The sequence below is a fragment of the Melanostigma gelatinosum genome, assembly GCF_949748355.1.
Source record: "Melanostigma gelatinosum genome assembly, chromosome: 8".
NCBI lineage: Eukaryota > Metazoa > Chordata > Actinopteri > Perciformes > Zoarcidae > Melanostigma > Melanostigma gelatinosum.
This window is the reverse complement of record NC_136641.1, coordinates 4,152,058-4,273,953: the sequence shown is the minus strand read 5'-3', so window position 1 is coordinate 4,273,953 and position 121,896 is coordinate 4,152,058. Positions and strand designations below refer to the sequence as shown.

At 43.1% G+C, this 121,896-nt stretch overlaps 6 protein-coding genes across 9 annotated transcripts in view; 3 read left to right on the top strand and 3 right to left on the bottom strand.

Moving 5' to 3' along the window:
• The first annotated feature begins 14,918 nt into the window (after positions 1–14,918).
• On the top strand, positions 14,919–37,528 carry LOC306780952 (solute carrier family 41 member 1). 2 transcript variants are annotated; one of them, XM_079273508.1, is made up of 11 exons: positions 14,919–15,093; positions 17,335–17,687; positions 26,033–26,140; positions 26,709–26,780; positions 27,004–27,148; positions 28,357–28,503; positions 28,850–28,994; positions 29,319–29,398; positions 31,423–31,557; positions 32,692–32,840; positions 33,772–37,528. In XM_079273508.1, exons 2-11 carry the CDS (start codon positions 17,379–17,381, stop codon positions 33,943–33,945), a joined length of 1,464 nt encoding a protein of 487 aa, XP_079129634.1. In that variant the 5' UTR covers positions 14,919–15,093; positions 17,335–17,378; the 3' UTR covers positions 33,946–37,528. The 2 variants fall into 2 exon arrangements, with proteins under 2 accessions (XP_079129634.1, XP_079129635.1); XM_079273509.1 differs by lacking the exon at positions 14,919–15,093 and adding an exon at positions 15,723–15,923.
• A 1,663-nt stretch (positions 37,529–39,191) lies between these two features.
• LOC306781413 (zinc-binding protein A33-like) lies at positions 39,192–45,430 on the top strand. Its single transcript, XM_079274263.1, has 2 exons — positions 39,192–39,967; positions 43,771–45,430. The coding sequence occupies exons 1-2, from the start codon at positions 39,665–39,667 to the stop codon at positions 44,944–44,946; spliced, it is 1,479 nt and encodes a 492-aa protein (XP_079130389.1). The 5' UTR covers positions 39,192–39,664; the 3' UTR covers positions 44,947–45,430.
• Positions 45,431–49,298: 3,868 nt separating this feature from the next.
• On the bottom strand, positions 49,299–62,012 carry kif3b (kinesin family member 3B). 3 transcript variants are annotated; one of them, XM_079273241.1, is made up of 9 exons: positions 61,946–62,012; positions 59,094–60,599; positions 58,782–58,883; positions 57,682–57,804; positions 57,232–57,350; positions 55,749–55,865; positions 53,680–53,785; positions 52,652–52,857; positions 49,299–52,228 (listed from the first exon to the last, which is right to left on the bottom strand). In XM_079273241.1, the coding sequence occupies exons 2-9, from the start codon at positions 60,492–60,494 to the stop codon at positions 52,123–52,125; spliced, it is 2,280 nt and encodes a 759-aa protein (XP_079129367.1). In that variant the 5' UTR covers positions 60,495–60,599; positions 61,946–62,012; the 3' UTR covers positions 49,299–52,122. The 3 variants fall into 3 exon arrangements, with proteins under 3 accessions (XP_079129367.1, XP_079129369.1, XP_079129368.1); XM_079273243.1 differs by having other exon boundaries at positions 49,299–51,045; XM_079273242.1 differs by lacking the exon at positions 61,946–62,012 and adding an exon at positions 60,945–61,005.
• A 361-nt stretch (positions 62,013–62,373) lies between these two features.
• On the bottom strand, positions 62,374–67,599 carry pofut1 (protein O-fucosyltransferase 1). The gene is made up of 7 exons (XM_079273283.1): positions 67,457–67,599; positions 66,876–66,997; positions 65,975–66,157; positions 65,567–65,679; positions 65,182–65,374; positions 63,812–64,054; positions 62,374–63,411 (listed from the first exon to the last, which is right to left on the bottom strand). The coding sequence occupies exons 1-7, from the start codon at positions 67,593–67,595 to the stop codon at positions 63,217–63,219; spliced, it is 1,188 nt and encodes a 395-aa protein (XP_079129409.1). The 5' UTR covers positions 67,596–67,599; the 3' UTR covers positions 62,374–63,216.
• A 33,720-nt stretch (positions 67,600–101,319) lies between these two features.
• plagl2 (pleiomorphic adenoma gene-like 2) lies at positions 101,320–104,330 on the top strand (the record flags this gene model as incomplete). The annotated part of the gene is made up of 2 exons (XM_079273281.1): positions 101,320–101,466; positions 102,878–104,330. Exon 2 carries the CDS (start codon positions 102,882–102,884, stop codon positions 104,328–104,330), a length of 1,449 nt encoding a protein of 482 aa, XP_079129407.1. The 5' UTR covers positions 101,320–101,466; positions 102,878–102,881.
• Positions 104,331–119,644: 15,314 nt separating this feature from the next.
• tm9sf4 (transmembrane 9 superfamily protein member 4) overlaps positions 119,645–121,896 on the bottom strand; it is an 11,883-nt gene continuing 9,631 nt past the window's right edge. The window contains exon 18 of the mRNA XM_079274414.1: positions 119,645–121,266. Within this exon, the coding sequence (XP_079130540.1) occupies positions 121,117–121,266 (150 nt within the window). The 3' untranslated portion in view covers positions 119,645–121,116. The remainder of the gene's footprint in view (positions 121,267–121,896) is intronic.

Sequence of the window (121,896 nt, the reverse complement as noted above, 5' to 3'; positions counted from 1 at the left end):
GTTGGTTGTAGTTTGTTGTTTGTTGTTGCAAGGAAATTATGAGCGAGCATGCGCAAGACGAGTTCTGTTTAATTTTATGTGAACTAATGAACAATAATTTTATGGGAGGTCAAATGCATCTTCCTCCACCCAAACCTCTTCTCCCAAAGTTGATTTAGCTGCTTGACCTGTTGCACTTGTTTTTCATGTTAGCTATGCATTACAGCGTATACTGTCCTACTGAAGATTAAGCAAGAAACAGCGACAAAACAGTCGGCACAAACCATCAGGCGGCAACCTCCGGTTCTGCCAAGTGAAGCCGATGCCAAAAAACTTGCATTCTCTCTACTGACCAGCAGACTCCTCTGGTTGTATAGAAGTCTATGAGAAAATGACTCTACTTCTCTCTTGATTTATTCCCTCAGTAAACATTGTAAACATGAGTTTATGGTCTCAATCTCTAGTTTCAAGTCTTCTTCAATACAGCATGATGTTCATTTTGTAAAGTATGATCCATTTAGAGTCAAACAGACCATAAAGCAGGGTATGCTTTAGGGGGGGGGGACTTACTGTGATTGACAGGTCGTTGATGCTACCAGAGATGTATACGAAGTCTCTACGTCACTCTTCCACATTCGAAATATGGTAAATTCTGTTTGGTTGCAAAAAAAACAAAATGGCGACGGCTGTAATCAACACGTCAGTCCATAAACACAATGGGTAACGTCACGATGACTACGTCCACTTCTTATATACAGTCTGTCACTAGCACACTGTTCCCCATGGTTTACAACACCTTGCCAACAGCCCAGCCTTCATCTCACTGCGTGGGAGCCATTGATGGATGCCACATCCGCATCGAGGCCCATTGTTCTGATAATCTATTATTCTGAAACCCCAATAATCAGAAAAATGTCCCATTGGACCCAAAACCCATTTGACAGCCCGTTATCCCGGGATAAGTGAGGTGGGCATAATGCCGACGACATAGTACGGAAAAAAATAGCATCCAGGAAGGTCCGACGATTTCCTCATAAAAAGTGTTTGTTTTCATGAACAGCGAATGATAAAGGAGATTAGAAGGGAAACATTTAGACGATTTGACCATCTCTTATCATGACTGCCACTTAGATACTTTTGGTTCAAAAGACTTGACCACATATTGAAGATGGAGTCAAGGCACTAGTGTTTAAAAGTAGCCCCGGTTTTATACACGTACAGTAGATCGTACATTGCTTCTGCAACTGTCAATGTGTCTCTGTACTTTCACTGACTAGAACTAGATTAAAATGTCTTACTTTTTTTTTTTTTACTAAAAGTAACAATGGCTAAAAATGTGAGAAATGAATATACATGTGAAGGATGTGTTGATTCTGATTAAATTAATGAATCAAAATGAGCGCTATCACAAATAGTAAAAGTCACAATAACTGCAAGCTGCTGATGGTAATACTAAATATAAGAGTAGCAGTGCTAAAAGCTGCGGTGGTAGCATTGGTAATAATGTCACGACAGAGTGAAATGACACTCAGGGTGACATGTGAGCAATATGAGCTGGTGTCCCCCCCTCCCCCCCACACACACCTGCTCATAGCAGAGTTAGCAACTGCTTGAGCCGCTGAGATTTACAGTGACAGTGTGTAGAAATAAACCACGCACACTTATGTCTGCACAACACCAACTCACTGTGATATAATGTTGTTTCAGAGAAAATGCTCTTTATTTAAGAAAAAAAGAAAAAGCTAGCAGATTGCAATGCTGTAATCATAAATGTTGTTTTTCTTGTTGAAACATATTCATCTTACATAAGTATGTATAATCTATCATGCACTATATTTCCAATCTGTGATCATTCAAATGGGAGCTTTTTATTGATTCCCTCTTGACACACAGGACAACTTAGTACAGAGCAGCAGGCATCAATCACACTGTAAACTTCAGCAGGATTATGCAACTTGCCCCTTTAACAGCATAGACAGTTGACAGCAGCGGATCAACAGATGTCTCATCTGGACTTGTTCAGTGAAAGCTGACACGTGCTGCAGTACACATGCACATAAAGGCCGACTTCACTCACAGCCACGCACCAGATATGTCTGCTACATCGTGCCAATGATAGCCATGTGACAGCTGTTTCTAGAGAGAGTTGGACGATGTATAAACTGTACCTACACTCAGAATGGTATAACCTCTTTTAAAATGACGAATGTTTTGAGGAACGAAATGAACAAAGCTCTGTAAAAACAATATGCCCTTTCTTATCAATTGGCTTAAAGGAACAGTGTGTAGAATTTAGTGGCATCTAATGGTGAGGTCGTAGATTGCATGCAACTTTATACCCCTCCACTCACCAAGTGTCCTTTCCAAGTGTGTCTGAGAACTAGGGTTTCCTTCATGTAACGAAAGAGCAGGTAAAGTTCTCTCAAGATCCAGTGTTTTGTTTTGACCGTTCTGGGCCACTCTTCAGACCAGACGTCAACCTCTGGTTTTGCCGAGTGAATCCGATGTGGAAGTGTCTTAAACTTGTATTATCTCTACTGACCAGCAGGGGGCGACTCTCTGGTTGCAAAAATAACTCTATTTGTATAGAAGTCTATGAGAAAATGACTCTACTTCTCTCTTGATTTATTCCCTCAGTAAACATTGTAAACATGAGTTTATGGTCTCAATCTCTAGTTTCAAGTATTCTTGAAACTAGAAGGTCCATTTAGAGTCAAATAGACGATAAAGCAGGAGATGATTTAGGGCGGGCTTACTGAGATTGACAGGTCGCTGCAGCTACCACAGCCGTAAATTGAGTCTCTATGTCATTCCTCCGTAATCCAAATATGGTAACTTCTGTTCATTGGTTGCAAAAAGCCAAGATGGCGGCTCCAGTAATCCAAGATGGCGACGCCGAACATCGAGGCTTCATAATGGCAGTCCACAAACCAATGAGTGACGTCACGATGACTACGTCAACTTCTTATATACAGTCTATGGTAAAGACATGTCAGTCCAATATGTTAGCTCTGTCAGCACTGTTCACACTGTAAGCACTGTTGGCTTCTAGCCACCGGCTCAGCAATCCTAGGTATGCTCTGAATCTAGCCCCTTTAATACACTTCATCTGGTTCATCCAGATGTTTCCTCCTTCCTGTTGCCAAAAAAACTAAACAAACGGATGAAGAGAGGCAGTCAGCTCTATTGTTAACACAATTCACAACACGTGAATCAACACCAAAGATGATAATTGTCCTTACACATACTGCATTGTGTACTGTACATAACCTCACCTACAAGCTCCCATAAGGTAACAGAACATACAGAAGATTATACGTGCAGATCGTGATGGGCCAGACACCAACCAGTACTCCTCAGCTGAAACAACCTGCCGATACTTGACCCCAGATTTTTCTGTGTAAAATACGTCCTATAGAACTCAATGCAGCCCATTTGTTTACCATCAATGTTGAACCTCCAAGTCGACTCTAAAGACCCACTTGGGCGTGGGCCAGAAACAATAGCATTCTACATCATTAGAGTGCGCTGAGTTTGTATGGTGTGATTATATTGCTGTGGTGATGTAGATCAGGGCAGAAGTTACACAGCTAGAATTACTCTCTCTCTGCTTCTTTTCCGTTCAGCGACTGTTTCTTTTTGGGGTTCCTGCACACAGACAATAACTTCAGTGTTAAAAGGTGTGCTGTTATATATTAAACATGTCATTAATATTTTCATAATATGTTAGACTGAACTGAAATTTAGTTGGAATTGATTTTGATCCCACGCACGGCGGTTGCTGGGGGGGGGGGGGGCCAGGGGATCACGGGCTCGGGGGTGGGTTGCGGGGGGGGCCCAGCCGGGCCAATTCAGCCAAACCAAGTTTCAACCATCAGGTACCTAAACAATGCATACTGTCAGGGGCGGCCCACATCCATCATCAACCGGCCCGCACTCTGAGATCGTCGAACCCGACTGCATTCTATGCATCACAGAACACGTTCAATTTACTCGAATACTTAAAGTAAATGATCACTGACTCCTGAATGATACCACTCCTCGCGATCTGTATTCACACTCATGGTTTCCATCTGCGAGCCGGCAGCACCCCTACACACACACACACACACACACACACGATCACACACAATCACACACACAATCACACACCCAGCATGCAATCTGCCCCAAAGAGGCGGGTCTATGAAGCAGTTTAGCCAATGATGCTTTAAAGATATAAATGAGTGACATACAATTTAGCCAATCAGCGTCCTCAAATAGATTCAGCTTGGGGGGATTCTGCCCCAAGCTGCGCGTTTCCGTCCGGACTAGTCTCTACAGGTGAGCACGAGCGCCAGCGAGCACTGCTCCTCCAAGAGCCGTTTGAGAGGAGAACTTTGGCGGAGAAACTGCACAATCAGACAGCAGACTAGCAGGAAAGGGAAGCAGGCCATGCAAAGCTTCTCCAGTAGCTGAACACCAGACAGGTTTGGCTGGCTGGATGACGTCATGCTAATAACTTATTTACCTTTTTAAAACAACGGGGACGGATCCAGTTCGGGAGTGAGAGACATGATGCACCTGCTGAGAAATGATATCTAGTTATAAATACATCATTATACATATATGTGTGTGTTTTATATTATAGTGAATATTATTACATGATATATATATATTATTTTATTGTTATATGATATATATATATATATTATTATATTATACAGCATATTATATGATTTATATATTATTATATAATACTGAATTCTCTGTGAGGGTGACACAAATAAGATGCCCTGACTCCTGTGTTATTTTCTGCTTTTTTTCACGTTGGAATAAAAGTTAAATATTTAACTGTAAAGTAGTAATACGTGTTTGATACCTTAATTGTTTTGCATTCAATCATTCTGGGATGTTTGCTGAAATTGATATGGGGTATGGGGGATTGAGATGGGGGCGTGGCTTAATTGTGTGATATGGCCGTGGTTTAATGGTGTTATGGGCGTGGTTTAAGTGAGATGGGGCGTGGTTTAATTGTGTGATATGGGCGTGGTTTAATTGCGTGATGGGGCGTGGTTTAAGGGTGTGATGTGGGCGTAGACAAAAGAAACTATCCCCAAGCATGTACTTGAATGCTAGGCGGTGTTGGGAACGTAGAGGACCGTGTTTGGGTTATCAGCATTTAAGAAACTGAATTCTTGACATCAATAGAATTATTAATGTAAGTAACAATTATTAATGATTGTTAATAACAACGGGGCACCACCCTGCGAACAGGGACCAATAACCAAATGATAAAACTAAGTCTCATAATTAGTAGTCACTCATAATGTCAATAGTGGGAGTACGATTACACATTCAGTGACAGTGAAGGTTTAAGTTCGAGCAACATGCTACTACATCCAGTTTTCATTACACACATATGCACAAGTAATCACAGACGACTGCTCTTTAAAAAATAACAGAGTTTATTAAATCAAAATAATAAATGATCAAATCAAGTAATATTGCAACCAACAAACACCATCATACACATTTTGTAGCAGTGTGTTGTTTAAAAAGGCCGGTCAGTGAACTGTGTGCATTGTTGCAGTTTCTTCTTCGGGGCCCCATACCGCATGTTGCCCGTCCACCTTGGGTGTCTCAACTGGGCTCACAAACTGACAGGCTGATGAATTCAAAGAAAGAATACCCTGAGTACTCTACTGTCATGAAAAGGCATGTGAACAGGCTTTTCATTTCAACAAAACTTCTTAGAATCAAAACAAAGTTGTCGTACGGGCCGTTACGAATCCGTCCATTGGGACAGCCCACACCTCACAAATTCTAAAAATAACTGTTGGACATTTGTTAATGACTAGAAATGAACTGGTGGTGCTTCATGCTGTATGCCTTGTTTTATGAACAGTTTAACCGGACAGGCCGGGAACACCATAATAGGAAATAAGGAACAAACAGAGGGGGGTTGAATTGTAAGGTCATTACTGCTTCAATGTTGTTGTCGAAACGATGAGCTGACTAAATGCCTCGAAGATTGTTCGCTTAACTCATCAAATGAAGTCGGTAAAGAGTGAGACGATGATGAGAAACTGTAGTTCACAATGGATCGGACTTGACAAAATCTGGTGGATATGACAAATTTGAGTTTATGATGCACAACAATCTGCTCTGACGCCTTCACTTAGACTTTGTTTCAATTTTTGGAGCTTTAAGTGAAGACCCAGCGACCATTCATTCATATCATAACAATGATTTAAAAGATGAGGCGTTGAGGGCTATCTGTAATTTAAATGTTGCCTAAAAAGCGAGCTTTTCTTTGGCATTTCAAATGTGATCCCTGCAGCGCACCAAGGGAGCATCAATTGACGGGCATCCAATGAGGCGTCATTTATGGCTTTTCAGTGTTTTTAGCCCTTTAGAGTGAGTTTAGAGTGAGAACAAGTTCTAAGTTGGGACAACTCAACAAATAAATCTTAAGAAGTTCAAAGAAGTTCAAGAAGTTCAATCCTAAGAACTCTAAATAATATTGGTTTGTTGCCATGACATTTGTTTTCTCAACTTTTTCTTTTTCACAGTGCATGTACTTACATAAACACACACACACACACCACACACACACTGAAGGTAACCAAAGACGGTTCTCACTAGCTGTAATGACACAAGGAGGTGTTGCAAGAGTGGGTGAAATAGAGTTTTGTGTGTGTGTGTGTGTGTGTGTGTGTGTGTCTCTGTGTCTCTGTGTGTGTGTGTGAATGTAGACACCCTGAGCCAGGACGATAGAGTGGGTAAAGTGGGAGTATCACAAGGTCAACAGCTGCTGGTGTGACCAGCAACAGGTGCTCCAAGGTAAACCAGAGGTACACCAGTAAGACACACAGGCCATCAGAGAGTGACACATTTAGTCAGATATATCCTTGCTGATACGTCACCTAATGTAGGTCCCTACAAAACAACAGCGATAAAGTTCATTAAGTTCATTATAAATATTGAAACGAATGATCAGAAGGACGGGACAGATTATTTAAAAGTAGGCGGTCAAGGTGAAGATACAGAAACATAGAAAGACTGACTGACCAAAGGGCTACCATGATAGCGTGGCTGGCAACAGGGGACGGGGCCATTTATTTATAGCAACATTACAAGTTTCCACCACGCAGGCCAGAGACCCTGGAAACACATCTATCGCAGCTATCAACCGCTGCGCTTATCGTCACACAAGTGCCAAAGCTGATCTGGGGTATTCAAAAGAGTGCTAACCTTATGCTCCACTCTGAACACAAAAGCCAACAAACTTTAGGAGGATTATGCAATTTATATCGTGTACATTTAAATTACTGAGGATGAATACATCAACATCTTCCATATTCCTCAATAGCTGTATTAATTGCTTCTGTGTTCGTGATGTCACTGCCATACACCGCATTGACATTGGATCTATTATTGGTGTGGAGCACTGTGTATGATTTAATATTTCACGAGGTTAGAAAGGCGATACTTCTAACTCTACGCTGAGATACCCTGGTTTTGGTTTATCCATCCTTCAAACTTCACACTCGTTTGTGAGGCAGGCTTTCTGTAAAATAAAAAACTTAAATCTCTAAACGCAAGCGGAGAAAACCCTGGTGACATCATCAGTGTTATTTAATCAAACCTGACAGAGCTGCCTTCAGTGCCAGATAAGATATTAAATAACTGTTTCCAGAGTCTGAGCAGTTCTTCTGGTGAAGAGTAAACTGATCTATATGCGAGTGTCCTTTTAACATCCATTTTCCTTTCATTTCCTTTTAAAGTCAATTCATCTCATTATTTAACAGTATAACACTGTGTAAGACAAATATACACTCCTTATCAGCTTGTTCCAGCTCTTTAAAATAGAAAGATGTTTAAGCAGACGGAAATACTCGAACACAAGACGCCATATTTACGTCCACACAAAATGTCACCTGATTTAGAAACGTTGGGTCATCAATACAGTATTCTGTATAGTTTCGTTTTTAAAGTCAGTTTTTCGTTTCTGTATCAGTTTATCAAGCAAACATGTTTGTGGGGGAACTGTTCTCAGCTGTAGATAACATTTGGTGGTTTAAAGGTGCAACATTTTAAATTCCCAGCATTAATATAGCAGCAAACAACTATTTGCTATGTGACGATATAACAAGATATAATGGTGTCCTGAGCAGAGATATAAAATATATATATATATATATATATATATATATACATATATATATATATAGCTATGTAATTGTTGCATGTCTGCATAGAGGCAATAATGAGGTGCTAAAAATGCCAGGGCTCACTCAGCCATGGTGATATGGAGCAAAAATACATACTTATTAAAACAAACTAAAGACAGAAATGTCTCAGAAAAAAATAAGGAAAGACAATCTTCCTGCTTTCGATTAGAGTTAATACGAGTGGAAAATAAACAGCGCGGAGCTGTGAACCAGATTTCCATAACCTCTCGGGGCTCCCGACCTCCGACTAGAAGGATGAAGGAGTCCATAATTATGACACGGATCATGTTTCTATAAACTGAAATAAAGACCAGGACTTAAAGCCTGTTACAGACTGATCGTAGTAACAGACCACCATGCCCGTTGATAACCACCACGACTTGCTGCTGCTGCACTTTCCGAACTTTAAGATCTCGGAAAATTGCTCTTCATACTTGTCAACTCTAATATCTTGAACATTTTCACAAGCCTCTTTTGTTTTGATTGCTGCAGTCAGGAGCACATCTAAACTGTCAAGTGTACTTAAAAAAACACGTCTCTCCACCGGGGTCTGCTTTAAGCTTCAGTATCGTGTTGCAGAGTTGAGAATGTTGCCAGGCATTGCCTTTTTTTTGTTTTTTGTTTTTTTTAAAGCCCTAAGTGGTGTATAGTAACGAAGTATTTCTACTTCGTTACTGTACTTAAGTCGTTTTTTGGATATCTGTACTTTACTATTTATATTTCTGTTGACTTTTACTTTTACTTCACTACATTTTGCAAAGAAAACTGATACTTTGACTCCGATACATTTCCACTGAAACCTTCATTACTCGCTACAAAATCAAATCTATCTTCAGAAACAAAATGAATCACGAGAGCAGCGTCGGGGACTGTGGTGGAACACAGACTGCACGCAAGCAGGTTTGGTGAACCAGTGGTCCTAGCAGCAAGTTAAATCATTGGTTCATCACGTTAATGCACAATTGCAAACAAGTGCTCTCAAAGCCGCGGTGTTGTGATTCCCAGTGATGCCAGGATGCTACATGCTATAAGCTAGCGAGCGACTACATGAGTAGCATTCCACTCAGGATGGGTGGGATGAGGAGAGGTGGACGGTCAAACTAACACTGTGTTTCCTCCAGGAGGCCGCAGTTTGTGCCGCGTGTGAAACGAGAAGCCAATGTTGATTTATTTGTGACGTGACTTCCGTACTTAAGCAACGCCGCTTCCGTAGCTACTTTAACGCAAACTACGATCTTTTCCTAAACCGAACTAAGTAGTTTCATCGCCTAAACCTCAGTTGTTTCCTGTGAAGATGGAAGTTTATTTTGAAAAGACAGTATGCATGTAACAAGCCAAAACAGACTCATGTTGCTGGACTTTTGCACGAAAATAAGGAGTAACTTTTCGTAAGATATCAACAAAACGGTGATGAATTTATATCATTGTATAAAGAGAGTGACATGAGAAGATCAATCTCATGTCTGTAAGTTAAATCAGCTATAATCACTCTTTAAAAGTAATAGAATGTCAAGAAGTTACATTGTAATAGAATGTAACTTCTTTACATTCTAATAGAATTGTCTTTTGAAGATGAACAGGACATTTTTCAGGTTCAAGTAATGACTGGGTTGTACTTTATACACCACTGCCTAAAAGTAACAAAGACATGAACTTTTTGGTTCTGTCTCTTTAAGTTTAACCCATGCTTCCACCTGGTGGAGTGATTGTGAACTGCCACTGAGAGGCGAAGTCTCTTTTAGTACTGTCAAGTACTGTGAATCAGTGTTGGCGTCGCACCAGCCTTTCTGCTGGTTCGGCAGATCTTTAGTGTAAACGCCCGGAGTTCCTGCACCCTCAACAGAAAGGTTTCCCATCAAGCTATCTTCATGTGTATTCGTCAACAGCCAGTGCTGCATTATGTACAAAGTCAGTAAGATGTTTGCTTGTCCATTTACTGCATGTTATTCGGTTTCTATACTGCAAATGCGGTCACCCTACGGAGGTGACTTCCCTTTATCCTCGAGCATATTACATACTGACTTACACCGCTTTGTGTTGCACCCTATACAGCAAATGACCACATTAAGATACTCGTATGTGTACCGACTGTGTCGCTGGCTGCCGTGCTGCTGGATTTAGCTTTTCCATCCCATCACCACTAATGGGAAAACAGAGAGTGGCAATTTCACCCCTGTTCCAAATTGATGTCAGACTTTAGCATCATCATTGTTTTTGTTTTACATAAAGCTGCTGTTCTGATATTTTTTATTAACAATGTGTATTATGTAAAGCAATGTCATTGATACATCCTCGTCATGATTTGTTCTTTTTTATAAGAATAAATATATACTTTTTTAAAGTGCCTATGTAAACATGAATAAAATGTCTTTATTTAAAAATAAATAAACAAAGTACATATATATATATATCTATATATATATCTATATATAGATATATATATATGAGCATAACCAGGGTATTGTGCATTTAAGCACAGTCGATGATGAATGTATATATAATGTATAGTAAAGTCTACGTATTGTAAAGATTCATAGAAGTGCAGATGAATAAAAGATATGTGGAATGTTGGGCTTTTCCATCTTCCGTGTTAAACTGCATAGTTTTCCGATGAAAACGCTCATTCTTAGCTAACAGCAGTTGCATTGCTTGTTGCCACACCACCACCACCAGCTTTCTACAAGCTGTCATTCCCAACCCCAAGAGCATTAAAGTCAGGCTTTTAAAAGTATTGAAGATGTGTCGCATTTCATGTCACGTTTGGGGACCGCACAAAATATTTCTGTGGCTGCTTATTGGCCCGCGGACCGCACTTTGAGGAACTGCATCAGATTTATTGACTCAGAAAAGAAGTAAGACACTTAAAGGAGCTGTGTGTAGGATCTAGGTGAAGTTCCAGATTGCATCCAACTGAAAATACCCCTCACCCGCTCACTCTTTCCTGTCCAAGCGTGTCAGAGAGCTAAGATGTCCTTGAGGTGATGTGAAAACTCGACAGCCTCTCTAGAGCCAGTGTTTGGTTTGTCTGTCAAATACTATAGAAGTAGCTTGTAGTGCTAGTAGAACAACATGATCAGAATTTACCAACACGGAGGGCAAAAGCAAGGCCACAACCTCTTCTATACATCCATGATCTGTGGCCTATTTTGGAGGTCCTAGACTTGAAAGAAATTTGAGATTGTTCTTAAAATATTTTATTTAAATTGTTCTAGCTTTCTTTGTGTCCAGTGCTCACTTTATGTTCCTCTGGGGAAAAAAATAAGTAAATAGTTAAAGTATAGTTAAAGTATGCAGATTGATACTAATGTATTGTTCAACACAGGCCATTAGCGGAGATGAATAAAAGTTGTGATAATAGAGTAAAACAGAGTTTAGTTTTACTTTTGGACGACGTTTTAAAGACGGATGTTTTACTGTCGTCCTTTCATGACACTGCAGCCGCCTTCCGTCCAAAATGGCGGAGGCGCAGCTCTGCGGCTGCGCGCTGATGTTGCAACGGCACGACCAATTAGCTTTGACTTGTTAAGCTAAGCTAACGAAAACACAAAGATTCTTAGTTGCAGGTGATTATACCCAAATGAAAACACAGTTAGGAATATCATATTATTTTACCATGCATACGTCCCCCTAAATCCTACACACTGGTACTTTAAAAGCAGATAATGCACCCTCAATAATACACCAAGGTATAGAAAATGATATTTAAATGTCATTGTGCACTGATAGTGAGGCATATATCACTAAAGTGCAGTGGTGTACAGTAACGAAGTAGAAATACTTTGTCACTGTACTTAAGTCGTTTTTTGGATATCTGTACTTTACTTTACTATTTATAATTCTGTTGACTTTTACTTTTACTTCACTACATTTTGCAAAGAAAACTGATACTTTGACTCCGATACATTTCCCCTGAAACCTTCGTTACTCGCTACAAAATCAAATCTATCTTCAGAAACAAAATGAATCACGAGAGCAGCGTCGGGGACTGTGGTGGAACACAGACTGCAAGCAAGCAGGTTTGGTGAACCAGTGGTCCTAGCAGAAAGTTAAATCATTGGTTAATCACGTTAATGCACAATTGCAAACAAGTGCTCTCAAAGCCGCGGTGTTGTGATTCCCAGTGATGCCAGGATGCTACATGCTATAAGCTAGCGAGCGACTACATGAGTAGCATTCCACTCAGGACGGGTGGGATGAGGAGAGGTGGACGGTCAAACTAACACTGTGTTTCCTCCAGGAGGCCGCAGTTTGTGCCGTGTGTGAAACGAGAAGCCAATGTTGATTTATTTGTGACGTGACTTCCGTACTTAAGCAACGCCACTTCCGTAGCTACTTTAACGCAAACCACGATCTTTTCCTAAACCGAACTAAGTAGTTTCATCGCCTAAACCTCAGTTGTTTCCTGTGAAGATGGAAGTTTCTTTTGAAAAGACAGTATGCATGTAACAAGCCAAAACAGACTCATGTTGCTGTACTTTTGCAGGAAAAACGCACGAAAAATGAAGAGTAACTTTTCATAAGATATCAATAAAACGGGGATGAATTTATATCATTGTATAAAGAGAGTGACATGAGAAGATCAATCTCATGTCTGTAAGTTAAATCAACTATAATCACTCTTTAAAAGTGATTAGTGACTCGTCTAAAACATTTAAAAAAGGAATAACTTCAATAGAATCATTCTATACAATGTAGCTTACATTCTGTTAGAATGTAAAGAAGTTACATTCTAATACAATGTAACTTCTTTACATTCTATTGAATGTAAAGAAGTTACATTGTATTAGAATGTAACTTCTTCACATTCTAATACAATGTAACTTCTTTACATTCTGTAAAGAAGCTACATTGTATTAGAATGTAGCTTCTTTACATTCTAATAGAATGTAAAGAAGTTACATTGTATTAGAATGTAACTTCTTTACATTCTAATAGAATGTAAAGAAGTTACATTCTAATACAATGTAACTTCTTCACATTCTAATACAATGTAACTTCTTTACATTCTGTAAAGAAGCTACATTGTATTAGAATGTAGCTTCTTTACATTCTAATAGAATGTAAAGAAGTTACATTGTATTAGAATGTAACTTCTTTACATTCTAATAGAATGTAAAGAAGCTACATTCTAATACAATGTAACTTCTTTACATTCTAATACAATGTAACTTCTTTACATTCTAATAGAATGTTAAGAAGTTACATTCTAATACAATGTAACTTCTTTACATTCTATTAGAATTGTCTTCTGAAGATGAACAGGACATGTTTCAGTTTCAAGTAATGACTGTGTTGCTGCTTTAGTGTTGATCATGTTTTGATATTTGAGTCATGTTGTGGATGATCAGATGGAGTTATGATGGCAGCAGTCGCCCAATTGCAGATTCATCTTGAGCAAAACCTTTGTCTATTGTGTTCAAATCAGCCCACAGGAGTTTACAAGGCAGGCGTCCTTTCTCTAAACACTGACCTGATGCATCAAGTGGATATGTTTTGCTGAACATAATATTATGCATTGGTCCTCTACATCCTCTAGTCTAATGAGCAGACTTATAAACGCACTGTTACAACTCCTTCATAGTGTCATATTGCTTTTCGGAGGATTATGATGATAAGTTCATAGTAGATGCAAAAGTATACTTATGTACAATATATTATGTTGAACATTGTTGCTCCTGGATGGATCACAGCAACCCAATCATGTTCAACACAGCTCCATGTCATTGGTCATGGTGCCACAGCACTTAAAAGAATAAACTTCATCATTCTCAAAATTCTGACCCTTTGCTTTTTTATGAACAGCATTTACTTGTACTTTTACTTTCAATACTTAAGTACATTTAATATCAGAAAATTACTTTTGATACTTAAGTACAATAAATATCAGATACTTTAAGACTTTTACTCAAGTAGTATTCTAATCGGTGACTTTCTTTTACTGGAGTCATTTTCCAGTAAGGTATCTTTACTCAAGTATGGCTTTTGGGTACTTTATACACCACTGCCTGAAGTGCAACAGCTGATACAACACTACACATTACTGGTACAGTTCTGAGTTACAGCCAGCAGATGGCGCTGCTGCACGTGTGATGTGTTTTCAGTGTAGAAGCAAACGGAGACGTTCTCACTGTCACCCGCGTGAACAGCATAGTGAGGCCTGTATTTAGACACAGACCGCTGCAATATTCACATGTCTGCGACATAACTGTTAAATGTCACAGCGCGTGCACAGAGGGGCGTCGCCTTACAAGAAAATAGTGATCACGCTGCTTTATGTTGCACGTGCACGTTAGTGGATGACAGATAACAGAAAGTGTCCAAAGAAGTCATTTGGGGTGAAAATTGACTTTAACCATTAACTTTAGTTATCTCCTCCTTATAACGAGAGCATACTGAACATGAGACATGAGACGAGTGTAACTAGTTTTAAAGACCAATATGTGTTGATAATAAACATTGTATAGTGAAATATATTCTCTCCATGAATGAAAGAAGTGAAAGTGTTGTCTGTGCCTGCTGCTGTCACCGGTCACCAGAGATAGAAAGAGGATGGGGGGGGGGGGGGGGGGGGTATCACTTATCTGCTAATGCCATGAAATTCAAGAGGGTGCCCTAAAACGGGGCCCCATGTTGCATGCGCTCTAACAGTGCGCGCGCACACACACACACACACACACACACACACACACACACACACACACACACACACACACACACACACACACACACTGATCTTAACGCACAGACGTATGTTCAAAAATGCCAGAGCAAACGGAAACATGCACATAGCCTTAATATAGACATTACACAGCATATCGAGCATACGCGCAGTTATTCTTGGGAGCTCGCGGGTTCACCTCGGCCGCGTACACGCGCTCACCCTCACAAGGAGACAAAGGTAAGGACCATACAGACACGGGAATGTATATCCGCTGTGCGTGTTACAGGTTTTATTCTGCTGGAAGCCCAACAACCACGTTCTAACCCCGAAAGTGTTGACGGAGCATGTGTCGTCACCGTCGGCAATGCCTGCCACGGCTTTTCTTTTGAATGGCAGCCGCAGTGCGTGCGCAGGGAAGAGGATCTTCAGCCATACATGCCCTGGACTTTGGAGCGGGACAGCCATCGACCCGCAAGGGTTTCCCTGATGGGGTCTGAGGACTGTTATCATAACGATTGCTTTTCACATGTTCTGATTATGTTTCTTTCTTATTTTAAAATGTCACACAATCTAGAATGCAGCTATCCTGCCTTTATTCCTATGACCCTTGTCTCATTAATTATTAACTCCTGACATGGCAGATTAAATAAACTCCATCTATGTTTTACGAAGTAAAGACAAAAATAAAAATACTTAATGGATACATTTGAATAATAGCAATAATAACAATAACAATGATGATAAAAACAACACTTCATGTAACATTTGGGATTTATTTACAATATTTTCAAATGTCTGCAGCTGCTCACTTTCCCCGGGGGGGGGGGGGGGGGGAGGGGCTACACCTTGTGCTTATCCAATCGGAAAGCATCCAGCTGTATCACCTTGGTTACCGGGGCTGTGGCATTATGGTATGTCGACATGGCAGCATGCAGTGGAGGCGTGGGAGTCAACAGGAGAATGTTGATGGACATTTGAACCTTCTGACGCGGATCTAATGGACCTGCGGACACATTTGGACCTTTCACCGGATTTCCGGGAGTCTGTCGTCGACATTGTGTATCAACGTTTGTAGCCTATTTGTGTCGTTTTAAGCCGTTATTCCGGTCTCTGTGGTTTCAGACGGACTGAGTGATTCATCAACACACCCATCACGTAACGCCAGACAGATGCTTTCAGTCAACGTTGGCCGTTGGGTTTTCCTCGTCTTTAGCATGCGAAATGTCAAAGATATCAAATGAGCTCGTTCCATAGAACTGAAGCGGTCGTTTCGTCCTTGTTAGACTTCGCAGCTAAAAGTGCATTGAAGTATTTGAAATGGTGTGAATGAGCGCTTGGGATATTCATGTATCAACACTGTGTTATGTCCAGACTGTCAATAATACACATCCAGTGTATGCATATGTTCTGCCCTGAACCACAGAGCGTGTGTTTAGCCCACACACGAAAGTAGACATGAGATGTTGGAATTCAAACAGTCACATGAAAGGTTTCCCAATGTTCCTGATATATCCTGAACTATTGCGTGTTGATGGTTTAAGAGTGAGGCATTTGAACACGGTTTCTGAGAGCCGAGCATCTGTTTGTTTTGTATCTAAGGACATCTTTCTTGTCTTTATAGAACTCAGCGGGGCAGTGTGTATTAAGAGTCTAAGACATTTTTAAATGATGTAATTCAATGAAGCAGTAATGTAGACAAGGGGATGATGAGATCTACTGGGGAAACTGACGACGAATACTGAGAACCAGACACCCCTGGATATGTTGAATTGAAATATAGAAAAGGATACATAGATCTGCTGGACAGTCACCAGGCTAATACATGATTAATCAGGACGACAAATGGTCTTATTATTTGAAAAAATAAATACAGATTGATATGAACAAATACATTTGAGGCTGTATATCTGACCTCACATATGAAGCCCTGCAACCGACAACAGGCAGAAAAATCAGAGGAGTTGAAGATAAAACTGAATTGTCTAAAACATTAAATCATGCAGGTAAATAATTAACATGGAATCTAAATGGTAATAATACATATTGGTTTCACTCTTCCTTCAACCTCCAGTCAGTTGATAAAATACATTGAAAGAAAGGAGAGCCAGCTGAGCACCAACCCTTTTAGCTACTGAGCTGAAGCTAACGTTCATCATAAAACAACAGCGCAGTGGACTGCTGGAGCTCACTGTATCAACAGCTGAAGGGTTTCAATAGAATGAGAATGATAGCTTCCGAAACAGAGTAGCACAATTAGGTTTAAACTTATTTCAGGTAAAGGAAATAATCAAATTCTAGGTTATTCCAGCTCATTGGAGGTTAATTAAAGGAAAACTGTAAAACGTTGTGTTTCTTTCCACACACTATTCGAACAATTTAACTGACAATACTGTTTATGGATATAAATATAGCATTTTTGCTGTTTGTTGGTTTGCGGGCTCCCTACAACACCTGACCCATTTTATTCTGTATCCACAGATTAAGCCAACCCCACCCCACTCGTCACAACCACCACCGCCATCATGCCCGGTGAGGATAAACCATCACAACAACAGAGCCGCCAGAGGAAAAAGAACAAAAAGTCCCGCTCCAAGGGGAAGAGCCCGGGCGGGGGTCCGAATGCCCCCCTAGGAGGCGGCGTAGATGGCCAAGATGACCTCCTCGTACCCCCAGCACCCCCTCTTAAAAAGCCGGCAGAGGAGAAGCCGAAAGTGTCCGTCGCCAAAGTGGAGGAGGAGTCGTCCATTGCTATCTGTCTTCAGGTGGTGTTCCCCTACCTGCTGGCCGGGATGGGCATGGTGATGGCCGGCATGGTGCTGCACGACGTACAGGTGAGTGCACGGCCATGAGGCGGGTTTTGATTCGGTGAACTGGCAGCGTGCACATTAGTACCTAATGGTGACAGCTTGATGTGTGGATGTTTGGTACATTTTGTATATCTTATTGTAAAGTTGATGTTAGAATTCATTTCCAACCACCAGCAGTGAGGCTTCTAGTGTGTTGTATTTTACTGCCATTGATAAGTTGCTAGTTCATTGATATTATGTGCCCATTTTTTGGTAAATTTCTGCTGTTGTAATCTTTGCATCATCTGCAAAGAGCAGGCAACGTTTTTCCAATTGTCTATTGTCCAATTTTGAAAAACCTGTGCCGTTTGCAGCCTCAGTTTCCAGTTGTGTTGCACCCGTTGTGGTCTTCTGCTGCTGTAGCCCGTCTGCTTCAAGGCGCAACGCTTCCATTGATGCTCTTCTTCATGCCTCTGTTGTTACGAGTGGCTATTTGAGTTAATGTTGCCTTTCAGCTCAAAACCAGTGTGGCCATTCTCCACTCGTCGCTGCTATCAAGAAGAGAACTGCCACTCACTGGATATCTTCTTGTTTTCTCTGTACGGTTGTGCGGGAAAAATCCCAGTTGGTCAGCAGCACTTTCTGAAATACTCACACCAGCCCGTCTGGCACCCACAGCCATGTTGAAAGTCACCTTTCCTCCCCGTTGGGATGCTTGGATTGATCTTCAGCAGATCTCTCAAACATGTCTACACGCCTAAATGCATTCAGTTGTTGGCTTGTTATTGGCTGATGAGATATTTGTGTTAACGAGCAGTGGAGTGAGTTTCTGTGTGTGCATCTATTTATATGCAGTATCAAAAAAATTGAGAATTTCAAATGTGTTAATAACTGAGCTACGGTATTTATAAATGTCGACACATTATCCCAATGACAACATAAACCCACTTTTCCATGAAGAAAATATCATGACAGTTAGTTTGAAGAGGTTACGAATGCGGGATGAAACGGTTTACTGCTTTATTTGTTTGTTTGTAAAATCGGTCAAATATTAACTAAAATGCAGGCACAAGTTTGTCACAAGCAGCAAAGGTCGAGACACATTCCCACTTCAAGTAGATGGAGATGAAACGAAGCTCATCTGCTTCATGATGAGCTGCCACCACTTTCTCTTTCTCTCTCTCTCTCTGTCCTCCACTGATAGACGCACGTCTTATCCTCACACGGCTCATTCCCTTTGCGTCATTTGGTGGTTATCACTGTTTCCGCCCCGGTATCTGTTTCCCTCCCGCATACGACGGGAGGACAATTAGTCACGAGTTTTGGCTGCGTCCTGTGTCTCGAAGCGCAGGGGACATAGAAGGACAAAGAGAGACGCCTGTCTGAGTGGGAAAAGGAGATCAAGAATAGAGCGCTTCACTATCAGCGGTTAGGATTCTTAATGTGGCCTGTAATGGCTTTGGATCTTGTCTAAATAATCACTTCCTGTTGTCATAGCTTTAACTTACATCCCACAGAACATCCTATGTCTGCTACCGGGCTTTTTGTATTCTTACCCTCTGTATTTTGCCATTGCTTTCTGAGACATGGTTCACTCAGCTTTACCAAGCTTGGCTGCATTACACAATTATGCAACAACGCCTCCATAACATGACTTAGAATGGATGTTGGGGCTTTAAATCGCTCGTTCCTGAACGACTAAAATGTTGACCATTGCCGCTGTGAGTCTCAGACTTTGTGAAAGTGCAATGCCACATTGCAGGACGACCTTGGTCATTCTGAGAAGGAAAACATGTGAAGCATCCATAGTTGAAGCTAATGAGATACTCTGAGAGTTATATAAATTGACTGGGTTAAATAGTTTACCATAATCTTCTTCAGGTATTGATTTGATAAACACAAACATGATTTTTTTTTCGAATGGAAAATACACAATTATGATGGTTTACAGAAATGAATAAGTAAAATGTTTCACCCTTAACAGTCTACAGTGACAGCGTTTGAATCTTGATGTGTTTTTGAGTGAAGAGAGAAAGTTAAATCAATTTAAATGCAAATAAACGACTCGATAAGAAAGAGATATTATAGTCCAGGGGAGCAATGTTTTAGTCACACAGAGAAGTACGTATTTGTTTGGTCTAACATGTTGTTTGAAAGTAAAAGAAAGCTCCAGCACCAGGACCTTCATGTCAGAATCACAATGCAAATACACCGGGTGGAGAGGCGAGCTGGAGATGGATGGAGCGGATGGAGAGAAAGAATGAGTCACGATGTGGAGAGAGAGAGAGAGAGAGAGAGAGAGAGAGGGTGACACGCAGCGAGACCGGCCGACGTGGGGAGAGGGATGTCACATGGAGGGAGAGCGAGGTAGGGTGAGAGGCAGACACGCAGCAAGAAATAGAGGTGGGGGGGTGTAAGCCGGTTGTTTCCCCTCATGAGTTTGCATGTCGGGCAGCGCAGACAGCCCTGCATCAGCAGAGCATAGCGGAGGGAGCAGGACTGCCCTGACGCCGACCGGAGGAGAGCAGCACTCCAGTCAGAAGAAGAAGCCGGCTGCTGCATCTCTTCAGTGGACCTCCTGGAATCTCTCAGTGACATCACAGAGCTCTTTTCTTTCTTTTCCTCCTCACCCTCATTGTGAGCCCGCCACAACAGAGGAGCTGGATTGATAGAGACACAAAGGAATCCCGTTGCTTCCTACTCTCCGGACCTTTTGGACTGTTCTTCCTCGTCTTCTTGCCGCCGTCAATCATTCGGCTGTCACCGCGAGCATTGCTATCATTTTCAAGATACAGCATTCAAGCTGGAGGTCAAGCGGATTTCAGGCTGGATCAAACAGATTGAGGACTAGATCCAACAAACACTAAACTCCTAAAGGCTTTGAACTACATCACATGGATTCTGGAGTCGATCCGAGATCCTGGACCTTTTGAAAACTGAACTGTCCACTGTCGGGTTCATTCCTCTGCGTAAACCTGTGTGGATGTCGAAGCCATCTTTCTAACCTTTTACCTAAGAAGGCTGTTTGGTTAAAGACAGACTTTGACTACAGATGTGGATGGCTCTGCGCTTGTCGACCAACATCGGATGTCGATGAGTAGGAAATGGTGTTGATGACTGTGTTCCGCGGTGGTGCTGACAAATGGATACCTCATCACTGCTGACTCACCACTGGGCCAAAGATGTCACGCTCCATTGCCCCCACATTAGAATTAAAGCCTTTAACTTTGACTTTGTCTGGGGAAAAAGATAAGCAATCAAACAAATGGGGAATTAAGTGACAATCCTGTATTTGTTTTACTTCGGAACATCTGAGGACATGGCAGTAGCTGCTTACCTAGTATCCAATTGTCCTCAGAGGTAAAGAGGACTCGTATGTTCATGGTTTACTTCTTCATTGTCAAGGAAGATTGAAGAAAAGCTTGTCATTTATTTTTAATTCTTCAATAGTGGCTCAAACGTGCAGTCACAAATCATGTGTCTCAGTTTGTTTTATTTATTCTGTTTATAGCCCTTTATACCAAGGACGACCACATTGATTGGTTTCTTCTTCAATACTCGCCCTGCTCACTTTGTTTGGAAAGGTGAAACTCAAACCAAGTGTTTTCTTTGGACACATCAGAAGCAGTTTTTTCCCTTCCACTTGAACGGCATTTCGACACACCATGGGATAACTACACGTTGAACTAAGTGCTCAACTAACCCCAAGTTCAACATGGTGGTGACTCGTCTGGAGCTGGAGCTACGCTACCAGGGCAAGAAGCTCCGTGGCGTGACGTGGAAGTTGACTCGGTCAGAACATGGATTCATACCAGAGAGCTCCTGGCTGATTGCTGCCCAGGTTATAGTGCCGTACCTGGTGTCAGGGCTCGGACTGGTCTCCGCCGGTATTGTTATGGACCTTATACAAGTATGAAAATCTAAGAAAAAACATTTGTGGAATTGTTTTTGAGAGATTAATAGATGGATGAATAGGGATGGGCACCAGCTGAGATTTCTAGATAGTACTTTAACAAATACAAACACAAATACTTTTTTACAAAATCCTTTTTTTTAAACGAAACAAAAGTAGCCATAGTTGTTGAATCTTAAATTCAGTCAATCCCCTCAATTTGCCAGACAAAAACGTAGATCTTGGACTATTTTCCAAACCCATTTTACATCTAGTGACTTTCTTTTTTTCTTTAGGTCCAATGTGAACGTTTTGTACAATATACAACATGGAGAATACTGGCAAAATGATGTTAGGTCAGGGAAAGATCACGGTTATGCCAAATTAGCCATGGCTGAGGCATTGCGAGGCCTAAGACACCAACACGCTTGCTTAATGTTTGGGCGGGCTCGGTTGGTTAAAAAGTCAAACGTTACTTGCAGGCCTGTAACGAGCCCTGATTCCCATCTCCTGCGTGAAAGCCGAACTAGCTAGACGCCTACACAACCCTACTTTCTGCCTCGCTACATATTGCTAGCACTGCACTCGGCAATGGGTCTGAAAGTTGCATTGGAAGTAAATCGTCAGGCACTCAACATCCAATACGGACATAATTCCGAGGTCACTGAGCTGAAACACAAGTACAGTAGACCTACGAACCTGACGAGCCCTGTGGTTGGATGGGTGAATGGCTTGATGGGCTGACGAACAGTTTATCGTAGTGTTATGGATGAATGGATAATGTGGAGAGATGGGTGGCTGTGCACATACTGTATACGGACAGTTGTAGATAGTTGAATGATGTTGCAAGAATGGATCGACAGTAGAGTGGAAGGCGGAGATCGACTTTACCTGCTGCTTGGGTAAGAATGGTCTCGGCTGGCATCGTTTTTATATCCACGTGTATAAGTTAGGGGCAGACCAAAATATTTGACATTTGCCACGGCATCGTCGCAAAGGTAAGCGCTGCTAGTCTTGTTAGCACCGTTAGCTGCGAGCCGCCAGCTCAGCCGACTCCATATTGAGAGCCGTGTGGAGGCCATTCGTATTGAGCACCTTTTAACACCCTTTGTTTGTGGGGAGAGTTACAGAAAAACAAATGCTTAAATTGGTGGACAGACTCATTTTGGGAAAAATTGCAATTGAGACGGCTGGCAGTGTTTTCTTGCAAACAGACCGAAGCAGCTACTGCATCAACAGGATTTGTAACCGCCTGCTTCCCCGTCGACGGTGCAGCTTTCTGTTCAACTGATGGAGCCCTGTACTGTGTACCTCCACCTCGCTGAGCTCTCTGAATCAGGTTTAGAGGAGGAGTGGGGAGAGGAGAGCCTTGGGATGAAAGTGGACGGTTAATTTAATAAGTGGTTGGAGGATGAAAGAACTGAGGCCAGAGAGAGAAATAGACACTTTGATATCTTGGAATCACACAGAAGAATATAGAAGCATTTATCTGTGTCAAGGAAAGCTACACTGTTTACAACATTTCTTACATTTGTGTTGGCCTAAAATATAGCTTGTTTTTAACCGAACTAAGTGCACATGCATTTATGCACAATAATGTCTGAATAATACATAACTATATTAACAATAACGGCAACACGGTTTCCCCTGAGTAATCTAAAGTAGCGTGGTGTTAATAGTTCGCTTGGCTTTTTGCCCATCACACTCAAACAGCAGCAGCAGAAGTGGGCCATGTCCCAAGATAGCCACCCCACACGACAGCCGTCAGCTAGACCGATCGGTCCAGAACCTGAGAACAATGTGTATAAATAGACCCACCACACAAGAAAAGCAAACTTCGACGTTCACTGTGCTCTTTATCATCCCTCTGTTCTTTCTCATGGCCTTGTTTAACCCGCTTAACCCTCATCACGTCCTCCCCTCCCTAGTTGCTGCCATATTAACAATTCAGGAGACAGGATCTCATTGATCGTGTTAAACGTTGGTGGGTGGAGCTAAAGCACAAGGGCACAATAGAAACCCGGTTGAGGAGGAGCTTAACGTTCACTAAGTTCATATTTTTTCACTTATTTCTTGAACATGGCATCCGTGTCTTGGCTACCATATTGATGGCGCTGTACCCTCGGCCTTTATCATTGTGCTGCCCAACGCCACCCCCCCCCCCCCCGTGTTAACTGCAACAAAGCTAAAATAACGATACATTTGTCTGCACACAGAACACTACAGCTCCCTTTACAATGTATTCTCTCTGCACTGATGGTGACACATCCACATCCACCAGCACTCTCTTTTGAATCTGTGCCGTCTTAAAGCACTACGCTAACCGCAGCCACCAGACTTGAGCATGGAAAGCTGTAACGCTGGTGATCTTAAGCCCACGGTGATCTCAGGCTCTTGGGAAATATTATTAAAAATTCAGTTATCGGCTCATGGATGCATGCTTCTGCCAAACATATTTCCTATGAGACATCTGTGTAAAATTGTCATAATTAGCATATGAATTCCCTGTTTTCTGAGGTCACAGTGATGCTTGACGTCGAGTTTCGTTTCTCCAAAAATGTATTTGCTTTCAACTTTTCGCTGCAGGCGCTGTGTTTTCAGCAAAATAGTTCCTTACTTCATTACACCCATTTTTGATTCAGTTTAACTGAACCACTGATCATATTTGTGCTTCCAGGATGTTTCACCCTTCGAGAAATGCTTTATTTTTTAATAACAAAACTTCTTATCTGACAATCTTTCCTTCTCTTTCCCTCCTTTCTTCCTCTATTTCCGGCCTACTCTATCAGTTCCTCCTCCCATCTTTAATTCCCTAGCTCCCTTCCTCCCAGCCTCTGCTCCACATCACTCTGCTCTTGGCAGCTCTGCTGTTCTTTTAAATGTGCATCTATTTATGGATCTAAACCATCTTGGACCTGCCAACTGGAGTTGTTGTGAGAAAATAGGAGGCAGACTCTGTGAACTGTTCTTCTTCTAAACCCACTGAACCTCTGCAGTACAGCATCAGGCGATGCTCAGAGATGTGGAAACAGGAAGAGTAGCCGACTGGGTTAGTCTAGAATATGTGATGTGCCTATTTAACTGCATCAGTAAGGGACAAGGTTCAGAGGGTCCGTCTGTGGAGGTGGAGATGCTGTTTATGCCTCCATGTCGGAGATAGCGTGGCCGTCACCATGTTTTTTTTGCAAACAACGAACAGATGTTACCATATTTGGAATGCGGAGGAGTGACGTAGAGACACCGTATACGTTTCTGGCAGCAACCTGTCAATCACAGTTGCCCCGCCCTAAAGCATCCCCTGCTTTATGGTCTGTTTGACTCTAAATGGACCATCATGTATTAAATGAACATCATGCTGTATTGAAGAAGACTTGAAACTAGAGATTGAGACCATAAACTCATGTTTACAATGTTTACTGAGGGAATAAATCAAGAGAGAAGTAGAGTCATTTTCTCATAGACTTCTATACAGCCAGAGGAGTCGCCCCCTGGTGGACACTAGAGAGAATGCAGGTTTTAAGACACTTTCACATCAGCTTCACACGGCAGAACAGGAGGTTACCGCCTGGTCCGTACATACATTTCATCTGGAATTTCTTCAAATTTGCCACAAACGCCCACCTAATCTGTAATATAAACTGTAATCATTATAAACAGATTCTGCATTCATACACAACTGGACAATATTTTGCTATCAGAAGTATTCTGGTTTCCGTTTACAGTCCGAGTAGTATTGACCAATCGCGTTAGAGCAGGCTTTGGTTGAATGCAAGTAAACAGTTTGTGTTGAGAGCAAAAGAGGCTAAAACGCAATCGTGGATCCCACCGGCTATCGTCTGATGATGACTTCGCTTTTTATTCATTTAAAAAATCAATTGTAAACTGCCTGTGAAACAGTCTGGTCGTACATGTGGTCTCTCAACCACAACTCCACTCTGGCATCTCAAGTTGCTAATAGCCTGTAAATAACGAGCAACGCACTGAAAAGGAAGTCTTAGCCCAGATATCAGCTGGCTATACCCCAGAACTGCGACCCCTTGCCCCCAGAGGCTTATCGCTGTGAGACCGACAGCTGATGGGGATGAGATTGAGGTCACTGGGACCTCATATCCATCCCATCCTCGTGAACGCGATATCAAAAGAATGACTTGAGCGATTTACTTCAAATTTGGCACAAACATCCTCTTGAGCTCAGGGATGAACTGATTCGACACTGAGTTTGGTGGTCCGACGTCACTGTGACCTCACAAAACACAATTTTAGGCCATTGCTCAAGAATATGCTTATTATGACAAATGATTACTCAGATAACAGTGATAAAGTGATGACAGCTTGGACAGACGTGGATATAAACTGCAACGTGATGCAACCGTGAGGTGGTGATTCTAGTTTTCTGAAAGAGCTGAAAGAGTTGTAATTTAGTATGAATTTATATTTGTGTGCAATGCTAATTATGTGTGTGTGTGTGTGTGTGTGTGTGTATGTGTATGTGTTCCAGCACTGGAAGGTGTTTAAGGTGATAACAGAGGTGTTCATCCTGGTGCCTGCACTGGTTGGACTCAAAGGAAACCTGGAGATGACGCTGGCTGCTCGCCTCTCCACCGCGGTAAGACGGGCTGGGTGTTCAATACTTTTACGGTCCTCACGGTTACCGCTCCCTACGATTTAATGTTACCAGCCTACATACAATTAATCATGCACAACTGATTCAGGACCAAGTCATACTTGCAGAAATGTGTCTGTTCAACCTTTTGATATCACATGATGCTCGTGTGGTATGTTTGCTTCCCAGCTCTACCAGTTATTTCGCTTTGTGTTGGAGTAGCCTGCTTTAACTCACAATGCTTCCAATGCTCCTTACAAGTCGGCATGATAATGCAACGTATTGAATTATTCAGAATGATGTTGAGATCCTGCTTCAGTAGTTGGTCCGGCGCAAATGGCACTGTACATTTGCAGTTGTTTACAAATTCATTTTCACAGGTCCTTCCTATAAATTCTAACATTTTATGGACCAACTTATTGCATTGTCACCGGAACATGGTGCCATCGCTAGAAGTCAGTTCAGCGGGGCAGGAAACACAAGCGGTCAAACCATCAGAGAGCTTTCTACGATTTAAATGTCCTTTTCCTCACCTTCTCATTGAAGTGGTGCTATCTGTCTTTGTTTGTAGGCCAACACAGGACAAATGGACGACCCCGATAAACAATGGACCATGGTGTGCAGCAATCTGGCACTGATACAGGTAACACACTTCCCGGATGTTGACCAGTTTAGGCAAAGATGCTTTGTTCGTGGTCCGTGTGGTCCGTGTGGTTCCCTGTGGTCTAACCTCTGATGTTGTGCAGACCAAACGATGAACTGTTGAATCAAGGAGACAATCGGCAGATCAACCGGCGATGAAGATAACTGTTGGTTGTAAATGTCACTGCTTTGTATGTCACGTTTCTTGTCGTGGTTTTCTGCAGGTACAGGCGACTGTGGTGGGTTTCCTCGCGGCCGTGGCAGCCGTGTGTTTGGGCTCGTTTTCCAGAGGGGGGATAGAACTGGACCAGGCAGCTGTCCTCTGTGCCAGCAGCATCACCACGGCCTTCGTCGCTGCTCTTTCCTTAGGTAAGCCACAAGGAAGGCTTTTGCTGTTTTGCTACACAAATTCTATAAATCCATCACAGTATATTCCAATTGTTTTGGCTCAATTTCCACTTCTAAGTTTCAATTGGCAACACTTTTAACTCTCCTGAATTTGGTCTCAAAATTCTGCACGGCGCGTAATGAAAACATCACACAGAAGGTTTATTAGAACATCAAAACAAGTTTAGATGTTAGATCATCGTTGCGATTTGAAATAAAATGATTGTCATCAAATAATACTGTCAAACTGTTGCTAATAGTCATAAATGCAAAGAGAAGTCAAGTGAGTAAGAAATGTCACTTTGGACCTTTTCTGTTTAAAAGTCAGACTTTGGTCAGTTTGGCTCTTTGTGTTAAAAGTGTTGTTTTTTTCTCATTGAAACGCGGTTTAGAAAACTGAGCCAAAGCCATTGTAATGTGCTGTACTCGTCGCCCTCTTGTGAGTGTTCATTCAACTGGCATAAATGTTGTGGGTTCATCGGGAACTGCACAGAGAAAAATGTGTAAAATCAATATGCAGTGACGGGAGACGTTATTGCTCATGTCTTTACTTAACCGTGTGTCCTTTGAATGCCATGAACTTTAAAGGAATCATTTTTCATGGTGAAAATGCTCTGATAAGCTTTATTGCAGAGAGTTAGATGAGCACATTGATACCATGAAGCTAATCTTCTCATCTAACTCTCAACCACAGAGCGAATAAAAGTATTTTTCTAAAATGTGGAACCGTTCGTTCCATAGTAAGTAAAAGTAAGATGTAGCTTCTGTTTTTACTCCCAATGTTAAACACCATCAGTGAGTCCAGTTCAGCTGCTCTCAGTCACCTCTTTCCTGTGTTCCTCTCCTCACTCTGTCATTTTTAATATTTCTCTATGAACCAGTGCTTGTTCTTATTTTACAGCTGATCTAAAGGTTTCTCTTCTCCAGGAAGCAGTCATAGCGTGAGGCTGCTTGTTTCTCTGAAAGATGTCTGGATCAATGTTTAGGCCGAAAGCTTTTTCCTCGTCTTGTAACCCTGATAAAAAGCTCTCGCTCAGAACTCTCTGAGGTATTTAGTGCCGCCTCGGTTGAACGCGATGACAGCTTATTTTCTTCTTTTTTTAATCCATCATCTGGTTTTCTGTTTCTGTCCCTTCACCCCTCTCTCTCTCTCCTCTTTCTGTCTGTCGTCACTCCCCCCCCCCCCGTAGGCCTGGTGATGATCGGAGTGATCATCGGCTCCAGGAAGGTGGGCATCAACCCCGACAACGTGGCCACGCCCATCGCTGCCAGCCTGGGCGATTTGATCACCCTGTCCCTGCTGGCCGGGGTCAGCAGCACACTCTACGAATATAAGGGTGAGGAGACGCAGGGACACTGAGGCATGATGGGAGATCTGATGTGTGACTCGCTCCGGTGTGTTCACTCACATCGGAATTTTTACATTTTGTCCCGTTAAATGAATGGAAATTATTATCGATATTATGTCCAATGAGAAGCAACATTTTGACGATTACGGAGGCAGTAGCAATACTGTGCTGTCTTCTACTGTGTGTTAAGTGTCAACCATTGATGGTAGTGCTAATAATAATTCCATAATTCATGGCCTCTCTGAAAGTAAAAGCTGTTATTTTTTAATTATTATTCATTTTTTTCTGCCTGTCAATATAAGTAAGTAAGAGGGTGTCTGTCCCTGTCCCACAGATATTTGGTACCTGTCCCCCCTGGTGTGTCTGGTCTTCCTGGCTCTGATCCCGCTGTGGGTGCTGGTGGCCCGACGGAGCCCTCAGATCAGGGAGGTTCTCCACTCGGGGTGGCAGCCTGTTATAGTAGCCATGTCCATTAGCAGGTATTTACTTCAAGTTATTTTAGTTCACTAGTTATTCATACATCATCATGTTTATCAGAATTTGTAACTTGTGTGTACAGTGCACTTCACATTTGAACAGAGGAGTTAATAAATAACTAAGTGTGTAATTAGATACAGTCTAATTGAAGTGATGTATGCAGGTTGTAGTAGATGTTGAGTGAGAGAATATATCAGCTCTATGAACTGCTAACTAGACAGCTGAAAACAAGATCATCTTTCTTCCATTCTGACATCAGGCTGGAAACAACCCGCTGGCAGTGACTGCATGTGGGTCTGATTCCCCTCTGTGTTTGTGCTTCCCAGTTTCGGAGGCCTTATACTGGACAGGACGGTGAGCGATCCCAACTTTAAGGGCATGGCTGTCTTCACGCCCGTCATCAACGGTAAGCCCTTCAAAGCTAAATGACCCCACAGACATCATTTCAGCCATTTGATTGGTTGTTGTCCGCAGTGACAGTTTAGAAACCGCCATTGCACAGATGTTTAAACGGCAATGCATAGAAGGAGGAGAGAAACCATCGCAACTGCATTGATATTGGCATTATATTTAACTAAAAACATGAGTGAATGCGTTTTTCTTTGCTTTTTAATACACAAGAAAAATCTAAATACAACTCTTTTATCGCTATTTACAAAATATTTACACAAAGGAAAATAACAGAGGTGAAGCGAAGCAAGCACTTCACAGTTTCTCTGAATGGCTTTGGCTCGTTTTGATGAAACAGCCTTAACGTTCTCTAAACTGTAGTGCAACTGTCACAACTGTTTGATGGAACTTCCCAACTCTGCTGCACGTCTGCAGAAGGGAATAACACTCCCAACACATTCCAGTCGAGCTCAAACACCTTGAGTCAGTAAATTGTCCAACGGCACCAAAATGAAAACGTGTTAACCGTACTGGTTATACTATACCCTGGACATGTTCCTCTGTTCTCTTCTGCTTCCTGGATACAGTCTGAGTGCTGTTGTGTAAGGCACCGAGCTTTTTAGATTCCAATTTCAACAGTAGGTCAAAGGTTACTGGGAAAAGGCAATACTGCAGTACACAGAAAAAGGATCCGCACACATGTATGTACATATATATATGTAGTAAATCTATTTGTGTCGCCGTGTGTTACATGTGCTGTAAACGGAACAGTCACCCTTAACCTTTCATTCAAAGTACGATACAGTGAACAGAACATTTGACACAAAAGGACAAATTGCAGCAGTAGTTCAGCAAACAAACAAATTGTACCTCCTCACAGTATGGACCACCATGTTATGCCTGTACATGTATGTCTGACAGATGTTGATAACTGAATGGATCATTTTGCGTGTGATGTATGAAACCATGGAAGAACGTGAAGAAGTTGTGAAGCGCACGACGACTTCACTGAGAATCAACTCATCGGTGTTGGTCACCGGGCGATGTGAAAGGAGAAAGAGGAGAGAAAACTCAACTTGATTTTCACCCCTATAATGCTGTTTTAGAATGATGAAAAGGAGGAAGAAAGAAACTGCCTTGACAATAAGTGGTTTGGCTGTGAGGTGATGCATGCAGGGATCCGCTGAGTCGTCGATATGAACCACTAATGGTCCACCCCAAGTGTCCTGGCACAGCTGACGGGGCCTTCGATCAGCACTCAGATTTCTGCCTCATTTTGACTCTTCCCATCTCTCCACTGCTTCCTCAATCTTCCTCTCTTTCTCTCTCTTTGCGCCGCTAAATTCTAAATTTGACAATCTGGTTTGAATTTCCCATTTTCTCGCTCTTTTTTTTCTTTTACAAAAAGTTCCCCGAGCCCTTTGCAATCCATCAACAATCTGTGCTGTTTTTTTTGGGGGTAAATGTCTTTAGTGTAACAGTATGAGGCACAGACGCCCTGTCAACAGCAATAGTGAAATGGATTTTGAAATCCGTCATGTTGAACCCCGGGGAGCCTTTTCTTTGTTGTTGTTGCCTTAAAGAACGTCGCATTTAAAAATCTGCAAATGACTTGTCAACCGGATCAGACACCTTGACACAAACGAAGTCAGAAACAAGTCATTTATCAGAGTTTCAGAAAAATAATTCAGATTCACTGTTTCTGCACAACCGGGGTGACATTTCACTGGTGGATACATTCGGCTGCACACCGTTCATTTTCTTTTACGACTATAAGAAGATTCCGGGTCAAGCTTTACTTATTAAGATGGTCTCTTGTGTCATTACTTGGCTTAATTATGTGTGCAGGCTAGGATGAAAGAGAAAGTGTTTTTTTGCTGATTCTGAAGCTGTTTCACTTGTTTCCCTTCAGTTGATTTATGAGGATACAGAATCAATATCTGCAAGAGTCTTGGTCCGACATGAAATGAAAGTGGTTGCTCCTTAATTCATGTCTTGGCTCAGTCGCTCTGTCCTCTTGTCTCTCCGTCTCCTGTGTAGGAGTGGGCGGTAACTTGGTGGCCATCCAGGCCAGCAGGATCTCAACCTACCTGCACTCCTGGAGCATCCCAGGGGTGCTGCCCTACAAGATGAGGCAGCACTGGCCCAATCCCTGCATCACCTTCTTCTCCTCGGGTAACTCGGCCAGGCTGAATGCACACATTGGCTGCTGTGTACATAGCAGGGTTAGATGCTGACATTTGGAAGAAATGGCCCCGTGGGCCGCCAAGCTCATTACATTTGGTGGCCAAACTTTGGTGGCCCACATGTAAACTTATGTAGAAACAATTACAGAAAAGAAATGTTCTCCTCAACTGTGACACTTCAATAAATGACAAGATGTTAACAGAATGGACACGGGTGAAATGGATCAAAACGATTGCTTATTGTCGATGAGCCATATTGTTGTTTAGTTTTTTTATAGATGCTGGTTCATTATTTGCAAAACAATACACAAACAATGTGCATTAGTAGTTGTAATGATGTTGTAATGATGATCAGCTGTTTAGAGCTAGTGTTGGGAAGTTAAACAGCTGATAATTCATCTCTCATGTCTACTTTATGTGAAAGTATCACCTCTTTACTGAATGGAGCATGAATGCCTCAGAGTGGAACTCAATGGAACCTCCGTACGCTAGCTGTTAGCTGCAGTGCTGCCAACGTCAGCTCAGACTAGTTGTTCACTATGTAGCATTATCAGGGATGCTACATAGCATACAGACATTAATATCAGTCATTAATGCTGATCTCCCAATCGCATATTTTTACTGAATATTCGCCGATGAGTTTATTTCACACGATGATTGTTGAACTCTGTAATTAATCCGCAATTCACATGCGTGTCATTTAATTCGAAGAATTCAAACTCAAAAGAGACCAATAAATGCTCGTGTTGATCTGAGTCAGCTGGATGAGTAAATCGGTTTGTTGACACATTTGCAAAAACAACTTTACAAGTTGATGATATGACAGATGTTGTGATTTTAGCTTGTTCCGCTTCCCACAAGTCACCAAAAAGAATGCAGATTTACTGTTATTATCTCTGATTATATCATATTAGTTTGTCTGGAGAACACATATTCATATTCATTTTGGAGTCAGTCCTTTCTGAATGAACTTAACCCGCAGTAGAATATCCTGAGGAGCTCGTAAAATAGGTTATTTGAACGCCGGAACACTGCAGGACAGGATCGAGTACACGGCGAGGGATCATAGCATTAAACTAAAGTACCGCTGCCTGTGAAGTACTCACTCCTCTGTGTCCGCCAGGGGTGAACTCCAAGTCTGCGCGGGTGCTCCTGATGCTGGTTGTCCCCGGTCAGCTGGTCTTCCTCTACGCCATCTCTCTGCTGCAGGGAGATGAGGCGCCTATCTCTGTCGCCTTCACTGCCTGCTACCTGAGTGCTGCTCTGCTTCAGGTAAACCAGCGCAGGTTCACACTCACATTTTGTGAGACGCTGTCATGGCCCCCCCACAAGAAATAGAAGGAAATACATATTGTATTTTTATATCCCTGCCAATGGCACTGAAGTTTTACACGACTCTCATGTACCCGCAGTATTTGTCCGTGTTGTTCGTGTAATTGCTCAAAATGAAGACGTCGATTGTCTGGCAATCTCCATAGCCTCTCGCAGGTTCAAATAGATCTCACGTTTTATATCTGCCCGATTCCAGCCGACTGAGACCTCGAATGATGTCACTGCTTGGAGGATACGTCGGAAGCTCATATTGAGATAACTGGATTTTATTTAACACCATTGATTGTACAGAAGAGGTTAATTGTTACATCATTTCTTCGTGGAATACAATTGTTGACACTGTTTAGGGTCGGTTTGGTCAAGTGTGTGTTATTTAAAATGCTGGGGACTTTATCCGTAGACTGTAAAGTGGACACTGTCACCCTTGTGGACTACTGTTTTGCCATTTTGCAACCAGAACAGAAGTGAAAACACACCGTGAAAGGGTTAAAGTAAACACGGCCAAATCCCAAGTGCCGGTGTGCCAACCTGTCAATCACAAAGTAGCATCCCCTGCTTTATGGTCTGTTTGACTCTAAATGGACCATAATGTACCAAATGAACATCATGCTGCATTGAAGAAGACTTGAAACTAGAGATTGAGACCATAAACTCATGTTTACAATGTTTACTGAGAGAATAAATCTAGAGAGAAGAACAGACTTATCTTTGCAACCAAAGGAACCGCCCCCTGCTGGCCATTAGAAAGAATGCAAGTTTCAGCTCTTCTGCGGGGGCTTCACTCTTCAGCGGAGGTTGCCGTCTTTATATCCATTTCTTGTTGTTTTCCTCTAATCGCAGACTCCTCAGCTCAGTTTTCTTCTCCCAATAGGTGGCCATCCTCCTTTACTTTGCCGACCTCATCATCCGTATGATGTGGAGACGGAGTCTGGACCCTGACAACTTCTCCATCCCCTACCTGACCGCCCTGGGGGACCTGCTGGGCACGGGCTTTCTGGCCCTTTGCTTCCGCTCCGTCTCGCTGGTTCAGAGCCTGGGTCTCTGAATGTTCCCCCTTTACCTGAACTCTCAGCCAGCCACTTTTCTCGTTGCACCAATTTTGTTACGATCACACGGAGATGCTTTTGATTGGACAATAAAGCATTTTCTGATGGTTATCACTGGGCCAGTTCACACCGAGGAATCTGTTCATGGTCACAAAATCAAACCTTTACAATGACGGAGCGGCGGCAAAGGTGACACCCACTCATTTACACCCATCCATCTGGGCGAAGGAACACATGCCCAGCCAACCTTATTCTTTCATTTGAGGGCAAAAGACTCTGAAGTATGTAGAAGTTATAGTTCTCTGTCTGTCACTCAATTGAACATTTTTATTATTCAATCATTCCTCTTTATCTGTCTTTTAGTTTTCACTAAATATGAGTTTGGTGGCTCTGTGCTCACGCCATTATCTCTTCGGCTTCATCAGAGGAATCTTTAGCAGCTTCACGTCATAGCAGGAAGACTGAGTCACTGGTCCGTTAGCGACCATTTGTTTGAATGTGCATAGATTGGATCCACGTTTGGCTGGGCCTTAATGCTAGAGGTTGTGGAGGTTGACGAATGTAATACGCTTACTGGAGTTTTTATAGATGGACAGTTTGTCCAAATGGGACAGATTTAGTTCGTAAATAAACAAGATATAACGTGTCAATTAGAGAGCTTTAGAGACAGATTTTGGCCGGATTCACCCCCCGTTTCCACTCATAATGCTAAGCTAAGTTAGCCGGCTGCTGGCTGTAGGTTTTACATCATACTTTTAACACATGCATTGGTGTCAATCGTTTCATCCAACTCTCAACAAGAGGGTGAATAAGCACATTTCGCAAAATGTGGAACATTTTCTTGAAAGGTTTGGAGTTGGATCTGTTCATGTAAAAATCACTTTGCAGTTCTACAACCCGTAGCCCTGTAAGCATCGACAGCTGTTTCCTCCGCTGCACTTCTTCCAATTCAATTGCAATGCAAGTCACCAAAATGCAAAACAGATGAGAGGACATATTTGCCCTGATTAAAAAAAAACACAACTCTGACTAAAATCTCTACAATGCATCACAAAAACTGTCTCCAGAACGTCTAACATGTAATCAATATATTGCTTATCTTTGCACATACAGACATGGAATGTAATAAATGTGGCACTTGCAAACAGTACTGCAGTAAAGGTTCAAGGTTCTCAGGCTGGAAGGCAAACTGTTCTAACTCCTGAAATAGAGGTTGTGATAATGCTTTAATGTAAAGACTTTTCAGGCTGATTATTTATAACCCCAAAAGAGCATAAACCTGAAAAAGTGCAGATCCTGCACTCTGCCATTGGATTATCTTCAAGGAGCTGTTGTACAGCATCTACCAACAAAATGTTTTCTCTCAGCTTTTTTATCCATTTTAACGAGTTTGTTTAGGAAAAATAACTTTAACTTTGCTTATTTCTTACAGTTCAGAGTTTATAGAATATAGTGAGTGCGGTGACGAGTCCTACAGATTACAGATTACCAAACCCGATGCGGACTCAAAGCCACAATGGGATAACTACAGCTTTCTATTTAGGTCAGTTTTGTCGTTTCTCATTAAAAAGTTGTTTCCACCAAAATGACACATTTGTATGGCAAAACAATTTTTCATATAATTATACAAATTTACTGGAAGTCACAAACAGATTCTGACTAAATTTTTACCATATGTGTAGTCATTATGCACTAATAATTATAAGCGATGAGATTCTACATCATACCAGAAATTGTTAAAAGGCCCAAACTATCATGTTCCAAAGCACTGAAGCCCTGAACACGTGTCCACACCGCTCACTATGAGTGTAACAGTCTCAATAGTCCAGATCTTGAGCTGCCATTCAATGTATAAAACAAAAACAATGAATGCAGACGATTTCTACATTGATTTTACCCAACAGCCCGTGCAGCCGCAGGGAATCCCTCACTACTTGATACAATGTCCCTTTAATGGAAGGTCCACAACGTCTTACTGCTCATTATGAAATCATCAGAAACCATAAAACCTCATCATTAGAGCAGTGAATGCATACACATGAACACATTGGTCTCAAAGATGTGATCAGATAGATGGCAAAGCCAATATTCCCCTTGTGTCATTCACACAAATAAGACGGCTGGGTTGGGAATTCAGAATTCACCTTTGTTTTTCCCTCCAGTCTCTTACTTCTTCTTACTGTACGTTTATGAAGCCAATTCATAAAGCCCGGGGATGCGCTCAGATTTGTTGTTCAAATTGAGACCGATTTTCTGAACTGTCATTTAAAGTCATTTTTAAGTGTCTTGAGTTCCCAATTTTGCATTGTTTCATCGTACATGAACACAAAAGATTACAATAAGTATGAATAAGAAACTACCAGAGTATTAAGAGATCATAGTCTGATGTAGACTGGGCATCTCTCATTTCTTGATGTGTATACAAGTTAAATCTCAAAACACGATTTCTCAAAATGTAAATGCACTCGTTATGTCACATGAAACAATTCTGCTTTTAGCGTTCGCTAGTAAAACCTAATTCTAGAGACAAACCGCATTAACATTGATTTCTGAGGCATTTCTGTGTTGTCCAAAATGAATCTTTCATGTCAGGTATTTCAGTCTTAGTCGGGCTTTACACAGTTCTTTCTACACTAGGAAGTCATGAAATGAAGATCTGTACTATTTGAATCACAGTTAATATCACTCTGAATGTGTCACCTGTGATACTGTGAGACTTAGACCACAGCTAAGGTTGTGTTGTCACGAGTGTGTCTTAATCCGTGGGGCTGGATGATATATCTGTATCTGTGTTCACTTGACTCATTATTTATTGTGTTGTCTCACTTCTGATGTTTGTCCTAATTAGTTACAGTATGACCAGTGAAACATTCTAGACTTATTGGTTCATTTAATGTGTAGCTACATGTACATTGTTGATAATGACTTAATTTAGGTTGGTAATGAGAATGGTAATTTAATTTAAAGAAAAAGTTCAATATTTTGGAAAATATGTTTTTTTTCACTCATTGCCGAGACTTAAATGAGAATATTGATAGCAAGCCGAGGCGTTGGGTTGGTATCAATCTTCTCGTCTAACTCTTGGCGAAGCGGACGAAAAGCCTATTTCACAAAATGTCAAACTATTACCTTGGAAATTGTGGTTTATCATCTAGCCCTGTCAATAATTATGTGGCAGAATAACTGATTGTAAACGTGCACCTTTTCCTTTGATAGTAGTCTAAGGTTGCCTTAGAAAACAACAAAGTCAATGTCAACTCTGTCTAATCTCCTCATCTACAATAGTAGACGCGACGTAAAAGCTTAATTTAAATGTTGCAAGAGTATTTTCTCTTTTGCTGTCTGTTAGCAACAAATTGTACTGTACTTCAATGTTGACACTGCCACATGATGAGTTTATTTTGTAATCCTGCTGTGTTCACTGTCACCTGAGCTTCCACTGTTATGTCCAATGTGTGCACAAAGATGTGTGTGGAGTCAAATATGTGACAAATGTTTGGTGACTCTTTATGTGATTGTGTGGCTACGAACAGTTATATTTGAATAAAAACCAACATAGCTGTTACTTTGGCACCTTTATCAGCCAAGAATCAAATGACTTCTTACTTTGATGCCGTCAGGTGGAAGAATCAATAATGACACCAGCCAGGTTTCAATCCAAATTGAGCACAAATTTGATCCAATATTCTGAACAATGGACAAAGAAAATGTGAATGAAAGCAATGTTAGTGTTAGGCGTTGGCTCATCAAACAGCTGGTGGCGCTATTAACCACTGAGGTAGAAGTGAATGTAACAAGATGACGATATTAAAATGATCATGGCATGTTCACTTCACCCCCAACCTCGTTTGGAAGTGTCGTGAACATTGATTGCATGTAGGGAAGCAGTTTGGGTTGTATCTAATGTTCTTTTGCTAACATTAGATATTTACACAGCGAGCAGACATATTTAGCATTACGATAAATGTGTTTAATAATAGTTATAAAAAGTCACAGTATAGAATGGCAAAAAAGTTATAGTATGGTGTTAAAGAAATATATAAAAAGTCAGTAAAGTAGTAAAAGTTATTATAGTACTTCAATATCGGTCACAAAAAGTCATAATATAGTATGAAAAAGAACATACATCAAAAAGGTCACAGTATAGCATTTTGAAAAAGGTCATAATATATCTAAAAAATCATAAAGTCATAGTATTGTAAGTCGAAAAAGTCATAAATAAGTCATATAAGTCATACAAATATATCATAGTATAGGCACGTCAAAAGAAGTCATAGTATAGTACGTAGAAAAAAAGTCATTGTCGTAGGTCATAAAAAGTCATAGCATAGTCATTTGAAGTATTAAATCACATTTCATCATATATGTTGAAAAAAAGCATAAAAATACATACTATAGTATGTTAAAGACATTCAAAGAAGTATGTTGTAAAACGTTATAGCATATGTCGACCAGGGTACGCATAACGCTGGGAGAGCAGGTAAAGGTGGGAAGAATTTGGATTTTATTCACCCAAAGTATTTACAATAATTAAGAATGGGAACAAAATCAAGCCAAAGGGACAAATCACAATCAGTATATAAACGTAACATTCTTGCTCCAAAGTCTAAGTACAAATTCACTAAACTTAGTTTAAAACAACATGAGTGCTCTTCTGAACAAGAGACACTCCATCCTCCTCTTCTTCTTTCAGTTTATTGGCGGACAACACACCAACGTTTACCAGAGTGTGTAACAGCATGACAGTTATCATTTAAACACAATAATAATGTTATTTATTAATGAATTCATTTAAAAAAACTTCATATAGAAGTTATATTCTGGACATTAAACCCCACTCCTCCATCTCCTAACGGCATCATATGTACTCTGCTGGCCCGTCCATAGGTGATTGCAGGGGATAGAAGACATTCCTCCTCTGTGGTGCAGATGTCGTGGCTCCTGGGAACACCCCTCTGGCTGTAGTAGAATGGCACAGTCCAATTGTCCAGACTAATCTACTTCGGCAGGTGTGATGCAGCAGCTCAGTCTTTTACAGGACACTGGCAGGAAAGTCGTTCACTCTTTTATTAACCTTAACTCAATTTTCCTTCATTGTGTGCACTCAACCTAGAACATTAAAAATGTATTCTATACTATGTTGATATAGTATGTTGAAGAAATTCAGAAAGTCTTTATGTTAAATAAAAAGCAATTGTACAGAATGTAGACAAATGCTGGAGTATAGTATCTTGAAAGTCATGTCATGTTTTGTTGTGTCAAACGATTCACAGTATAGTATGTCAAAAACATTATTATATATTTTCTAATCTTAATTCCAATAAAGCACGAAACTGAAACTACAGCAACTTTGAAGACTAACTCAAGCAAACATTTTGAAAAACAATTGAAATGTTGCGGACAGGGTGAAGGACTGTTGTGAGCTCAGTGTAGAGACATGTCGCCCAGCAGCAGTTTCGACATCTGACCGCTAGAGCGCGATGTTCCACTCACACACGCCCCTCTAACAAAGTGTCGATGGTCCTCATGATGCAGGTGGAGTGTTTAATTAAACACACTAGTTTGTCCCTGTTTGTAGAAGTGAGCCGTGATTCTGAGCTCCAGCGTGTTGTTCTGCGCCATCACCTGGCCGTGGAAACCCGGAACCACTGAAAGTGATCCAAGGGGTGCGGCTTCCTTTTTCTTTTCTTTTTTTACAGGAGAGTGAAAGTGAAGGAAATGAAACTGACTGTTACAAAACAACTCTACTGCCCGCCAGCCTGGCAGAGCGAACGAAGAGCCATGGCGTCCGCTGCGTACTCCGAGGATTTGACCTGTCCCGTTTGTCGGACCGTCTTCGCGGATCCGGTGACTCTCCTCTGCGGACACTCCTTCTGCAGAGAGTGCATCGCAGGCGGTCCGAGTCCGCAGTGTCCACAGTGTAAGACAGCCGTTCCGACGTTGTGTGGTCTTCCAACCAGCGTCACACTGAAGAGGCTCGCTGAGAAGATGAAGGAAGAGAACGGGAGAGACAGAGCAGAGGTAAGTTCGTGATATTCATAACTGTTAATCAGTGGTGTACAGTAACGAAGTAAAAATACTTCGTTCCTGTACTTCAGTCGTTTTTTTGGATATATGTACTTTACTTTACTATTCATATTTCTGTTGACTTTTACTTTTACTTCACTACATTTTGCAAAGAAAACTGATACATTTCCCCTGAAACCTTCGTTACTCGCTACAAAATCAAATCTATCTTTAGAAACAAAATGAATCACGAGAGCAGCGTCGGGGACTGTGGTGGAACACAGACTGCAAGCCAGCAGGTTTGGTGAACCAGTGGTCCTAGCAGCAAGTTAAATCATTGGTTAATCACGTTAATGCACAATTGCAAACAAGTGCTCTCAAAGCCGCATTCTAATACAATGTAAAGAAGTTGCATTCTAATACAATGTAACTTCTTTACATTCTAATAGAATGTTAAGAAGTTGCATTCTAATACAATGTAACTTCTTTACATTCTAATAGAATTGTCTTCTGAAGATGAACAGGACATGTTTCAGTTTCAAGTAATGACTGGGTTGTTCCTTTCGGTGCTGCTTTAGTGTTGATCATGTTTTTATATTTGAGTCATGTTGTGGATGATCAGATGGAGTTATTATGATGGTAGCAGTCGCCCAATTGCAGATTCATCTTGAGCAAAACCTTTGCCTGTTGTGTTCAAATCAGGCCCACAGGAGTTTACAAGGCAGGTGTCCTTTCTCTAAACACTGACCTGATGCATCAAGTAGATATGTTTTGCTGAACATAATATTATGCATTTGCCCTCTACATCCTCTAGTCCAGGGATTCCCAAAGTGTGGTGCGCGCACCCCTGGGGGTGCGCGAGCTGCCTCTAGGGGGTGCGCGAGAGGAAAAATGTAATGGCGGTGCAGTCCTGTCTCCTAAAAATTACGTTCCCCCAAAACTAAAATGCATTCTCAATTACGTTTTACCACGAAAGTATTTTCTCCCTGATTACGTTTGTGTTTGACGTACAAATACGTTTCTTATCAACATATCTTTGCCATACTCTAGTCTTTATGATGTTTCTGTGATCTGCCTCGCCTCTACCCCGCCACCCACAAGTTATTGACCCGCGGCCTGTTCCGAGGGCTGACAGACCTGACGATCAGGTGCCTCGCGGCGGGGGCGGCTGGAGACCTCGCGTCCCGGCGCCAACGAGTGAGCGCCGCCACTCGGAACCATAAAACCAAGTCCCGGATTTCACCCGGGGGACATTCTGGAGGTATTGTGACCGGGTGATGTGCCTCGTTGCTGGGGAGGTATGAGCCGAGAGTGGCGGGGTGTTATGGAGGTATATATTACAACTCGGTGTTGTTCCCGTGCGTGGATGAGCGCATTTCTGCCGGAGACAGGCGGCGTGTTGTGGTCGTATTCTGACCGCGTAATAGGGAGAAGGACCTCTCCTTCTCCCTATTACGCGGTCAGAATACGTAATAGGGAGAAGGAGAGGCGGTGGTGGAGAGGGAAAAATGTTAAAGAGATGGTGGAATGTATGATTGGAGAGAGAGAAGCGAAAAAGTTGGACGTGATCCCGGTGTCCAACAACACTGTCGCGCGCATCGATGCTTTGTCCGAAGACATCCTGGCTACATTAGTCGGTCGCGTGAAGAAGAGTGAGTTTTACTCTCTGCAAGTAGACGAGCCTACAGATGTGGCCAATCTGGCCAATCGTCCGTTACCTTCGTAACGTTACGTCCGTTACCTTTTCGAAGGCACGGTGCAGGAAGAGTTTTTGTGTTTTTTATCTTGTAAACAAACGCCACGCGCGAGCAAACTGTTCTCTCATTCGTCCGATTTTTATGCGGCTCTGTTGCTTTTTTTTTTTTAAAGGTGCGTGTGTGTGGGCGGGGGGGGGGGATTGGGGGTGCGTGAACCCGGTCGGGATGTAGAAGGGGGTGCGCGGCCTAAAACGTTTGGGAACCGCTGCTCTAGTCTAATGACCAGACTTATAAACGCACTGTTACAACTCCTTCATCATATTGCTTTTTGGAGAATTATGATGATAAGTTCATAGTAGATGCAAAAGTATAGTTATGTACAATATATTATGTTGAACATTGTTGCTCCTGGATGGATCACAGCAACCCAATTATGTTCAACACAGCTCCATGTCCTTGGTCATGGTGCCACAGCACTTAAAAGAATAAACTTCATCATTCTCACAATTCTGACCCTTTGCTTTTTTATTAACAGCATTTACTTGTACTTTTACTTTCAATACTTAAGTACATTTAATATCAGAAAATTACTTTTGATACTTAAGTACAATACATATCAGATACTTTAAGACTTTTACTCAAGTAGTATTCTAATCGGTGACTTTTACTTTCACTGGAGTCATTTTCTAGTAAGGTATCTTTACTGTTACTCAAGTATGGCTTTTGGGTACTTTATACACCACTGCTGTTAACTTATCAGCCATGCACATGTTGATCATTGCGGGACTTTTCATGTAGGTTAATATCCTGAATATCTGTCGAACGTTTTTGATTCGGCCGAAGTAGACTATAGGCATTAAGTATTCATAAATAAGTGAATGCTCAAGGCCCCCCTTGAGCCACAGAAAATAATAATAAATTGTACAAATTGTCAAAATTTGCGTTTTTGAAATATGTAATGCACCCAATATGTGGATGTATGTGTGTATAATACAATATAGCTGCGAAAAATATATATGTTTTTCCTCCCCGCCTGTCTGCGTGACTCAGCAGCTCTGTGGCCTTGAGAAATGGCCCACAGGGGGCGGGTCTATGAAGCAGTTTAGACCAGAGGTCTTAAACAGGGGGTCCGCGGCCCCTAGGGGGTCCGCGGAGGTACTGCAGGGGGTCCGCGAAATGTTTGGTTGATTAGACAATCAAAAAAAAAAAAAATTCTTTTTTTTCCTCTAAACATGAATCTGTCCATTATTTTAATAGTTCAGTATTGTATGCAAGATAACAGGTATGTGTATGCATGGCAGTGGCACTAATAGTCCATCGCTCATTTTCTGTTTCCACATTTATGTTTAAAATGAAAACATCACTTTGAATAGCTTGTATGCATGATTATCATGCTATTGACAGATGATGTTGATATTGGCATTGGTATCAGCTGACAAGGTGTGTTTATAAATGTCAGTGGCACGGCCTCCCTACTCACTGTACCTTACACATGTTTAAAATAAAGACATGAAAATATGAACCTGTGTATTATTTGAATAGCTTAGTGTTGAATGCACAATAAAGAGGTATGTTTATACACGGTACTCGGCCCAGTTTAATATAAAACACAATTTTATATAGTCGGGGGTCCCTGCTCCATCTCTCTATCAGTTTGGGGGTCCTTGGCCTGAAAAACGGCCGAAAGACCCCTGATTTAGCCAATTGCTGATTAAAGATATAAATGTATAACATACAATTTAGCCAATCAGCGTCCTCAAACACATTTAGCATGGGGCAAAATTTGTATCACCCTAAACTGCGCGTCCTCGTCAAGACTCGTTTCTACAACTAGCTTTAGGGCGGGGCTTACTGTGATTGACAGGTCGCTGCAATTACCAGAGCCGTGTACGGCGTCTCTACGTCACTCCTACGCATTCCAAAAATAGTAACTTCCATTTATTGGATGCAAAAAAACAACAACATGGCGACAGCCATAATTCAAGAAGGATACGGCAAAATTGCCAAACTCAAGGCTTCAGAACAGCAGTCCACAAACCAATGGCTGACCTCACTGTGACTCTGTCCACTTCCTGTATAGTCTGTGGTTGTAATAGATTTATTTTATTTATTTTTTCACAGGCGGCTATGCTGTGCCCTGAGCATGAAGAAAAGCTCAAACTGTTCTGCGTCACAGATCAGCAGCTGGCTTGTATCATATGCCGAGACGCTGAGAGGCACGACGGGCATAAGTTCAAACCCATCAAGGAAGCAGCCGCGTCCCTGAGACGGGAGCTGGAGGGGGGCATGGAGGGCCTTCGCAGCGACATCGTCGCTACAGAGAGCCTCGCCCACACACAGAGGGCGGAAATGACGAAAACCACGGCGAAGTCTCAGCAGCTGGCGACACAAATCCACAGGCAGTTTGAGGAGATGCACCAGTTTCTGAGGAAGAGAGAAGATGAGGTGAAGAATGAGCTGCGATGCAAAGAGGAAGACGCTGTCGAGAGAATGAGGGAGAGCTTGGATGCTATGGAGACCGCTTTGTCCCAGAGCAGGGAGTTGGAGGGAGAGCTGACGTCGGTTCTGCAGATCGAAGACTCCGAGGGACTCTTGAGGAGCTGGACTGAGGGTAACAGCAGGGCGGCCCCGGAGCGCTTATTCAGGCCCAGGGCCAACGATCTCCAAGTGGTGAACACCTCGCTCTCTTTGGGGCCTTATGAAAGCCACCTGCAGTTCTTTGTGTGGAAGGAGATGCTGCAGGTGATCCAGCCCCGAGCAGAGCTGCTCTCACTCACGACCAACCGCGCAGATATAACCGTGTCTGATGATGGGCGGAGTTTGTTTTGCACTCCCAAGAGCGAACAAGCTCCATCAGGTCACTACTCCGCTTTTCACACCAACGTAAGACCAACCGCAGGATTTAGGTTTACCTTTGGCCAAACCGCAGCCTCCTCAATCATAAGCCATGCATTCAGTGTCAATGAGTTCACTTCAGGGCAACATTACTGGGAGACAGAGGTTGGACTCAGGGACTATTGGGCGCTTGGGATAAAAGATTATTTCCTGAGCTACGACGGCCAGATATATTCCACCTGTAGTCGCAAAGCAACCACAGAGCTAGCACTTGGAGCCAGACCTCGGAAGATTGGCATTTACCTGAACTGCTCCTCCAAGAAGCTCTCCTTCTACGATGCAGACAACATGACGCACATTCACACTCTGAGCGCTGGTCTCATGTCCACGCCACTGTCGGCACAGTTTAACATCAGAGTCGCAGCACCTGATCGCAGCCCTCTGACGGTGTGCTGGTACTGAGGTCCAGATCATTATCACAACAGGATTCAGCTTTGAGCAGAACTGATCCAAACATGAGACGGGTTCAAAGCTTCACACCAAAGGAGATGAATGTAAATGCATCACCAAATCTAAAACCGTGTAATACATATTTCTGTAGGTCAGTCTGGCTTTCTACCATTTTTACGGGGTTCATCATAGGGCTTGTGGTCTATTCTATTAGGACGTCGCCACAGGCTCAGTCGCTGTCGGAGCTCGAGCTGGAGCTGCTTTGTCTTATGGTATATGTAGCACCACGTAAACACATTTGAATGTTGTTCTGTTGTCCGTCAGATTGTGAATGTGTATTATTTGTGGTTCTCTGTAGTCTCTGTAGACATGTCATGCCTCTCTGTCAGCACTGGAGGGCGGTGTTGTCATGTGACCTGCTGTATGAGGCCGGTGAACAGCAGATTTCTTTGAATTAATACAAAAATAACATGAACAAATATGCTCAATAAAACTGTTTTGGCTCAAACCTTTGGTCAGTATTTTTTGAATAACAAAAGAGAAAACTTAATTTGTGTTGAAGGTTTCCTCCCACACTGAGAAACATGTCGTCCAGACAGAACTCTGTAGAATAGAGCCTCTACAAACTGCTTCATGGAGATTTAACAGGCTCCTAAACATCTCATGCTGTTATATAGCATATTCATCTCTGTCATAGAGCATATTCATCTCTGTCATAGAGCATATTCATCTCTGTCATAGAGCATAATCATCTCTGTCATAGAGCATAATCATCTCTGTCATAGAGCATAATCTCTCATAGAGCATAATCATCTCTGTCACAGAGCATAATCATCTGTCATAGAGCATAATCTCTCATAGAGCATAATCATCTCTGTCACAGAGCATAATCATCTCTGTCATAGAGCATAATCATCTCTGTCACAGAGCATAATCATCTCTGTCATAGAGCATAATCATCTCTATCATAGAGCATATTCATCTCTGTCATAGAGCATAATCATCTCTATCATAGAGCATAATCATCTCTGTCATAGAGCATAATCATCTCTATCATAGAGCATATTCATCTCTCAGAGCAGATTCATCTCTGTCATAGAGCATATTCATCTGCCATAGAGCATATACATCTCTGTCAGAGCATAATCATCTCTATCAGAGCATAATCATCTCTATCATAGAGCATATTCATCTCTGTCATAGAGCATATTTATCTCTGTCATAGAGCATAATCATCTCTATCATAGAGCATATTCATCTCTGTCAGAACATATTCATCTCTATCATAGAGCATAATCATCTCTATCATAGAGCATATTCATCTCTGTCAGAACATATTCATCTCTGTCATGGAGCATAATCATCTCTATCATAGAGCATAATCATCTCTATCACAGAGCATATTCATCTCTATCATAGAGCATAATCATCTCTATCATAGAGCATATTCATCTCTATCATAGAGCATAATCATCTCTATCATAGAGCATATTCATCTCTCATAGAGCATAATCATCTCTATCATAGAGCATATTCATCTGTCATAGAGCATATTCATCTCTGTCAGAGCATATTCATCTCTGTCATAGAGCATAATCATCTCTATCATAGAGCATATTCATCTCTGTCAGAGCATATTCATCTCTATCATAGAGCATAATCATCTCTATCATAGAGCATATTCATCTCTGTCATGGAGCATAATCATCTCTATCATAGAGCATAATCATCTCTATCATAGAGCATATTCATCTCTATCATAGAGCATATTCATCTCTATCATAGAGCATAATAATCTCTATCATAGAGCATATTCATCTCTGTCATAGAGCATATTCATCTCTATCATAGAGCATAATCATCTCTATCATAGAGCATATTCATCTCTATCATAGAGCATAATCATCTCTATCATAGAGCATATTCATCTCTCATAGAGCATAATCATCTCTATCAGAGCATATTCATCTCTCATGGAGCATAATCATCTCTATCATAGAGCATATTCATCTCTGTCATGGAGCATATTCATCTCTGTCATGGAGCATAATCATCTCTATCATAGAGCATAATCATCTCTATCATAGAGCATATTCATCTCTATCATAGAGCATATTCATCTCTATCATAGAGCATAATCATCTCTATCATAGAGCATAATCATCTCTATCATAGAGCATATTCATCTCTATCATAGAGCATATTCATCTCTGTCATAGAGCATATTCATCTCTGTCAGAGCATATTCATCTCTATCATAGACCATAATCATCTCTATCATCGAGCATAATCATCTATCATAGAGCATATTCATCTCTGTCAGAGCATATTCATCTCTGTCAGAGCATAATCATCTCTATCAGAGCATATTCATCTCTATCATAGAGCATACTCATCTCTATCAGAGAATATTCATCTCTGTCAGAGCATATTCATCTCTATCATAGAGCATAATCATCTCTATCAGAGCATATTCATCTCTATCAGAGCATATTCATCTCTCTCATAGAGCATAATCATCTCTGTCAGAGCATATTCATCTCTATCATAGAGCATAATCATCTCTATCATAGAGCATATTCATCTCTATCAGAGCATATTCATCTCTGTCAGAGCATATTCACCTCTATCATAGAGCATATTCATCTCTATCAGAGCATATTCATCTCTATCATAGAGCATAATCATCTCTATCATAGAGCATAATCATCTCTGTCATGGAGCATAATCATCTCTATCATAGAGCATAATCATCTCTATCATAGTGCATATTCATCTCTATCATAGAGCATAATCATCTCTATCATAGAGCATATTCATCTCTATCATAGAGCATATTCATCTCTATCATAGAGCATAATCATCTCTATCATAGAGCATATTCATCTCTATCAGAGCATATTCATCTCTGTCAGAGCATATTCATCTCTATCATAGAGCATAATCATCTCTGTCAGAGCATATTCATCTCTGTCATAGAGCATAATCATCTATCATAGAGCATAATCATCTCTATCAGAGCATATTCATCTCTATCATAGAGCATATTCATCTCTGTCCTGTTTCTGTTGCAACATTAACTTTGTTTCAGTATTCTGTCTTTGTTAGCATTTTGTTCAGATTCTATGAACGCGAATAAAGGTTTTTCAAACGCTAATATAGAATTCTTGTCAGTGAGAGATTCAGAGAACATGAGCCTCTGGATCTGTAAGTTTTAGTTTGATCTTTTTATCAGATTACCGTATATATACTGTATATATACATATATATGAAAATGTATCGAGTAGTATGTCACAAAGTATCATAGAGTGCTCCATTACTGTGTAAGTTGATCAGTGAAGTCCATGATGCTCTGCAGTCATCAGATCATCTCATCTACGTTCAGAAGAATGAGCACAAAACAGATGCATCCATATTGGAATTCTTTGAGATGTTTTATCGTCACAATTTTGAAAAAAATATTTTTTAAATTCACTTTGCCAGCAGATATCTTTGCTTATATGTTACGTTCGAACAAGTCGCCCGTTATAAAGGAATGAATAAATGCTCGTGGGTCTCTCGTATTAATGACATATCAGTCGGACACGACTCCTGATTGGAGAAGCTGTCCTCCATCACTCATCCACCACTTGAAGGTGTAGCAGAACCAACTACAGCAGGGGAGAAGAAGAAGAGTGAAACCTGGAGGTGACTATGGACCTCCATCAACTTGAACTCAACCCTTTAATGACTGACAGCTGCTGGTAAAGTGAGCTATAAACTGAAGTTATGTCTCCGACACATTGTGGTCTGCATGCTCTGCAGCTTCACATCAACATCCCAAACAAAGAAGTGAGTCCTGTGTAGCGGTGAGTCCTGGTTTTAAATTTCAATCACTGGCTCACATTAAATGGAAGACGGGGTGTTGCGATATATACACCGGTATTGACGATAACCATGATATTTTAAAATGAATTATTCATATTTCATTAATATATGTATGATTCTATTTTTGGAAATAATCCGGTGCCTCTTTAATAATTTTATATCCAGTTATGGTTACAGAATCTCTCCCTACACGTGTGTTTTGAGTGCAATTCATTTACCAAAACGCACCATAAATAGAGTGAAATCTGAATTTGACTGACAGCGTTATTACGATTGTCATTATTTCTATAAATACTGCAATTTCATTGTGAATTATTTTGGCCATGATAGAAGTGTTGTGAGAACATCGTGACGGCCCTACGTGGAAGTACATTCTTCATAAACATACCGATGGAACAGAGAGGAAGCACCGTGTGCCCTGTGCTACATGTTGAAGGGTGAAGCATTACCTCACACTGAAACACCCCAAAGAGACAGACACACGCCGACTTGTTGTCATTGAATCGTCTTTAATCATCGAAAGAAACTGAACAAGTTAAAAGACATGGCCGGCCACACACACGAGTGCATCAGCATAATCCTCATGTGGCTGTTAAAAACAGAAAGGTTGGTCACAACAAGTCTGAGATATGGAGTTTGGATCCAGTGATGTTGCTGTGGGATACAAACGCACAGGTATTCAAATTCACATTTTCCGTACCAAATATCCTATGAATGAGCGCTCACACGACCTAAAGGTGTCGCTCAAGCTAGCTAAAGACCATGCGGCAGGCATACAGGGTGTGAGTGACGACAGTTAGGCCTCATTCCAACGACCTGTAGTGGACAGTGAACGTGTAGATATTAGACTGAGGCGTGAACACGTCTCCTCTCCTCTTTCAATGACGTGCGACAGTTTGATCTTCTTTACGAACTCGTCGACTGAAGCGGTTTTAAATTGTACACGAACCAAAGGAAGCCTGTATCTCGCTGGATACAAAAGGAGACACAGAAAAACAACGGTGAATTACAAAGCTCAAAAAATAAAACCATATTCTATTTTAAAGAAGAAAAAAAACAATTAGAAAATGATATCTACATCTGTATATAAAAATGAAAGGTTATAAGTTAGATTTGTTTTCAATATTGAAACGCATTTTAGGACATACTTTCTGTTGATATATCTGTAGAAGTGACCACGGATTGCCTTTCAACAAGTCTATAATCATTGTTAGGTATCTAAGGGACGCAGACAGACACGGGTCAACCAGCAAGACACTCTCCAGCGTAAAGGACTCAATCCCACGTGTCTGAGGATTGACCCGGGCCTGTTTGAAATGTCACAGCGGGCTGTGGAAGCCTCCTCGGTAGCAGCGAGCAGTGAAGAGACGCTGGGGGACGAGAGAGCAGCAGAGAGGCAGGCTGAGCCACGGAGGTTTACACCGGCATCATCATTCAACTGCACACGCACAACCAAAACAAACAGGGGGGGGGGGGGGGGTTACTTCCTGCGGTCCTTACCCAGACAGCCTGAAGTTGGTTGAATGCCGTGTCCAAACGCTCGGCCTCTCTGTTCAACGAGTGCACCCCACGGGGCCATGAGAACACCCCCGATGCTGGAATGAAGATTCATGTAAAAAGGTTGAATAAAGGAGCAGAGATTAAGGGACACAGGTTAAGGCACCTTGGAACCCTGATGAATCCGAGGCACATTCCAGGACAGGAACTCTGAAGTGACCCCCGGGGTGGGGGGGGGGGTAGGCGTTGATACTCCAGGGAAAGTGTCCCGCCTCCTAGAATGTGTCCATAGTGGGTGTGTGACTGCATTGAGCTCTCCATCTCCCATCGTTCCTCCACCTCAGGAAGAACAGCATCTTCTGATTACAGCAACTCATGACTGGGGGGGGGGGGGGGGCTCTCTTTCTGGCCTGTGCATTTACAATCATGCAGAGTAAAAAGGATAAGTTCTACATTTCAGGAAATGAGTGACTGTAGACAGGAAGCTGGGGCGAGCAGTCAGCTCTGTATCATCCAGTGAGCGATGGGACAACCACATGCTTTCCAGGAGTTGCTTGCTTCCAGCTTCATATTTATATTTTGCCATTGCAAACTCTACAAAACAAAGCTGATTTCCCAAAAATGTTGAAGGATTCCTTTCTCACACACACACACACACAGTTTGTGTGGCGGAGCTGCTCAGTCCATGTGTCCGCACGTCAGCCTCACCACACTTACAGTAAGAGGACTACAACTCCCAACACAGACCTGGGAAGATAGGAAGAAGAAGTGCATTGAGGATACTGCAGTCCATTGTTTTCTATACATTAAGAACATTGTGACCATATTACATTATTGTGTATATATATGTATACACATACATAAACACACACACCGCTGTTCAGAAGTTTGGGATCGCCTGCCACAAAAGCTTGATGCTGAGAGGACTATTCTCTATATTTCTGCATTCTTTCAGGTTGTAAGAAGTTCTCTTTATATAAATGGATATTTTGTATGAAGGGTTTGCAAAGAAGTTCTCTCTGAGCAACAGTTGAATAGAAGACAGCACAAGTCACTGTTGAAAGAAACGGGAGGTTTGGTGTAAAGATTTGTGCCAATTTAAAAAAGGAACAAGTTCTGTTTCAGTGTCGAGTGCACAATAACAAGCTGGAATGGTACCAGGCAAGCTGCTCGAGTAAAGCTATTTGTTAAAGCGTCCCAGTAGAAATGGAAGGGCAGCGTAGTGTCAGCCCTCTAACCAATGGATCACAGAAGATCAGCTGGTATTGTGGACTGACTCGGTTGAAAGTGCTTCAACCTGACCACGGAGCAGCCTGCAGAGAAAGAAGTCCTCTTCTGCTTTTCTGGACTGGAAAACAAAACTATTTGGTGGGGAAAATGGAATGTAACACTGTGGGGACACAGACTAGACGTAAACCATTGAACTCTTCTTCTTTTGGGGCCAAATCCATTTTAAATGTGAACAATACGTTTGTTCTGAATTATTCTCCATTTGTTTCTGTTAAAAACATCAGCGTAATAGATGACTCCAAACCTTTAAACAGCAGCACACACACACACACGTAGGGTGAGGTAACAGCAGTGTAGAGTGATGTGAGGCTGCATGCGTGGCTGCTGTCTCACCCTCAACAGTCAATAGTGGCGCGGTTACAGTTAAAACCTACAAAGCAGCATGAGTCTTAAAGTGTTCTCTGTTGGCAGAATCCAATATTCTGTCATCGTGACAAACGACTCAGAGTAAACAAGACTTCTCTTATAATGTTGAGTCCCAAAGTGGAAAGGTGCAAAAGAGAGGTTGGGTTGGTGGAGCAGCTGTAGAAGCCGTCACTTGGGCACGAGGCCCCGGGATTGTGGGTAAAGCGGCGATCCTGGACTTGAGGGGCTGAATGGAGAGGTCGGGGTGCTCGACTTCTTGCCTGTTCTTGGTCGACTGAGTTAAAGAGAGCAACGACAAGAGGGTTAGAGGGATTGTGGGAAGATTATGAGCCTAAACATTTCGAGGTTTTATTTATCTTCTCTGCGCCGAACCAAATGCACATAACGGCCCCTTCGCTAAGCCCCGCCCCCTCCGTCAAGCTGTCAGAGCGCCCACAGAGTCCACACTGTCACTAACTGCACTCCATGAAGAAATATTGTCTAAGTCATCTACTTTTCATCTCATGCGTTTGAAAGATATTTCCAGGATGTCAAACTGATTCAGCAGTGAAAACAGCTGGCCGAGGCTACGCTATGATTGGCCAGTCTGTGTGCGAGGGGCGGGACTTAGCAAACGGTCAATTCGAGCGCCAGCCTAATCGCAGTGTATGCCTCCTGACTTCATCTGTGGTCTAGACAGCTGACAGTGACAGCTTACCCGGACTTTGGTTTCTTGAGGCTGGCGCCGGGGGGCAGAGTTGATCCCAAGCTGCTGTGAAAGCCAGAGGCATCCACCTGGATCTCGTCCTCGTCCCGAAGAGCGCTCTCCAGAGCCGCCGCCACCTTAGGGGCGATAACCGGCTCCTGATACTCTTTAGTGGTCCGAGCGGGCAGGTCCATGTCCAGCACCATGATGTTTTCAGCCTGAGAGGAACAGAGACAGACAATGCTGGTACCTTTTTATGCGTTAGCGGTAAAGATGAACTCATATTGTCAAAAGGCTGACAAGTATGTCAAAAATCTTGACGCCTCGAGTTTGATATTTTGGCCGTCACCATCTTGCTTTTTTTGCAACCAGAAGTGAAGAGTGGAGCCAAGTACAACAGGATATTTTTTTGGGTGCCCAAAAAGTTACAATTAACTTAAACAATGAAGTGAGAACACACTGTGAAAGGGTTAACGTGGAAACGAGGAAAACATGGACAACTCCCAGACCGGACAACACCGTGGTAGCGACCTGTCAATCACAGTAAGCCCGCCCTAAAGAATACCCTGCTTTATGGTCTGTTTGACTCTAAATGGACCATAATCTACTAAATGAACATCATGCTGTATTGAAGAATACTTGAAACTAGAGATTGAGACATAAACTCATGTTTACAATGTTTACTGAGGGAATAAATCAAGAGAGAAGTAGAGTCATTTTCTCATAGACTTCTATACAACCAGAGGAGTCGCCCCCTGCTGGTCAGGAGAGAGAATGCAAGTTTCACTTTCGCATTGGCTTCACTTCTCAGAGAAAGGAGGTCGCCGCCTGACAAAAATGCATACATTTTATCAAAGTAAATGACTGCATGTTATTATTGGAACAATTGGGGAAATGTTTAACATGACACCTACATGCATTCTGGATTCCTGTGCATTTCATGATTATTGATGAAATGTCCAGGGCTTTGTTTTGTATCGAGTCTCTTGATGTGTGAATACATGTATCAAAGTAAAGCGTGAGCAGGACGTGCAGCTTACTTTGTATCTCATGGCAGGCCTCATCATCATGGCCGTGTGAGCATGGTGACTGAGAGGCCTCCTGTAGCCGACCGCAGACAAAGGCCGGCTCATCATCTGATGGTCACTGGAGCGGACACAGAGAATGAGATAGTGTATACAGCACTGTGGTAAGATCAAATCTTAATGTATCATAACCGTTCTGTATTATAGAGGGGAAAGTATTGTACACAGTATTTCAATGGAAGAATTCAAACCTATCCACACCGAATCAAAAAGCTTGCTGTTGTGCAGATAAAAAAACAAGCCCACAAACCACATAATGACTTTTGTTCACATGATCAATAGATCTTCTCAGATGTCATAATTCTGTTCATACCATCACACAGCAATACGGATATTGATTTCACTAAATAAGGTCCTCTTTTGACAAACCAGACAAAGATTATGAAGACAACACACGGGGAAGTATAGCGATTGAACTGGGCTGTGATGGTGAGCAGCCAAAAAGAGAGGGGCTAAACAACATACTTTGCTGTCAAGGCAACGTATGGACATCTCACACTCACACACACACACACACACACACACACACACACACACACACACACACACACACACACACACACACACACACACACACACACACACACACACACACACACACACACACACACACACACACACACACACACACACACACCGCTATCCGTCTGATAATAACTCATAAAGTAAGGGGTAATGTACAGCGAGCCGTTCACTAGTGCAAAGGGAACCCCGACAGGATGAGCAGGACAGCGGCACAAACACAAAAAAACAGCACGATGGATTGGAATACTGATTTGGACAACGATTACCACGGCAACAGTGGAAGCTTTCGAAGCATTCGGGTCAGCTTTAGTGTCAATGGCGACTAGTGATGCAGGGGATCATAAAAGAGTCACAGATCGGATCAAAGATCACAAAAGAAAGAAGGGAGCAAATATAACTTGATCACGTTGTTTTGCTGCTGACACTAACTGATGATCATTGATGGTCCATATCAACAGACCATCAAGCATTCTAAATGTTCTCCTTTTACTTCGTTATAGTAATAGATAGTGTCTTGTTCTTCATATAAAGACACAACTCAAATGATTAGGAAATAAAAGATTGTATTTTCATTGATTAAAACAAATCGAGTCATTAGTAGTTTTAACGATGTATTATTAGAGCTCGTGTAAACAGCTCATAATTCATCTCTAATATATATTGATGTTGTTGTGAAAACATCTCCTTCAAACTACTGGATTCATTCAAGTTGCTCACCAACACTACATTTTACAAGATCACATTGAACACATCATGATAACGTTACAATTTACCTTCGTTCAAAACTCATTTTCACTGAACAGAGCCTGAACGCATCATAATGCAACTGAACAGAACCTGAACGAATCATAATGCAACTGAACATAACCTGAACGCATCATAATGCAACTGAACAGAACCTGAACGCATCATAATATCAGAACAGATCCTTTGTTCGTTAGCGGTGCTGCTAATGTTACTAGCTCTCCTGTCAGTTTAAACAGAGATTGGTTGTTAATGTAACATTATCAGAGATCTGCGACTAAAAAAAAGCATAAATGATGTCCTGATCACATATTTTACTGAACGATCGTCAGTAAAACCTACAAAGCAGCATTAGTCTTAAAGTGTTCTCTGTTGGCAGAATCCAATATTCTGTCATCGTGACAAACAACTTTATTTCACACTGTGATGGTTCACGTTAAACCACGGTTCACATGTGTGCTGAACCGTGAGGGGGATCCGTACGGATCGACAGTGATCCGTTACACAGCTAATGCTGACCAAGCACAACGGATCGGGGCATCTCTACAAAAGCTTGTGATGGCCACGCCCACATGTTCCTGTCTTTAAGCGGTGAAGCAGAGGACAATCACTGCGACAAATCATACCACACTTTACCGATAAATACTTGATTTAAAACCATGAAATACCATGAAAGCTGCACATCCTCTTTTTAAAAGACGTTGGATCCCTTCTAGCCGGATGTAAGGACGCATGCTGGGATGATTGTGACTTACTCCTCTATACGTGTGATGGGCCTCGTTTTCCAGTATTCGTCCTCCTCATCAAAGTAAGCCCGGTGGACTATTTTGTTCTTCTCCTCTAAGGGGATGAAGTTCTCGATGATCAAATGCCTAAAAGACAAACAAACAAGCATTTAGACAGGAGCAGCGCGCACGCGCGCACGCACGCACGCACGCATTACACTTCAGCAAGAAGTCTACTATATCAGTGGAAGTTATATCCAGAACATAAGTGCCGCTTCACTTTACCACAGAGAAGCTCTTTCCGACGTTGGAACGAACCCTTTTCAAAGCCATCAGACTTCTTTGACAAACAGTCACTTCACCTCAGAACACAGGAGTTGCTGCTCTACCGCTGCCTCGGTCCATTAGTGGTTGTTTTATTGTAGGACTGTGTTAAAGGGGTTGGGTCACACATTTGCCACAGAGGTTTTTACAATCTGTTCAACATACGCCATCCTCGGATGTAATGTTGAAGATTTTAACGAGAAAAAAGGAAGAAATAAAGAGTGAAATAGATGTCATGTGTGCAGAATAAACAACATAATTGAACGACAACATAGTCGATCCATATGACAGAAATGATACATATGACGACAATAGTTCACAAAAGTCACACTATGACAAACTAACTGAGTCAGCGGTAGACAAGCAGCTCCTGTGTTCTTGAAGCTAGATTCCGTTGGAGTCGGTGGCTTTGAGGAGAAATAACAGCTTCAGCTCCTCATCTGCCCGACATCAAGGTAAAGCGGAGAAATGTTTAGAAATAGAGCGCACACTTCAACTGCTTCTGTGCTGCTACTCCTGTCGGTTTCCTGAAACTGGGGCATTCCAACCGCCGTCTCCCGTGCGTAACACACTCGCTATTATGGAGCAAAATACAATTTCTGATCACATCCAATTAACGATTTTAATAGATTTATTTTTTCCTTAAAATAGAAACTAGGTCGATCCGTGATCCGTACGGATCCCCCCTCACGGTTCGGCACACGTGAACCGTGTATTAATGACAGTTTAACATTAACCATCACAGTGTGAACAATCTTTTATTTCCTTATTTGAATTGTGTTCTTCGATGGAAAAAAACACGAATATGACTAGAACTAAAAGTAAAAGGATAATATTTAGAAAGTTTGATGGTTTACTGATTTCAGAGCTGTTGAAATGATTTTTTGGACGGTTGGAAAAACAAAAAGTCTGGATCCTTGTAGAGCAGCGGCTATAATCAAACAATAAAGGGATCTGTATCTGTATTTTTTAAACATCTTAATGAAGCTTGAACTTGAATTAACTGATAAAAATCGATTTATCGCCCAGCTGTAGTATTTACGTATAAGAACCTCATACAACCACACCTAAAAATGATCCAGACTATGCCTTTGCGTCTGACAGCATGAAATCAGAAGCAGCTTGTTACAGTGTGTGCTCCCTCCTCATGGACAGAATGCTGAGCAGTGTCTCATGCAGGCTTCCGTACTTGAGTTTGAGGTCCCTGGTGAGCTCGTTCTGGGTCTGCTCCAGCTCCTGCCGCTCGTTGATGTGAGCCTCCTGGATGTCGTGGATTTCTGCCTTCACGGCCTGCAGCTTGGCGAACAACTAGAAGATGGAGAGGAAGCCAGGGTTAACTTACAAAGGACATTTTAGAATATTCCGCCTTACAATTTGGCTTAGACACCTGACTGATATCATGAGTAATGGATTATCCAGATGGACAAAAAAAAGCAAATAAAGTCTTCTTGCCTGATGAAATAGTACCTGACCTACTTACTGAAGTACTGAACTGTATTTGTATGTACTCAGAACATTTGAATTGATTAGAGGCGAAGACTGGGGACGTGTGCAGTGTCTTGTGCCAGAGTGAATGGAGGACATGAGAGAGAGAGGGAGACAGCCATTAGCTGGCCCCACCCATGGGTGCATCTACTACCTTTTTCAGCTTCTTGGTTTTGATGTCGACCTCCTGCTGCAGAGAGCTGTAGGTCTCCTTCAGCTCCAGAGTCTCTTCGTCACGACTGTCCATCTGCTGCTGCATCTCCCGCTCTCGCCGTTTCTGGAAACACAAGAAACGCACACATTCGTAAAGTCAAACCGTGTTGCTGTGTGTGTGTGATGAGGCTACGCAGAAGTCGCAGATTGAAAGTGAGGTTGTTGCGAGTCAGTTGGGTAGAAGACGGTGTAAAGCTGGGAGCTCCAACGAGTAGCTAACCTTTGCCGCGTGGTTCGCTAAAGGTTCAAAGAACATGTCGGGACATTTGATCACACAAAGTCACTTTGTAAAGCGGTTTATATTTCTATCCAATCTATTTCACAGACATCGCTCCACCTTTTGACACCAAACGATTATTTGCCAATCAGCTGTCAATTATACAAGTTACGCTGCTTTCATGTTTGGTTACATCAGCAATGTTAGAAGCCGAGCAAGCGCACACCAGATCTGAAAATAGCCGGGACCAATCGATCTCCACTTCACCAGAGACCACAGCGGCTTTTTCACGGGACGTCTCAAACTCACGCCGCCTCGTCTCAAACTCACGCCGCCTCGTCTCAAACTCACAGATTTAGGCACTTAATGTGGAATCAACGCTCACAAGAGAAATAGATTACCAAAGTTGCCGGTGGGAGAAATGTGACCTCAGTCCCAAGTACGAGGATTTTGTCTGTGACTCCTAAACCAAGATGTGAAACAAACCGTGACTTTTACTGTGAGGCGACTGTGGCTCAGTGATAGAGCAGGGTCGTCCTTCAATCAGAGAATCAGACGTTCGATCGCCCAAGTTAACACTTAACCCCAAATTGATCCCGCAGGCTGTGCCTGCAGTGTGCGAGTCCTGATGGACAGGTGGCACCTTGCATGGTAGCCCCTGTAATCAGTGAATGAATGAGTGAATGACGACATGTAGTGTTAAAGCTTTGAGTGGTCGTACCGTCACACCCCTATTCAAAACGATCCTGTCATCATTGATCAGATATTTGTTGCCTGAATGACTAATCAAGAGTAAAGCTCTTTTTTTCACATGTTTGGTATACCTGTTCAGCAATTTCCTGCCTCCTCATCTCCAGCATTTTCTGTTGCTCGTTGGTGTGATCCACAATGTTCTTCCCCCCTACAAGGAGCTTACTCTCCATCGCCTGGATTGAGAAGAAAGAAAGAAGGATGAAACCACTTGAAGTCACGTTGGGGAGAAAAAGCATTTGCAACTGCTTGTGTGTGTGTTTGTTGACTCTGATGAAAGTAAATTTGAGCCTGCACTACACCTTCTCTTCAAATCAAAAATCAATCCGATGCATACTTGATGTACAGAATGTGATGTACCCAGTGTGTGACAAAAATCTGCTTACCTTCACTTTGGCTGCGAGCATCTCTCCGGCGTCCCTCTCCTTCTTCAGATCTTCCATTTTCTTCTCCTTCTCTTTCAGCAGCAGAACTTTCTCCTCAGCCACCAGACTGTGATCCTCCATGATGGCCTTTCTCTCCCTCTCCAGCTTCTCCTGCTGCTCCCGCCAGTCCCCTTTGTCGTCCCCCTCTTCGTCGTCGTCCTCCGTCTCTCCGTCCTCCAGATCCTCACCATCGCTCCCTTCCCCGGCCCTCTTCCTCTGCCTCCTCTTTTTCTTCTTTCCCGAGCGCTTTTCCAGCTGCTCCTTCAGCCTGGCGATCTCCTCCTGAAACTCCCTGAGCAGGGCGTCCTTGGGGTCCTCGTTGATGCGGGGTTTGTTCTTGATGTTTTTCGCCCTGTTGGAATAGCGCAGCGTTGTCAAGGTCTCCTCCACGTTGTAGGACGCCGGGCCGATGTTGGCGACCATGACCGTGCGGGCGTTGCCCCCCAGAGAGTCCTGCAGCAAGCGGGTGAGCTTGGAATCTCGGTAGGGGATGTGGCTGCTCCTGCCGTCCACCAGAGCCGATATGACGTTCCCCAGGGCCGAAAGCGACAGATTGATCTTCGTGGCTTCTTTAAGCCTCTCCCCCTGAGCACCAGTCTTGGTCTGCCGTTCACTGCCGGCTAAATCGACCAGGTTCAGTTTGCCGACTCTAATGTGGTTCTCCCCGTCAACATCCAGCTCGCTGCACTCCACGGTGATGACAAAGATGGCGTGAGAGCGGGAGCTGTGTTCGTTCATGTTCGTGGCGCCCACCGAGCGATTCTGGTTGCCCACGTTCATGACATGTTCGATCTCCCGCACGCTCTTGGTGACAAATGATGAAAGGTCCTTAACGTACACACCAGTGTCCGGCCTCTCCCTGAGCTCCAGACGACGCGTCTGGTCTTTGGAGAGCAAGTCTTTGATCTCCTCTTGGTAAATTTCTAGATACGAAGCTCTCACCAGGTACTGCTGATTCTGGGAGCGGGAAATGTGAGTGAAGATGTGCTCAAAGGAGTTAGGGATCACCCCCCTCCTCTCTATATCATTTCTCACCCCCTCCATAGTGTACGTTTTCCCTGTACCGGTCTGCCCATAGGCAAAAATGGTCCCGTTGAACCCAAGTAGAACTGAATCCACCAGGGGCCTGAAGGTTTCATCGTACAAATCTATTTGTTTGGAGTTCCAGTCGTAGACCGAATCAAAGGTGAAGACTTTGGGGTGGTCACTGGACGAGGCCTCCTTGGGGTTCCTGACCAGAATTTGTCCCAATTTGACATCGACGGCGACTACCCTTCCAAACTTGGCGTCCCGCTCTTTTTCATTCATGGGGCGACATCGGACCACCACCTTGACCGTCTCGGAACTCTTGCTCTTGGACATGTTGCAGAGCGGCTGCCAGCCCACGCGGCTCTGCACTTTGTATGCTCCGTCCTCCCAAGTGCAGCTTCAGGAACAGTCCACCAACACAAGGGCCCACATCAGAAACTGTTGGAGAAGACATTCAGTGATTGGTACCAACCTGCAACAGCAATTGTCATGGTGACTGAACACCTTGATGGTTAATACATCACACCGTTTTACATACAAAGTGAAGTCTCATTTAAGCTCAATGTAATACAAAGCTATTGACAGACTTTGCCTATGACATAGCTAGCTAGCCGGACTCTGACATCTGTGCCTCAGTTCCATACTCCCTGATATTTACAACTTGTACTTGGAAACACTAACCCTGTTCTCCAGAACCTCCACTGGCTCCCCGTCCCACAACGGATCCAATACAAAATCCTTCTCCTCACTCACAAAACCCTCCACAATCAGGCCCCCTCCTACCTCACCGACCTGCTTCACCACCACACACTCCATCCCGCCGGCTCCGCTCCTCTGATGCCAACCTCCTGTCCCTTCCACTCAGGACCAAGCACCGGACATGGGGCGATAGAGCCTTCTCCATATCTGCCCCCTCCCTCTGGAACTCTCTCCCCAACAACATCCGAGATTGCACTGACCTTTCCACATTCAAATCACAAATCAAAACTCACCTGTTCAAAACTGCTTTTAATGTGCGACTATTATCGTGTACTTTGTTTTTAGTGTATTGTTTTTATATATGATGATTTTAATGTAAAGTGTCTTTGAGTGTCATGAAAAGCGCTATATAAATAAAATGTATTATTATTGTTATTAACATTGTATTTTTCCAGATGTCAAAACACACAACAACGTGCCTGAGCGCTAATTATGTTAAATGTAACGTTAGTAGGTTCAAATGCACAACCTCTTCAAAACGCTACTTGCCAACGGTGAGGAGCAGAAAATTACGTTAGCGTTACACGCTGTTCTAGCTGACGTTACTATAGCTGTTAAGCTAGCTTTAACTAACTACAGTTAGCTAACGTTAAGTAAATGACGCCTGTTAACAGGCAACTATAAACTTTTTCACTTCGACAGTCAACGTTGGAATTCCAGGAAATTAAGAAACAACCGTTGTGGGTACTATGTCAGAGGTGTCATGTTGATAAACCGTGGTTTTATATCTGCTCAATTCGTGTTAGCATTCAAGAGTCTTCAAAGTAGCGGCTCAGCTAACCAACGTCAGCCTCTGCAGAATGCAGCCCATAACGAGCCCACAAGACCGGCCTAGCAACGACAAACACTGGGTAATCGAAGCTACAAGTCTGGTAGCATTACCTGGCTAACGATAGCAGCGAGCTCATAAATCAATGAAACATATCGCCATTGAAAAATAAAAATCACATTGACGTTGGACGCATAAAACCCATGCAATATAAACACACATGTCCACCTAGCACACATTGTCGTTAAAGACTTACCGGTGGCGAACGTTAGCTAATCCAAAACTCCCAGTCAGCCATTAGCCGCTGCTCATCCCCACAGCGGTCCCGGTTACTGAGTTGCCAGATTCAAGCCCCGTATCCCTCTTCCCAAAATGTACGTGTGAAAAATACATTAACACGTATAAAAAGGTGAGCTTCTGGGTGAGCGTACATACGTATTACGGTTAAGCGATTATTCCAGTCGCATAATACGTAAAACGTAAACTGTGAATAACGAGGTGGCGAGCCCAAACACATGCACTATGAAGAATACAAATGCAAGGGGTCCTGTAAATCTGGCAACCAAGCCCCACGAGCCTCTCCCACATAGCTTAGTATATCAGCTGATTCAACTGTACTCACAGCTGAGCTTCAGTCAGGAAAGTAACCAGGCGGTTGGTTATTTAAAAATGAGTGTGCAACACTTTATTGGTGAAAAACATGATGGAAATCATTCAACTTCAAAGTTAGTGCATTCACTGCTTTCACACAATTAGATTGCCAAACATCCCCACTTGCATTTAAACAAGTCAGCCTGTGCAAATCAACTAATTGTGTCTCCCCAAAAACATCACTGAAACATTCATTCACAGAATAACAATACTCTCCCCTCAACATTCAGTACAGGGCTCCATTCATTTTCGTTTCTTTGGTCCTGATAAATTGGGAGGTGGAGAGACGGTCTCCTTTTTCCTCCCGATATTAAGTATGTGCAGGAGGATCAGTTTACTGTGCTCTCCTCGGAATGCAGGGCAGAGAGGAAAAGAAAGAGTGAGCTGGAAAAAGCAAGGAGGGATGGAAATGTGGGGGAGAGAAAGAGAAGAGGGCAAAAGAGCGAGGGAGAACATAATCGCTGGCACGGAAGTTATTGTCCAGGGTTCACCGGGGGTCACCGGAGCTCCTGCTAACATATCGGGATTGCAAAACCCGGTTGCAGCCACAGAGTGTGGCGGCAGCTAATAGGTGATGGGTTTGGGACAAGTTTTGTATCCGTGACGGAAAGAAAGAAACTGGCTTCAGTATAGTGAACACAAGCAGGTGGAAGTCAAGTCTTGGAAACACATTAGGACTGGATTTTTAAAGCAGGGAACAGACAAAAATAAAGTGTCCATGTCACAGCATCATATTTCATAAGCCTCCTTTCTCACGGATTAAAACCCATTCTAAAATAGGACGGGCCTTCACGGACCATCACGTCACGTATAAATATTCTCTTGTGACGGCCCTCCGGCGTTAGCGTCCAGAGGGCGACCGCATCACCTTCGTGCTCAGAGTTCTTCTCTGGGACTGGATATCCCGGGCTTGTCCATGCCAAAGAAGGAGGACGGGAGGTCGCGGACGTCCCGCTCTCTCTTCACGAAGGAGGAGAAGGAGGAGACGCAGTTGCCGATGAAGTGGTCGGCCTGGCCTAAGATGTACAGGTCCATTTGGGCCGAGTCTGGCTCGAGGCTCACCACTTTCACCTGAAAAGCCAGGATGAAATAAACAGGTGAACAACCAGGGGGGGAAATACAACATTGATTTCTAAATTCCTGACAATTCTTTAAAAATGCTCGGTGGGGAGAGAAACACTTTCCTGGCAGTAAAATATGAATTTCTGACATCGCGTTTACAGGAAGGGGATTCTGGCTTCGGCTCTTATGGGTTAACACACGTTAACCCTTCAAATGCATCTGTAAAGTATCTCAAGAATTTGCTAATTGTGACAGAACCTGTTTTTCCAAATTGTGCTACAGCAGGCAAGCCAGTCAAAATGTAGCTAGCCAGTTCAGGCTGCATTTAAGGTCATGACAGGAACGAACAGGGGCAGAATGCAAAGCAAAGGTCCCTCATGACTGCATCACAGAGGCTTTACAAACCCACCTTGCCCTTCAGGAGCTTTTCAATTTCACCGCTGTGGGATTCGGAGTCGGTGGCGATGTAGACGGAGCGGGCCGAGGTCCTCCTCGCCCACAGCTTGACGGCCCTGCTGATCTCCGCCAGGTCAGGGAGGCACATGGTCATGGTGAGGGGCAAGGCGGTCTGGCGGTTGTAGCCGACGCACTGCGGAGAGGCCATGAAGTGAGGCCCTACTTCGCTGTTCTTCAGCATCTTGCAGGCATGTTGCTGTGCACGTGGAATGACGAGAACATTATTTAGATGCGACGAGATGACGAATAGGATTAAAGACTTTTGTTTTCTGTCGTTTTATTTACTTTTCCGCTCTCCTTCTCCGACCCTGGCTTGGTGAGCACATCCATGATGGTACGCATGATAGTCTCCATTTAACCAAGGCCGGTGTGTTCCTACTTTATTCTGGTCGGTGTTCACATCCCACCTCAGGCCTGTGTATACAACCAGTGTGCGAAACATGGGAGGTTTCCGACACATCAGACCCCCTGGAAGCAGCAATAGCTAAACTTCGGTGGGTCTCTAAAATCATAACACAGTTATTTGTCACTTCCAATTGTCACTAAGATGTATTTTAAAAGCGTCCTAATGCGCATCATTCAAACTGCAAAAACATTTCTTCACAAACATGAACATTGAGAGCCCCCCCCCCCCCCAAATGTGGATTCATCTGCCGCGGGAAAATAGTCCCCAACAAATGCACCATTTCCTGCTGACTGAGTGACGTTCGATTAACAACTACGGCGACCAGCTGTTTGAGGAAATGACTTTCCCACAAATTAAACTATGCATCGGTGAGGTGAACCAATGATCTCAGAGCAGAGAGCTACAGACGGGCGGAGACAGTCATACCAAGTATTGAGAGACCGAAAAACACGTTTGTAGGGTTAGATTCTTTCATTGGATTGGTCGACATTAAGAAACACAGCCTTGTGATGGTGTTTGTTTAGGTGCAGGTATTCAGGCGTGGACTGAGTGACGCAGCTGATTTCCTGGGGAAGACAGAAATGCGACGTAGGGCTGCAACTAACGAGTATAGACTTAAAGATGTTGCTGTCAAAGAGGAGTCAAGAAAACTGAAAATATTTACATTTAAGAAGCCGGAATCAGAGAATCTTCTCTTTAAAAAATGACTCAAACCGAATAATCAATTTGCAAAATAGTTGGAAAGTCATTTAATAGTTGAATAGAACTAACTGATGAATTGCTGCGGATCTAATGTGACTTCTATGTGTGAACAGATATGTGATTGTCTGTGTGTGAGAATATGAGACACACTGAGAGCGACGACGACCCCTCGCGTGTCCCAAACCCTCGCTCACAAGCCGGGAAGCATTTCTCACCCAGTCGACGCCAATCCTCAAGTGAATGGCAACATACGGCCGGGTCAGCAGGGTGCCGATGTGCTTTTCTCCCTCCTCCACCATCTGGTCCGACCAAACCACGTAGCGCTGCAGGCCCACGTGCTCCTCCGTCACTGGGAACTGAGCGGGAGCGCCAGGCATCGCCAGGACAGGGTGCTCCGAGGGAGGGAACCTGATGGAACAGGGGAGACGTGAGGACAATCTGTCTGCTGAAGGGATGGGTTGGATGTTTTATAGCGTGGGTGTATGAGGTACTTTTCCACAGTCAGAGTATTACCTACAGTAGTTGTCGTTTGGAGAAACAGATAGTATTACGTCATCTTTGATCTTCTTAAATGTGTCTACAGTACAGTGGGGCACTCACTTCTTCATCCACTGATGTTGGTGGTGGGCACTAAAGGAAATACCAGCGAACAAGACAGACGCGTCAAAGTCCACGCCGACGTAGTCCCAGAACGGACCAAACGGGTTCCCGTCCTGAAAGGGAATCAGAACCAGCCGTCCGTATCAGAGCAGTGAGACTGTAACTGCATCATCACAGCGATATGGTCGGGTTATGGGCCACCAGAGGGCAGCATTTCACCCTCACCCCTTTCACACGCAATCACCATTGTTTGTTGACATTTGCTTTTAAATGAAGCATTTTATGCTTCTCTACTTTCAACTTCACTCGCTATCTCACATCTGTCGGTAAAGAGAAACGATGCATGCACAGACCATCTGAGAATCAAGTTACAATCTACTGAGTTAATCTGCTCCACTGGGCTCTCACCTTCATGGGGCAGGATTTCTTGTCCACACTCCGCTGTGCGGCGGTCTCAAAGCAGTAGGCTTTCCTCTGTCTTGAGGGCCAGTGTTTGGGCGCCAGCTTCTCCATGAAGTCCTCCAAACTGACCACGCGGTGGTAGGCAGACAAGGCCTCCAGCTGGAAGAACTCACTGTAGGGAACGTGGACCTGAAGAGAGCAGGACAGGAAAATAATGGAGTACACCAGCACAGTCCCACTCAGGTTTAAAGGGGAGGGCTGGTGATATTCAAAACTGTTGTTGTTGCCAACATTTCCCATGATAAGACCAGAGGTCTGTTTAATACTGTCCATCTTTTCTCACCTAGTGAGTATTTCCAGCAGGTGTACGTGGGACTGACTTGAAATAAACTACATTGTGTTCCTTTAGTCTAGGGCTGCAACAAACAATTATTTTCATTATGGATTCATTTGCTGATTATTTTCCAGATATATCGTCCGTCCCAGTTTCTCAAAAGTCCAAGGTGATGTCTTTAAATGTCTTGCTTTGTCAGTCCAAAATACCGAAGTCATTCATTTTAATGTGATATGAAACAGCATGTTCTGCCCTTTTTGCATGAAAAATGACATTAATGATGAATCAATTCTCAAAATAGCTGGCTATTATTTTTCTGTGCATCGACTAATCAATTATGCGACTTTTCCTCGCAGCTCCACTTTAGACTCCATTCTGAGTTTTTGTTTTATTCCAATTCATGTCTCATATTTTTCTTATAATATTTGCTGATAGTATTTAAATGATTTATATGACTTGGCTGCTGTAACGCTGAAAATGGCCCTTTGGAATGAATGAAAAAATCAATCAATCTACCTCATAATCACATTATGCAGTCGCAGCGGGTAACAGGTTGTCAGTGACTGTACTCACATTAGCGTAAGGGGGAGTGTGGTGGCGGTACACTATCCAGGGAGGGACCGCGAGGGTTCGGTTCAACATCTTCGCAAAGGCGAGAGATCCCAGGAAGTGATCTGCCTGGTTCCCAAAGCGACCTGAACAATAACAGGGGACACTTTATGCTCTGTTTCGACAGTAACGTTATACTGCTTCCTCATGACAAGACAATAGTAACAGTAACTGGAGGGAACGTCGGCTACCTCCGTACCATGCGCTATAACTAATGAGCAACAGCTGTAGTTATAACCACACATAAATTAATCTCCTAGTTTGTCCTCCGCTCAGTTAGCTGCTAACAAGCTAACTCACTGTTGCATCTCATTTGACGTTACGTGTTCAAATGTTTTTAAAGTTCATATTTGTTTTAAACATAAGATCCTCTCTACTGAACTCAGAGTACAGTTCAACGTAGGTCTGGGTTCATATTTACGCGAAAACGAATTATGCCGATAAAAAATTCCACTCTGAATTTATGAATGAGTGAAGTTTTTCGCTTGCTTTGCTCTTTTGGTACATCACAATGTTACATAAATCAGCTCCAAACAATGAATTACCCATGCACGGGCAGTACAAAACGTAGCCGTTCTGATCCCACGTCAGTTCTTCGGCAAAAGTCCGACATGGTTGGAGCAGAAGGGATAAAAGTAAACAAGTTAGTGTAAGAGCATGACGTGCTTGTTGTTTGACCGCCATTGTGGTTGAGTTTTTGTCCCAGAATGCACTAGGGTTCAGTCCTCTTCTTCTTTGGGTTTAATGAGGCGTTCAAAACGCGCATCGAATACGTCTACTTCCGCCCACTGTACCGGAGGTGGTACGTCGCGTGAGTGTGGTGGGCTATGTGTGTTGTGTTTAAGTTTTTTTATTTAGCACAAGGAAAATATTCCAAACACGACAGGGAATTACTATAAAAAGATGAAGGATAGGATTCAATCAACAATGGAGGAAATTATGTAACAACCTAGAGGTAGCGACCATTATTTTGAAAAGAGAAAAAAATATCTAATTTTAAAAAAGCAACAAAAAAGAGAGTGAAACAAAAAGTAGTTATCAAATTATAAATGACAAAAAATGGAATGTTATCCATCTTTAATAACAGCAAAATAATAATATCAGACAAATTAGCTTGTGAACATTTAAAAAATAAATGGTACATACTTTCAGCCTCTGAAAAACAATGACACAAGAATTTGCTTCAAATTTAAAGAGCGTGGTATGTATATGGTACTTTGCATCAATTTTTGTATCAATGAACCCTGAGAACTAAAATGTAACCTAGTATCACAACGTTTGTTCAGCTTTCTGCTGCTTTCTTCCACTTTCTCCATGTAACAGGTGTCGTGTTTGTCATTCAGCGCATTGCAACAGTGCAACTACCGAAGAATTGAGTGGTTTTACATTTGTATAGGTTGTATTAGAACAGGATGGTCTTTAAAACCTCTGCTAACCTGGTTTCAAATCTTAAATATTTGTCTATAACATTGAATATTAGTCACTAAATACATACATTGAAAGTTAAAGTTGGGATAAAACCCTACAGCAATGTGATGGGTGGAAAACAGCAGAAGTCTAAAAGTGATCCACATGATCATTTCAGAGATGCATCTTCATTCATAGAAGAACTCACATTGATTCATGCCATTTGCTAAATATTCCCTAAAAAAGTCAAGCTCATCTCCATCATAGCTATCTTTTAGTTATTTTTTTTCACAACAAAATGAAAAGCTTATTTTACATAAGCTTTAGAATACTAAATTACTATTTTTTTTAAAAACTATTCAGTTAGGTTAAATTGATAATTTTTCTTTCTTTTTTAGACTACTTTTTGTCCTCTAGACCCGTCAACAGGGATGACTATAAAATGGCTTTTTAATCTATGAAAGGGTATTACCATCTGAGATGGAAAATCCCTTCGTTGCCCGTATGGCGGCAGCAACTGTTAAAAACAACAAGAGAACATGGAGGTGTCCTCCTAAAAGCCCTCAATCAATTTTAAATACACACTTATCTGTGTTTATTATATGACAGCCATTTACGTGATGTGCAACCACGGACACATTCGGCTGATAGTCATCAGTTAACACGTCGTCGTGATCCTGTATTCTGAATCCTCTAAAACAGGGATTACCAAAGTGGGGTGCGCGAGGTGCCTCTAGGGGGTGCGCGAGAGGAAAAATGTTATGGTGGTCTAATGGTGTAATAATTAATATTAAATATAATTTTCACAAAATAAAAACATGAATTTAACAGACTGTCTGATGTTTGTCGTTCTGGTGTTGACGATGATATGTCCCTTGAGGGTTGCCGTAGCGAAGGCGCAACTCCCGCCTCAGCTCCTACCGCCAGACTGTCTTTTACGTACACTAGCTAGCCTAGCTTGTGCAGCTAACGTCAGCTAACAGCTAACTTCATTCATTCAGCAACATTCATGCAAATATGCTAAACTGGCTGAAAATCGGGGAAACTGTCAGGTGGGACATCTGAAGCTAACAGTTATAAAAGAGGAGAGAGAGAGAGAGAGAGAGAGAGAGAGACAGAGAGAGAGAGAGAGAGAGAGAGGAATCAGAGGCGAGAGGAACGGAGAGGTGTGTTGGGGAGAGACCGGGAGAAGAAATCGAACGGGAGTCAGAGGAAGATGAGACAGAGGAAGGAGGAAGGGATTGCACAGACAAATGGGGAGCACATAGGCCCATCGCGGAGTCAAGGTAAATAAAAAAGAGGAAACGAGAGAGCATCAGACTGGGAAAAAAAAGAGGAAATATGATGGAAATGATGTGTGTCTGGGCTTCACTTGGATTACCAACGCAGATTGCCCAAAGCCACAGTGTGTGGTGTGCAGTGAGGTTCTGGCTAACAGTCTGAAGCTCTTATTTACATCGCCACCTGAACAGCAAGCATGCCAGTGCAAGTCAAAAGCCCCTTACATTCTTTATATCGAAATTGGAGGAGTTACAAAACAACCAAAAACAACTGCAGTCTCATTCTGTGTGTGGTTGATTGTAAATTAAATGTGATAATCTGCCTCTGAGCCTGTGCGTGTGTGCTCGCATCCGTATTGCTCTTTAAAAGTGACGCCTTGTGTCACTGAAAGTTATTGAAACTTTGTTGCAGTGTTTCAGGGCGTTTTCACACCTTCAGTTAGTTTGCTTTGTTCCGATTCAGGGATTAATATGATACAATGTTGCAGTTGCCCCTTTGTTCGGTTTGTGTTCACACTGCAACATTTAACAGCGGACTAAATATTGTAAACAAACGCCACGCGCGAGCAAACTGTTCTCTCATTGGTCAGATTTCTATGCAGCTATAAATAGGCCCTGTTGCTTCTTCTTTTTTAAGGTGTGGGGGATTGGGGGTGCGTGAACCCGGTTGGGATGTAGAAGGGGGTGCGCGGCCTAAAAAGTTTGGGAACGGCTGCTCTAGAACTTGAGTCCACTGTCGGAATATCGACTCTGACAACCGAACGTGCAACAACCAGACATTTTGATGCTGAGAACAGTTTTAATTTAAAGCATGCTAACTTCGTCTGGATGGCTAAGGCAAAACATGCACTCGCAACATTGGTCACGTCATATCTCGGTAACGATATATATATCACGATGTAGCATATTTAAATAATCCGATAATTTTAGTAATCCAATAAATAAATAGTCCATATGAAATAATCACATGGTTTCGTACACTCTTGTGTGAATGAAATGCTTGAAAAATGTACTTTCTCAACTGTTTAAGAATCGGAGTGCAATCGGATTTTCTGAGAAATCTGAGTCACTATGTGTTGGTTATTATTGATGTGGACGATGTAATTGTGTCACGATATCTCAATATACGATTTCATCGTGATACGATTCCATTGAAGGACAACAGATTATCATATTGAATTATCGCCCGGCCCCTAATACAGACATTAGACCTTCCTGCTTTGCATCGGGATTCCCCATCTGGAAAAGCGACCAGAGCTGATGATAAAGGAGCAATCCTCCTCACGGCGCTCACATGTGTGTGCTCAACATGCCCAAACCCAGCATGCAACATGTGGCCTGGGTGCGGCCTCCGACTCTCTGCCAGCCTGCCTGGTTCGTCTGAACAGAGCGATAATTGCTTAAACGTGTCACATTGAAGAGATCATTTATCTGCTGCGGAGGCTCCAGGTTACGCGGCCGCTACGATCTGCCGGCAAGTTCTAGTTCATTGTCGTTCCAAGGACAACCTAGAGTCGATGGTGATAACAGAATGTTATGATCTAACAAATAACACGTGCATGGGGAAAAAGTGAAGAGGGTGCTTCTTAAGGCCTGTGGAGATCATTTTTCTCAATTCAAACCATAACCCGTGACTTTGTTGTTGTTGTTGCCAGTTCTTCACAATGAGCAGTTGGAGACGTTTTTCTACTTGGGCCCTTTTTGCTTTGAAGGATTCCCTAATCCCTCCACATCCTCCAGTTCAGCCAACCCCGTCAGACCTATTCTCTCTCTTTGTGTTCGATCACTTTTTCTTTTCTCTCCGATGCTCGACAGCTGGCCGCTCTCTCCCTCTCTCTCCCTCTCTCTCTCTCTCCCCTTCTCTTCCTGTGTCGTTCCCCCGCTCCTCCCCCATCCCTTGAACGCACACTGTTTCTCATTGTTGGAGATGACAGCGATGATAACAATGCAAAAGGAGAAACAACTCACAGCGCGGGGGTGTAGGAGGAGAAGACCAGGCGGTTGGGGGGGGAGGCTTCTTTCAGGTGAACAAATAACAAAATGCACACCATACTTTACTGAATTCTCCCGATTATTATTGGATATTTATGTCGTATATATGGAGTTGAATGGTAGTAAATGATCTTATTATACAGAATGAAGTTGTACACATCTCTGACTCACAGTCCTGTGTTCTAACAATCTCATTTCCCTTTTTCGATCTATAAGTTCCTCACACACATGAATAACACTTTACTTTAGGAAGCTGTGCCCCCCCCCCCCCCCCCCCCCCCTCGACTTTGTGCCTATGTGGCCTTTCAGGAGAGGGAAATAAGGTAGTCAACCTCAAACAACCCGCCTCCTGTTGACCTTTCTGTGTTGTTACAGATAACCTGGCTTTCAGCTGGTGTGATTTGCCAGCGTGCAGACACCAAACTTATCTAATGTTGAATCACCCTAAACTGCAGTTTAGGGCTGAATAGGCCCATAAAACGAAATAAACATCAGTAAACACATGTTTCCCCAAAGGCAATGAAAACTCAATCTGACATGAAACTAACAAAAAAGTTTAAATGCATTGGAGATGTTTAGAAAACTACCCCAAAAACTCTGTTGACAAAATGCTTTTTTTTGGGCATCAGTGACGTAGATAAACCCTGACTGTAATGTAAAAGCAACAAATAGTAACCACATCTAATTTGGCTCGAAATGAATTTGCATCAGGTTTTCAGAAAACAGTCAAAATGATGCAAGAATCTGTTGAATCGATCTTTATTTGTCCTCCCAGTTAGGAGCCCTTGTTTGGTTGCTGTGTGTCTGAATGGCAAACTGGATCCAACATAAAAGTAACAAATAAGCAACAAAACACATTTTGGAGATTAAGATTTATTCATATTAGGCGGTAGCCAAAACCAACCAAAATGTCCATTTGTATTTGTCCGCTCAGGATCCCCTTTGGGCAGCAGCATGCCTTGGTGACGGAAATTTAAAAGGTTTCTAAAGATTTATTTGGGCCTATATTTAGATGTGTTATGACAACTAACCAAACTCATGTTGACAAAATGCGTGCTATTAACTTCTCAGCTAGAATCCCCGTTCGGCGGATGTGTTCCACCCATCTACCTTATCAACCTGCTGCAGACCGCCGGTAGCGGCTGTCTGCGACCTGATACCCCACTTCATCGCAGAACAGTCCGTCTCAGCTGAGATAGACTTCCCCACCTCCCGCTCTGGGCTACTCACAAAGCATCACACGCCAGAGGCCAACAACAAGGCCGGGGGGGGGGGGGGTGCAGATATGTCACACAAACACAGGACTTTCAGCCAGGAGACCGGTGTTAGTGTCTCAAAGTGTTGTTGAGTCATTTTTAATATACGTTTATGTGTGTTATATGCCACGTATATATATATATATATGTTTATGACGTGTGTTCCTCACTTATATGACGTATTACATACTTATTTTAAGCCTAACCATGATGTTTTTCCTAAATCGAACGAAAGTGGTCACCATGTGTTTACTGCGACTGTGCGCCAAGGAGTCTGACAAAGCGTTGGTAGTTGGGACGAGAACATGTTGCCGTCTATTTGACTAAATCTATTAGACCTGTGTTAACCCTAGACCATATTACAGGCATCTCACCAAAGACCTACTCAGGACTCATTCCTGCAGCCCTCTATGGAGCAGGTACTTGTGCTGTCTGCAATAATCCAATGGGAAAAAGGCCATTCTCTTTTTTTGTCGCGGGAGCCGGCATGATGCTAACTTCAGGTGGTTGGCCTACAGGAATGCGTCAACGCTGCGGCGCTCTATATCTACTCCGCTGTGTGCAACTGGGAGGGAAATCTGTGTCTCTCTTTTAATTTGTGTCCCGGAGGTCCCCCGCCCAACAATCCTTTCTAAGCTGTTTATCAGCCATCTCCGCTAATGTAAACCGCCCATCTGTTTCAAACAAAACACATAAAAACACGCACAGTCATTTCCCACCCGAAAGAGGGGGATCGCCGGGTATTCTGGTGGCGAGGAAATACACTCCAGATGTGAAACAAATTGTCCCTCTTACTAATTACTATTGTGTTCACCGATGCTGATTTCGGGACTCTAGGGGTTGTTTTTTTTGTCCTAGATTGGGGGGCTTGTTTGTGTGCACGTTTGAAAGCTTGGGTGCGCGATTATGAGGCCGACGGCGTTGAGACGAGAGATGCGAATGAAAAAGGTTCACCAGGACACCGGGGGAAGAGCTGGAGACTGTTAATGCATAAACAGGCGCAGATGTTTCTGCTCAGCTGCCTGATGAGCCCTCTGTCCTCTCATCAAAAGTTCTGAAAGGGGCGTCTCACCCTCGCAGTGCATCCAATCAGGGCTGATGAGGTGTGCGGTAGCTCAGAGAGACACGCAGTGGGGAGTGGCCCGCTGCTGTTGTGTTCACACGCCACTTTCTGCAACGTGAGAGAGAGAGCCAATCAGAACGTCCCCCCCCCCCCCGCCACCATGTTGTTGATTGGCGAGACAGTTAAAAATCACTCGGCTAAATAACAGACCGCCGCGCAGCTGCAGTCGACCTGACTGCGGCTGCACCGACCGCACTGGCATCCAAATAAACAAACGCCGGCGAAAATGAAAGAGGTCCGCCCTCTTCGTGCCGGGAAATCGCATCACCTCAGCCGTCTCGACCGTCTATTCTTGGTTCAGTTTGTTCCACGGCGTTGCACCGATACCGATATCGGGCCGATACTGACTCGCATAGCTAGATCGGGTATTGGTGACAATGTGGCCCATCTATTCATTTCAGTTCCAGGTTTACCTCTGGTTAGGCCTACATGTGCGCGTGCTGCGTCACGTGTTAGCTACACGCCAGTAGACCGCTCAGCTGAGGGAGCAAATTGGAGGTATTTCACGTCCGATACGCCGAAAAGTACTTCAGCATCTGCAAAGCCAATGTTTGGAGGGGTGTCCGCCGAATGTAACACAGCCAGCTTAATCAAGGAGCTGAAGAATTCAACGCATTTTAAAGATTATTTTTACCAAGTTGCTGGCGCACGATATTATACATTCAACAACAAGTCACAAAGAACAATTCGGTACATTTATATACGTTTATATCTGCGTATTTAGTTGTAACATTGGGTTTTACAAAGTTATGACAAAGTTATGACAAAGTTATGACAGTGATATTTAAGTCAAGTCTGATGCTGTTGATCCCAGTCACTTTATTTATTTTACCTTTATTTAACAAGTCATTTGAGAACCAGTTCCACATGAGGCATACAGCTGATTCATTTCACACTGGTATCGGATCAGTACTCGGTATCGGGACTGAAAACAGTGAGATCGGTGCATCTCTGACCAGGGGCGGGCTGGCCATAGGGGATACGGGGGGAATCCCCGGTAGGCCGACGGGGTACCCGACTATATTCTATGCTTCACAGAACACGTTAAATTGACTCTAATACTTAAAGTCAATAATCGCTGACTGAGATTTATACCACTCCTCGCGATCTGTATTCACACTCATGGATTCCATCTGTGAGCCGGCAGCACCCCTACACACACACACACACACACACACACACACACACACACACACACACACACACACACAATCACACACCCAGCATGCAATCTGCCCCAAAGAGGCGGGTCTATGAAGCAGTTTAGCCAATGATGCTTTAATGCTGATTAAAGATATAAATGAGTGACATACAATTTAGCCAATCAGCGTCCTCAAATAGATTCAGCTTGCGGCAGAATCGATTCTGAATCGATTCTGCCGCAAGCTGCACGTTTCTGTCCGGACTAGTCTCTACAGGCGAGCACTGCTCCTCCAAGAGCCGTTTGAGAGGAGAACTTTGGCGGAGAAAGTACACAATCAGACAGCAGACTCGCGGGAAAGGGAAGCAGTACATGCGAAGCTTCTGTACTTGCTGTACACCAGACAGGTTTGGCTAGCTGGATGACGTCATGCTAATAACTTATTTAGCTTTTTAAAACAACGGGGACGGATCCAGCACGGACAGTTAGGGAGTGCGAGACATGAAGCACCTGCTGAGAAATGATATATAGTTATGAATAAATAATTATATATAAGGATAAGAATAAGGACTTTAGTTGGCGACTCATCAGTACAGCAGCAACAGTTAAAAAGTATAAAAACATTAAGACAAGACGATTTAAAAACAAGACATTAAATAAATATATACAAGATAAAACAAACAAGGGGTGGTGGGTGGGGGGGGGGTGATGGAGGAAACCGCCAGTCAGTCCGCCCCTGTCTCTGACTACAGCCGAACTAAAGAGAGAGGATCTCCTCCGAAAACGTTTTTTTTTTTTTGCATTCTTCACAAGTAGCATAGAAATCGTTACAAATACAGGTACAATTACAAAATACTCTTTGGATTGAACATAGTACATGTTATACTCAGTCATTTTATTATCGGGCTGATATAAAGTCTCATAGGCAACTTCTATGTGACCTTCCTTCCTGTACCACATGGCCGTTACTGTGAAAAAAAGAAGAAAAGAAAACTGAAACTAAATGTCTCAGACATCTGCCTTCATCTTTTTTTCTTGAAACATAATTTATTAGGCTAAAGCTCCTGCAAATAGTTTATTTATGCTCCTCTATAATAGTTTATAATGTCAGAGCCATAAGAGTTCAAATGAAGTTTTCCAGAAATGATTAGATTAAAAAAGAGAGAGAATTTACCAATAATTATGTGCTTATTATTCTACAACAAAATGAGATAAAACAGTAGCAATCTTATTTTGCTCAAACATTAGAGAGTCCCTCCTGTTTCAGTGTCTGTTGGTGTAATATGTGTAAAGTCTCACATTTAGATGTGATTTAATTAAATGTGCAATGATGGGATTCTTTCACTGAAATCAACTATTTAACTGAAGCACATTATTTCATGTCAACTTTCTCACTTTGAATATTTCATTATTAGCACTTATTTGATTGTCCGAATAATGAAAGATACATAAACTTAAAAAGTTGCCTTTGAGGTTAATTATACATGAATGAGCCATTACTTATTATTCATTACATTTTTATACAAGTGTATTTAAATATAATGTGTATTATTATTATTATTATTATCATTATTATTATTATCTGTGAGCAAACAAATACAGCTGTGGAGACTAGACCAGCCTAAATTTGCTATATTTGTTTTGTCTCAGTTCAATACTCAATTATTATCATTCTTCACACTTTTAGAAATAATTCTTTGCCTGAAGACAACAAAGTTATGTGACTTTTTAAAAGCGCTATCGAAAGCTAAACGACATCCTGCTCGTCACGTGGACCTGTTATGATTTGTTTTATATATAAATGTATAATAAACATCTCCAGCCCGCGACTAAATCAACTTTCAAAGTGATGTGGGGTCCAGTTGTTTTCGCTCTTCCTCACAGTTACTTGAGCATTCAAACGGAACTGAGACCCTCAGATAGAGGACTAGAGCGCGGTCCACGAGGGTCTGAATCATCTACCTGTGCCCGTTGGGTCCAGAATGATGGCTGTCTCCGCACGTTTCGCACCCAACTCTTGAGAGAATGAATCATTACATCTCGTCCACATATCTGTTGAGCACACTGACAGGTAGGCCTATAGGTGCGCCCCCCCCCCCCCCCCCCCCCGAACAACTGGCATTTTCTACCCCGCTCCGCCGTGTTGAACACGCCAAAAGCGTTCTTTTGGTGCTTTCATGATCAGTCGGAAATGTCGCAATTACGAGACCAAAGACGCGAATACATAACTGAAGTTCTCTGTGACTTTTTTAAATTAAGCGATCTGTAAGCCGCTTAAGTTGTTTATAATGTTTATTTAATAATTTAAAAAAACAAGCAATAAAAGGTAGCCTTTCATGTTTCGGCTCTTTTAAAAATAAATAAAACTACAGGCATAAAAACATGAACCTTTTTTTCAGCGTTTATTAAACTGTTATCTTCAACAACATACACACATTTTAGTTTTTTTACAGATTTGAAATGTGAGCAGTCGGGGCAGCACTTGAAAGCAGCATTATTGAAGAGTCTTGCTCGCTCCCCCAACGCTCACTCTCCCCCTGCACAAACACATTCACATTCACCCTGCGGGCTCTTGGGGGGGGGGGGGGGGGGGGGGGGGGTGATGAGGAAACGAGTTAATGTGCCCTGGAAGTAATTCTTTCACCCCCCAACCCCCTCCCAAACAAAAAACACAAGGTGGGAGAAACGGGACCACCACCACCAGTAGCCACTGGTAGCCTTCAACACGTGGGGACCGGAGGCGGCCGTCCACATTCCTGCTGACGGGCTGAAAAACACTGCTCGTTTTCTTGCTCCGTGTTGACACTTGTTGACGCTTTAGCGAATGTAGAATGCGTGATTCAAGTACACGTTAAGCCGCGTGTGTTTTTGTGCGATAATTAAACGATTAGATTCATTTTTTTGTAAGTTATAAAACATTTGTATATATATATATATATATATATATATATATATATATATATATATATATATATATATATATATATATATATATATATATATATATATATATATATATTGATGTTAGGTGTGTTTTTCTCACACTTTTCTGTTCTTAATAAAACAATGTTAAGATGAGTTTAGACATTACAATGCAGTGATTTCCTGTTTTTCTTTTGAAGTGAACAATTTGTATTCCCAATAGGCTGATAGAAACTGTATAATAAATACATTGGGAAATAAATAAATAAAGTTACTCTTGAGCAGCTGATATGGGATCACGTCTGAGAACATTTCTCTCATTCTTACAAGGTTTCAGGGGCAATAGGGGGAACACAAGTCCTGCGATTTCTTATATTTTTTCTAAAAATATTTAATAACTGCAATACGCATCAAAATGATTCACATTAAAATATTATAACATAAGCCAAGTAGATATAGGGCGAATGCTGTGTTGAAATGTGAGTTTATCAATAACACGATATCTAAATATTACATGTCAATATATCAAACCCTGGCTCCGCTATAGGCAATAATGAATTTAAATATTTTGAAAACATATTTAATGTTTTTCATGAACCGAATCTAAATAATGTATAGTTTGTACTGCAGGTGTATGAAGTGAATGAACTGCTTGTTGACTGGCAGCACTGCTCTGAAAACAAGAAACAGTAAATTGTCCCTGCTTGAAAAAAAAAAAAGTTTGTGAAAGTGGCCTGACGTCACACTCCCACAATGCTTACCGCCCCATAACTCCGCTGCAGCCTGAGGGGAGCCAGGCACACTCTCAGGCCCCGAATATCAGAACAATTATTGTGGGGGGGTGGAAGACAAAAAACAAATCGGGAAAATAAGAACGAAACGACGGATCGAAGGGGGGAGAAGAAGCGCGGCGGAGCGGCGGCGTGGGGCTCTCCCACGGTGGGTGTCTGGTCCGGTCCGAGATGGAAGGTTACCGGGGCTCCATGTGAAATTGACTAATGCGGTGCTGGAAACTTTCTAGGTGGGTAAAACTGCTCGTTTCGTCCCCCCATCTGTCGCCCTGTCTCCCGGTAAGAAGCCGTAATGTGGCTGCACGCTCTGCTGTTTGCATGTATCGCCTTTGAAAACAACTTCTTTTTTTTTACCAACTTTTTTTTTATACCAGCCTCGCGCTGACGTGCGCGACGCTCGAATTGTTGTGAACGCGTCGTTTGCTAGTAGCTATCGCGTTGTCGGGACTTGTTTTGCGTAATCCCTGCGTACTTTCGCGGCAGCGTGGAGAGGGATCTCTGGGTATTTGATTGTTAATTACGCGATCGCCTCCTCTGCCCATCGAGGCTTCTTCTTTTTTCGGGGGGGGTCGGGCCGGTAAATATGTTGCAAATGCGATCGTGTGAAGTTGTTGTAACGCGGTGCACTTTGTCCAGCGCCACCCCCCCTCTCTCTCTCTCGCCGTTGACCGTCTCGTGTTCCGTGCATGTTTTTTTGTTTTTTTGCACGCTTTTTTTTTGATCTTGTGAGTTTTAAACCCCCCCCCCCCCGAATATTTATCAAAAGTGTGGTGGCACGCCGCTGCAGAGGAGAGGGGAGTGTGTTCGCTTTGCGAGGGAGGAGGGGGGAGAGAGAGAGTCTGATAAAAGCGGCTGTTTTTCTGTGTGTGTGCATCACGCTCTTACGTCCTCCAAATTAGTGTCTTGATATTTGAAAGCCCCCCCCGCCCCCCTTAAAACAATCACGTCGCTGCAGGCTGGATGCTCCTCGGGCCCCTTTACCTACATTGTGTCGTGTTTGTTTCTGATCCTGCATGACGCTTCTGTGAGGGAGAGAGTGTGCTTTTTTTTTTTTTTTTTTTTACCTCAGAAGCGGGTAAATAACATCCAAGACCCCCCCCCCATCAAAGTGAGGGGGAGGGGATGGGGGGTCAGAATGTGGGGTTCCGCTCATGCACTTGTTATTGAAGCCTTGGCTGCTACTCTTGGCTATGCTATCGGGTCAGGAGTGTGGAACATGTTGCAGAGACATAAGGTTTTTGTTGTTTGTTGTCTGCTCTCACCGCGTTGCTCCCGCAGTGTTGTTGTTGTTATTTGCTGTTGTCCCCGCAGTGTCCTTACATCAGCTGTAGGCCACAGGGGGACATCCTGTGCTCTGCATGCGGTACACATGTGTGGGGATGTCCACAGTTTCACTTTGTCCATCATCACGTCGTCCCGCTTGAAATATGACAAACAATCGATCGGTCGCTTCGGCTCCAGCGTCTACCTGCACTTGCCTTCCTCGAGAGGACGTCCAACGTCTCGTCACGCCATTATCGGCAATTTAAGATGATGATCTCTTTATTTGTTTCTTATTTTTCAGTAGAGAATCAACTTCTCTGCCTGGTTTCACTGGCGCTCTATATCGACAGGGATTCACTGTAATTATCCTCAATAATAATAATAACGTTGAAGAAAAGAAGAGGAAGTAACTGGTGATTTGGTGGAAAATAAAGCAGCAGTTGTTGTACGGCTGCAATATTTATGAAATATATGGATATATAGAAAAGAAAAGATTCTGATGACGAGCTGGGTTACTTCCCTCCTCTTCAAGAGACGAGCTGTGCGCTCCATCAAGGCCTCCGGCTACATAATAAGGAAATGGAAGTGGGTCTGTCACGAGACAATGGCTTTGTTGCTGCCAGTCGCCGTGCTGAGACCCATGTGTGCTGTGATGTTTGCCACTCTCCTGCTACGACCAGCCCCGCTAGCGATGGAGCCGAGCCACTGGGGGGGGGGGGGGGGGGGGGGGGTTGTTATTCTTAATATTGTTGTTATTCTGGTGCACCTGTTTATAGTAATATGTGTAATTGGTAGTAATAGTTTCACAGAGGGGGGATTGGTTTAAGTATGTTTGACTACAGTGGTGAGGAATACAAGACTAAATGAAAAAGTAGATAAATGAGTCCTTTATTCAACAAACATTGGACTAAAACATCAAAAGTCAGAGGTGGCCAAACTACTTTTTTCGTATAAGGAGTCACTGCTGTGCCCACATGTTACAGAAAGCATTTCTGAATCTGAATTAATTCAATACTTTCAAACTGATGCAGTGCATGGCCTGAAATAGTAAGATATTGATGTTTTTCTGTATTCTGATGTTGTGTGTACAGTCTGTAGAAACGTTAAGTTAAATGAAATACCCTGTAAGTCTAATATTAGGCAGAAATGGTCAAATGTCTTTGTTTTTTTGTGCCAAGAGATTAAGACAGAGATCATTTCACCAGCTGTATTTGACATCGAGTGTTTAAACTAAGATGTGCATTTAAAAAACAATATGTGCTTCAAACAATATGCTCAAGCCATATTCGTTTATTTCTTAAAAAAAAGAAAACATGTTTGGCCCACTGGAGTTGTAACAGTTCAGCTTTATCCGTTTATCCGACGGTTGCCGCTGCTCCGACCTCCGGCTCCCCAAAAGTATTTTCTGCCGCCTCCGCCAGCTTCTTCTCATTAACCGCCGTGCATTCCCATTACTTCCATGCCCCCGTGGTCGGAGGCAGCACGTTTCATGTTTTGCCTTTTGTGAGAGAGAGAGACAGAGAGAGACAGAGAGAGAGAGAGACAGAGAGAGAAACAGAGAGAGACAGAGAGAGAGACAGACAGAGAGAGAAACAGAGAGAGAGAGAGAGAGAGAGAGAGAGACAGAGAGAGAGACAGAGAGACAGACAGAGAGAGAGAGAGAGACAGAGAGAGAGAGAGAGAGAGAGCTGTTTTCAAGCTGAATGGGAGGTCTCCTCTGAAGGTCCCCCACAATCCCTTGCGCCTCTGCGGGCAGCGGTTGGTAGTGGCAGCAGAGGCGGCGGCGCTGGCGGCGGCGCTGGCGGCGGCGGCTACAGGCTGATTTCCATGAGAAAAGAGCATCAGATGGGTTAATGGGAGGGACGGCCCCTCTGAGGGGACAAATGGTAGTTAATAACCAGAGAATAATCGGAAAAGCTCTGATCCCTTCCTTTGTACTTCTTCACCTTCTAGAGGCAGCGACGGGGTGGGGTAGGGTGGGGGTGGGTGGGGTGTTTTGGGAACAAGGGACACTGGGTTCACGCTGGAATGGATGTTCACTGAGGAGCTGCAATAAGATTGCGCTATTTATTATTTTCTCTTGAAGAAAAGACAGATAGCGTTGTTTACTTGCTCTGCACTGATTTGAAGCGTCATCTTCGCCGGTTTCAGACTGCATTTTATTCAAGCAAAGTTCTTGGACAGCTGCTCGTTTGAGAAATTATGATTTTTTTTTTGTTTAATGGATTTGTTATAAGACGAAAACACAGACAACTCCCAGACCAGACAACACCGTGGTAGCGACCTGTCAATCACAGTAGCCCCGCCCTAAAGCATCCCCTGCTTTATGGTCTGTTTGACTCTAAATGGACCATAATGTACTAAATGAACATCATGCTGTATTGAAGAAGACTTGAAACTAGAGATTGAGACCTCAAACTCATCTTTACAATGTTTACTGAGGTAATAAATCAAGAGAGAAGTAGAGTCATTTTCTCATAGACTTCTATACAACCAGAGGAGTCGCCCCCTGGTGGTCAGCAGAGAGAATGCAGCTTTAAGGATCTTCAGCTTCGGCTTCACTTTTCGGACCCGGAGGTTGGAGCCGTTCATTCAGATTCCATAAAACAAAAACCACACTAGTCTGTTTTTGAATGAATCATTTACATGGAAGTTGATCACTGAACTGATTCATAAATCATACTTTCACATTCGATATACAGGTTTTCTTTAAATTTGGGTTATAGCAAAAACACGCCGCTCTTTACCTCGTTTATAGTGAATACAGCACAATATACATTTACTGCGTTTAGTTGGCAGCCGTGACAGAGAGCAGAAATATGCTTTGCTGTGTAAGAGACTGATTGAAAACAGACGAACGTGCAGCGCAGTGCCGCACACACACACACACACAGATATTTACAGGGCTAATTAAAGTAAAACTAAAAAAGAACCTTCGCGCTTTCATTTTTTATGATGCAGAGGCACAAAGTTAATAATACACACAGGCACATGCTCTGGCGGACGGCATTCTGACGGCTCCTGCAGCATGCCGGTCAGAAATAGTCAGAGGATGCTAGATGCTTGAACCGCATACTGCCACTTTTCCTCGCGGATCTTTTTCTAGGAAGAGCGGGGCAGCTGTGGCTTTTCAGAACCTCGATGCATCCATCAACCAGCACCCATGGTTTACACCACACAACGTAACGCGCGCACACACACTCTCTCGCTTTCCCTCCCGGCTCCATTTCCTCCATGTACCTTCACTTCTTTCTGTCCCCTCTCTTTCCCCCCCCCCTCTTTTTCTCTCTCTCACTCCGTCCCTCCATCCCTCTCTGTTTCGCCCCTCGTCCATCCTTCTCTCCCGGACTGAGTTTACAGCCCCCGGGCCACTTCCGCCAGGCTGTCTGCAGCCGATTTATTAATAGGCTTTTCTCTCTCTGCAGTAAACACAGCGTTGGTTAAGGGGTCGTCTCTCAGACACTGATAGACTTGTACTTAACCTTAGGCACCGACTGACTTGGGAATAGAGGGAAGTCTGTTTCAGAGACGATCCACTGCAGATGAAGTCACAGAGGGGCCGCGGGGATATAAACACAAGTGGCTTACAGTAAGGCGTTTGGGGATATTTGAGATTTTTCCAGGTTGAGTTTGGTGAGACGACAGGAGTGGCAGAAGGGATGTCATGTCACGCCGTCCTTTTATGACTCAACACATTTTGTGTGTTGTGCGGTTTAGCGGTCTTTATACATATATATATATATATATATATAGATATATATATATAACACCAAATCATTTCGTGGGACGAATAACGGTTTCGTATTTTTCGTAGCTACAAATAAGACCAGCCTGAACACAGGACTTTCAACCACTGGCTCATTTTACCCTGTAACTTTAGTTACATAACAAACATACAGATTTTAAAACCACGATATTTTCCAAAACATCACCAAGAACGTAACGCAAAGCAATTTAACTCAGCGTAGCGTAATGTAACGCAATGCAACTTACTTAACTTTCCTTCATTAACCACGTGTTGAAGTCCATCAGACCTCCCTGCACATTGAAAATGGATGCCACAGGAGCACCCAGTGCGTTAAGAAGTGACGCCAAGGACCACTGACCAGACGTCCATATGTGGTGAGCTGGGAGTGAGACAGTGTGGTCGGTTACTATCCTGGGCTGTGTGTGTGAGGTTCTGGCATATTGACCTCCCCTGTCCACGTCAACGGGAAATCCTTCAAATGAATCGGCATGCGAGTTAGGACACTTGGTAAAGGAGCGTCTGCTGTTTGTTGAGTTTGCCCTTTAATAAGAAGCGGTGGAGCAGTGCTGGACCCACCAAACAAACACGAGCCGCAGCTTTGCTCCCAGACAGACACACCTTGAACAATATGCTGACATCGTCATGTAGCGTGTGAAGTCTCTGAGTGTTATTGTCTCGTGATTTCAGAGACGGATGCTGCAGTCCGTTGTTTTTATTGTATCGCTGTGACTGGATATTAATCTACGGTGCAAGCCAAAACATTTATGCTTTTTGTTTGATGAATGTCAAATGTTAGTCAATCAGCTGTAGTTTATTTCTTATTTAAGTATTTATCATTTATTCAAAGTATAGATTTTTAAAGTTTTACAGTATTTTGCTGTTTTTGCTTCTGTGTATATTGTTCCATATTTGTTGTGTGTTTATTGATCCACGGGAGAGCTGCGGCATAAAAACGCTCACCCACAAACTGCAAACCCATAAACGCTTATAATTCATCATAAACTGTGACATAACTTGTTTTAGAAAAGAGAATTATGAAGCGTACTCTTTTTACTTTTACCATCGTTTTCGTTGTCGATGAATCTGCTGATTATTCTCCTGATTAATTGATTAATGCTTTTGTTTATAAAACACAATACTAATAGTCTAATGATTACCAAGGCCTTAGTTGAAATATTGAAATATATTCAGCCTACTATTGATGTAAAAAACATAGAAAGTGATGCAAGAAGCAGCAACCAGTGAGTTTTAAGATGCTTTTTAATTTTCTGACGATAGACGGAAGCATTAATAATTCCATCTCTAATAAGGGAACAGTTAGGCAACACCAAGGATTGCCTGTGACTGAGATGTTTAACTACTCAGGGCTATTATAGGGCTGAGACAAAGGAACTACAGAAAAAGAGCACATAACCTGCTGAATGAATAAATAAAGGAAGTGTTGAAGTCATCACATGTCTGATGTGGTAGTTTCCAACTTCTCCAATAAGAGGATTTGCTTTTCCATCTTTAAGAACATCGCTAATTAAATACTTTGAAAAACGTTTTGCTTTTGACAAAAGAAATTTATGCAAAACGTTTAACTAATAATTTGAAATCGAATTGTGTCTTTTTATACACTAAACAATTCATTTAAAAAGATATTTAAAAACAACACCAGCAGATGAATATGTATTAAAAATGATTCTTCATTGTACAGGATGGAAGATGATTTCTCTTCTTTAAATAAATGAGTCTCACTGGCTTTAACAGCTGAGTTCTCCAGCTGTGTTCCCAAACAGCAGTATTTGAAAGAGGACAGAGATGTGTTTCATGAAACAGAGCAGCAGCTCAACCACGGAGATGACCTGCTGCTTTCATTTCAATCTACAGAAGTCCATCACGAGTTTCTTCAATTTGAGGATTTGTTTTTGTGGCCGTCAAAAAGCAGTCGAATGATTTATGTTTGGAAGAGATTTGCCTGAACTGGAAAATCTAATAAATCGATACATTCTGTTTCATATTCATTTTCTAATCTGATTCCAGGAAGGTTTTGCGTGCTTGACTTGAACAACAACCTAGAATCCACCAGGATGCTCACACTCTCCTCCCTCCCTCTGCGCCAACGTGTTTATCAACCTGCTCCCTCCCCCCCTCCCCCTTTCTGTGTTTTGATCCATCATCACTCTACATCTCCCCGTCTTCCCTCTTTCTTCAAGCATACTTCTCATTATTTCCTTCGAGTATACTCCTCTGTGCCATTCTCCTCAGAGCTTTGAATCCCCACCCCCTTTTCTGCTCTCTCTCTCTCTCTCTCGCTTCTTCTTCCCCCCGCGACCACTTACCAAATCGAACCCCCCTCGCTCACTCGAACACATTCCATCAGCTTCATAAACACACACACTTTGCACCAAACACTTAATGGTACTCGGAGGGGACTTCCTCGCATCTCTCTCTCCGTCCACCCCCCCCCCCCCCCCCCATCTCTCCCTCTCTCTTTTCTGCTCAAAGTCTTGGGGGGGGGGACAACAACAAGTTGGAAAAATGAAAGTGGGGGGACAACTGCGAGGTCCCCTCTCTGCGTCCCCTCCAGGGCCAGTGTGAAGTTTTCAGTTTGATTGAAGGCCTCCTTTCTGTGGTGTGCGGTGTGAAAGCTGTCCTAATTGAATGATAAAGTGCCCCGAGATGGAGTCCAGTGAATGGCCAACAATGGCCAGCCTGTGTGTGGTAGAGGGATTTTGGTTCACATCCAGCCTCTGCCTCTCTACTCCGAGAGGGGGGCCTATTATAACGCTCTCTGCTGGACTCGGTCACGTGAGGCCGCCTCGCTCCCCGCTACTCCCCCCCCCCCCCCGACCACCTCTCCCCCCCTTCAGCGCGGCCTCGGCCAATCCGGCGCATTGTCGGCCTCCTCTTTGCTCCGCCGCTTTTGGTTGGATGCTCTCATTTTGCTAGCGAGTGACTTTCGGTAGCAGCTATCTGTCTGTGTGTGTGTGTGTGTGTGTGTGTGTCTGTGTGTGTGTGTGTGTGTGTGTCTGTATTAAGTCAAAGTGTACACCGGCCACCGCTCCCCAGGACACCGAGGGAGTTAAAGTTCTGTGAAGTTTAAAAAAGAAAGAAAAGATTTATAAATCACCAGATTCATAATTAAGTTTCTGGTTAAACTTTTTCACGTGTGACCCATTAACCCCTTATTCACCCATCTACTTGAGTTGTGAGCGGTTCACCCGAAGAGTGAGTTTTCATTTCTCTGATTATTTGGACGTTTTTTTTGTTGTGGTCTGAAGGCTCTCATATTTCACAAGAGACAAAAACAACTAAAATGAGAGAAAATTCAGAATTCTTTCTTAAATGACATCACCTGTACCAGTGACATCATTTGCATCAGAATAGATTTCATTCAGTGTGACGGTGGGTTTCCGGCATGTCAGGTGGAGAGAAAAAGTCCCGGAAAGGCATCAGAAATCCACAGCGCCTGAGAACCACTGTCCTAAAGAACCGCAGGGTCCAGCACCACAAGACCAAAGAGCAAAAACGCCACCACTGTGACTTCACCCTTCTGTTTCCCTCTTGTTCTTCCAGTCCATATGACCGAAGCAGCCAGTAACACTTAAGGGGAGCAGTATTTTACTAACTTCTCTTGACTATTTCATCCAAACACAAGCAACGCGCACCACAACAGCCCGATATCAAATCTTCATCAGCAACTTAAATGAAGGTGGCGGGGCTCATTTACATCATTTACACATCAAAATAATTAAAAAATAATAAGAAATGCGCTGAGGCAAAAGATTGCCTCTGCCAGGCTTGATAAATACCCCCGTAATAACAGTAATATTCTGTATTTGTTTTCTTCCGCTGTATTATATGTCAGCTTTATATAAGTTGATTCAAAGGGGCTCAATGCTCGACTGTGATGATGCCTTTTTGTTAACCTGTCCTGACGCTGCATATCTAGAAATGAATCCACACAGTTTCATGTAAAACTTGAGCAGTATTTTATGTTATTAAATGTATATATATATACATATGCTGCTTGGTTGTTGTTGTGAGACTGCAATCTTCCTTCATTCTCAGCGAGATGGCAGCATGACCAAGAACCCAGTCTTTACGTTTTTAACGATTTCTCGACAGTTAATCTGATATTTGGGCTCTGTGGTTCCACTGCATGGGTTTTTGGTCCTGACGGGGAGTGGCATCGAGGGGTGGGGGGGGTGGGGGGGGTTGTGCTGTGGTACGGGATGCCGGGGCAATCTGTTAACTATTTTACCCTTCCGACTGAAACCTAAACCTTTTTCTCAGAGAGCGAGACAGAGCTTCTAACAGAGCTCCTTACATTCCATGTGACCTGCACACACACACACACACACACATTTAAAGTGTTGGAGAGGTAGTGAGGTGGAAGACCACCCTCTGGCATCCCAGTCATTCAAATGAGTGTGTTTTTATCTCTGGGGGCTGGAAGAAAGGAGGAGGAAAGTGCTGTGTTAAAATGCGTCAATGAATAACTCAACGTGCTTTCTGCTTAGAGTCTTTCTCACTCCCTCCCAACAAAACCCCTCTTTTTCTTTCCATCTATCTTTCGCTCTCTCTTTCTTGCTGTCTTTCTTCAGTCGATGTGTTACAGCTTGTACATCCACATTGGATCACGGCAGTCGCCATGTTGATTTTTTGAAGAAGACTTGAAACTAGAGATGGAGACCATAAACTCATGTTTACAATGTTTACTGAGGTAATGAATCAAGAGAGAAGTAGAGTCATTTTCTCATAGACTTCTATACAACCAGAGGAGTCGCCCCCTGGTGGCCAGTAGAGAGAATGCAGCTTTAAGACACTTCCACATAGGCTACTAGCTGGAACTAGGTTCTACCTTTTCACTTTACTGAGTAGCTTCCGATGCAAGTGGCTGAGTGCAAAATCTTTCACCCAATTTTGAAATGACACCGTTTGGAACGCATGGGTGTACTTTTTTTTTTAATGTAAGGTAACATGAGTCCAGGACACTTTATGAATGTAGGAAGTTGACAATTACTTTGACAAAGTGGATTTTAAGGAACTTTGTTGAATTTGGGGGGAATCTATTATCAGAAATATCATTTTATATTCATTAATATGTAATTAATATGTGGGGGGCTAGCACTGTTGCCTCACAGCAAGAGGGGCCCGGGTTGGATCCCGGTCTGGACGGCCCTTCTGTGTGCCGCTTTGCATGTCTATCCCGACAGTGCAAAGACATGCAGCTCCAAAAAGGTGTGAATGTGAGCGTGATAAGCAGATCAAAATAATGGATGAATGGATGTTTTCATTTGTGTATAATCGTCTGAAACTAAGAATTGTTTTGTTACCTCAGAGTGAGCCCTATATATCTACATATGGAGTCACGAGGTAGCTCTGGTAAATTGAAAAAGTAAATTATTCACTATTTTCTGACATTTGATCATAATGATCATTAGTTGCAGCACTAATAGATGTCTGTACAGTTGCTTCACCAATTTAGTATGGCCCATCTAACTGCAGGCCATAGTTCTGCAGCTTCCCCCTTCTCGTGTGTCCCGTCTCTCGTCTGTTACCCAATAGGTGCTGCTCTGCTTCCAACACAAAGACTCATCTGTGAGCTCTGACACTGGGGAGGAGACTCGCTGTGGTTGGAGCTGTGCTGGTTCCCAATGCGATCGACCCGTGCGAAAAGCCGCTCGGTAACGCTCTGGACCGAACCCCCTCCCCCCACCCTCGTACCTACGTCGGCAGCTGCTGATTGCGAACATCTGCGCTATCTGCCCTCCTCCGTCCTTTCTCTCTCTCTCGCTCTCTCTCTCTGTTCCCGTCAGCTGGCTGCTTTCGCTTCTCTTTTCATCTTGTTCTTGTTATGTTGTTATGCCCCCCCCCCACCCTTCATTCCTGCTCGCTTGTCACACGGATGTCATCCGCCTTGCGGAGGCCTGCAGCCTCCGATTCTCAGAACGTGATCGAGTTTCTAAAAAAAAAATTCAAGGAATGTGAGCTGCCCACTGCCCATTTTTCAAGGCCCTGTTTATTCAAGAATGTTATTTTTGTTGAGTCTCTACCTTTAACACCCCTTTCCTGCAAACCCCCCCACACACACACATAAACACACACTACTTTCCTCTTTTCCCTCTTCCAATACCCTGAGCATTGTTTAAAAATACACATGGAGAACGGATAGAGAGGGAGCCGGGGGCGTTCGGCACACAAGAAACAAAACAGAGGGAAAGTTAGCGGTGGACCGAGAGAGGGGTAAGGAAAGAGGAAAAAGTGGGGAAAGGCTGTGGGATCCATCGCAACCTGTAGATTTCTGTAAACAAAAGCCCGTCGAACAATGCCTGTTGTTTTAAGCTGACATTGCCAAACTTAGAGATTGTTTGTTGCTGACCCCATCTGAATCAGAGAGCGCCAGTGGCAGCCTGGGGAAACAAAAGTGTCAGAGTCCCGGCGGCTGGATGGACTGGCTGTGTGTTCCAATCAGAGCAGCTAAATGATCACCGTGTGTGTGCGTGTGTGTGTGTGTGTGTTGGTCTTTCCTAGATTCATTGTTGTGAAACGCTAAGCTATTATTGTGACAGTGGTTGTCTTTAGAAAGTAATACTAATAAATAAGACAACTGCAGGACAACCACCTCGTTATGATAACGTGATGGTAACTTAACGTGAACTGGAGATGCTTGATCGGTGGTCCCTCGGCCTGCACGAGATACCAGCTAACAACATTGTCAACCCATCAGCATCATCATTGTCGGAGCTACTAACGTAGTATAAAGAGCGAGAGAGTCCATGTAGGGAGAAAGCTGGCTGGTTGAATTTTTGGGTCAAACACAGGACTTTCACCCAGGAGACTGCTGTCTGTGTCCCGTAAGTCCATGTTTTTCATTTTGCACAATTAAAACAATAAAATTAAAGATAAACAACCATAACAGAGATAAATGAATATCACAGTGCAGGAAGAGGCAGAAAGCCCACTGGGCTTATTTGAAGCCTCCAAACATATAATATAAAATATGCATAAGAGTGTGTGCGAGCTTGATGTTTTCTGATTTGAGGTTTGTTACTTAACATATGTACTATGAACATATGAACTAACACTGCGTGCTTAAGTTACGCAACAAGCGTATTTATTTTATGCACCAAACAACTTATTTTAACGCAAACTATTTTTTCAGAAAGCCTAACCCAAGCAGTTTTGTTGTTCATTTTAAAAGATAACGGAAAGATACTACATGTAATGAGCAGAAACCATACGTCTCTTGTAACAAAAAATGAATAAAGATCTTCAAACTAGATTAAAAAAACGCCAGTTGAGTCTTTCAGCTCGTTGTTTTGGTTTTGTATTCAGTCTCACGGGCCTCATAAGCATCATTTACAACAACTAGAAAAGTGCGTTCAGCAGAGTGCAGATCTGTGCTAGGTGTGCTAGGTGTGTCTGCAACCACCACTGCTGTAATGTTTGACTGAATTGATACAAACCACAGTTTCCCCCTTCTACACTGCAAGTGTATCAGATGCGTTTTTCACTCGCATGTCTCATGCCCCAGATACACTCTCATTTTAATCTACGCAGCTGTCTGTGCAGCTGAGCTGCAGTTCACCGTGGAACGCTTCATGTTGACTGTTTTAACTGTGTTTAGTTCCGTTAGCTGTTAGAGATAACAGCTAACGTTATTAGCTAGCTGCTATTAGTTAGCTGTGTTAGCCCCGTTAGCTGTTAGCTCTGCCAAACACGCCGCAGGACTCCCACCAGCTGCTAACTAGCTCTCCCTCCCGCCGCCATGAGAAGACGCGGCCCGTTGCAGTCGGGCGCTCAGTTCAGTTTCTCATTCGCTAAGCTATGGTCAACCATACATACAATTGTCTCAACTAAATGTGCAGATCGAGAGAGAAACAATTCGTAATCCCTAGTGGAAACGGGAGTCCAAACTGAAGCGATTGTTGATCACTTGCGGCCCCGTCAGGAGTGGTGAGGAAACTGTAGTCCATTAAAACAGCCAGTAGAACAGATTTTGTTTTTAAAGTGTGAATCGAGGTCCTTGAGCATACAGTCACAAATAAGAACAAAACAAAACGAGGCTGATGGGTCCAGCAGTATGTAAGATTAGCCGTGGACAGACACCAGACCACAGTCACGCACATAAGGCCGAATACATGATCTCCTGACGGGGATAACAAGCCACCGTTGGCTTACACGTCAGCTGCATCAACTTAATATCATGATGTCACCTAATTTAGTAGATATACTTACACGTGCACATCAACAGTAAATATATCATGTACAACTGTATAACAGTACTTAGGTGCCACATCTAACTTTGTTATTAATTGTCTGGTAAATATATCAAATGTTCTCGAGAACAGCCAGTCTGACGTTGGACTCAATATTGCATATTTAATACGGTAAATGTTGTATGGTTTCGTATGCATGTAGGCGAGGAGGGCCGTAGCTGTAAAAAATGGTGCATGTTTGTTGTGTCTGCAAGCGCTCTGCTCTTTAAACATGTCGGAGAGAGAAAAGAGAGATAGAGGGGGGGCCTTGGCGTGATGCCCACTGGCACCATGCCCACATCTCCGGCTGCTGTGGAGCTCCGTGTCACAGCCAGGACTCCCTGCCAGAAGGGCTTTCCCCAGAATCACCTCTGCACACACACGCACACACACACACATACACACACACACACGCCTCACACTCAGTCATGCTGCCCATGTGTTTAGTGTCAACATTTTGATAAAGCTCTGCCAAGCAAACGGTGTGTCCTGGCTAATGGTCTGACTTGGCAGTTTTCTTTTTCACTGCTGACCAATAAAGAGAATGAAGTGCGCTTTAACAGGCATTAATGTAAACATCATGAATATCATCTGTTTGTGTTCGTGGGAATGCTGAAGGCCTAAAGATTTTCCAAAGTGGATTTACTTAGGTACTTTATTTAAGTAGCCGAGTATTTCTATGTCATACTTATACTCCTCCAGGGCTCGACAGTAACGCTTGCCCCAGGAACTCTGCGTTCAAGCAAATGGAATGTCCGATCGTGCAGGTGAAAAATGTATATATATTCAGTAAAAATATGCAATCAGAAGATTGCCATCAGTGCTTTTTGTATTCACCGATCCGTGATAATGCTACATTGTGCGCAACAATCCCATTGAAATTGGCATGTGGAGCGCTAGTTAACGTTAGCTGTTAGTAGCCGGTTTGCGGCGCAATCCTGCTCGGCTAAAGAATGTAGCTAACAGCATAGCGGTATTTATAGTAAGATTGGTGTAGAATAATAAATGCATCCTGTATGTGATGAACAGCCGTATTACCATTTACATATTTCTAATGTAAATTTGAAGGATCACTTTAGAATAGCTATATCGAAAAGTGAAACTAAACTTTGTGTAGCTGAGTTCATTTGCCTCAAACCAGGTGATGGAAATGAGACCTAATTATTTATTACGTGATTTTTTTAAAGTTGGGCGGGCTTACTGTGATTAACAGGTCGCTGGCGCTACCAGAGCCGTATACGGCGTCACTACGTCACTACGTCATTCCTCCGCATACCAAATACAGTAACATGTCGACGGCCGTAATCCAAAATGGTGATGGCGAAATCGCTGAACTCAAGGCTTCCAAACGGCAGTCCACAAACCAATGGGTGATGTCACGATGACTACGTCCACTTCTTATACAGTACAGTCTATGGTTTTAGAGTGATACAATAAATCAGTTAGGACTACTTTCACACAAGCATCAACGTGGTGATGGTGACAGAGATTCGTCTATGTCCAACCACCCACATCTGTTTTCTTTACAAATTAGCAGAGAGAGAGGGAGAGAGAGGGAGAGCGATGCCATGTTGGTCTTAATTTGTGGAGCCAGTTAATCTTCTAATTAGTCTCCACCAAACCCCCAATCCTCGTTAAAGGAAGGATGTGTGTTACCCAGATGTCTCGCTCGACCCAGCGTTAGCAGCTGTGGCCCGGAGAGAGGCTTGCAAATGATTATGATATGGATGAGAATAAAGACAGTTGTGGCTGTGATGATGATGATGATGATGATGTCTCTAGCATGACATGTTTGATGTGGTTTGTGTTGGCCAGCGTTTACACGCACGTACACAAAGTGCAGGACTTCGAAACTAAGCTGCTTGTTTTGATAGGTGCCTCCCGAACGCGTGCCGTCTGCGGCGACCACAGCGGGAGAACGGAGGGAGGGAAACGACGAGAGTAGAAGAAGAAGAAGAGGGGGAAGACTAGGCTCCTGATGAGCCCGGGGCAGATTGCTGGGTGTTTGTGTTGGCACGTGGGACAGAAGGGAAGAAAAGGAGTGAGGGATGGTGGGTCGGAAGGAGATAAAGGAGGAGTGCAGGCTGTTATGTACTCTGTTTTCATGTGTGCATCTTTTAAACTGTTTGATAAGACTGAGATTTGCCAGCCTGTGACTTGCTGCCTATTTGACACTGGGAATGTGTTAGTTAGTCAGACCGCAGGCCACACACACACACACACAACCCTAACCCTAACCCGCACTGGTGATGAATGGCTGTTAATGTTCAACAGCACATTATTTTCTTTCATCCTATCCATCTGAAAACACCTGTACAGTCTGTTTAAGCCCCCCCCCCCCCCCCCCCCGAGCAAAAGCGCGGTTGGCTCTGATTGGCTTACGAGAAAAATATGGCGCACTTTACAGATTTTTCAGTTTGTTCCATTTTGTAGGTGAGGTGTGGTTGTAGGAATGCCAGTGGGTCGGTTTTGGCCTTTTGGTCCAGACCAAAACATCTCTACAGCTAATGGATTTTATCCATGACATGTGGTACATACATTCTTGGTCCCCAGAGGATGAGTCCTACTGACTGTGGTGATCCCCTGAATCTTCAGATAGCACCATCATCCGGTCAAAAGTTCTAATTTGTCCAAAACACCTAGAAATCTACTGACATCTACTACTTCCCGTCAGCCTCGGTTGTACTTTGTGTTTACAGCTAATTAGCAAAGGTTAGTATGCTAACAGGTGCTAAATGGATGCTGTCTAAATCACATGACAATCAGGCATGTCAGGCAACACTGTTGAATCCACCTGTTTCCTGAACGTAACTGACTTTTGGTTAAATTCGTGGTCCAAAGTTGGTTCTAAGGTTTCGGAGGTTCACATAACCCTTCAAATGGCAGATGCATGTCTTATTCTCTTGTTTAGTCCAAACAAAACACAGTTTCTGCCCCTTAAATTGGACAGGAACTGGTCACATGATCACTTAAACTTTAAGTGATCTTTAAGTCTTAAAGGTAGCCTTTAAATGAGTGCAAAACCAGTCACGGTTAAGGTTTATTTACGTCGTCTTGTCACTTCCACATGAGAGCGGGGTGAAGTCAGGAGAGGCAGGCAGTGCAGTAGTGAAGGTGTTCCTTGGTGACAGTTAGATGAGCCCTGCCCCCCACGAGCCAGACCACAGCCTGGGCTATCTTTAGCCAGGAACACCGCTGGTTTTATGGCCACATCCCGGCTCAATGTGGCCAAGACTAACTGTCGGGATGGGTGAGGGTTTGGCATGGCAGAGTGGAGCTATGGTTGGTGTGTCGGTGTGTATGGGGGGGGGGGGGGGTCCTCTCACCCTCCACACCCCTCTATTCCTCCTTCCTCCAATGTGTAGAGCTTCACCCTGAGTCACAAGCAGGAGAGGAACTGAAACCTGGGGGGGGGGGTGGAGTGAGAGAGAAAGAGGAAAGAGAGAACAGCGTTGAAGTAGATGAGGTTTTGAGCTCTGCTTCACGTCTTAATCATTAAACTCTACTAGTTTAATGATTATTCCCTCTTAAGTCCTTTTATAGAATGTTAAATCGCAACAATAATGAGGGCGCCTTCGTTCATTCTCGTCGGTAAGAGTCACGGCTGCACGTTTGTGCCGTGATGGTCTTTCTTCAGCTCATTGTTCATGATTTTTTATCCGTCACTGAACAACATAGTTTGACTGCAGTAAAATGTCCGTCGCATTGCATTAAACCTGTAAAGAAAATTTGCTTTTAAAAAAAAAGAAAAATTTGAATGAAAACTTTTATGAAGAAAAACAAATGCGAGCAGTATGAAGATGTCCCACTGGGCTCTGGGAAAATGTGCCATTTTGTAGACTTGTGGTCTAATCAAAAAAAATCACATCAACAGATTATTTGCAGACTGAATAATAACAGCAAGCGGCCAATTAAAATGCTTTGATCCCTTCATAGAAAATCGTTGTATTTTAACTTGTGGATTGTTTTAACTTGTGGATTGTTTCCATTGGATCATGATAATAATCATAATAATAATACACAACTTCATTTGTATAGCACCTTTTAAATAAGAAATGTGCTTTAGAATGAGGGGTTAGTGACATGGAATGGACATAAAAACAGGGATCGAATGCATAATAATGGAACAGAAATTTTAAATAAAATAATTTGTAAGAGAATATATGGAATGCTTAAGATAAGATGGAAAATAACAGCGACGGAATAATACTAATAATAGTATTTACATCAGCATCCTCATTTAGTTTAATCACAGTTCATTTACTGGAAATGTTTTCTGACATCACTGAGACATCACAGGGAGCTGATGGCGGCCATGCTGCCTTCATCCTCGCCGGCTTGCAGTTCTCGGTCAAAGCGCTTAGCAAAGCGTGACCCCCCACTCCACCCCCACCCCCCTCCCCCGCTCCCACTCCCCTCTATGGAGTCACTTCACTGGTGTAAAGACCCCTGACTCTGCCGTTGCAAGTGACTCCAGTTATGTTTGTTGATGTTTGTCGTCCTTCATTCCCCCCCCCCCCCCCCCCCCCCGGCACTAAACACACTGAATCTGAATCAGAGGTGTGACTTCATAATCCTTCATCCTAAAAACAACACGAATGGCACCTGAAGTGAGAGCTGTCAAAAAACATGACCATAACAATACGCCACCTCTGAAAAAGCAGATTTCAGTACGCTCAACATAAAAGTTTTAAAACTAAGAAACAACGCCGCGCTTGGAAGCACCGGCCATTTTGCTTCATAGCAACATGTGACCGCACAGTTCACACTGGTGAGGCTACTTTTTGTAATCTGACTTCAGAGGCGTTGTGTCATCAGTTATCTTTTTCTATGTTTTACCTAATTGTATGTTTATCTAATGTTTGTGCGACATGCTCCCCCCCCCTGCCCCACCACACACACTTCTCCACCCACCTCTCCCCCCTCGAGTGCGGCTGTTGTCACCTAAGCTCCGGACGGTGAACTCACTTTCTATATTTAGTCTGTTTGTACTGTACTGTGCAGCGTCCTGCTATGTGGATCAGGGTTCTGCGGAGGCCACCAGCCTGCTCCCGGCCGGTCTAGATCGTGCCGCCAAGGCCACAAAAGAATCCGGCAAAAATGGAGAAAAAAAACGAATCCAACGTTGCTTTGCACAGCCGCGGCAGGCAGTGAAGGGGTTAACATCAGTCACTCAGCATGCGGGAGCCGTGGCGGGCGGGCAGGCAGTGCAGAGGCTGACCTCTGACCCCTCAGGAAAGGAATGTGGAAGCTCTTTCATCCAGGACAGAAACCAAAGACAAGTTGGAAAGTGGCGGTTCAATTCTGCCCTCGATGAGAAGAAGTGCGCAGAGGTTCCGTGTGAATGCGCTGCAGAGTGCTCGTTGCAGCCATTTTGGAATGAAGGTTTGTTTCTCTGTGATCACCGACGGCCAAGTGTGATAAGTGGTTGGAAATGGCTGCTGTGTGTGCTGTGAGAAAACCCTGGTTATGAAGCACTGTGTGCTCTGACCTATGACCTACTACATGTGTGGCATGTTTGAAGTTACCTAACAAACAACACGCTCATTACGTGGTCCGGATATCTCGGGTCTTTGAAACTATTGATGAATCTGGTCTGTTCTTCAATTGTCAAAATGTGTGCGGATTGTTTTTTTGTCGATTGACAGGTCGACTGACACGGCCTTTCCCATAATCAGAGTATACATTGCTGCCTGCTGAGTCGTGTTGGATGATATTTAACTGTATCGGAAGTGGACGTAGTCACCGTGAATTCCCACATTGGTTTGTGGACTACAGTTTTCAAGCCTTGAAGTCAGCGTTTTTGCCGTTGCCATCTTGTTTTTTGCTTTCATCATGTTGTTTTTATCTTGGTTTTTTGCAACCAGAAGTGACACTTCTAATGAAAGGGCGACTCAATTCCTGTAGAATTAGAGTACAATAAAGTAGAATTACTTTTTTACCAGGTCGGCTCATTGACCCCGTCAGAATCTAGCTGCTTGTTAACTTTCGTTTCCGTCCTTTATGTAATCTAGGAAGTGTAGTCAGTGTGGGTGTTGTTTGTCTGGGAATGGTCAGTAAACAAGTAGAAGTCTGTAATCGAATCAAACATGCTGCTACTTTGATGATATTTCGGAGTGACGGAGAATATTCAAAGGAAAGCCGTTTACACAGCTGCCTTGTTGTCTGATTTTGTCCCGATGGGACCAGCACAGGAAACATGGAGCAGCTTACCAGCTTGTTACTTTAACAAAGAATATTACCCAATATAATTGAGCAACACATCACTGATACAAATAGCAAGTGTTTGTCAAGTGTGTCATTAGCATCCAATCTATTCAAAGCAGTGAAGAACGTGCTTACTGACGCCGAGGAAGCACTCGATAGAAAGAGTTCATTTTCGCTCGCGAGTGCACCAAACACGTATAAACCCTGCATGAAACTTGAGAAAACCCTACAAAGATGAACCGAAGCATTCTTAACAGCAGATACAAGTGATAAAAGCTGTGAAACTACAAATGGCCATTTAAACAAAAGGAGACAAAGACATCATTCATTTCAGTCAAGCGTAAAACACCTTTTTGGTTCTATGTTTCTAGCTCTTCTACACTATATTCCTCGTTTTTTAGCAGTGAAAAATGTCTGGAAATAACACCCCTCATATATCAGTGAGCACGGAAAATACAGAACAAGAAGGAGAAATACAGAACAAGAAGGAGAAATCAATACATAGAATTGCTCTTCATGTCAAAGAGTTCCTTCTTGTTGAGTGCATCCGGAGCTCGTAATGTATTATCAAGGTTGGTTGGTTGTTGCTGCAGACGGATGTTTGATGGATTTACTGTACAAACATGATAACGGGAAGAACAGCGAGTGAACTGAAGTGTTTTTCTTTTCTTGATGTTGTTTTATGTGCGGTGGAAACGCATGAGAGCAACCTCAGCCGGATTTTCATTAGTTGATGGAAACAAAATGAGGAACATGCGTCGAGTGTGAAGTGCTGCAGAGAGATAAACCTCCTGATGCACACGCCGGTCGGCCCTTTCACATCGAGACCTTGTTGTCGAAAGAATGGTAGATTCACTGACTGATAGAAAATCAATAACAGCGCTGGTGGACTGAGGGAAGATGTGGAATCTACATGGTGATGTAAACGGCAGACCACATCAGCGCTGACATGGATTCTCCCCGACAAACTAACAACCCAAACTGTTAAGTTAAGAAAAAGGGTTTCACGCTTTCAGGCTAGTTTGCAAACAAATAGGAAGTTTAAATGGTCCTGCTTTGTGGATCAGCTATTAGAAATTACACAAAAAAGTCTTTGTGTGTCACGCAGAGCATCGTTGCTCGTCGTGTTATCGGCGATCAAGTTAAACGACGAGTAGTTTGATAACACGCGGTGAGATATGATGGGTGACTGAAACATTTTAGTTGAAGACAGAGGTGTTAATGTTACATGGTTCAATCACAACACTGTTGCATAGGTCAGTCATTTGGGCGTCCATGTGTGAAGTTACCGCTCCACATGGTCTGTCATGGTGTGCCCTTTGTGTTCAAGCTCTATTAGGTTTATTTCTATAAGTTGACGGTGTGGATTCACCTCATTGTACTGTATCTGCCCGTCTGTGTGCGCGCCTTTGTGAGTGCGTTTGAGCATGCCGGGTGGTGGGGGGGAGGGGGGGGGGTGTACATGATGTTGCATTCGGCGTGACCAGAACTCTGTGTGTGTGTGTTGCATGTGCTGTTGTGTGCGGAGGAGAGGGGCAGGGAGACGCGGCATGGTTCAGTCCAGGAATGTGCGATGTGGGTAGGCTGCACAATGGAGCCGGGCTCCCTGAGGGTGGTCAATGGGACGGGTGTCACCCACCCTGCACCCTCCCCGCTGGGTGATGACATTACATTCGGAAGGCCTGTGCGTGTGTGTGCGTGTGCGTGTGTGTGTGCAGACTGTGTGTGTTCTGTCACATATGCCCACGTAACGTGCTAACATTGCAAGCAGCGTTTGTGTGTCCGCTCAACCTTGGACTCAGCTGGTGTGCTCGCAAGCAAGGGGTCACACAGGTCACCGAGGGTAAATAAGGAAATGCAGGGATGACGGGGGGGGGGGGGAGTTCAGTGGTCTCTCTGGAACACAGGTTAATGTGGTTCATTTTTAATAAACAACCGAGGGTCAGTAGGAGCAGTTTTGCGGGGGTGGGATAAAGGCATTATCCTGTGAGTGAGAGCCATCAACATTTTTTTTTTTTTTTTTGCCAAACGTCTGCGGTCCCTGTCATGTGGGTCAGACTTGTCGTTCAGCTCCCCCTAGTGAGCTCAGAGGAACACTCAGGTTCCGGCCTTTCCAGTTGCCTTTGAGCTGTGGCTCCGTAGCAGAGTAGGGTCACCCTTCAATCAGGATCGCTGGTTCGATTCCCCGGCTCCGCAAGTTCGTGTCGATGTGTCCTTGCCCAAACTGCTCCTGCAGGCTGTTCTTGTGTTGTATGAATGTTACTTATTGTCCACCTCGCATGGTAGCCCCTGCCATCAGTGTATAGGTGTGAATGATGACAGGTAGTGTTAAAGCACTTTGAGTGGTGGTCGGACGTCCATTTGCCATTTTACCATCTTCATCAATACATTTTGATACAATTTTGAGAATAATTGTCATCTTACCATTGCTCTCTCCTTGCAGGACAATAAAAATGCAGAGCAGTCTTTCCCACTCACCGGCAACCATAGCTGTTGGGACCGGGTGAGGAGGAGAGGACAAGAGAGCGAAGGAGAGGAGCGACTGAAGCAGAGAGAGAGAGAGAGAGAGAGCGAGAGAGAGAGAGAGAGAGAGAGAGAGAGGTAGTAGTTCAACAGGTAAACGGTTTGCTTAGAAGAATAATGTGCTTGATGTTGCCACAGACTTTGAAACAGTTGCTTCAAAGCATACAATTTCTGTCTCACCGCAGATTTCGACGAACCTCGATGTCCCCGCTGGATCGTTGGCGCATTCTGTGACACGACTTCCCACGTTGAGCCTGCCAAGGCAGGGGAGCCACGGGCGAACTTTCATGGCAGCGGCACTCTAGGGCTGCCATGGCAGCTGCTGCCACCGATGCCTCACACCGTATTACCGCACTGACGCCGGAGGAAGAGGGACGACGGACCGCCGCCAAGCTGTTCGGGAGCGCCGCCCCGCTGCCACGGATAGAGCGAGAGAGAGAGCGAGAGAGGGGGAAAGAGAGAGACTGGGAGAGGGGGGACGAAGGAGAAAGGGTAGGAAAAGTGAGAGGCAGCGAGTGTTTGGTGTGCGGGGCCCTGTTCGCCTCACAGGAGAAGCTCCGGCTCCACGCCTTGGGTCACGCAGGAGAGAAACCCTTCCACTGCTCACAGCCACACTGCCCCAAGGCCTTCAGCTCCAAATACAAACTCTTAAGGTACCGAGAGTTATTCCCATCGCTCAATTCACATGCTTGTAAATGCAATATGATGCACGGCTTTTGTGTCTTTCTCAGAATCCCAGAGGACTTTCATCATTCTAACTTTTATTCAATATATGTGAGATTGCTAACTTGAACTTCAGAAAGCAATACATGACTCAGGTCTATAAGATGAAAACTGGATCACATGAATGCTTATATGTGGAAAAAGCAGACTCTGCAGTCTTTCTCAGCTTTACAAAGAGGTTCAGCTCATTTCAGCTCGGTTGTTTCACGGCCCGCGACGTGACTGTTTTGGTTCAGTCTCACAGCTCTCATGGGCTTCATTCTCAGAGACAGCGGGCAGCTGTTTTTCAGTGAGCTCCAGACCCACTGTACACTAATTGCCCTGCTCCAAACAGCAAGCAGACAAAGTTAGCGACTCGCTGGTGGACATAGTGGAGCATTTTGCTGCTATAGAGCTAGATACGTCCCTCAGTTGGTGGAGACCAAAGTCAGAGCAAAATGTTGAGTGAATATTGGACTTACATTCATCAACTGGCCAAGAACCCGACTCCAAATGAATGATAATGTCGCTTTGTAACTTCTGGATGTGCAAATAAGCTGTTAGTTTAGTAAAATGTTACCATTTGTGGCCAAAACAATCAATCAATGCAGGTTTAAGAGACTTATGCCTCATTTCCACCGAATGCTTCGGCTCGACTTTAAGTACCAGGTCTTCTTCTCTATTTCATTTCCCGCAGAATACCCTCTCAGTGTAGGCGGGTTTCTCAGCTGTTCGCTGTGGCGACACCATGTGAAATTTCCGTGACATCATGTACAACGTGACACTCACTAAATCCTTTCATCAGCAACTAAACAGAGGAAAACCTGCACTTCATCAATTGTACGGCATAGTGTACGGCTGCCATGATTGAACTGGGGCGAGAGAACAACAGAAATCGTGGTTGATAATTGGCGGTAGCTTGGCTATTTCAAAATGTGTGCAGGATGTCCCGTGTCGCTCGAGGACCGATTCATTCTGACCAATCAGTGGTCTGCAGTGTTTTAACTCTACCTTTAAGTATCGGCTGAGCTCCCTTTGGTAACTCGACAGATGGAACCAATATAAGTAGCTGGTTTGATCCACAACCAAAAAAGAGCGAGTCGCGTTAAGTAGAGACATGCAGTGGAAAAGTCTCATAAACTCATCAACATACCAAGATGTTTGGAATCCTTTGAGTCACAGGAAGTGGTTCCAAAACCCACTTTGGGTCCTTGCTTCAAACCACTGTGACTCATTGATGTACACATGGAGACAAGAGGTTTGACTGAGAGGAGTTCATGCCTCACTTTAGCTTACTGACAGACTGCATCATGAATAAGATATGGACTGCCTAACGTCTCCTTTTCCTGTGCTCCTTTGCAGGCATATGGCCACACATTCTCCACAGAAGACCCATCAGTGTTTGTTCTGTGAGAAAATGTTCCACCGCAAAGACCACCTGAAGAACCACCTGCAGACCCATGACCCCAACAAGGAGGCCTTCAAGTGTGAGGAGTGCGGGAAGCACTACAACACCAAGCTGGGATATAAGCGCCATGTAGCCATGCACTCTGCCACGTCAGGGGATCTCACCTGCAAAGTGTGCATGCAGAGCTATGAGAGCACACCCGTGCTCTTGGAGCACCTCAAGACCCACTCGGGGAAGTCTTCGGGCGGCACCAAGGAGAAAAAGCACCCGTGCGACCACTGTGACCGTCGTTTCTACACGCGCAAGGATGTGAGACGGCACATGGTTGTCCACACGGGTCGAAAGGACTTCCTCTGCCAGTACTGTGCCCAGCGCTTCGGCAGGAAGGACCATCTGACACGTCACGTGAAGAAGAGCCACTCGCAGGAGCTGCTGAGGATCAAGACGGAGCCTCCGGATATGTTGGGTCTTTTAGCGTCCGGGTCACCACCTTGCTCTGTGAAGGAGGAGCTCAGCCCCATGATGTGCGGCATGGGTCCCAACAAAGACCCCATGATGGGCAAACCGTTCCCCAGCGGGGCCCCTTTTCCGATGGGCATGTACAACCCCCACCATCTCCAGGCCATGTCTAATTCTGGGGTGGGTCACCCGCACCCGTCCCTGATGCCCAGTCCCTTGTCTGCAGCTATGGGCATGGGCTGCCACATGGAATCTCCTGGCCCTCTTCACCCACGCTCCCTTCACCACCACCATCACCACCACCATCACCACCACCACCATTCCCCTCCGCTGCCCACACACCACCAGCCTCCGGCTCCCCAGCAGCAGCACCAGCCAGCCCCCAAATACCAGCTGGGATCTACCTCATACCTGCTGGACAAGCCCTTGAAAGTAGAGATGGAGAGCTTCCTCATGGATCTGCAGAGTGGCTCGCCAGGCCCGGTTCCTTCTGCAGATCCACATGCTGCTGCCTCACCCACCAAGGACGGACTGGAGCCCACCTCGGGCCTGGTGGATGAGCTTTGCGGGGATCACCTCCTGTCCAAGAGCCCTGTGGTGCTTGCGGAGTCACTGTGTGCTGCTAACATGGACTTCTCGCACCTACTGGGCTTCCTGCCCCTCAACCTGCCTCCCTACAGTGCACCCATGAGCACGGGAGGGCTGATGATGGGCTACACCTCATCTGCGACCCCCTCCTCCTCCTCCTCCTCCTCTTCCTCATCTCTGCACGAGCCCCACGCTGCGGTAGTCGCCATGGCACCTTTTACCTCTTTGCAACCGCAACCTCAGGAGCAGCAGTGCTCCAGCGGGGGTCTGGGCCTCGGACCCCTGCACCCCCACCCACCAGTTTTCAGCTCCAGCCTTAGCACCACCACGCTGCCTCGCTTCCACCAGGCCTTTCAGTGAGAGAGCCAGTCCTCGGCCCAGGACGGCCTCCACACAAGCCTCAGCTCAGCTCAGTGTGGATATTTCAGGCTGGGGTTCTTTACAGGGCCTGTTGAAGAAGTTCGAGAATTAGAATCAATAAATGAACACGTAGAAGCCTTAAATGAAAGTGCACAAATGCATTTGATCTAGCCTTAAAAGGAAGTTAAACCTCTTCGAGCAAAAATGGAAAAGGGGAAAAAAGAAGTTGAAGCAGCTTTTATTTGGGCCCCCCATCCTATAGTTATAATGACGTATTAACCCATCCTTTTTTATTTCCATTTACGCCCCCCTTTTATATTATATTTAGTAGTATATGGGGCAGGATCAGTAGGCCAAAAGGCGTGGTACTGCATACTTTAAGTAACACTTTTTTTTAAAAGACAATTTTTAGTGAAGATGATCTGTCTTGTTGTGACCGAGAAAAAAAATATAGTTTGAAGTGGATATTTTGTTTTACTTTATTTTTATTTTCCAAATGTAAGGAAATGGTAGAACGTGTCTCATCTTTGAGTTTTGAACCAGCCACTCTAATAACCTGAACGTCACGGTCAGTACAGAGGGTCTCTCCTCTTCTTCTGTCAGTGAAGGAACAAAGAGATATAGACGATTGAACCGTAGCTCTTTAAAATCCTCCTCTTCAATGGGAGACAAGAGCCGCAAAAGCCCCCTCTGATTAAAAAAGTGCTCTTTAAACAAGGAAATCATTCGACGGATGTCCCCATTATTCTTCTTTGAACTGTAGCTGATGTGCTCTTAGAGTCAGGTCAGCTAGAATGAAAGTAGCTCACTTCAATGAAAAACAGACTCTAGATCAGAGTCCCATTTGCTGCCAAACAAACAGTCACACACATGGCCACCCATTTTTCAGGAAAAGGAAAAAGAAAAGTGAGTGAAAGTGTGGGAGTTGAAAATCATGTAATATCACGCTGGCTTATTTTTACTGTTCCTAAAGAGAAGCACTTTTTTTTTTGTTTTGTTTTTTTGTTTTTAGCAGAAGGCACTTGACCTTTAGAATTCTCCTTTGGAAAGCTTTTGTCTCTTCCTCGTGACTTCTAGAGGTTCTCAGAGACGCTCCTCAAGTCCTTCACCTGTCCCCCCTCTAACAGTTATCTTTTACAGTTCCAATGAGAATTGCAGCCGTTACTTGGCTGCCCAACATACCGTAAATATATATATATATATATATATATTTCTGGAACAAACACATCTTTAGGCAGTCTTTTTAAAAGAAGATGCATCATCATGGTAATGATGAACCCTGACATATGTGAATGGCATAAAAAACAAAAGAAAAGATTTCAGTGACAGATGAGTAACAATGTGTTTAAGAATGTTATTGCAGTGTACGAAATATCTCAAAAATGAAAATTATTATTGCTTTTTATCTCAGTAAGGTGTATTTTAGGGAGACGTATTAAAACTTAAGTGATGATGTTTTTTGATGTCTGGCAGGTTTACATTTGTGTGTATCTTGCATTTTTGATCAAACAAACGGATGAAGTTAGCCTTTTTCCCCCTCAGCTTTTTTCTGTCCTATCCGATCTTTACCTTTACATGTGCTTGAGTTAGTATAGCGGAACCAGAACTGTGGATGGGAAGTGTCGATAGAAGGCTGTTAGCGCCTTAATAATCAATTAGGATTTGAACTAGATAGATTGTTCAGATGCTGACGTGGACGGCCTGGACGCTCTGCGGCTGTAAGTCGTTGTCCAGCGGGTTGTGTAACCCCTGTGCTGTGAGGAAAAGTCACAGCAATCAGAGTTGTACATCCTTTCTAACCATTCACCACCAGCCTATTAAAAACCTGAGCCCAAAGTTAACACAAGCGTCAAAGTGAAACAGATGCTCTCGAGCCAACGTGCAGTCCGTGGCACGACCAACGCAACCGGCCTGTCCGTGACCTCACACAGAGACGGCCCCCCCGCTATCATCTGTGATGGCTCATTTCCCCCCCCCCCCCCAATCTCCATTAAGTGTTGAGTGAAAACGAAGAGAAAAACGGAGCACATAAAAACAAAAAATATAATACATGTTGCTGCTTTTAGCTACGGTTGCTGATGGACGACAACTGTAGACCACTAGAACATTTCAAGTTTTTTTTTCTTTTTTGTTTGTACTTGCAAGATGGACAGCGAGCTGAAAACATGCACAAACCGAACTGACAAAGTGTTCATCACCCCCGGGCCCCATCCCCTCCTCTCTCAGCTGCTTTGTCGAGTCAAAGGTAAAGGGTCTGAAAAACACGGCGATACCCGGGAGAGCGCAGTCACCGAATTCCCAGACTTTGACATTCAAAGCACAGGGGGGAGGGACACATGACTGACTGCACAACCTGGAGGTATCGTCATATATTTGTTTTGTCTGTTGTCATATGATATATTATTTTCTGTTTGTATAAAACAGGACCTCGAAAAACACAACACATCACCTCATTTTTGTTTGTTTTTATTTTTTTCTTACCAAAACCTGGGGAGAAGAAACTACATATTTGCACAATTGCTTGTTCCAAAATGCTACACGTTTAGCCGGAACCCCATTGGCTGAGCGGCTGATGGCTCTGATGTCTGAATATTCCCCTTTGGCTGAGAATTCAGAATCAGCCCGCACTGACACAGGAGAAGCTTCCACACAGTCTGACTGTTAAATCACAACTCCACCGCTAAAATCCTAGATTTTATAATCCGAGTTCTGAACTAAATTGAAACTTATATTATTAGTCCCCCCCCCCGTCCCCCCTGGAAAGTCATTATTTTGATAATGGCTCTTGTAAAATGATGAAACTTTTTTTTATTGATCCTAAACGAATTAACTGTTGGCACGAATTAACTGTTGGAATTTACATGATAAATTCAATTTATAAAATGTCTTCAAATTTGTTCTTTGTTATAAGCTAAAAAAAAAAAAAAAGGTTTTTAAAATCAAACCCTCTTGGCTAAAGCCAAATTTGCAGCAATCAAATTGAGCATTTAAATGAGAAGCTTTTGTCATGTGTTACGTTTGTCCTCCCTAGGTTTCTGTGAGCTAATCTGAATTCTAGCACTTTCAACCTTTAAAAAAAAAAGAAAAAAAAAAAAAAAGAGTATTTTTTCTTTTAAAATTTCAGCTTATATGTTCATGTTTAAAATGTGTATTGATCCTGTATATGTATGTGCCATTAGTTTGATGTTTAGACTTTATCAACCTTTGTGTATTTCTCTTCTCCAAAAGAATAACAGTATTTTTGATAGACTTTTCACTAATATCCTTCTAAATAGGAGCCCCCATGCCCCTCCCCCTTTGAAACCTTTTTTTGTTTTTGGGTAACCAGCTTTGCCCTCTCTCATAAATCTATCTACTCTATAGCCGAGCGCTTGAAGGGAACAGCAGCAACATATCTGTTATTGTGAGGCGGTGGGATACGAGGCCGTTGTCAGCAGAGTGTCAAAGCCACAGCCTGCCATTGAAACGCTGTTGCAACAAAGAGCCATCTGCGCGCCATATTTAGAGCACGTAACTGAAAAAAATAACCCCAAAACTTAGCACTTAAAGCTCACAGCCCCTGAACTACTTGTCCCGTTACAACGACTTCATGCTGATAATGACGCATGTGTAGTTTTACTAGAATAAAAGTTAGTTTTCCAAGGCGAAGTTGGTGAATGACTCTCACATGTGGCTTCAAAATAAATACAAGGAAAAAGTATTTGAAAACTGGAATAACTTAGATATTTTCGGACAGAAGTGAAAAACATGGAGGCCGTACTTGTAGCTGTGAAACAGTGACAACAACAGATTGGCTTGGTGTGCTACCTGAGCTCATACCGGTGTTTCCAGAGTGATTCCAGGACTGGGTCATTTCTTGGTAGTGGGATAGTCACTGGATTCATACTGCGATCAGTACGGAAGGCCACTTCCGCTCAGAAAAGAAAGAAAGAACCAATCTACCCATGGTTAATGAAACGTTTGACTTACAAAGTTAAAATGATGAGGTACGAAATCAAACTGACTCAATAAGGCAACATTATTGCTTATATGTCAACATATAAGATTCTAAGGCTACATCCACACTGCTACATTTTGGTTTCTAAACACATCACTTCTGCTGTTTACCCCTGGTGTCCACACTGCTCCACGCTAACAACGCTCGTCAGGACTGAGATCGTTTTTGTCTAAAAACTCTTTTAAAAAGAAAACGTAGGAGGGTGGATGTGGCCTAAGTCAATACTACGAAGTCAAATTATGAATCACTAATGATTCTGACATCTGACAAAATCAAAATTTACCCTTTACATTTTGAATCAGTATCGTAATTCTTTACATTTAATAAGTGTTGACTTCTACTTCTTAACTACTACTGCTATTGACATGAGAACTAAGACTAAATGATCACGTGACTCGAAAAGTCAAAATTGAATTGACTTACTGTATCATCATTTTGACTTACTACTCGGCTTCAGTAGTGTTAACTGACCAAAAAAGGTGATTCCAAACCAGCAGGACTGTGACACACTCGACATAAAATGGATGGTCCCCCGACCTCCGACGGTGATGTTCCTCTGTTCCTTGGCTCGGCTGTAGCTCCATTACCTCGACCAGCACCTACTAGGGATGCACTTATCCTCACCTTTTCCTCTTTACTACTAGGTGCAGAACACAAACATTTTAAGGGAATTTGTTCATCAGTTTAACTGATTTGATTTTAATAATGCTCTCTCTTCCTCCCCCCCCATCTCTTTTTTTTGTTGCTTTTAGTAAAGAAACTGGGTACTGCCTGATGCAGGCGACATCCACATGTAGTTTTATATATTTCTAGCTTAATGTAAGTCTTGCATTCCAACCTCTTTGTGTATCTCGTTTAGTGACATAGCCCATTTTATTTGTATCACTTCCTATTACAGCCACCTCTGGAATAAAAAGGGTTAAAAAACAAGGTGAACGAAAATAGAATATTTGCATTCACTTACACTATTTTATATAGCATGGAGTTTATCAACTACAGGGAGAATTATATAAATGATGTACTTCGGAGAAAGAAAGAAAATGAGAAGTCTTGCTTTTTTGTTACATATCTCACATGCAATCAGTTGCTGCAATGTAGAAGTGACAGATTTGTATATTGGTTGATCCAAAGAGATGAACAGAACAACAGAACTATTGACTTATTGTACAGTACAGTGTATCTTTGAGTTGTCATGTGTTATGTTGAAATGATTAAAAGACAAACCAGCGGTTTCATACCCTCTTTGCATTCTATTTGTTATTGATTATTTTGAAGGGTTTCTTCACCATTTTTGTTTTTGAACTGTAAACCACTACAAAAGAAATATCAAGTCATAATTCAATGTTCCATAAAGTCGTGAGCTTTGTGTCAAGAGTGTGTGGATGAAGCAGTAGGTTGTTACATTTGAACCCTTTAGTGCTTGGCTGGCTAGCTAGCTTGCCATTTCCACAGTGCTTTAATGCTACAGTAACAGAACATAGAAAGACATGAACATGAATGAACTGCTGGGCTTGGTCTACGCTACTTTAAAATTGAGCCTGACTGTACTGTTTATAAAATACTGTTTATGATAGCCGTCACCCGTTCAATTAGCTTATGCTTATCGCTAATGCTAGCCTGCTGACCATATGGCCATATTTATCCATATTGCTGTATGGTTAGGTTAGAGTTCTGTAAAATGACTGTTATGGTGGAAATATATAGTATAAACTCAAAACATTTGTGATTTTGAGTTTACATGCTAGTACGTGTATGTTAGCGGTTAATTCAATTAAATTCAATTTATTTTTGTATAGCCCAAAATCACAAATTACAAATTTGCCTCAGAGGGCTTTACAATATGTACACATTTGACATCCTCTTGTCCCGGAACCCTCACATCAGAACAGGAAAAACTCCCCAAAAAACCCCTTTAACGGGGAGGAAAGAGGAAGAAACCTGTGGGAGAGCAATAGAGGAGGGATCCCTCTCCCAGGATGGACAGAAGTGCAATGATGTCATGTGTAGAACAGGATAGTGAATTACAACACATTCAATGTAATTACAGCACATGCAATGTATGACAGAACCACGACAGGAGGCAACACCTGGTCCAGGTTTAACCCGGATACACAGGAACCTGTGAGGCGAGAAAGCACAGAGACTCTGGTGAAGAAGCAGGTCAATAATGTGCATTAATGGTATCGGTAATATGAAATAGTAATGTGAGTAATAATAAAAGTGATATTAGCAGTTGGAGTCAGCAGGGCCATGGTAGGAGGAAGGACCAGGGTCCAGATGAAACCATGCTCCATGGAAACCTGTGAGGAGAGGAAGCACAAGGACTCCGGGGAAGAGACAAAATCAATACTGTGCATTAATGGTATTGGTAATAGGATTAATAATGTTAATAATGAAGATCGTAGTAGGTGTCAGCAGGGCCATGCCTGGTTGAAGAACCAGTGTCCAGAAAAAACTGCGGTCATCCTGTGAGGCGAGAAAGCACAAATACTCCGGGGAAGAAGTAAAGTTAGTAATGAGCATTAATGGGACATCAATGCATACAGACGGAGGTGAAGAAGAGGAGGAGAGAGGTGCTCAGTGTAGGAAGTCCCCCTGTAGTTTTTGCCTATACCAGTTTGTCCATGGGCCGGTCCAAGGCAAGCCAGAGCCAGCCCTAACTATAAGCACTATCAAAGAGGAAAGTGTTAAGCCTACTCTTAAATGTGGTGAGTGTGTCTGCCCCCCGGACTAAAACGGGAAGCTGGTTCCACAGAAGAGGAGCTTGATAACTGAAGGCTCTGGCTCCCATCCTACTTTTTAAGACTCTAGGAACCACAAGTAATCCTGAATCACTGGATCGCAGCTCTCTAGTAGGGCAGTATGGTACTATAAGCTCTTTAAGATATGATGGAGCCTGACCAATTCGGGCTTTGTAGGTAAGTAAAAGGATTTTAAATTCTATTCTAGATTTTACAGGGAGCCAGTGCAGAGAAGCTAATACAGGAGTAATATGATCTCTTTTCTTAGTTCTTGTTCGTACACGAGCTGCAGCATTCTGGATCAGCTGGAGAGATTTAAGAGACTTATTAGAGCAGCCTGAAAATAAGTAATTGCAATAATCTAGTCTAGAGGTGACAAATGCATGAACTAATTTCTCTGCATCGCTTTGAGATAGGATGTGCCTGATTTTTGAAATGTTACGCAGGTGAAAAAAGGCAGTCCTAGAAATAAGTTTTATCTGAGAGTTGAAAGACAAATCCTGATCAAAGGTAACTCCAAGATTCTTGACGGTGCTGCTGGATGCCAGCGCAATGCCATCTAGAGAAACTATATCATTAGATAACTGATTTCGGAGGTGTTCTGGGCCTAGTAGAATAACTTCAGTTTTGTCTGAGTTTAACATCAGGAAGTTGCAGGTCATCCAGGTTTTTATGTCCTTAAGACACGCTTGCAGTTTAGCAAGCTGGTTGGTTTCGTCTGGTTTGATCGATATATATAATTGAGTATCATCTGCATAACAATGAAAGGTTATAGAGTGTTTTATAATAATATTACCTAAAGGAAGCATATATAAGGTGAACAAGATTGGTCCAAGCACAGAACCTTGTGGAACTCCATAACTGACGTTGGTCTTCATCGAGGCTTCATCATTTACATAAACAAACTGAGATCGATCCGATAAATAGGATCCAAACCAGTTCAGTGCGGTTCCTTTGATGCCAATATAATGTTCCAGTCTCTGCAACAGGATGTAGTGGTCTATAGTGTCGAACGCAGCACTAAGGTCTAACAGGACAAGAACAGAGACGAGGCCTTTGTCTGATGCGATTAGAAGGTCATTAGTTATTTTTACCAGAGCTGTCTCTGTGCTATGATGCTTTCTAAATCCTGACTGAAAATCCTCAAATAAACTATTGTTACACAGAAAGTCACACAACTGATTTGCAACTGCTTTCTCAAGGATCTTAGAGAGGAGGGGAAGGTTAGAGATCGGTCTATAGTTGGCCAACACCTCTGGATCCAGAGTGGGCTTCTTAAGAAGAGGTTTAATCACAGCTACTTTGAAGGACTGTGGTACATGACCTGTTACTAAAGACAGGTTGATGATATCTAATAAAGTTGTGCTAATTAATGGCAGCACTTCTTTAAGCACCCTAGTCGGTATAGGGTCTAAGAGACAGGTGGAAGGTTTAGACGTAAAAATTGTTGAAGTCAGTTTGTCAAGGTCAATGGGAGTAAAGCCATCTAAACATATATCAGTGTTTACAGCTGTTTCTAAGGTTACTCTATTTGTAGAAAGATCGGTCGAGGGTAGGAGATTATTAATGTTCTCTCTAATAATTATAATTTTATCATTAAAGAAGTTCATGAAGTCATTGCTACTGAGGTCTATAGGGATACTCGGCACAACAGAGCTGTGACTCTGTCAGCCTGGCTACAGTGCTGAAGAGGAACCTGGGGTTGTTCTTATTTTTCTCTATTAACGATGAGTAATAAGCTGCTCTGGCATTACGGAGGGCCTTCTTATATGTCTTAAGGCTGTCTCGCCAGAGTAACCGAGATTCTTCCAAGTTAGTGGAACGCCATGTTCTTTCAAGTTTTCGTGATGTTTGCTTTAATTTGCGGGTTCCAGGGTTATACCATGGAGCGAATCTCCTTTGTTTTACCAACTTCTTTTTTAAAGGAGCAATAGAGTCTAGTGTCCTTCTCAGTGAGCTTGTAGCACTGTCGCCAAGATGATCAATGTGGGTCGGACTAAAGTTGGCACACGAGTCCTCTGTTATATTGAAGCATGGTATTGAGTTAAATACAGACGACATCACTTCTTTAAATTGAGCTACGGCACCATCAGATAGACATCTAGTGTAGTAACTCTTGCTTAACGGTGTACACTCCGTTAGTAAGAATTCAAAGGTTATTAGATAATGGTCCGACAGAAGAGGGTTCTGTGGATAGACTATTACATCTTCCATGTTAATGCCATAAGTCAGAACCAGGTCGAGAGTGTGGTTAAAACAGTGAGTGGGTTTCTGTACATTCTGACAGAAACCAATCAAATCTAATAATGAAATAAATGCCGTACTGAGGCTATTGTTCTCGACATCCACATGAATATTAAAGTCACCTACAATAATTAATTTATCTATTTTAAGGACTAGACTTGATAAAAACTGAAAAAATTCCGATAAAAATTCCGAATACGGACCTGGGGCCCGGTACACTATAACAAATATAACTGGCTGTATTGTTTTCCAGGTTGGGTGTGAAAGACTAAGAACCAAGCTTTCAAATGAGTTATAGTCTAGTTTAGGTTTCGGGTGTAATAATAGGCTAGAGTCAAAGATGGCTGCTACTCCACCTCCTCGGCCGGCGCCTTGAGGAATGTGAGTATTGATATGACTTGGAGGAGTTGATTCATTTAGGCTGATATATTCATCATTACTCAGCCAGGTTTCAGTTAGACAAAATAAATCAATATGATTATCTGATATTAGCTCATTTACTAGTACAGCTTTAGATGACAAAGATCTGATATTTAAGAGTCCACATTTAATTATCCTATTATGTTGTACTGTTGCGGTAGTTTTAACTTGGATTAAGTTATTTTGTTTAACTCCTCGATCATTTATTTTTGATTTAATTAATTTAAGTGGCCGTGGGGCAGACACAGTCTCTATGTGGTTTTGCATGAGTAACTGCTCTAATGGAAGCTCAGAGGAGTGTGTAAGACTGCAACTCTGCTTCCTGGTCTGATCTCTGGGTTGTCATGTACCAGGTCCATACAGAAACTGGGTCAGATTTGCAGAGATGAGATCTGCTCCATCCAAAGTGGGATGAATGCCGTCCCTCCTAAGCAAACCAGGTTTTCCCCAGAAAGTGTCCCAGTTATCTACGAAGCCCACATTGTTTGCTGGGCACCACCAAGACAGCCAGCGGTGAAACGATGACATGCGGCTAAACATTTCATCATTGGTCAGATTCGGGAGGGGGCCAGAGAAAACTACGGAGTCCGACATGGCTTTTGCGTATGTACACACAGATTCCACATTTACTTTAGTGATCTCAGAGAGCCGTAGCCAGCTGTCATTCCCGCCGACGTGAATAACAATCTTACTGTATTTAGCATTCGCCCTAGCGATTAGACTGAGCGATTCACTGGATATAGAAAGGGTTCGGGCCACTCTTCACTAAATACTCCTCTCCCACAGTCTGCACTCAGACAGGAGAGGCTGGTTTTAAATGAGGAGGCGGGTGATGATTGCGACGGAAGCTGCCTCCATACAGGCAGAGACGTGTCTATATGAATCCCACTGCACCGGCCATTGGTCAGGCCATAGGAGTTGGACAAATCCGTTGACGGGAAGCTCGGTGAGCAGTGACGCCTGGCCAATCACGCTGGAACGCTATGCAGGGCGGGTCTTGCCAAGAAAAGCGGCGGGATTCATAATAACGCTACAGTTCAGAGCAGTTTCCTGCATCTGTGTCACATGGGTTTCACCACTGCTCCGCCCGCTTTTGGAGACTTGAGGCAGGTCTTGAGTCTATTTACTCCAATGGGAGAATTGAACAGATTATGACAGATTATTTTGCTCCACAGTCGCCAAAGTAAACCTTGAACACGTTTTCACAAGACAAATGTCTTCCGAACACTTTAACGGCTTTTTCTTTTACAAATCTGATACAGAAGGGGTGTATTATTACCACATCTCTATGATTCACATATTTGAATTGAAATGAAGATCATTGACAAAATAACACAATTTAAACGAATCACCATATGATTAAATTAAAAAGATGAAAATGCCATCCCAGAATATTGCAGGACTAGCTGACTATTGGCTTTTGTCCCAGTGTGTCTAACCTTCGTACCGGACCAGGGTCTGGATTATGTCTCAGAGACCTGCACCAGTAGGCCTGCATAGCATAGTGTCAAGACTACCCCTAATTATAGTTCTAGGGAGTTAACCTATACTTACATCAACTGAGCTAACTCTCACACATACACTTACGGGATGCCAACAGTGCCATAACTCAAGAATAGAAACTCTTTTGGTTTCGTTGAATTTTCTTACGAGGAACCTAAAAACAAAAAAAAGGGACCGCAACACCACAACACAGACTTAATCATTTGATTATACCCTCCGAGACTCTCAACGCTTGGGAGACACAGAGGGACAAACCAGGAGTTTAACACCTTGACTGGCACACACACACACACACACACGCGCACGCGCACACACACACACACACACACACACACACACACACACACACACACACACACACACACACACACACACACACACACACTCTCTAACTTCTAAGTGTAGTAATGCTCCTGCAGATGTAAAAAAGAAAAGCATTTCACTTACCAAAGCTGCTGTTGACTTAAAGACAAAGACAAAGTCCATCCTCCTTTCTTTGTTAACAAAGAGTTGACAGAACGCGTTGTACAGAATATAGGTTCAGTTCAGTTCCAGCGAGAGGTCCTCCTGTGAACGTGTTCGTTGAGTTGTAGATCCTGTTAAGAATGAAGATCGAGTTAACAGACTGAGATCGAGGCGTTTAGCTCAATTCAAGCAATAAGATTTATTTGTGACAGAAGTATTATGTCCAGCAGTTAAACGTGCACGGACTCTAGCAAAAGCAAAGAGTGCCAAAAGTGAAACCAAAGAGCGCTTATAGAGTAAGCAGGCGTGTCCATCTGGTTCTCCTTGTGGAGCCATTGGTCAAAATCAAAGCAGAGGCGGATTTGTTTCTAGCATTCAAATGGCCTGATGGAGCACTGGACAGCTTCATCCACACTGGCTCACGTCCGAAACCTGCCTTCTCTGGAACGTCAGTGTGTGTGAAATGTTGATCTACAGCATATTGTTAACACTTAAGGTGAAGAAAATGAAAGGAGTGCAGTTCTAAACTATTTCGAAGTCTCTGTGTGAATAGATAAAAAGAACTCTTTTCCTACTCTAAGATGGCAGTTTCTGCCCTAATCTGGTGGTTTAAGCAAGCGTTACTTTCAGGGCCACTGTATCCGTTCCTATCGTACGAACGGGTGACGGAATGCCCCATTCGGCGTTTTTGACCTACTTACAGTGACCTCACAACTCTGCAATATAAGCTTTACAAGTATAGCGCATATTATTTAACAGTGAATGAATATATTTTATTTACAATCCACTCGGGTCTCTCCAAAAGTTTTCAAAAGCACATAGCTTGTGCGTGTCCTGTCGTGTAGCTGCCTTGGTTAGCGTAGCGTAGCTCCAAACAGCTCCAAACACCAAGAGCTCAGTTATAAATAAAACACATTCTTAGCCATAAAATGTGCAACACTTCTCCGCCGCTGTCAGCCAGAAATACCGTTCGTACAAATCCTTTTCCATGCTGGGTCAGGGCTGCTAGCTGTGGGGTTGACCGACCCTTTGATACGATGTCTAGTTAGCTAAATGGGGTCGATCAACCCCAGAGCTAGCAGTCCTGACCCAGCATGGAAAAGGATTTGTACGAACGGTATTTCTGGCTGACAGCTTGGAGAAGCGTTGCACATGTTATGGCTGGGAATGCGTTTTATTTGCAACCGAGCATCTTGGTGTTTGGCGCTACGATACGCTAACCTGAGGTGGCTATAACCAAGGCAGCAACATGACACCGTAGCACGACAGGACACTCACAAGCTACGGTGCTTTTGAAAACTTTTGCTGAGACTCGAGTGGATCTACAACTCAACGAACACGTTCACAGGAGGACCTCTGGCTGGAACTGAACCGCACAGATGTTCTGTACAACCGCATCATTAAACTCTTTGTAACAAAGAAAGGAGGATGGAATTTGTCTTTCAGTGAACAGCAGCTTTGGTAAGTGAACTTATTTTGTGTTTTTACATCTGCAGTAGCGTTACTACTGTGTTCATTTGTCTATGGTGTCGTTTTTATGATATGGTTAATGATATGTGAATAATAGATCCAATAATAATGGCTCGTGCTCTTTAGTGTGCGGTGGAATGCGTGTTTTAGCGCTGCAGTGTTGCTGGATTGAATTGTCATGCTTTGTTGTCATATAAATATATGTGACTGGTTATTGTGAGTTTGTTCTTGTCATTGTGTTAATTACATTGATTTTGACTATATGCATTGTCCGTTAATGACGAAGCATCCCGTCACGTGCGGGGTTAGGGTCGGACATTTGATTCTCTGTTTGGGGTTATGTTTTCTTAAACAAAGTAGGAATTATGGTCTGGAGAAATGGGGATTGTGTAGCGATTACTTTAGCCCTGATTGAATCAGTAGAGAACCCCTAAACGCTGCTGGGAGAGTTTGTAGCGTGTTTGCTGCTGTTGGATTTCCTGCTAAGCTAGTTGTGGACAAACTTCCTCCTCTTCCCTCTTCTACCGGTTCTAACATTGGATGTTGAGGGACAATCAACTCGTAAAATAGTCCGCATTCGCACGAGTAACGCACAAGCGTTTGATCTGAACACACCTTAAAAAATGTTTAAGCTATCTTGTCAACACAGTGGAAGCAGATTTTCATATTCACCTTGTTATCACTTTATTGTTCTGTAAAAGAAACAAAGAGAAAAGTAACAGAAACAAGTTCCTTTCAGTCATCATGAGCATCATGCTTTTGGCTAAAACGATGACGGGATCATTACAGAGAGCCACAAACAGCAAAACGCAACAAATACAAAGCAGTTTCATTTTTCTATTTACATTGTAAACCCCTCGACCATACATATGCACGCATGACCCGGGCCTCTTTAAAAGTGTAAAAAACCTCCCCCGCATGTGCACTCCCAACAGCAGGAGGGGAGCGTCCTTCTGCCTTTACGCAAGACAGCAGCCAAGTGGCAGGGCCTCGGTAGCTCTTTGACGTAATACAGAGGGCAGAGCAGCAAATAGGAGATGGTATCAGTGTGTCTAATTGGAGTGGAAATAAATTAAAGTATTATAGTCAATACACAAGTTCACCCATTTGAATTGAGGAAACCTCTGAAGGCTGGCTCGTCTCGCTCGCTTCAAGCAGCTCATTTGAAGCTCAACACGTGTCGGGTTGGCTCAATTATGATGAACGAAGAAGAGGATACAGGAGGAAGAGTCACTCGTTCATTCAACCGTTTAGCGCGTGGAGAATCGGGGTTGAGCTCCTCATTCCTTCACGTAAACTCGTAGGATGTCAGCTATGAAGACAATGATAGACTACAATAAATATTTAACCCAAGAGCCAGAATGTCCTGCATATTTGATCAAAACGCATCATCTCAGCTTGTTGGAATTGAGTCTTCAGAATATTCTTTTGGGACTCCGATCCCCCCCGTTAACTGTATTGTAATGATGTTCCAGTGTTCTGCTGGGCTCGTGTTATGTCAAAGGGCAGCAGACAACAAGAACAGTGCTGTGCTTGAGATGTAGAACAGTTAGGATTATGTTGACCAGCCCATGTTGTGTTTGAAGGAATACTATGTCATTTTAGGAAATGCGCTCAATCCCTTTCCTCCAGTTGGATGCAAATATGAAGCAACCTCCAGCAGCCGGTTAGCGTAGCTTAGCATCAAGACGGAAAGTATTGGAAAACAGCTATACTGGCTAGATTTCGTGGTCTTTGGGCAGGCCAAGGCTAGCCGTAGCACTGTTTCAGTCTGTGTCAAAAGCTATCATCAAAATCAATCTGGTCATCTAACTCACGTTAACGGCATATACGTTGTGAAGCGCTCGCAGTTTTAAACACGAAACGGAACTACTTACAAACTACTCAAGATGGTTAGGTCTATGTTTGGGTTGAAATAAGTATGTGACGTAGTTTCTACATTACATACGTGACATGGTTACGTACTAACGTGGTTCTGTCTGTACCTGAAAATAACTCAGTGTCGACTTTTGGACACGAACACCGGTCTCCTGGGTGAAAGTCCTGCTTGTTTGACCCATCCATCGACCACAAACTCAGTTTGTGGACTTTCCGCTCTGAATTACACATCACCGGACTTCCTCGTATGCTCCAGTCAGAACTGTTACAGCCACTGGGGGGCGCCTTCAATCAAACGGAACAATGGGTGGTAATAAACTGCTTGCACAGACGAACCCAACGTTCGTGTATTCTGTGAGGAGTCCTTTAATTTTATTTATTTATTTATTTATATATTTATTTATTTATATATATATATATATATATATATATATATATATATATATATATATATATATATATATATATATATATATATATATATATATATATATATATATATATATAGGGTCTGTGTTTGACTTGTATGTGTATGTATGTATATATATATATATATATATATATATACATACATACAAGTCAGACACAAACCCGATATATACATATATTATGTGTTTTTAGCTACATTAAAATATATTGGTTGTCTATGGGGAGCCCTTAGCTCATATTGCTAGTCTAAGTAACAGGCTCCACCCATGCTCTAAATTAAATTTTAAGTTTTTTAGCTGACAAATCTAAACACATTTTTACTAACCCAAAAATGTCATTTGAAAAGGAAAAAAAAAAAAAAAACGACCTGTAATTCAAGAAGACATCATTACTATACAGATCTATTAAGAGAAAGAATACTGGATTATATTTCAATGCTCTGCACCCCAAGACACCAAAGCACTGTGAGAATCATCTACCACCGTCGGTAGACTAAGTTCTGATGATGGACACACAAACGTAGCACACAGATTCAAACTTAAAAGAAATGAGGCATCATTTCTCAACAACGATGGTCCTGTGAAATAACCTTTCATAAAACGCACTTTCCATTGCTGCATAGTTCAGCAGGCACCCAGCACTGATAGCGGGGCTAAAGAGCGGAAACGTTTCTACTGGAAAAGCTTCAAACACATATTTGCGTTGTGGTCTTTCCAAAATAAAGTTACTCCTACTTGTCATTTTTATTCCTTTTCTCCAACTCCAGTGGCTTCACCCAGCAGTCCGCTGCCTCAGGGCATCGGGTTCATAGTCCCATTCAGAGACGTTCTGCATCAGTGCAAATGGACCAATATTTGGACTCTTAGAAGACACTCGTTGTTTTGGGAAGGAGAAGGGAATATCTGGCTTACGGCCGTGGTTAGCGTGGTCAACACCAGGACATGGAAACTGGAGTAAAACTAATAGAACATTTCATTTATCTGTTCTTGTGTTACAATGCAGAACTTCCCAGCATAATTTCCATCCATACGAGTTCAACACAACAAAGTCAAAACCATAACCACAGTTGGACTCCCCAAGACTCCCCAAGACCCCCCCCCAGATCTCCAATGTCTCTGAAACTGAAACGAAGCGACGTTTGAAAACAGAGACAGTAAAATGGCTTTTGCAGAAGATGATCGGAAGAAATTAGGTCAGAGATAAATCCTGCCATGACAAAAATAAAAACCCTCCTAGATAAGTTAGACTCATAACACGAATGGAAAGACCAAACTGAAATGTGCAGAAACCATCGTTTGACAAGCTTTGGCCCACTTTGTTGTGTGCGAGGTGAAACAGCAGGAGACAGACTGTCCCAAGCGGAGGACAATTCGCTCGGAGTCGCTGTCCTGGATGGAGGAGGGGGAGGATAGAAGAGAGGGGGAGGGAGGGAGCTGGACAGCCGGTTTAGCTCGGCCGCCTTGCTGTTCTTCCCCACGAGGGCAGTGGGTGGGGCTGTTGCGCTGTAAAAAGCATCCCTCACGTTCCCTCGACACACAGGTCAGTGCTTGTTGGACATGAAGAATAAAACATATATACATAAAAAAACGAAAAACAGAATGTGACAAAAATAACCGAGAACAGCAGCGACAGTGACGACTCAGTCTATCTTGACCGCGGCATAGATTTTCCTGATGAACATGTACGCTGCGTAGAAGCCGATCGTGCCCGTTAGCAGCCAGAACGACAGCACCATCAGGGCCGTGTAGCCGAAGTACAAGAGGGAGGGGATGAACTCCACGATGTCCAGCTGGGGAGAAGTGCAGAGGAGAGGAATCAAGTTCAACATGACGTCCATCTTTCTATTATATGCTGTTCACGTTCATGAAGTTGTCAAACTCAAGAGATTTTAAATCAAAGCAGCAGAGGGTGTAATATTGTGACTTTTAGTGACCTAGCAGGGTCCTTTATCAGTCATGGAATACATCACATCAGAAGAACGGCCTTTTGTTACGATGGCCTGATTCAGACTTAACAGCTGGTCAGTGGTTAGCTGCTAACAGAGCTAGGTATGCTTTAAAAAGACCCATAATGTGAATGGAAGCTTTGTGTGTGTCCCACTAGCTAGCTAGCGGTTACTGCTGATCACGCCATAGAAGAAGAAGATGTTAAGTTGGAGCACTCCTGTAATTCCCATTAGCTCTCATGCTGGAGATGAAGTCTCTTGCTGGATTCATGCGGTTGGCATGAAAGAAAGCTGCTCTGCAGTTGTACGAGTTTATTTTTATTTTCGTGCATTTCTTTTCCCCTCAACGCAAAATCATTTTTATGAATTGAGCTGACACGAAAAGCATCTCTTCAACAACGTATGCAATGTTGCCTCACGTTCACGCTACGAGGTGCAAGTCTGGTAAATTATGAGTCAAGCTTTGACAGTTTC

Coding starts and splice junctions, on each gene's coding strand:
- LOC306780952 (XM_079273508.1), top strand. CDS start 17,379: ATGCCCGGTGAGGATAAACCATCACAACAACAGAGCCGCCAGAGGAAA. Junction 28,995..29,318: donor GTAGCCATGTCCATTAGCAG/GTATTTACTTCA, acceptor TGTGCTTCCCAG/TTTCGGAGGCCTTATACTGG. Junction 31,558..32,691: donor CATCACCTTCTTCTCCTCGG/GTAACTCGGCCA, acceptor TGTGTCCGCCAG/GGGTGAACTCCAAGTCTGCG.
- LOC306781413 (XM_079274263.1), top strand. CDS start 39,665: ATGAAACTGACTGTTACAAAACAACTCTACTGCCCGCCAGCCTGGCAG. Junction 39,968..43,770: donor ACGGGAGAGACAGAGCAGAG/GTAAGTTCGTGA, acceptor ATTTTTTCACAG/GCGGCTATGCTGTGCCCTGA.
- kif3b (XM_079273241.1), bottom strand. CDS start 60,494: ATGTCCAAGAGCAAGAGTTCCGAGACGGTCAAGGTGGTGGTCCGATGT. Junction 58,884..59,093: donor TGCTCGCAGCCAAAGTGAAG/GTAAGCAGATTT, acceptor TTCTCAATCCAG/GCGATGGAGAGTAAGCTCCT. Junction 52,229..52,651: donor CTCAAGAAACCAAAGTCCGG/GTAAGCTGTCAC, acceptor TCTTTAACTCAG/TCGACCAAGAACAGGCAAGA.
- pofut1 (XM_079273283.1), bottom strand. CDS start 67,595: ATGGCGGTCAAACAACAAGCACGTCATGCTCTTACACTAACTTGTTTA. Junction 66,158..66,875: donor ACACTCCCCCTTACGCTAAT/GTGAGTACAGTC, acceptor TGCTCTCTTCAG/GTCCACGTTCCCTACAGTGA. Junction 63,412..63,811: donor AAAAGCTCCTGAAGGGCAAG/GTGGGTTTGTAA, acceptor CTGGCTTTTCAG/GTGAAAGTGGTGAGCCTCGA.